This window comes from Pygocentrus nattereri, chromosome 9 (assembly GCF_015220715.1).
Source record: "Pygocentrus nattereri isolate fPygNat1 chromosome 9, fPygNat1.pri, whole genome shotgun sequence".
Lineage (NCBI taxonomy): Eukaryota > Metazoa > Chordata > Actinopteri > Characiformes > Serrasalmidae > Pygocentrus > Pygocentrus nattereri.
Window position 1 is genome coordinate 30,002,137 of NC_051219.1, and position 143,489 is coordinate 30,145,625.

Consider the following 143,489-nt stretch of genomic DNA (forward strand, 5'->3'; position numbering starts at 1 on the left):
AGTGTAAAAGCCGAGTACAGTAGAGACTGTTACAGTAGCAAAGAGAGGCCAAACTTCCAATGAATACCACTGAACAGGCGTCTACAGACTTTTGGACGTGTAGTGTAGCTCCAGTAGAAATAGTGATGACACTTCCATGAAAGTGTTACCAATACAAGGCTTATGATGAACCTAATAACCCTGCTGGGTTATTATACAGTTAAGCTAACTGACCAGAGAGCGCGCCTCTCATGTCGCTCTCTGATTGGCTCCCGCCTCTCCGCGCCACTCAGGCGCAGTTTCCCAACATCTCGTTCACTAAAGCCACTACGACCGCAGCTTTAATGACAGAAGGACCGAAACTCTCCAGCTGAAGGACCACCTCACACCTTTTAACCAAACACCCAACGGCCGGAACTTCCAATCCATCTTTGATCATGCACGCGCCAGAGCTCCAGTGCGCTTAGAGGCGAACCAGAAGTTGGAGAAGTCTGGGGGGATCTCGCGGTAAAGGGGCTTAACTCATTTTCCCAGCTTAAGGCATGAACGTGTCTCACGGACTGCTGGCTCCAGCCATGGCGGGATCTCGCGTGCCCTTGGCGGACGAGCGCGAGCAGTTCCTCGGGCGCCTCGTGCAGATCGCCGTGCTCTGCGTGCTCTCTCTGACCGTCATCTTCGGCGTCTTCTTCCTCGGCTGCAACCTGCTCATCAAGTCCGAGAGCATGATGAACCTGCTGACCGACGACCGGAGACCCTCCAAAGAAGCGGAGATCATGATGATCGCGGCGTGAGGAGATCCAGGAGGACTTTTAGCGCTTAGGATGATTCACGGACCTGAAAAATGGAGAAGAGCTGAACTTTTCTTCTCTCTGAGCCCTGAGGAGGAGGATGAGAAGGAGGAGGAGGAGGTGAGGGAGGACATGGACATAGACTTGTTGAGCTTTAGCGTCATCCCTGTTTCAGGACTGCCAAAATACCAAATGCATGCTGAAGTACTAGTGATGTTTTTTAATAAACAGCGATGAATATAGACGTTCTTGTAGTGAAATCAGTGAAGTAAACTCTTCAAAATGAGGGTGTCAAGAGGACATAGAACATGAACACTTTTGGTTCCCCAAAGAACCATTTTTGCAAATGAGATGGCTGTGAAGAAACTTTTACACGTTTAAAGAAGGGCTGGGCGATATGACTGTATATATCGTTATCATGATAAATTAGCACGATACAATACATTATGCATATGCAGTATACAATACAGAGCCATGCTAGTGATATCCCATGTAAAAATAACACGTGGCTATGCTGTATTAACATGTGGGAACGAGATCTTAATGCATGGCTGCAACTTTGTAAGGCGTGGGAGCAAGATATTTAAGTTGCAATCATAACTTAGGTGTGGAATGAGATTGAGCCCTATTAAGGTGTGGTCAAGGTTTAATGATCTCATTCTCACACCTTACTAAGTTGTGGCCATGCATTAGGATCTCGTTCCCATGCCTTACTAAGTTGTGGCCATGCACTTTGAAGATCTTGTAACCACATGTTAATATGGCATGGCCACAGCTTAGTAAGGCATGGGAACAAGATATTGAAGTCGTGGTCATGACTTAGTGAGGCGCGGGAATGAGATCATGCCTCATTACGCTGTGGTCATGGCTTAATTATTTCATTCCCACACCTTACAAAGTCATGGCCACACATTATTTTTGATTATACAGGATGTCACCAGCAGGGCTCTGTGAACGTACAGTGACCAACTGCATGTTTCATTATAAAGAGAGCAACGTTAGACCTTAACTGGATTTAGTGCAACGCAATCTGCCAAATAAAAGTCAATGTGTTCACAGGTGTTGACATTTCTTTAAAATGTAGCACTACTTGCTCTTTTTTTCTCTGCTCCAACCAATCAGATGACTGGAAAAATAAATATCATTACTCACCATTTATCATGAAAACCTCTTGAAGTATCACAATATTATATTTCTTCCATATCGCCCACCTCACAAGTTGAAGAACCTTCACATAACAGAAAGTTTTCATCCTGGAATGTTATATGCTGGTTCTTTGAACTTTAAAAAGTTTTTCACACTCATGGTTCTACATAGCACCAAAAAGGGTTCTTCTGCTGTTACAAGCTTGACATATTAACAATAGCAGAACCCTTTTTGGTGCTATAAAGAACCATATACAACACATTCTCTATCAACATGAAGCACCACTTCACCATGCAAAGAACCATTTAGGCATGAAATGGTACTATGTAGAACTCACGGTTCTAAATAGAACCATTCTTTTTACTAAAGAACCATTGAAGATACATATGTTTGAAGAGTTTTTGTGCATTGTCAGCACCTTTATATTTAAGAGCGTAAAGGTGAGGACAGTTGCTAATACACCAGAAAAATGGGTTCTTGGGTTTGAACATCAGTCAATCTCCACATGGAAATTAAAGTCATCAACACAATTGCGTCTCTTACTTTACTTACTTTTGGCAATAATTGTGTTGATGTAATGTTTTATATGGAAATGATGCAGTGATGTAAATTCAGTGGATTCTTTTTGTCTTTGCAGAGCAGTCAATCATTGGGACTGGGGTGGAGGGGTGGGCAATATTGCAAAAATAAATTATCAGCTTACTTTGAGACATTTTCTCTTGTTAGATGAGAAGTATTACAATATTTCTTTTTTTCTGAGGTTTATTAGGAGCAGACAAAAAGTGGTGTCATATTTGAGTTGCATTGCAGTGCTTCACACACTGCGCGACACTAAATCCATTTAACCAAGATTCAAGAGTTTTATTGTCATGTGCACAGCAGAACAGGCAGTTGCACTGTACAATGAAATTCTTACTTTGCTGTTCCAGACTAATTATGTTCTCTTTGTAGTGAAAAATGAAGCCAGTGCTCTTTAAGTAGAAGCTATCCATGATACGCTCAGAAAAGCATAATGTGATATAATTTAGCAAAAAAATAAGATATATATTCTCATATTGCCCACCTTGGGGAGGATTTTTAACACTGATCTGGCAACTAAAGACTGGACCTCACTTGAGAAGAACATTTATAACACAACAGAATGTGTTATAACAAAACTTTACTGGAGAAGGAGAAAACATTCTTAACTTACAATGGAAGTTAATGTAACAAGGTTTTATTCACCACCGGTTTTGGACCAGTTCTGGTGATCTGTTCATCGGGACATTTCAACATAGTGTAAACAGCAGCTTTTAAACAGCAGAATTATGTAAAATAAAATTCAAAATGACAAAAAATGGAGATACAAAGTTTTGTTCTGACAGCAACAATATACCAGGTTTACAATAGAATAATAGTGTTCATGACTTTTCCTCAACTGGCACCCTGAATGTCTCTGTAGAGACCAATGAATACTGCTCTATCTATCATTAATTTTGAGATCATTGATAGTTACAGATGTCTGTGAGCAGTTGGTCCCACATTACACTGAAAATGGTCACTTTTTCTGGTTCTACCAAATCCATCCAGTCCAACAAAAGCATAATACGAAATTGAAAACTAATCTAGAAGTCATCAGTTTCTTTCTTCAATATTTTCTCCTGAAACTTTGTGTCCTTTGCCCTTAAAAAGGGTTAAACTGGCCTTCGTAAAAGCAATGGTGATACATAAAAGCATGAAAAATTAAAGAATCTTTTAACTGTTAACATCTTACATACATTTCTAAGCACTTAAAAAATGGATCTATATAGTTCTAAAATGTTTTTTTTTTTTCGGTTTTATGCGGAACTCTTTTTGTGTTGTCCAAGTGTTGTTTTAAAGATTTGAATGCGGCTCGATCAATAACCATGTTTTTTCAACTGAAAAATTCCACTTAAAGCTGCTGATTAGTGCAAGAAAAGCCTCTCAATTATTACTTAATTTTACTGAACTGCACTGAGAAATGAATTGTGAATAAAAAGAGTGTCATAATAATGTTTACTACTTTTGGAATATTTAAAAGTCTACATGTAGTTTGTTGATACACATCTTGCTTATAACTGCCTTATGATGTGTGCAGAACTCTTTTCACATCAGTTCTCTGAGGGACAGATCATCTAAACGAGAGGCCCTTCTTGTTTCATTACATAAGCCTCATGTGGAACGAGAGGGCAACTTTATGCTCAAATTGTTCCTATGATTCATTCTCCTGGTGGGTCTAAGGAGAACGGCTGAACTACCTGTGGGTCATATTACAGATATGTAAAAGTAAGCAGTAACCTCTGCAGTCCACTTAGAAACGAAAGGATGAGTTGTGACACAGTTGGTGGACATAATTGCTTACACCCTTACAAAGTGGGCCTTTTAAAGGGTCCTTTAGTAAAGGCAATGCACTATAAAAAAACATGGCTCATCAGATCAACCTAAAAAAATACTTCAAATTAAGGATTCTTTCAATCAATGTAATTTTTTTAGTTTAATAAAACTAGTTAAAGTGCTTGTTTCTACATGCAATAATTTCTAAGTTGGTTTGATGAGCCATTTTTATGGTATGATTATACAGTCATAAAACACTTATGGCCAAATTATGTTCTCTTGCTAATGTAATTTTACTACCCAGTTGCCGTTTACTTGCTCAGTTTAACATATTCAAAAAATAAAACATAAAATATTAAAAGTGCCAAAACACTAACAGAGATACTTATCATCACAGTTGTAATAAAGCCTTGCCCTTTTTAAAAAAAGGTGCCAAAAAATGTTCTCCCTAATTTAGTTATCTCCACCCGCTAGCTGGATCTCCCCCAATCATATGATACTATCAGTGTGAGGAGCAACTGAGGAGTAACTGCAGTACCGTGTGAAAGTCTTAGGCACCCAAGAAACATTTTCAAAATATATTTATTTGTGTAGTATTTGTTTATTTGCTGAGAAAAGTGTTAAATATATATAATAAATTTAAGTGACACTTTTTAATCCCACAAATGGGGAAATTTCACCTCTGCATTTAACCTATCCATGAAATGAAACACCACATACACACTAGTGAACACACACATTATGGGCAGTGAGCACACTTGCCTGGAGTGGTGGGCAGCCCTATCCATGGCGCACGGGGAGCAATTGGGGGTTAGGTGTCTTGCTTGAGCACCTCAGTCATGGACTGGTGGCAGTGAGGATCGAACTGGTAACCTTCTGGTCACAGGACCAGTGCCCTATCCTCTAGCCCACGACTGCCCCCATAGGGCATCCCAAATTATGGATGTTAGTGTGTTTGTTTAACCATTTTCTAACCTCTCCTCGAGGAAGCCCAGTATTATATGTAGTTAAAAAGCAACTCCTGGTTTGACCAATCAGTGCTTCATTAAACTGTGCTCATGATGTAATTGATGATATTAACAAGTCTCTGTGGTGGCTGTGAAGGTGTCAAGGAAAAATATGGACCCAAGAAACTGTTTTTATTGTTTTTATGCTTATTTGAATTATGAACGTGACTTTATTCTAATGTATATTGTGATAAACTCACTGCTGAGGTAAACTGTTTAAAAATTTGCATAGATGTCTAAAACTTTCACACAGTACTGTAGTTTCATTCAACTCAGAAAATTAATTTGACTGAAAGAATTGTTCATTCAAAGTATTTAATTAGGATGAATAAGACTATTATTAATATACTTAATATACTTCTTACTGCACTATTCAGGCTGAATTGATTAGCCATTTTTACACTGTGTTATGTCAGCTAACAGATGCCCAGGTTAGCTAGCATCACGCTGAGTTATAAAGGGAGACGGGCCATCCTGCCCACCCAGAGAGAGAGACCAATTGCACAGTCTTGGAATCCATGCAATGGATGGCTGTAGCTTCATGTGATCCTCTGATGATTCATTTAATATTTAAAAAATTACTTTGCTTGCTTGGGCGGCACGGTGGCGTGGTGGGTAGCGCTGTCGCCTCACAGCAAGGAGGGCCTGGGTTCGATTCCCCGGCCGGGTGACCGGGGTCCTCTCTGTGTGGTCCTCTTTGTATGTTCTCCCCGTGTCTGCGTGGGTTTCCTCCGGGTTCTCCGGTTTCCTCCCACAGTCCAAAGACATGCAGTCAGGCCAATTGGGTGTGCTAAATTGTCCCTAGGTGTGAGTGTGTGAGTGACTGTCTGTGTCTGTGTGTCTGCCCTGCGATGGACTGGCGACCTGTCCAGGGTGTATCCTGCCTTCCGCCCGAAGACTGCTGGGATAGGCTCCAGCTCCCCCCCGCGACCCTGACGGAGAAGCGGCTTGGAAAATGGATGGATGGAAGGACTTTGCTTGCTTACATTGTTATGACTGAAACAAGCTGAAGCACTCAAAGCCTGACACTCCATTCACTAGCTGCTAATGTTAACCTAAATATTTACGTTATTTAAGATTTTAGACTTATGAAAAATGAATATGTCATGTTGCAGGTTGTGATAAAAATGGTTACCATGGACGAGATGCATTATGAATAATAATAGGATTTTACTTCTATTCTGTCTCTCCCCAGTGCAGTTAACACACTGCCTCTAACAGTTCATCCACTGCTTTAGAGAAATCACTTTTGATCCCCTCCAAAAATATTCAGTGGACCATAAAGAACCTTTTAAAAGTTTAGTTTTGGATCTGGAGCTCTACCACCCTGCACAGCTTAGTTCCACCTCTAATGAATACACCTGATCCAAGTAATGAAGTCCTTCAGGAGCATCTGAATATGAGAGCCAGGTGTGCTCTGAACTCTCCAGAGTGGTAGATCGTCCAGGACCAGGATTGAGCATCCATGATGTAAAGGATGAAGGGAGAACCTGTAAAGTGGTCTAGAATCTTTACACTGCAAGCTCTTCAAACCTGCAAAAGGTTAATCACAAATCCTTTTTCAAACACGGTTCTCAAGGCAACCAAAAGTGGCTTTAATATGGCACAGTGTAGTATCCTACGGTACATCTAGCTTTAAAGAGCTTCCCCTACGATTTCCCTGGACAGAACAATCCTATTTGACCCAAAGAAGAATTTTACTGTTATCCGCTCAAATGCACACTGTATGAGGTTATATAATTGCTGAAAATATTTCGGAAACATTTGTCGTAACTCATCGCAGATGCCTGTCATGCGAGGTTGGGCCACATGCTTGGCATGCTAAGCCATTAATGGCTTTGCATGTGATGAGTGAAAAACGTGCCAAAGGCCTGGCCTGTAATCAGAGACTAAAACAGATGGTGGTGGAGATATATGTAAGAGAAGGCAAAGAACAATAATCCAAATTAGAGATTAGAGCCTCAAGCTATATATGACTGACCTAAATCCTGGGTCAACCAAACTATGAACAGCAATCCATATGCATGTACATGGCTATAGCCTCATCATCAATGTAATTGCAGTAGCCTATAAGTATTTCCACAAAACTCTGTAAGCTTTACAATGGACTTCCATATGTCATACAGACTGTAGTACAGCACTGTACTGTAGTCAATCTGGATTATAATCGCCCTGAACAACATGATCCAGGTTTATCCAAGCTTTCATTACAGAAAAGTCTCCTGGGGATTTGGGTGGCTCAGCCGTGAGGTTTGGTCCATGTCATCAGGGTTCGAATGGTGGTCTTCGGGGCTCCCCCAGTGGAGGGTCATTATGAGGTGACATAAATATGGCATGAATTTGCTACTTGTTACACAATACAAACAACATGTGTAACAAGTATGTTATCAAATTACTTTTGCATAAATATATTTAGGAATACTATTTAGAGCTATAATGTGAATACAGAGACACTTTTTGAGATGATCTTAATGTGGTTAAGTTGTGGCTGTTCAACACTTAAAGTGAACAAAGGAATAGCTTTGTGAAATCAAGGTTGATCCATTTTACTTCAAACCACTTTAAATGACTTTGTTTACATCTCTGTGACTGAATTATGCCAAAATATTCCTTTAAGGTACACTGGCTGCTGACACAAGTGTTCAGTTGTGCTCACAGAAAATGTATAATCTTCATAGTGGAATGAGATGCTTTGGAGCAGCTGAGCCTGAAGACACTATGCCCAGCAAAAGGGATGTAAAGCCCCCCACCACTGGGCTGTGAAGCAGTGTTCTCTGAAGTGATGGAGCTCCATCCGGTACTTTTGGTCCAGCATCAGTACTTGATCTCACTAATGCTCTTGTGGCTGAATGCAATCAAATCCTCATAGCAATGTTTTGACTTCTTGTGTTAAGCCTTCACAGAAGAGTAGATGTTGTTACTATAGCAAAAAAGGACAAACTCCCTATTAATAACCTTGATTTCAGAAGAAATGCTGGATTTGCAGGTGTATAGAAACCTTTGGACATAGAGTATCTATGAAAAGGATTTTTTATCAGCACTAAAAAGTAAATTAAAGTGCAGCTGCTTAACCTCACCCCCTTTTAAACCCAGCATCTCCTTTTTCACCACGGACCACTGCATATCTCTGCATATCATAGGCTCTATAAATATCGAATGTCAATGGGGGCAGAAATGTCTTGTTTCGTGAAAGAAGCTGAATTTTTGTCTGTCTGAGAATAGCACAATAATCAAGATGGAGAGTGAATGGGGACAATGCTCCTAGGAGCGCCGCTGCGCTACAACCTGGGCCTTCCCCACTGAGCCATGTTGAATGATTGATTCAAAGATGACTTTACTTGTGAAGAAAGAGGGAGTGAGGGAAAAGCGATGGAGGAAAAGGTCACTCCCGGTGGTGGAGGCTGTCAGGCAGCAGCGCTGGGCTGAGGACTGATGTGGTATTAGGAGCTGACAGAGCTGCAGAAAGGCACTAGAACCGGGGAAATGTCAGAGCGGAAGAAAAACAAAACACACACACACACACACACACACACACACACACACTGCTCTGCACCATAAATGCTACCATGACAGTAACAACAAAAAGTAAACTCACTTGGACGTCCCTATCCAAACAGAACAAAATGTTACGCAATAAGTGGATAAGGTTCGTACAAAAAGTGTCCCAGCTTATGAACCTAGTAAGGCAGCTTCTGGCTGAGAACATTCTGCAGTATTCATGAGCTCCTGACTGACAGCAAAGGGTGGGCAATATGATAACACGTTATTATTATTGTGCTCAATTTTGTCATGAAACTCCATATATGACAACTAGGTTAGTTTTAAAGAACTCATTCAGCCTAATGAATGTATGATGAATTTCAAGTCATGTTCATGTATCATGTGTATGGACGGTGGTCTCTCAAGGCCCCTGGGCACAGGTATCATTGGAGGCCCCTCCAGCCCCCCACTCTAAAAATAACACAATAATAACAGGATAAAAAAACAAGCTAGAAAACAACAGATCACTTTTGTTTATGTGCAGTTTGTTTATGTGTAGTTCAGTGTAATGTAAACAAACAAAACAAATAATTCTCAATATGAAATAGCATGTTAGTTCCTGCACATATATTTAAGCACATTTTTGAGCCACCTCAATTTGTTTGAATTGTTGTTTTTGTTTGTTTGGCTTGTTCTGTTCTATTTTGGATTTTGGTGTTCTTAGTTATGTCTGTCCACCCTGCTCTCGGTATCGATTATTGGAACCTGGACTGGCTCGACCACGACCCTGGATTTGCCCATAATAAACATCGCTTACCTCAGCACATGTGTCTGCCTCCTCGCTCCCCACCGTTACAGTACTGGCCCCATGGCTCCAGTCAGTAATCCATCCCTGGTTAGGACAGATCAGAAATAGGAGAGAGCGGGGCACAAGCAAACACATTTTATTTCTTGGAATAACTATGTTTTTATATAAGCAACATGTATATCTCTGTGACAAACAAACACTTGAACTTTATTTCTAGCACCTACCATTCATCTACAATTCCACTGAAAATGACGGGGAATTTATTGTAACACTTGCTAGAAAAGTCTGAATTAGTGCAAACAAAGTTAATTCAATATAATTCAATGTTGTAAGAAACAAATATATTTTCCAACCCTGACAATTTGCTCTCAATGTTTGCAGGGGGCCGCGGCTAGGACATGTGATAATATAGCCAGAAGCACACGCTGCTTGACCTTGCATAACAACATAAAAAGTGCATATAAATTGGGCCCCACGTTAGGCTGTACCTACGCAAACCTCTTTATTATTTGTAATTGAGTTAATTGTCTGAATGTGGCAGATTTGTTGTTGTCATTTCCAACCTGATTAGGTTTGCTCAGCTTTAACAACATAGTCCAGCTCTGTAGAGCAACACTGTAAATTATACAACAGGTGCGATGATGCAATCTAATTAGGAAGCATTCTGTCCATGCTACTTGTTTTTTTTTTACAATAACTATATCTGCCTCGACTGCCAAGTGCTGATTGTTAAATAATGACACGGGACGACTAAACAATGGAATTAGCAAAAATCAAAAAGAATATAATAGAGCAAACAAGCTGTGAAATGCTTTACAGACTGACTGGAACAAAACAGCATTCAGATTAATAAAGTATTGAACCTGATATTGTGTGCTGAGTTTAAGGGCTATATCTGTAATGCATAGTTCTACTAGGGCACTACATTTTGTTTGGTGGAAGAAACTGCCCATATAAAACATTTTCATACAATGTTTGTAACGTCTTTGAGTTATCTTTTTCTTTATTTTGCCGAACAGAGATTCTCATCATTTGTCTTTAGGTTTGTAATGGATTTTTCCCAACATGTCCTGTGAAAGTATGTATTTGTGGGTGGAGTATGACTTTGTCAACTGAAGAAAACATGTACACAGGAACCTCCATTGCATAGTAACATGTTGCTGATTTGATTTCACTCTAATATCTAATTTTTTTAATTTATTTTTGACCAATTGTTAGATTTTTTTTTGTCTGTTTAAGTCTGTTTATTCATTTATTTATTAATCTATTTATGATTTTAAACCAATTTTCTCCCCTACTTTAGTTTTGGCCAACTTCAATTCCCATCAGGAAACACACTTAGACAGTTGAAATATTTTATTTTTCATAAACGTTATCAAAGTACAAAGTACAATAGCGTTTTGACAGTTGCCCACCCATTACAAATATTTATAACTCTAACCGTTCTGTGTGAAATACTCCCTAAGTTTAAATAAAAACAAATGCAATAATGTGCAAGTCATTTAAACCCTCTGTTTAATTGAAAATAGTACAAAGACAATATAAGTCATGTTGAAAATGAGAATTCTTTTGTTTTTTGAAAATATTTGCTCACTTTGAATTTGATGCCAACAACACGTTCCAAAAAATTGGGATGGGGTCAACAAAAGGCTGGTAGAGTTGTGTAATGCTATTAAAAAAAACAAAACGAAAAAAAAACTAGAGGTTAATTGGCAACAAGTCAATAACATGATTGGGTCTAAAAAGCATCCCAGACAGGCTGAGTCTTTCAGAAGTAAAGATGAGGAGGGGTTCACCACTCTGTGAAAGACTGCACAAGCAAACAGTGCAAAAATTCAAGAATAACATTTCTCCACATAAAACGGCAAAGAACTTCTGCTTTTCAGCATCAACAGTACATAATAATAGTAAAAGATTCCAAGAATGTGGAGAAATCTCTGTATGCAAGAGTCAAGGCCAAAAACCAGTACTTGCTGGCCGTGATCTTTGGGCCCTCGGGCAGCACTGTATGGGCTCAGAAACACTTCTGAAAACCACCGTCTGTGAAAACAAATGCAATGCAAGTTAAAACCATGCAAAGAAGAAACCACAAATAAACAAGATCTAGAAACGCAGCCACTTTCTCTGGGCCTGAGCTCATTAAAAAAAAAAAATAGAGACGAAGTGGAAAAGTTTCCTGTGGTCCCACAAATCAACATTTGAATTTTTTTTTGGAAATCATGGACACTGTGTATTGTTGTCTTTGTGGTATTGTCCTTTAAAAATAGGGTTTACATGATTTGCATAACTTTGCATTGTATTTTTATGTAATTCTGCACAGTGTCCCAACTTTTTTGGAAATGGGGTTGTAGTTAAGAATACCAAAGTCAGAAGCTCACTGATTGTAGGTGAAGCAGGTAAAGAATGAATGTGTTTTTGAGCATCTATTTGTCCCTAAAGGACAGGATTCCTCCTAGACCTGTGTAATTATGTAGATGTGTAAATGTGTATATGTATGAAGGGAGTGAACATAGTCTCAGTATCCAGTGTCAATAAATCTGCCTCACTGCAAAAATATCTGACAGCTTGAAGTCTCATAAGTGATTGGTATTTTTATGCAGTCCTGACAGATGTTAAACAAAATCAAGAGTCTGCCGACATGCCGCAGGGGACGTGGCCCAAAAAAGCCTCACTTTACTGTTTCACTCTCTCAGGAACAAAGCTCTTCACTTTAATCACAGCATTCTCCATCATCAATCTCCTGTTGAGACATCATACATTGAAATAGGTCGGTCCAGTTTGCCAAAGATGGATTAAGATTAGTCTGGGACTAAGACGGCTTTTCAGTGGAGAATCTCCTTTAACAATGAAATGTGGTCTAAATCTGTGAGCCACATATTCATGAGAAGATTAAAGTGTACTGAAAGATTTGAGGCCTGCAGGCCAACAAATGTAGAGCTAAATATGATATGAAGTAAACTTACTGTAACACTTCCCAGACATTTTCAAACACTAAAGCTTACATGACTTGTTCAAATAAGGTTTCTACAGAATGTTATTCCACAGTGTAAGTCAGCTTTCATGGGGTTTTGACTCCAAGCATGTTGGTTTGGCAAAACAATCAATTTAACGCTAAATGTAGCCAAGTGGGCAAAACACATTTGGCATCTTAAGTTTGCTTCTTCAGTTTTTAAGGTTGATAGCTAACAAATAATGGAAATGTCAAAGAATTGCAGTTGGCAGTAAGTTAGTCATAGTTAAGAGGCTGAAAAATAGTGGAAATGCATTACTGAGAAACATATTATGCCTCACTCGTGCTATTCTGATCATCTGGAGGGTAGAGCAGTTTTCATTTCATTCCCAAAGCTGAAAAAGCTTTGCATGAAATGGTGCTTCAGCAGAATGCTAAGATTGGTTAGCTTACTAGTTAGTTTTCCTTAATTTACCTGATAACAGTGTTGACAAATCAGTCAGATGCACTTGTACATGTGCAATTCTTGTGTACATGTGCTCTGACTAGCGTTAGCTTGAGCATTCACTCACCTGGAAGAGTAGCTTTTGTTGCTAAAACCTCCTCCACACGAACTTCTTTCACTTTATTCCATTTTTTATTTGTTTTAAATTTGCCTATATAAATGTTTTGAAAGTTCTCAAACACTATTTTTTTGTGCTTCTACTTTTTCTTTTGTATTACTGAACATTTTAGTCTGTTAGTAAAAGACTTTCTCAGAACTTTGCAAACGGTCAATTACGTGGTTTCCGGCAACGCATGCCGTACTGTTATCCATAAAAAAGGACAAAAGTACATAAAATACAGTCGGAGCAGCCATCATGAGATAGGAAAAACACTCCTCCAGATTTTTCCTGAAATCAGCTCTTTTCAGCTAAAGTCAGTCCACTTTCAGAGGCAGCTCTGGGTCACAGTTTGGCAAACTCACTGTCACGTGGACCCTTGCCAAAGCAGGAGTAAATGCAGTTAGATCTATTTCTTTTTGAAGGAAAAAAAAAAGATTTGTCATGCTTGACCTTTGTCAAGCACTGATGCGCACACACCAGTCAGGCGGACGATGTGATTGTATAAGGCAAAAGCAGCAAGGAACCATTTTTATAGCCTCTGAATGAATTTAAACGGTGTGCTGCAATGTTTCTTTACATTTAGGCCTATTATAAGTCAGTCATCATTTAACATTAAAAAGAAAAAATGAGCCACTTAGCAAGTCATGATAACAAGAAAGTAAACAAAATTACTTCATAGAATTTGATTTACTGTCTCATAAGGTTAATTTAATATCTCATAATTATGATTTAATTCTTCATAATTAGAAGATTCTCATAGCGAGTAAACATAGTGAGTAAACAAATGAGATGCTATTGTCACATTTGATATTTCATAGTAACAAGATCTCATTTCCAACCTTTTACAAACAGCTAATTCATAACAATGACATACTATGTCACAATTAACAGTATCTCATAACAAAAGACTATGTTGATCTCCTATTAATTCAGACTTAATATTGCACAATAATGAGGCACTATTATGTCACATTTGACAGTATCTCATAATAACAAGATACTCTCTTAACTATGACTTCCTGTTTATAAATTAGTGTCCGAATTATAAGACTAAGCTATGACTATCCAAAACTAAAAAATCTTAATATGTTTATTGACATATCCTATTATTATATATGCAAAAGAAGCCCTTAATTCCAAACATATTTTACAGTCACTGGTGTTATATGAACATGGTGTAACACCAGTGACTGTGACTCCAGTGACATTCTGGTTAAAACTGAAGGTTTTGTAAATTGGCTGATGGTCATTGGTGGTCAAGTGACCTTGAGCAACCATTTAAAATAATAAAATAAAAATGACATATGGCTTTATTTTGACACCATTTTAATTATACAGCCATTAAAGCACATAACAGCGGTGACACACAGACATTTATTAATGAAATTAATTAAATATAGTGAGCCTCGACCCAAAGAAGCAGTTTAATAGAGTTTAAAAAAATACTATGTTCAAATGTAACATAAGACTCCTGATAACACCAGTGACCAAAATCTCTGCAACACATACATTTTTAAAATAAAATATTTTTTTTAAATGTAGCATAATGTTAATGATATAAAAAGTAGACATTGATTTGTTTTAAATAAATTCCAAAGTTAAACCTCTTAAAAATATTGTTTTATATTAAAATGGCTTCTTAAATGTCAAAAATTGTTTTTGTGATGAGCTGTTTTACATATGCAGAGTGAATATTAAACAATAGAAAACAAATCAGAGAAATCAAGGGAAAAGTATTATTCAATCTTAGGCCAATTGTGCAAATATACATACTGACCTTTGGAGCTGTGCCAAATATTTTAAACGTCTTTTTAGCAACCTTTGTGACATGGTTTCCCACTCAAAAAGGAGAATGACCCTAGTACATCACCTTTGACAGTATTTTATTATAATGAGATCTCATAATGAGACCTATTTATGAATGAGCACCTCATTTATAAGACTCAGTTAAGACATAATATGTCATACTAGAGATATCTGACACTATTGACAGTATTTTATAATAAGATGCAATCTCTATAAGAGATAGAGATGGTTAAAGCTTAGGATTTCAGCTATAAGACTCAATTATGACTTTTATTATATAGTAAATATGAGACTCTACCTTATTAGGATATATTAAGTCGGATCAATTAATAAAGATTAAAAATGATAATTAATAATTACTTATGAGACCCTGAAATTGAGATACTGCTATAATTTAGAACTTTATGATATCACATCATTGCTATGAGACACTTTTATACTTTTATAATAAATTACTTAATGGCTAAATTTTCTTGTCGAGGATTGTCTCATCAACATTATTAAGACAGAAACGTTACATAATAGCAAATTGCTTGAGTGTGTGCATTAGGGTCAGTTAGGGCATCCCAGCATCAGTGACCTCAAGCCTCGGCATGGGTGCACTCAAATGAGGACAGTTTGCGTGTTTGAATTCAGAGCTTTTTTCTCAGTGAAGAAGCTGTAAAGCTTCTTTGGCACCAAAGACATTCGGAAACGGAGGTAAAGGCATTTCATCATGCTTTATTAACTTACAGTCTGTGCTGACATATGACAAATATGACCACCAAGAAATATGATACAACACAGCTTCCATTCCCATAGCTTTTTAATAATATCAGAGGAAAAACACATTATGTTATTCAATTACAGTGACTGGTGGCATTAATGCTGTGGACATATTGACATAGTGACAAAACAAAGGGGTGCCTTTGAAGAGCTCATGGATTTAAATGGAATTACATCTTCCCATCACATTTGTCATATGATCGGAGATGACTAGGCAGGAGACAAGAGGCTCCGCTCTGTCCAGCCGCTGGACTTATGCATTTATCTTTGCCCTAATTAACTCAAGCTGCTTAATGCAGTTGTTTTTGAGTTTGCAGTCTGTAGGGATGTCTGGGTGTTTTTCTGTCTTTGTCCGTTCCCCTGACTCTCCTTAATGCCTAACTTTAACTGTCCCATGAGCCTCGTCTGTGAACAGTGCATTTGGGAGTAACAGCTGCAATACCTTTCCATTAGTCGGGGGACAGGACGTCCCCTGGCTCCAGTGGTGTGCGAGGAACAGGAAGCGACATGCACCCCTCCCCCCTCCCTTTCTTTCTGTTCGGCCCACCGCTTCTAAAACATGATTGACAGTGAAAGGCATTCGAAGCACAGCCGCACCGTGGCACATCCCCGGCATTTGTACAACAGACAAAATATTGCATAACTAGACTGCAATGGGAATTGACAGCCTATGCCAGAGGCGGAATATTACAATAATAGACTCCATCCTTTCCCCCCATGAAAGCTTTGCGCAGCTATAATAACTGTTGAAGGCAGGTTAGGGGTGGGATATGAGATAAGTGGCCAATTTGAGAACATTCTTGTCTTTCATGCCATGTTTTGCCTAGGATGAGGGCAAATGTGCTTTTTGGAAAAAGCATCCAAATATCTTTAGAATAACCAATAAGAAATTTATAACAGTGGTTTTAAACACTGCTTTAATGCTTAACACTTAATTTGGAGAAACACATAATAGTACGTGATTCTTTTCAAGATGGAACAGGATGCTTTGCATTGTTTCATTTAAAGTATGTTTTTGAGTTGTTTTGGCGAGTTACCCATTTTTTTACTCTTCATTTACTCCCCACTCCCCCCCAATCACACAAAGTGAAAATGGGAGGACTGATCTGAGTCAGGTGAGGACTCACTGCATCTGTTTAAACTGCCACAAACAGAACGTCACTGTACGGCTCAACACGCTTGGAGGAGAACACTACTTCAGCTAAAATGTCTGCTGAGGGACTGAGCTCTTGAACTTTCTTTGCTTTTTTGAAAAATGTTAGTATGTAATTAAATCAAAACTGAACATTCACTCCTCAGTCTACACCACCTGTATATAAAAATTATATCTCAAAAATTGCCTATTTCATAAAAACTAACACATTTACATAAAAATGCTTATCCAGCCTACAGCTGTTTAGCCCCACCCATTCATGCCAAAGTTATAAGGAGCGTTTACAATGTGTTGTTGCAGCAACAAACCATTTTTACAGAGTAGGAAGAGGACAAGTTTGTAATCATACTTGATAGATCGTTACTCAGCACATCACCAGTGCAGTCCTTGAGTTTACTTTATAAATAATCACAACCTAAATAAATCAGAATATTGGATAGAAAAATCACAAAATACACATTATCTCCCAAATCTTCTATCCTTACTGTAAGGATCTGTATAAAGGAGAAAGGTTTAGACACCCAAGTGAAAAGAATTTTCACATCCTCTACAGGGAACACATACTTTTTAATGCTAATTTAAAATATTGGATAATATATAACATGAAATATTAAGCATGCCATAACCTTTACACACACAACTGCACATGGTTTCATGTTTATTTAATAGGTCGCACTTTATTGGGATGGTCGCCTATAGATGGTCTACAGATATTTAAACAATTAACAAACCTTCTGGTGATAGTCACTTGAGTATCAACATTACGGCTATGGTTAGGTTTAGGAGTAGGTTTAGGTTTAGGTTTAAAGTTAAAGTTAGTGTTAGGTTTAGGTTTAAATTTAATATAATCTTTCACAATCAACTTTAAGTTCAGTTGAATTTTATTGATATTTAGTTGAATGTTTGCTAAAAACAGACTGAGTAACTACAAAGCATCTACAGTGGACCATCCAAAAAGTTTTTTTTTTCTATTCAAAACAAAACAAAAACCTCAGCAAGTAAACAGTAAGTAGAGGACGTGTTGACTTTTCACTTAGAAAAAAAAACAAAACATATCATTTGTCCAGGGGCTCCCAAACTTTTGCATATGACTGTCTCTCTTGTTGAGATATATGTGAGATATTAGAGAATCCTTATTGGGTCAAAATACTCCAATACTCTGTCAAATCAGGCAAAAAGAAAACTCCAGGTTTTGAAATGCGCTCAGTCATCTGTCAACAGGTTTTCCGGTTCGTATTGTGCAGAACAGAGATGTCTTGAAATGACTGTCCATGGGAATCAGCTATATGCTACACATGCTGACAGAGAACAGGATGAGAAACAGATTTGCACTACAAATTGACATGTTGGATGAATATGTATTGTATAACACAAAAGTAATATTTAAAATATTTGAATTTTCACAAGACATTAATGAGCAAGTGAGTGAAAATACAAGCTTTAAAGCTGGTCTTTTCAAATGACATGAAAAGCATCTTGTAACATGAGTGCATGGTATGGTAACCCAAAGGTAAAGAGGCCCTCTAAAATAGTTAACACCACAGGGAAGGTTACTTTAAAATCCATAAATAACACACTGACATTTTTGACAACACTGCAGAGAGAAAGGGGAAAAAAGTATAATTTAACTCCCAGCTCTCGCATTCACAAGTCCTGCATTAATGCCGTGAAACAGCAGAGAAATCTTACACTCATCATGTTATACAAATAGATACTTCATGGTTTTTTTTGCCTTTTGCTAAGCTACAACTGCACTATAAATTACACAGATGCTGCTGTTTAATTCTCCATTCTCAAATCACTGACATAATACAGCACTTAAGAAATGCTGCTTGGAAAGGTCAGTGAGACCACCTCCCTGCCCAAACACAGACACACACGCCACCAGGCAAACCCACTGTCAACCTGAACTCCGCTGAGCTTTGAAGAACCTTCAGGAGCTCTTCTACCCCCATGGCTCAGAATAAATTATCTGGGCAATTAAGTGCTTTATGCACTGAGTGTAGAGAATGATACAGATCCCCCTGCTTAATATTGTGACTTCAGACTCACCTCAGTGCATCAGGACATGGGCTCAGCAACAAGTCAACAGGGATCTTGGCACTGAGAGTCTCCAAAATGGTAACTTTTCAGGAGGATTGAAAGTTTTTTAACTTTAAAGTGTGTAATATAAAAGGTCATTCAGTGTGGTTTGGTTTGAAATGCACTAATCTAGAGAAACTACCCAAGTCAGAACTGTGATGATGGGAACCAAACGTCCTAATAGCTGAATGCCTCTACAAGATATCTCACAGTAAATTACAGCACAAAAATCAGCACAAAAATGTTAGATATATGCTGTCTGATGTCTGAGACATTGTTTTAGCACAGTTTTACAACAAAGTTTAGGTTTAAAGCGTATTTTAGACCAAATGTGGTGGAGAGGCACATGAGGGTAGTGGTGAGAATCTTGTCTCCAAAGAAAACTTATTTTTAATGAGTATTACTCCAGTTGATGTTTGGATGTGTCCCTGTGTTCCAACAGGTGGAAAAAATAATAATAATCAACAACATCTTCCGGTTTCCCTCCTCATTCTGACCTGTCACCAGAGCAAAAACACCTGCCATCACCTCTGCTCTGACTGCACGCTTATGTATGTTGGCAAACAACCTTCTTGCTTCTACTAGCTTTACTCTCTCTTTATGGTTTTGGACCAGTTCTTCCCGCTTGCTTACACTGAAAACCTGTATTAATGTTACAGGGGTGAGGTAGCTCAGATATCTAGCAAAAGAACTAAGGGAATTTAATTAATATTTAATTTAATTAATGTAGATAAAGTACATAAGGTGATATTACAAAAGCGAAGTGTGAGTGTAAGTACAACCCCCGATTCCAGTGAAGTTGGGACGTTGTGTAAAACATAAATAAAAACAGAATATGATGATTTGCAAATCCTTTTCAACCAATATTCAATTGAATACACTACAAAGACAAGATATTTAATGTTCAAACAGATAAACTTTACTGTTTTTTGCAAATATTCACTCATTTTGAATTTGATGCCTGCAACGCGTTCCAAAGAAGTTGGGACAGGGGCACGTTTACCACTGTGTTACATCACCTTTCCTTTTAACAACACTCAATAAGCGTTTGGGAACTGAGGACACTAATTGTTGAAGCTTTGTAGGTGGAATTCTTTCCCATTCTTGCTTGATGTACAACTTCAGTTGTTCAACAGTCCGGGGTCTCCGTTGTCATATTTTGCGCTGCATAATGTGCCACACATTTTCAATGGGAGACAGGTCTGGACTGCAGGCAGGCCAGTCTAGTACCTGCTCTCTTTTACTACGAAGCCACGCTGTTGTAACACGTGCAGAATGTGGCCTGGCATTGTGTTGCTGAAATAAGCAGGACGTCCCTGAAAAAGACGTTGCTTGGATGAGAAGCCGGCGGCGTTTCTGGGTGTTGTTGATATATGGCTTTCGCTTTGCATGGCAGAGTTTTAACTTGCACTTGTAGATGGAGCGATGAACTGTGTTCACTGACGATGGTTTTCTGAAGTGTTCCTGAGCCCATGTGGTTAATATCAGTTACAGAATGATGTCGGTTTTTAATGCAGTGCCGCCTGAGGGATCGAAGGTCACGGGCATTCAATGATGGTTTTCTGCCTTGTCACTTACTTGCAGAGATTTCTCCAGATTCTCTGAATCTTTTGATGATATTATGGACTGTAAATGATGAAATCCCTAAATTCCTTGCAGTTGCGGGTTGAGAAACGTTGTTCTTAAACTGTTGTTCACACAGTGGTGAACCTCTCCCCATCCTTATTTGTGAACGACTGAGCCTTTCAGGGATGCTCCCTTTATACCCAATCATGACACTCACCTTTTTCCAATGAACCTGTTCACCTGTGGAATGTTCCAAACAGGTGTTTTTTGAGCATTCCTCAACTTTCCCAGTCTTTTGTTTCCCCTGTCCCAACTTCTTTGGAACGTGTTGTAGGCATCAAATTCAAAATGAGTAAATATTTACCAAAAACAATAAAGTTTATCCGTTTGAATATTAAATATCTTGTCTTTGTAGTGTATTCAATTGTATATATGTTGAAAACGATTTGCAAATCATATTCTGTTTTTATTTATGTTTTACACAACGTCCCAACTTCATTGGAATTGGGGTTGTATGATGAATCAGGTGTTATGAGCAATGTTCAAATGGAACTTAACGCCACTGTTCGAGGTACATTTACAGTTGATGTGACTCGGAAATCAGTATCAGGGAGGGTCTTTGAGTCAAGTGAGTGGTGGGAGGGGGAGGTAAAACATGATATAATTGATTATTATTATTTTTCCTGCCCACTGGGGCAAGGCACAGAGCCCCTGAAAGGACATGGGGGAAAAGAGAAATGATTTTTCTATGATGGAAAAAAATGAAAAACTGAGATTTTTCTTAAATAAATATTTATCTCAGGATAATTATCTTAAAATAATTATCTTGAGAGAAAAAGTCAGTTTTGACTTCAAAGATGTCCTCTATTGTGTTTACTTTCTTAATAAAATTAAGAATAAAAAATAAAAACACTCAGAAACTACAATCATATTCTGACAGTAGCTGATTAGAGTTGATGGTACTGTAGTCTGAGACGAGGGTTTAGGGTAATATCGCCTGCTTATGAATAATCTTTTGGATTGCAAAGAAAGAGCTAAAGGGACTAAATTTATCACATGCTGCTGTCCTCCTTCTGACACTTCATGTCTTATGATTCTAAGAACCTACTAATCTCTAGACAAATGCAGATGGGTCACTGTTTTAATGAAGTAGTTTTGCATGGTTTTAAGCCCAGTCATCCCCAACCCTCTACTATGTAGCCGAAGGCTCTGGCTATGATGCAGACACATTACTCTAGCCCAGTGTGGCATTACTACAGGGCACGCAGTTACAACGTATAAAGACATTTCTCTTAACACAGATGGCTAAAAGCCTGACAGAGACAAATAGGTTACAGTTAATATTTTAGTGATTACCTTCCTGCCTTTTTGTGAGGATTAACATTTGAGAAGGATAAACAGGATGCTTTTTGCATATTCTGCTAGTTTTAACAGCAGGTTTGTTACAGTAGAATATTTAGTGCTGGAGGAAAAGTGGCAACTGAAAGAACAGAGCACCAAGCGTACTAGTTAATATGGCTATGAATAAATGGAATATAGTAGGTTCTAGACGTGTGCTGTATTCAATAAAATTTGTTTTATTACTATGAAATTTAATGTACATAATCATTAGCACTTCAAAATACCACAACTTGCATTTTAGTCAGACAAGTTGCAGTTTCACCCGAGACATTTTAGATGGGCAGAGTACTTTTCCACACCCCCAAAGTTCAGTCCTAGAAGTTGGTTGCATTTTCAGCTTCATGTGAAAGTCTATTGTTCTGAGAAAACCAGCATCTTCTTTGTTTGATTTGCAAATGTTCTTCTTGACAGCTACACATCCCTTCAGATAGCATTGAGTTGTCTTCTCGCAGTGGAAGGATGGACAGAAATGCCTGTGGATTTTTTCAGGTCTGAAGCAGCTTGATTTTCTCCTCTCTCTAAAAGATGAAAGCTTTAAGCGCCGTTTATCTGACGGAGACAGTCTTGGTGTCTACCAGGTCTTGTTGTTAGGGGCCCATTTCTTTCATTGAGCTCCAGTTTTCACTTATTTTCTTCAAACTTTCTCCCTGCTTTTGCAAGTCGATTCTCATATCTAATAATCAGAAATATCCCCTAAAAATGAGCAAACTTGTACTTAATGGTCGTTTTGAAAGGATATTAAATGAATAAATTGTCTGACTTTTGCAAAGTACTGTATCTTACATATTACGTCATGGTATTAACAGTAATAAAGGTTGGGTAATTATCTTGATAAACTTTTAAATCAGCATATGATTAGTAAGACACCAAGTTGCATTACACCATTTGTGAATAACAGATGCCAAATTCACTTTTATTCACTGTTAGCAACATTAAACTTTTTTACTGAACTATAACAGGCATGTAAACTGCAGGGAATGTTTTGGTAAAGTCAAGCAAGTTTAACATCAACTCCAAACCATTTTTAAGGAATGTCATGCACTGCTGCGGAAGTCAGGAAGAAAAAAAAATGTGTGTATGATTACATAAATGCCCAACATATAACGAACTGTCCTTTTGGAAGTCATTAGCTACTTGACTGTAAGGAAGCTGAAGGCAGGGATTCAGAAGCATCTATATATCACCCAATTCCCTCCCAGACTCACACTCATATGTAAAATAGAGGTACTTGTAAAGAAACTTGAATAGAAACAAGTTTGCAAATGATCTTGGACTGAAAATCTGCTCAGTAGCAGCAGCGCACTCAAAGAAATAGTGAATGTTGCTGAGACTCACATACACTTGCACAAATCTGTTGTCAGCACAGCCAGCAGGGGCCAGCTGGTGCGGCCAGCTGTCCGCGCGGGTTAAATGAGGCAGGAAAGACGAGGCGAAGAGGGCTGACCTGTGGCTGTGCCACACTAACTCATGCTCAACTCATACTGACAGTGATGGGTTTACAGAGGCCCACCACTGCAGTGGCCTAAGTCAGATAGTGTGACAGTAAAAATGGAACAGAAAATTCTCACATTGCTCCTCACGCAGGAAGAAGAGACATCACTTTTATTACATTAGATTGGGTGAGAAATAAAGGAGCTGCTGTGGCATTACCCTCAGAGGCCACTTTATTAGAACACTGACCTTGTTGCTCCACCTTGCAGGCATAATTAGATATTACACCGTTTTTTTTCCAAGCAATTTGTTAGTGATTATCTTCAGTCCTTCATCAGTATCACATGCTGGCACTTAAGGCTCTATGGTGGTCCCTTTCCAGTGACAGACACTGTAATTGGGTGGACAAATGTGAGGCGACAGATGGGCTACAGTCAGCAACTGTAAAGCTACAAAGTGCACCCACGGAGAGAGAAGGTGCAAATCCACACATCTGAAGGTTGCTTTAAAAACATACTGAATCAGCATTCATTTCACTGTAGGGAAAGTTTAGATAACAGATTAAAAATCACTTCAAGCTGAAACTTTGAAACACACAGTTTGCAATCATACAAGCACAGTACAGTAGCTATGAATGAACACTGTGTGTGAAACACAGGGGTCATGGGGGTCCAGGGCTTCTTAATTAACCTCTTGGTCTCAAAATCAAAATTCTGGAGGGCATCTGAAAATAAAGCTATTCCGTTATGCTGACCACTATGGAAAAAAGCTTGTATACAAATTCAGGGAAAGCTTTAGCCAGCTTCACCAACAATCAGTAAGCTTTTGGTCTTTGGTGTGGTCTGACTTAACTCACTAGAGATGCAGCACTGTTCTGCCTCAGGATGGATCTGTAGTAAGCTGGTTCACTCTGCTGGTCCTTCATAGCCTAGAGCCCATGTGTCAAACACAGGGCCTACGGGCCAGATCAGGCCTGTGGGACACCATCCTATCCGGCCCACATTAGTATTTTAATTTTAGCTTAGTTTAACAATGCACTGCACTACAGTCCCCAGCATGCACTGTACTGTCACTCTGACTCTCCTACAGTGGTTACACCTCAATTCTATTGCAACATTTCTATGCAATTCCACACCTGACATATCACTACAGACACACAGAAATTGTGCCTGAGTAATAATGAACATGCAGCAAAGGAAGGATGTCGGATGTCGATTTCAAGCAAATGGGCAGGTTTAAAAGACCGAGCTCCTGAGGACATTTAAATTTGGAAAATTTTAAGTATTCATGTAGTATTTCAAGGTTTACTACAAGTGCCTATATTTTATTGATAACGTTTTTGTGCATTTTAAATAACTAATGGCCAGTTTGGGTTACAGCACAACATTAACTAAAAATGAAATGAAATATTTTTTTTCGTTGGCCCACAGATTTGTTGATACGACCCCTTTAGTGATTGAGTTTGACACCCTTGGCCTAATGAGTGTAACTACCCCTGGGATACCTCTGAAAAACTTTACAATATACCGCAGCAGACCTTTAAATCTGAAAACGTTCCCAATTTCACAAGACTTAGGTGGAAAGAGTGAATTGTTGCTCATTTCTCAAACCAAAAATGAAAGAAGAGATGGGTAAGATCTCAGAAAATATTTGGGAAATTGACTTACCACACTAAAAAAAGAGCATTTCCAAAAGAAGAACTGTCAACCCAAATATTGTGTTGTCTGTGGCATGGGCACTGCTATGGTGAGCAGACATCCAACATGGGACACCCCAAATACCAGGGGACATTTTTTACACTGTACATAAGGGTGCAGAGTAAAATTCAACTTAACTATAAACCTCATGGCAGTTATGGTTGCTGCATTAAAATCTAATTAAACAGGACTAATTACGCTTTCTTTATAATCAAACTCACATATGCTCAGAAAAGCATGTTTAGATGCATCATGAATTCTCTTAAGAAAGCGGTGCACAACCACCCTGTACAAACTCAAACCACTGTGTCCTTTTGGCCAAAAAGACAGTTTAGTTAGTTATTGTTTAAAGTATACTGCCAGTTCTGTTCCAGCACGAAATGAACTGGAGCCAGTTTCTCCCAGTTCACACACCGCAAGGGGTTTAAAGCCTGCCTCATCCAAGCTTCCAACCTACCTCTGCATTCTTTGAGACAGTTGCACGGCTGCATCGATTTATTACTCAGCACCGAGGGAGACTGAAGAGGTGCTGCAGAAATCTCCCTGCTTCTGAGAGCAACTGGCCTGTCTATGCTCTGCCCATATGGGCATCCTTTTATAGCAAAGGTTGGATAAGCGGTACAGAGCACTGTTAAATAACATTCAATAATTACATGTTTTTGTTGTTGAAAATAAATTAAAACAAATTATCCTAGTCCATATTTTCTAGTTATTTGTTGTTCACTCCTGAAAAAAAATGAACATAAAATATAAAAATGTGCAAAAGGATATAATTTCTGGGGTTTTTTTTAGTAAATAAACAGTAATTATGTATTAAAACATGCAGAAGTATGTTCTCTGTAAAGGATATGATTTTATTTTCCAATTTAAAATAATCAGCTTAGGGTTCCCAAACAAATGCAGCCACATTAACTCATTTCATGATTGCAGTTGACATTGTTCTCTGTTAACCCAGGATTACACACTAAAATTGGGATTCCTGTGCTACTAAGAATCATATTTTGTAATATGGTGAAAATAAAGCATTTACTTTTGGTCAAAAGCACTTTTACCATTGCCACCATGCAATTGCTTACTGAATAATTAAAAAATAAATAAATAAAATAAATAAAAATAATAAATATATGCTCGACAACCAGGTACCACAATTTCTTTAATCCTCTGAAAAGCTAAATTTTTCATTGTCAATCATTTTTTTAATTCATTTACCGAACCAAGTAACTCAACATTAAGTATTTGTTAGCAAAATTATGTAAACCTCTGCATTCAGGAGTGTGACCCCCTTGAGCAGCAATTAGTTCAACCAGACATATCCTGTAACTGTTAATCAGCCCTGCACACTGACATGGAGGAATCTTGGCTCATTCCTCCTTATCAGAACTGCCTTAACTCTTACGTTGGTGAGCTTTCTTGTATGAGTGCCACACCCTAGATTCTGCCTCACAATTTCTATTGGATTAAGACCTGGAGCTTGACGTTTGATGTCTCATGCTCGAATGCAGTGTAGAGTTTCGCTAAACATCACATCTCTAATTTAAGCCATAAAGATCCATTTTTTCTCTATCTGTCCACATAACATTACTTCAGTCACCTCCTCATCCAGGTGGTCTTCAGGAAACTTTAGCAGGCAGAAATGTTCTTCCTGGAAAGAAGTGACTTTCACCATGTTACCATTGCAAACATACTATTCTTGTTCAGTGTGGTGTTGAATTTGTACACGCTCTGCCTGACAGTGGATCGCATGGCTTTTGAACTTCTTCCAGCCTCATGAGCGCCCCGGCAGATAATTTTCTGAGGTTCTCATTCAGACAGCAATGACAAGGAGCGTCCCTGCAGAAATTTCCCAGACAACGTGAACGATCTGGACCAATCAGAGATTAAAAATGATCAGTGAGATGCTAATTATTATGCCAAATTTCCTGTGTTTATTGGAATAAGAAACTGATACCACCTCACACAAACAAAAGGGTAGTGCACTTTTGACAGACGTACGTCTCCCCACAGCAGAGATGACAGACTCAAAGCTTCATTCAAGCATGGCAAGATTCATCATTAAATGTACCATTTCCACAATTTACTCTGGCCCATTGTCACAATACAACTGATCAAAGCAGTGGGCAGCAAAATGAGGACATAGGACTCAGGTCCACACAGGTTCAGTTTCAAAACAAAACAGGATTAGTATGTTAAGAAAACGTACAGTTTATGTAAAATGTACAAAACAGCCACAGCAAAACCAGCAATCATTAAAAGAAAGTCCATTTCAAACACAAAGTGAAGTTACAAAGCATGCAAGGTGAATTTAAAACTTTACTAATAAGAATTCTTCAGGGATGAGTGAACAGACAGTCCACAAATGCACAGGGAGTGTTTCTTTCCTGTCAAAAGAATCAGACAATACTACGAATAAAATATAAGCAAGTATCAATTAAAAACTGATTGCTTTCGACATGTTTGCCCAAAGCAAGGCAACAATACATTCAACCTGCACGTCTTAACCTAATGTCTGTCAAGGCCACTGCTGCCATCTAGTGCACCTGAACATTCTAACAGCATCTAAAGCTATGGGCACAAGACTAGCATTTTACCTTTAATTTATTCCCCCAATATAACAAATTCAGCAAATACACAGTAAAATCAATAAAACATGACACTAGACCAGGGGCACCCAATCTTTACATTCAACTGTATAACTGTTTGTTTGGTAATGTTACAGCTGTTCAAAGCATATATAATACAGCCAAATTTACAGTTACAGACTATCTGCTCCTAATGTCGGTGTTGGTATTTGTAAGCCTGCGTTCTAAACCTGTTATGGCCCAAACAAACGTTCTGATTTGGTCTGTTGCCGGATTCACCCGTTCTGTTAGGTCATTGATCATCTTATGCTACAGGATTCCTGAATGTTTTGAGCCATAAGGCCTCTGATCTGATGTTACAAATCTCTGACCCAGAGCTCGATTACCTCATTTTCCCCTCTCACACTACCAGATTATCTATGTGCTCAATGGCTTCTGATTAAGGGGGAATCGGTGGTAAAACTGGACCAGCAATCATGTAGCGTAGGCCTCACTTGAGCTTAAAGTTAGCAAGAAATCCTGCTTTGCGAGAGAAGCTCCTGTACATTCTAACGATTTTTATTAATAAGGTCTCAGAACTCACAGAGTTTCCACGGGAGCGTTCGAGGTGCCCGGAGCCCTGGGGTCAAATTGTTAGTGGTTCTTGGCTCAGGCCTGAGAAAAGAAAAAAATAAAATAAAATGAAAACAAAGTAGAGCATAGCAATTCTTTAACCACCTGAACGGCTAAAGACTGTGACAAAAAAATTAAACTTGGACAAAAATCTAAATAAACAAAAACTTTAAAAAGGGACAAAACTCAGGCTTAAAGACAGCTGCTGCTACTGTTTGGACATTTGGCATGCGCCAAGTCTATTTAAGATTAAACAACTACTTGAAGTTCTGATGATTTAGGCCATGTACACAAAGCTACTTGATGCAGTGTGAGCTTCCATTACTTGTTATATATTATATACATGTTCACACATTTGACTGTTTAATTGTTTATAATCTCACTAAATACTTACCTCTGCGTCACCCTACCTTGACTAAGGCATGTCGATTTGCATAAACAAAACCTGACTCACTTATTTTGGATGAGCTGATTAGTTGACACTCCCCACACAAAAGTAGCAGCGTGGTCATCAGCCTCTGCAAGACACAAACATTCGCCATTATCTACTTTATACCTGCAAGCATGCATGGGTCACATTTAATCATGTACAGCAGGCACAGAGAGACTACTGAAACTGCAGCACTCGCAGAATAGAGCACTGACCTTTATCCCAGTCCTCCTCAGTCACAGGGTTTGTCCAAGTACTGACTGGGACTTGAAATTTCCTCTGTATCTCCGTGTTGGCCTCTACAACACAGGTAAATAACACAAGCAACATGCATTTAGCATTGACAGAGCTTGTGGTTAAAGTATATTGACAATATTGTAAGAAGAGCGAGAGAACTCTTACCAGCCTCAATAGTGACTGAGCGTCTATCCTCACAATTTTCAATATGGTGCGACAGCTCATGTTTGGGCATCAGGTGTTTTGCATTGAAGGGACATGTCTTCAGTTCACTCGCTAATTTGGGATGATTCTGAAAAGGTTTGTTTTTAAAAAAAAAAAAAGCAAACAAAAACTAAAAAACTTCCAGCTGTTTGCAGTATAAAGCACATCTGCCTTGTACCTACAATCACTGGCTAATTTGTCAGGTATACCTACCATATAAGTAGGTGATGTGATTTTATTGTGATAAAATGTGTCCCAACATGCTTTTCTGAGTATACTGTGCAGATCTCCAGTACTTGAAAACTAAACAACTGAATGTTTCATTACAAACTGGTTTACTGCATAGTACGTGAAATCTTATTGCATTAAAAATGATTGCACTCAGTCTTGATAGTATTCTTTAAAAAGGTGACACTACTGAGGTTTCTGTCTTCAATATAAGGCCTCTTGTTGTAGGCATGCCTCAGGGGCCAGTGCCTGCCCATTTACAGTCAGAACTGACCTTTAGATTGTCCAAAACTGGTCAGCATACAAGTTTATACAAACCAAGTTATTTACATTTGACATTACAAAACCATTACTCGTTTATGATGAAATAGCAAGAATTGGGCTTTTCACAAAAAAAAAAAAAAAAAAAAAAAAAAAAACCTTGATTCCACCAATGAGATAGAGAAAAGCAGAACCAGTTATTCTGAGTGGATTCACGCTGAACCCAGTACATGATGTTGGGAGAACACGTACTTCACATTGTTTAGAAGCCAAACACCAGAGTTTAAAAAGTCCTGAAATGTTTGAGATTGCTTCAGTTGTTACAACCATCAAAATATTCACCTAAATAATGTGAAAGTTGTGGATGGCGAAGGATTTTCCCCCTTCAGCCACGAGCGCATGTTGTATTCTTCATCCCATAGGAAGGGTATGCAAGGTCAGCAAAGCTCCATCACTAGTGTTTTTATATCATTAGAGCTGGCCGCTTTCAAAAGGTAAAAAACTTCCACTACTCAGAAAAACACAGAGCAAAGTACTCAAGGTTTGCAGGGTTATTACGGTCACAATTTATTTTCTTGCCCCCTACAAATGCACAAAAAAAACTGCTTAGCAAATCTTAAATTCTCCAAACTGAAAGTAACAAATAATGAAATGGACATTAAAAAGACCACACAAACAAATTTAAGCAAATATATGAAATCGTTTTAACCTACTAAATTCTGATTGGGAAAAATGTTAAAGCTGTGTACGCCTGAAATACACCCATGTCCCCATACTATTTGTGATTGGGTGGTTGAAAAATACACATCATCCTCTCTTCTGCATAAATTAATACTTAAATTGCAACAACTGCATGCTTCTAGAGATCCACATCCACAGATCCTTTTAAAATCTGGATGGAAATGTTTGGAAATCAAAGTGTTATGATATATTCCTGGTGATATCAGCAACGTCTACATATAGGTGCACTTCTGTGGCTTTGCAGTTGTTGACTGCAGTCCATCTGTTGCTGCACAATTTATCAAGCACCTTTCAGCCCATTCATCACTACACGTGGACCAACATAATACCACAAGATATTACTTGGATGGACCATTTTCAGCACAACTCTGACCATTGCTGTGGGGTCATATTAATTTGTCAGTGCATCTGCAACTGGAAACTATATGGTAGGTATACCTCATAAAACAGATACCAAATAAACTGGGAATGTAGCACACTTCCAGGCTAACTTAAGGCAAAGCTTATTGATTTAGCAGCTCTTAGTTAGTTAAACCCATAGTTAGGCACTTACCTTTCTGCACTTGAGAAGATGATAAGGGAAGCGGCAGGCGCGAATCTGATGATTCTTGTCATAAGGGCACTGCAGCAACTTGTTGGGATCACTGGGATCATCTGGCTTCACTGCAAAAGTTAGAAAGATCAAACAGAACATCTTTACGTGAGGCAACTAAAAGCTTTCTGTGCACTTGGTAACAAAAGGCATGCAAGGTCAATGATGAGCAGGTAAACCTCTTCAAAACGGTTTCAAAATTGAATGTTGGCAATAAGTGGGGCTCCTTCTGCTCAGTCCCATCTATTTAAAGAGATTTTAAGGGAAACTGCACAGAATTTTCAAATGATAGCTTTTCCTTCTACCAAAGTATATTTAATCTGCTTACTTCCATTTTAATCCTTCACAATTACTTCCCAATTCATATTTTGGGCTTATGGACTGTGCCTAGACTGTGTCTGCTGCTCACTTTGGAGCTTCAACACTTCATATTAAACCAAGACCCCTAAAAAAAGGTTTTTTTTTTCGTTTTTTCTTTAGACAGATGAATGTACTCTTGTTTTTTGTTTGTTTTTGACTTTCTGGATCTTGCTTACCTGAGTTGGGTTTTGGTAGCTGCTTCTACTTAAACGAGCTTTAGACTAAAGCACTTTTACAAAGGTTCTCCTCAGCCCACTTCAGCTCTCTTACCTGTATCTTCGTCCCCATTTCGCAGAGGATCTCCTGCAGAGGAGACTGTTGCAGGACCGAGGCTGGTGCCGTATCTTAGTGTGGACATTTTTCTCGGCCTTCTCAGCTACCTTTAAAAAATGCGACCACCAAACTTTTAGTGCACGCCCAAATATAAAAAAGAAAGCAATCTCAACGCGCTGAACCCCAAACTTGCGCTGATATTCGATGTTTTTTCCTTTCTCTCGGGCTTCACTGTCGGCGGCACCACTTAACACGCTTGCTAGGTAACTGGGGCTAAACCTCAGGTTATAAAAACCATTGTTCCGGCGCTAAAATCTGATTGGCTAAGCCGCGTTCGAAGCCGACCGCATCACAACATGTGAATCCTGTGTTACTGCGCACGTCACGAAATATTCGTGTGATGGAATTCTCTGTAACGTTAATGGCGTCACTGCGGTGCTGTTTGCGTGGACCTTTGAGTGTATTGATGAAGAAAGAGCCCGTTTTTGTTCTACTTATAAACTTATAAACTATAGTTTTATTAACTAGAACTGGGCCGGTCAGCTAGCTAACAGGCTAAAAGATAAACAACTCCATCATTAATACCACAGACCTTAATTGCAGTAATTTCAGATGTCCTTGTTTTCGTCAGATTTGTCAGATTTAGTAGCATCAAATCCAAGCTGAATCTCAAACGGCTCCGAGCCAGTCACACCAACAGACCTTTTTTTTTAACTTCGTTTGGCGTTTTACTATGGGAATCGCTTTGGGTGTGACCAGCTGTCCATGACAGACAGGTCGACCTGCGACCCGGCTCCGCCCTGCTGTATGGTCACGGTCGACCCCTCGGACTGAATCGTTCACTTTCTTCCCGTGAAGAGCTACGAGCTCCCTCAGCGCTCCAGGCCAGGCTGTGCTCGCTTCACAGTTCTCAGGAGGTCCGTCTTCGGAGCCCGCCGCCGGACGCTTAGAAAGCACTGAAGAACTTCTAGAAGGACATTTTGGCTGTTCTCACATTCATGAGAAAAGTGACCGTGTCAAGGCGAGCTGTTCTCTCTATCCAGGCTACTCAGTGTTAAGCCACTTGGGTAGCATTAATTTGCCAAAGCTTGTGTCTTTTCCTAGCATATATTTGCCGAGGTAGACAATTTTACAGCTAGCAGAACTAGCATTCAGAGCTTAGCTAACGGGTCACACCGAGCTCTCTCTGAACTAGTTGTGCTAACCAAACTTATCCTAATGTGTTGTGGTGACATGTTTGGTAAAACTTTCCTTTCTCTTTCAGTATCATGTCCACCATCAAAGGGAAGGAACCGGACACTAAAGAGGTTGCATCCTGCCCATGCCCAGTGTCATGCCGAACCACCATCTCGGGCAGGGACCCTCATCCGCTGTGCATCGTTTGCATGGGCACTAAACACGCTCAGGCGGCTCTAGCCGGTCTGCAAACATGCAGCTGCTGTGCTTTGATGCCACAGATGATTTGAGAGAATGTTGCAAGTAGCTGTAGCGAGCGAACGGACAGGACCCCTACCTGTCCGGGGTTACAGCCAAAGCCTCTACGAGCTGGGCGGACATGATGGAAGCTAAACCCCAAGAAGTGCCCCTCTATTTGAGGACCTCCTCACCCAAGTAGAGGGAGAGCCGGGATACAAGGACTTGGATGGTGAGGCCAACTCCGATCTCCTCGACAGGGGCGATATGGAGGAGGATGAGGAAGACAATTCCACCTTCCCCACCCAACAGTCCAGACCCCCTAGCACAACCGACAAGGGTGGACCCCCAGCAGTAGGGTCCTCAGTGGCCTATCACCTCGAACTGCCATGCTATATCTGCCTCCACCCACATTTCCCTGCCCAGTAAAATGGATCTCCTCACAGCATCCATATACCAGCGAATGTACAAATATGCTGCTCAGGAAATGGGGCGACAGCTGGATTCAGGGGCGACAAAGCCTGTTCTCTGGGATGAAATATGTGTGGTGAACGACTTGGTTCTGTGCTCCTCCCTTGGCACAGTCCAGGGCTGTGGACACGTGTTGGGCCTGGCTGTCTCAGGTGAGAGAGCCCTCTGGCTAAACCTCTCGCCTTGGCGACACTCAAAAAGCAGAGGTCATGGACGTCTTTTGACCCCAACAAAGGTCTTTTCAGACCAGCCCTGGCGAAAATGAGAGAAACCAGCGCTCTCAGGAAACAGGAGGATGAGGCTTTCAACCTTTGCCTGCTGCGCAGACAGTTACCACGCCCTCCTCAAGTGGGCCAGCAAAGCTTTGCAGCAACAGCTGCAAGGGAGTGTTAGAGCCCAAAGAACAGTCCCAGCAGGACAGCAGGCTAACCAGCGGCCAAAAGCAGTAAACTCTGGGCCGTGGGGAAAACATTCCTTTGTAGCTGTGGCAGCTAAGAACCTGCCATCCCACCCCTTAGAAGGAAAGAAGAAGTGGGCAGCCTGACCCCCCTCACAGCCTACCCCTTTAACCCCCCCTCCCCTGCAAAAAGGAGGAAGCTGAGGGAAAAATGCAGCCCTACTCTCACATGTTAGGAGGTCTCCCCATTGTTAGAAATTTTGGGGACCCAAACTTTACCTCCTCCTCCAGTTCCCGAAAGGGAGGAAGCACAGGGGCTTATCAAACAGAGTTCAAGGTGTCACCAACCACCCAGTTCAGGGGACAAAGAAATAAAGAATGCACAGTCATAGGCAGGCCAAGGGTGCTCCCCACATTTCAGAAGACAGAAGTTTTCCCTGTTCTACATTAGAGGGGGTTCACGCTCCCTCTTTGACGCAAATCCATGCGGCGGTGTACTTTGGTCTCAACATAAACTCCCTTTCCTATTGAACCAGCTTGTCAGAGAGGCGAGTAGTGTCATTTGCGTAATGCCTAGGCCGTTTTCAGTTACAGAATATGGTCCTGTTAAGGCTTTGTCTGCGTATGCTGGGTCTTATGGCATCAGTGATTTCAGTGATGCAGTGGGGGCTCCTCATGATGAGAGATTTTCAGCAGTGTGTTGTGTCTCATCACTTGTGCACCCGCCACCATCTCAGCTGCCCAGTCAGAATAACTGTGGCTTTTATGACAGCACTCCGTTATTCGAGAAACTCGGGAATCCCTCTAGGGGGTGTGTCCACAAGGATAACCCTAATGACAGATGTGTCCCTGTCAGGTTGGGGAGCAACTCTGATGGGCAGAGCTCTGAATGGTGTGTGGCCTCCACAGATGAGTCAAGCACACATAAATTATCTTGAACTTCTTGCGGTGTTCTTAGCAGTGAAACACTTCAAGAAATTTCTCCAGGGCCAGCACGTATTAATAAAGACAGACAACTCCACGGTGGTGGCATATATCAACTGACAGGGTGGCACTCGCTCGTTGCAGCTACACAGGCTGACAAGAACGCTTCTCCTGTGGTGTGGTATGCGGTTTGTATCCCTGCGTGCCACACATGTGCCGGGGATACTGAACAGGGGGGCGGATCTCTTGTCAAGGGGAAATCCTTTGTACGGAGACTGCAGACATCACCCGCAAGTGGTGGCTCAGCTGTGGCAGCGATACGGCCAGGCAGCCGTAGATCTATTTGCCTCGCGAGAAAACGCATATTGTCCTCTGTACTTTTCTCTGCTAGACGAAAATGCACCTCTGGGTGTGGATGCTGTAGCCCACCCATGGCCAAACGTCCTTCTGTATGCATTTCCACCCCTGAGTTTGATCTCTCCCACACTGGTCAGAGTGAGGGATCAGGGTCTGTCTCTAATTCTAATAGCTCCACACTGGCCATCCAAGCACTGGGTGGCAGAGATTGTCCAGCTTCTTGCAGGCCAGCCTTGGCCCCTCACACCACGAAGAGCCCTGCAGTCACAAGCAGATGGGGAAATTTACCACCCACACCCAGACAGCATGGCTCTCTGGGTATGGCCGTGAGTGGTGGAATCTGAATGTTGCAGGCCTGCCTCCTGCTGTCATTGATACAATACAAAGCGCCAGGGCCTTCTCTACATGTTCATTGTATGGCAATAAATGGCAAGTGTTTGAGGACTGCTGTGCTCTGAGGAATATTACTTCCTTTCAGAGCTCACTAGCAGACTTACTCTGCTTCTTCCAGGATCTGTTAGACAAAGCTAAAGCCTTTTCAAGCTTGCCATATGGATTTTGGGGACAAACCTGTGGGGCAGCACCCCCTAGTCTGTCATTTTATGAAAGGGGCACGCTGTAAGCGGCCTGTTTCCAGGCCGTTGGTCCCTCCATGGGACTTGTCCTTGGTGCTGGATGCCCTTTGCGGTCACCCCTTTGAACCCCTTTGCGACTGCAGAGGATCAGAGACTGAATTGCTTATGCCCTGTTAAGGCCTTACGTCAATATTTAGTTAGAACAGCAGACTTTAGAAGGCATAACCAGCTTTTTGTGTCATGGGCCACTCCTTATAAAGGGAAGCCGTTGTTTCGCCGAAGGCTATCTCACTGGATTGTGGAGGCTATAGCCCTGGCTTATAAGTGTAAGGGCTCACAGCCACTGGAGGGCCTGAGAGCCCACTCTACTATGGGCATGGCAACATCATCTTGGGCTCTGTTCAAGGATGTGTCAGTTCTGGATATGTGCACCGCGGCTTCTGGAAACATATTTGTGCGTTTCTACTAATTAGATGTCACAGGCCCATCCCGGGCACATGCAGTGCTAGGAGACGATGCCTCCGCATCAGTCTAATGCAGTGCCAACACAGGGCCTTTGAGCTATGGATCAGTGGGATAGCACAGTCCGGGAGTAATCTATATCTCCCATAGTGAAACACCGAACGAAGTTAGAACAAGAACATTGGGTTACATAACGTAATCCCTGGTTCTTTGATAATAGAGTGAGGTGTTTCACCAACACTTCCCTCCTTGCTTGGGTACGGGAAGAAATCTCTTTAGACAACAAGTTTTTTAACAACTTTTACTAAAAATTATGTATTTTATTATATTTTATGTTGTCTTCTGTTTTCCACTCATGCCACACCCTTCCTTGTGGTAAAATCACAGCAATGCACCTTTATGGATGTGGAATACCTCAACAATGGCTCCATAACCTCTGTGAAGATTTCCACCATTCAGCTCATTTTTTTACAGTCCAATTTATTTGGCCTGTATATCCACTTCTTGGACATTGCATGCTGCCATGGCTAATGAGATGAACTCCTGTAGCCTTTGGGGCAATGACCCTTACCTTTATAGCGTAGATCAGTGCTTCGCACCTCAGTACTCAGAGGTAGTTCACAAGGCAGTTTCTCAGCAAACTCTGCAACTTAAGATCATAGTGAGGACTGTCCATTAGAAATACTCACCGTTTTTCCAGTTGGACAGCCTTGACTTTAGGCTTAAGTTATCTGGCTAGTAAAATACCCCCCAGAGTGCCCACCTGCACTGGAGTTTCATTTTTAAATAAAAGCAAATAATGTGGAGCTTTCACAGTCAGTCCATGAACTTTCTGTAAATTTCATTCATTTCATTATGCAAGAGTGACTTCCTCTCAGAAAACAGCTATTGCAAAAATAGCTAACAGTATAACTTGTGAACACATTCTTAAAGTCAATATGAATCGTAACTCATAATGTATTGTCCTTCCTTACTGTTTCCTGTGTGAAACACTGTGTTAGGGAGGGCCTTAGAGCTAGCTGAGGAGATAAGACATGATTATTATTTTTGATTGATTGTTTTTCCCTCTCTCTACATAATCAAAGCTCATTTTGATGGTGCTAAAAGTCACCACACTTAAAGATTATGTGGAAACAAGAATTTTGTCTTGAAATATGCAGATGACACAACAGTCATTGGTCTCATCTGAGATGGTGACGAGTCTGATAACAGACGCCAGGGCCCTGAAGTGGGATAGCAACATCGGCTCCATCATTAAGAGAGCCCAGCAGAGGATGTACTTCCTGCATCAGCTGAGGACGTTCAACCTGCCCCTGGAGCTGATGGTGCGGTTCTACACAGCCATCATAGAGTCTGTCATTATCACGTCCACCACAGTGTGGTGCAGCTCAGCCACCAAGCATGACCTCCACAGACTGCAGCGCATCGTCAGATCTGTAGAGAGGACAATTGGGGTTAAGTTGCATACAATTCTGGACCTGCATGCCTCTAGAACCAGGAAACGTGCAAAAAAGATCTCCAGGGACATGAAATAAAACAGATTTTTAATAAGTATAATTAAATGATTTAAGCAATAAGATGTAAACAAAGTCGTTAAGAGTGGTTTGAAGTATAACGCTCTGTTCTAGAAAAACTTGCTGAGGAAGAATTGTTCACAGTGGTAGTGATAGGAACCAAACATCTGAAGCATCTCCTATAATAATTCCTTCAGAAGTTCCCTCACACAAAGCTGCTATTTTATGAAATGTTTATGAATACACTCCCTGATGCCTTTTTTTCAGCTTTACCACTAGTCTACAATGATCAAGATTATATATAAAAACTCAGAAGACACGTATAGGTTCACTGGTCATTTTGGATAGTAAATAAAATGGCTATATTTGTGTTAAGACCCCTAGTTCCTATCATCTCCGTTGTGAAGAAGTTGTTAAATTGCTCTACTGTGAGCCATTTCACATCAAATCGCTCAAAAAATAAATTATGTGGACATTTTAAAAAATCAATGACTTTACTGAAGACTCCCTGTATGCCTTTTTATGTGCAAAAGTTTTCTTCTGGACCTGTTTTGTATTATTATAACCCACTTTAAATTCTGTTTGTTTTGTTGTTGTTTCTTAACAAAAAAAATGGTTGAGGAACGTTATCCAATCAAATCGCTTCTTTGAGTTTTGAAACAAGCGTCACTATAACAAGGGCGTGGTTTTGAGGCATGGCCACGCCCATTCGCATTCCGCTTATGAACCACGCCCACACCGAGTTGACTGCAGTTCTGCTGCAAAATGGCGCCGTCCTATATGAGTATGTGCCATAGGGTCTCAGTGACTTTTCTGTGTGGAAGAAGACCGACTGCGGCCACAGCGGCCTTTCACTGTCCTAAACTGGCCGCTGCGCAAGTCAGGTAAACTGAGTATGGAAGAAAGCCGGCTCGCTGTCGACCCTACAGACCGTGGGCTGGTTTAAAGGCGTTTGTTGCGGCGGAGCTTTGAGCTCTGAGCTCTGGGCTTCTGTCAGATGACAGGTGTCGATAGCACGAGAACCGTCGTTTTCCTTATAAATCCTCTTTGTTTTGCACTTCTTCCTTGATTGTGTCTCGAGTTGTCGTCATGTCACTCTCTCTGAGTGAGTGAAAGGATGGCAGTGAGAGAAACTCCACCATTTAAAAAGCGTTTCTGAGCGGTTCAGTCCTTGAGGTGTAAACAGAGACGTTTAGAGTGGTTTGGGGTGGAAAGGTTCCTTGTAGAGAAATTTCCAGACTCTTTGCAGTGGTGCAGATAGGAACCTGGGGTCATGATGTCTCCAGCACAAATATAGCTTAGCCATTTTATTTCCAATCCAAAACCACCGGTGAACCTACATTTGTTTTTATAAGCAGGGCTGATGATGCTAAAATAGTCATAAATCTACAAAAATGTCTTTGGGACTATTTTGCCTTACAGTGCCCTGCATGTATCCCTCTACAATGAAAGGATTAAAATAATTAGATTCAAATACATTTGACCACAAAACTGTCACAAAATAATGTGTCCGATGTCAGGCAGCACATTCATAGCCATTTCGTGTAATAGCTTTCTGTAAGTTGCAGGTGTACGTTTGGTTCCTGTCACCTCCACTGTGAACAATTTTGACTCTGCAAGCTTCTTTAGTTAGTTAGTTAGTTAGTTAGTTATTTCACGTCAAACTTTGACTTTGTTTACATCTTAGCTGCTTGATTATGGAAAATGTTGGGAAAGTCAGTTGAATTTTCATTGAAGGGAGGGGTTTAGTAAAATGTGTGATGGTTTTTTCCCCTAATATGAAAAATTGTTCTGTCTGCATTAAAGTTCAGTTACTAAAAAGTACTCAAGGAAAGTAACGCAAAGTGCAGTAACCAAGAGCTCACAGCTGGTTAGATTAGGGCTGGAGCTGATTTATGAATATGTGGGGTTCTCTGGGTGGAGCGCCCAAGGCTGCTATGAAGGAAGGAGAAGTTGTTCGACAACAATCACTAGTGCTTTCTCTTTATGTATGTAATGTTCATACCGTTCGTGCAGTGATATGTTAATGGGCTGTTTCTCATTTTTCTCCATAGGTTATGTTTAGTGAGAACGTATTCACCCTCCAAAGCAAGGCACGGCATTGGCCGAAACATTGTGTCAAGGCTGAAATGGGCCAATGAAAAGTATGAGAGATTTCTCCAGCGGCGCTTTCCCCGTTTCTATCTTCTGTACCACACATTTATGAAAGGTGAGTTTATCTGTCATTCTTTTACGCTTGTATTCCAAGTATTAATGCATATATCCTATTTGTACAATAGGACTTTTGCAAATTAGATGTTTTAAAAGCTTAAACCAAGTAGACTCTGACCATGATAATCAGCAAGGTGTTAATTCTTATCGAAGGTGTCCTTAAAGGGTCAAAATGCTGCTTTTGCATCAAAACTTTTACCTTTTCTTTTTTACCTTTGCTATTTCATGATGAATGGACCAGTGGAAATGGCCCAGAATTACTTTGAATAAAATCTTGTTACATGCTTCAAAATTTGTGGTGAGGCATAGGAACCAGGGGTTTGTCTACAACAAAAATCTACTGAACCTACACGTCATCTGAGCTTGTACAGACGAGTTTCCTGTTTATAGACATTACTTAGGCACACATGCAGGATGGGACCAAACCACTTCAACTGTAATAAATGTAGATTTCATGTTGTTTGTAAATTCTTATTGACTCATAATAAAATTTAAGAGTTGGATCTGTTTGTCTTTCATTTGCATAATATTGTAATATTATGTAAAACATTATCTAAGAATAATTGACTATCAGTATCCATTAAACAACCCACTCGAAATTTGCTGTTCACTAAATGTTTAGCTAATAGAAGCTATTCAAATAACAAATTACCTACCTGCCTGTATTTGACAGCTACTGTAAACATACTGTAAACATTTACAGACATACTGTTACAAGACATGAGACACATGACAGCTTGTTAGATATGGGATTGTGAGGTAATGGCTGGCACAAATTGTGTTGGAAGCCTAGGTAGCTCAAACCGTGCAGATTACCAGGGTAAATTGCTTCTCAGTAATGGTGAGAAATGTCCAGATCCCTTTAATATTTCAGTCCACAAATTAATTTCAGATATGTCGAGGTGGCTAGCAATCACAACATGTACAGTCATCTTATCCAAAGCCCAGTGTTTATACAAAGTAAATTCTGTATCCATACAAATCCTAAGATGCATATTATGTGCTTTGTGATTATGTGCCAGATATAATACAGCTTCTCATTGCTTTTCACCTATTTGGGCACAAATCTCTGTGATGTTGCACAGAAACAATGTTAATAATGGACTTATATTTTTTAAATGTGCCACTTTTTATCATTATCATTTACCAGTGAATTTTGTTTTACCAAAGAATTAGTTTAAATGTTGAGTGGTTGGTGAATCCTTTTAATTTACATCTTGTTTGATGAAAATGTTTTTTGGGCCTTCCGCCCGAAGACTGCTGGGATAGGCTCCAGCACCCCCCGCGACCCTGACGGAGAAGCGGCTTAGAAAATGGATGGATGGATGGAGGGTTTTTGAAAGCATTTATACAGTTTTTCACTCTGAGTTTAATTGTGGCTCTTTGTAGGATTTCGAGTACTCTTCCAGGATGCCAAAGAACTCCACAAAATCAAAACCCGGATGATCGCTAATAACATTGATTATCAAAAATTGCCTTATCGTGAAATGGAGAAGCTCAGGCAGGTGAGACATTTCCCCCTGTTATCTCAAGTGTACTTGCTCAGCCGAGACATGTTTGGTCTAAAGTTTGCTTCTTCATGTTTGCACTGGAGCTACAGGTAGCTAATGTAGCTAATAAATAATGAAAGCTAAATAATATAAATAAGATATTCCATCTTCTTTTCACAGGTTCGTAGAGACATGATCAAAGCCATTCCTCTGGTGATCATCTCGATACCTCCATTTGCCAACTACTTAGTCTTTGTTCTCATGTAAGTATTGAACAGGCCAGCTCCTGTGCAAAGCACCTACTTTGCAAATTACTCACAAAATTTTTAGACATCTTATTTCCCATCACCACCGTATCCTATTTCACATCAAACCACTGCAAATGACTTTTTTTGCATCTTAATCATTTGATCATGCAGGTTGGTGGAATTCCCCTTTAATTCAAGGTGTTAACAGGCTAGACTCTCCTTCATATTGCATCACTTTACATCGACCATGTTGGTTTCATGCAACGTCGTACACTTGCACAACGAAACTGAAGTACAAACCCCCCGTTCTCGGTGCAAAGAACAGTAGAAAGAGATGAAATAAAATAAGATACAGTGGGGTAAAAAAGTATTTAGTCAGCCACTGATTGTGAAGTTCTCCTACTTAGAAAGATGAGAGAGGTCTGTAATTTTCATCATAGGTTCACTTCAACTATGAGAGACAAAATGAGAAAAAAAATCCAGGAAATCACATTGCAGGATTTTTAAAGAATTTATTTGTAAATTATGGTGGAAAATAATTATTAGGTCACCCACAAACAAGCAAGATTTCTGGCTTTCACAGACCTGTAACTTCTTCTTTAAGAAGCTCTTCTGTCCTCCACTCATTATCTGTATTAATGGCACCTGTTTGACCTCGTTATCTGTATAAAAGACACAAACAGTCAGACTCCAAACTTAACCATGGCCAAGACCAAAGAGCTGTTGAAGGACACCAGGAAGAAAATTGTAGACCTGCACCAGGCTGGGAAGACTGAATCTGCAATAGGCAAGCAGGTTGGTGTGAATAAATCAACTGTGGGAGCAATTGTAAGAAAATGGAAGACATACAAGACCATTGATAATCTCCCTCGATCTGGGGCCCACGCAAGATCTCATCCTGTGGGGTCAACATGATCATGAGAACAGTGAGCAAAAATCCCAGAACTACACGGAGGGACCTGATGAATGACCTGCAGAGAGCTGGGACCAAAGTAACAAAGGCTACCCTCAGTAACACACTACGCCAAGAGGGACTCAAATCCTGCAGTGCCAGGCGTGTCCCCCTGCGTAAGCCAGTACATGTCCAAGCCCGTCTGAAGTTTGCCAGAGAGCATATGGATGATCCAGAAGAGGATTGGGAGAATATCATGTGGTCAGATGAAATCAAAATAGAACTTTTTGGTAAAAACTCAACTCGTCATGTTTGGAGGAAGAAGAATGCTGAGTTGCATCCCAAGAACACCAAACCTACTGTGAAGCATGGAGGTTTTTCTGCAAAGGGGACAGGATGACTGATCCGTGTTAAGGGAAGAATGAACGGGGCCATGTATCGTGAGATTTTAAGTCAAAACCTCCTTCCATCAGTGAGAGCATTGAAGATGGAACGTGGCTGGGTCTTCCAGCATGACAATGATCCCAAACACACTGCTCAGGCAACAAAGGAGTGGCTCCGTAACAAACATTTCAAGGTCCTGGAGTGGCCTAGCCAGTCTCCAGACCTCGACCCCATAGAAAATTTGTGAAGGTAGTTGAAAGTCCATGTTGCCCAGCGACAGCCCCAAAACATCACTGCTCTAGAGGAGATCTGCAGGGGGAATGGGCCAAAATACCAGCTACAGTGTGTGCAAACCTGGTGAAGACTTGCAGGAAACGTTTGACCTCTGTCACTGCCAACAAAGGTTATGTTACAAAGTATTGAGTTGAACTTTTGTTATTGACCAAATACTTATTTTCCACCATAATTTACAAATAAATTCTTTAAAAATCCTACAATGTGATTTCCTGGATTTTTTTTTCTCATATTGTCTCTCATAGTTGACGTGTACCTATGATGAAAATTACAGACTTCTCATCTTTCTAAATAGGAGAACTTGCACAATCAGTGGCTGACTAAATACTTTTTTGCCCCACTGTAAAATAACTTTAAATACTATACAAATTTACACTCAGCAAAACGTAAACAAACAAAGATGATTGCACATGACCCATCAAACTTGATCAGTCACATGTTGTATTAATCAGATCAGTCAGATGTTTGTGTTTAACAGAGCTACGGCCCTGTTGTAAAAACGGTATTTTAGTGTTTGTCCTTGTTTTCATTTGTCTGTAACGTCTGCCAGATGGCATCAGTTCAAACATTCGGTACCCTGGGTGTGTGATGTCTTTTTGAATGTCTTTTTGTACTTCTCTGAGTTGAATTTTGGCTTCTGTTCCTGGGTTTATATGTTTGATGCACACAGAACCACACAGATCACACATAGTCTAACGATATAAAGTAAGTGCCAATACTGTTCATCTTGCATTTAAAGATATTTGACTTTATATCAGAGGCAACAACTTCAACTAGTATCATGTTTGTGTTCAGTGAAAATCCATTGTTTTTCATTAGCTAGCTAGTCACTCTTAAAAAGATGTTTTTTCATCTGATCTTTAATAAAGAATATGGTTCTATTTAGAACCACAAACATGCAGACAACCCTTTGTATCATGAAAGGTTCCTCAGACTGATGGAAGATGCGCTGTAGTTGTTTCTAAATGTAACCTTTTTTAAAGGGTTCTATATAGCACCCAAAAAGGTTCTTTTATTGCTATAAGCTTCATACTGTTGGGTGCTATAAAGAACCTTTCCCCAAAAGGTTCTACATAGAACCATATTCAACATATTCTCCATCAATCTGAAGAACCCTTTTATGATACAAATCAACCTTTAATCGTGCAGAAGGTTCCTTGAGTGTTCATGGTTCTACAGAGAACTACTTGCTTTACTAAAGAACCCTGGAAGTACAATCTTCTTTAAGAGTGTATCTGAAGAGGAACAGGGCACAAAAATAGAGCTGGAAGAAGTCCTTGTAAAAACAATAATATAAACCACAAAGTTTTAAGAAAATAGTTACACTAATGATTTGTCCCATAATTCCACTGTTTTACCAGTGTAAATACAAAAATGAGACTTTGTTCTTTTGACTTGTTAAAATGTTTACATGCTGAAGCAATTTCAGTTCAGGCCAGTAGGGGGTGCAGTGCACCTTCTGCTCCCCTTGAAGTTTACTTGCAATGATCCAAGTGAGCTATTAGCTAAGTGGTTTTACTCAATATGGATGTAATAGCTGGGTGTTGGCTTGGCTAATTAGCCTTTCTGTTGCTTCACTTCCATGTAAATAAAATGCAAAGAGCAAAACACAAGCCTTAACTTTCAGGATGAGTAATTGACCACAAGCAAAGCCAGCAACCACTTGCATTACAACACTTCTGTTAGCTAGAAGAGTTTCCACATGAGAGAGGGCTGATCTGTGTAAAAGTGAAGTTCCACCAATATTTCATAATTCCTGTATAATCACATATATAGATGTTAAATCATTGAGAGGTAAGTAAAGTCATTCAGAGTGGTTTATTGTGAAATGATTAATTGCAGAGAAACTTGATTCATTTCTTTACAGTGATGGTGATAGGAACCAGAGGTCACAATGCAAATGTTGCTATTTTATTCAGAAACCAAAATGTCAAGTGAGCCTACTCATGTTGTCTGAGATTTAATGTGTAGTGTTGATGGTGGGAAATCTGAAGAAAAATAGAAATTCTTTGGGGACTAAATTGCGTTATAATGCCCTATGTCTACCGTTCCAATATGAATGGACTTCAAAAACTATTGTAAAACAAAGTCTCTGACATCGGGCAGCACATTTGTAACCATTTTATGTTACAACTTCCTGTGATGGAGCTTTTAGAGGCTTTAGATGCCTCAGATGTCTTCCTGTCACCGCTATTGTGAAGAATTCTGACTCAGTTGATATATTTCATATCAGACATTTTGAAAAATCAGTGGAATTCCCCTTTAACTCTAGTAGAAATGTTCAACCCCACTTCAGTAGTATTGTATTAGTGCTTCACCTCCATCACACAGAGTAAGGTTAACACCGAGTATATTGTTGTGAACCCTTAGAAGTGTACTGGCATTTTGAAGTGCTACAAGTGAGAAATAATTGTCACATTACATTACATGCTTTGTTATGGCTGGCAATACTTGTGAAATCTAGGGTTCAGTACCACAAAGCAAAGACACAAGTAACACAACTTTTTGTTTGTAAACATTTCATCATGATACCATACTGTGAGAGTGTGCTCATGTTCTTTTGCTCCTTTGTCTGGTATTGGCTCTTCTTTCTTGGCCCTTCATCATCCGTATTTCCAATACTCTCATACTCTCTGTAATCTGTCCACACACCCATCCATCCTGCACTCATCCTACTCCTCTCCTCCTCCCCTCCACTCCTATTATCAGGTACCTTTTTCCCCGCCAGCTCCTGATTCGCCACTTCTGGACACAGCAGCAGCTGCTGGAGTTTCAGGCAGTGTACCACATGCAGAGGGCACAGCACCACCAGGCCATACTCGATGGGCTGGAGAGGACAGTATCAAGTGTCCAAGATCACCGCCTGCAGAGCCACCTCGAAAACCTCTGCAGGAAAGTGAGTCTCAACCTTCAGTCCTACTGCTTTTACTGAACCATAAAAGTAGTGAGCTGTTATTTGGTGACTGATCAACCTACAGTTGTAGCAGTTATGCCCTTGAATTCTTCATTTATTATTCAGTTAAAGAGCCCAAATTGTGTAAAAACAAAATTCTCTAATTTTTTTAGAATAAAGGACTATGAAGTAATATGTAAACACTGTTAGTTTGAAAACGTTCACTTCCCAAATTATACAGTCCATATATGAAAACTGTGCTGCAAAAACATCCGTTTTGAATTGTTTCTGTGATGCCATGAGAACCAGCTTTTACACCTATTAAGCCTGTAGCAGTTTAGCTCCACCCATTCACACTGAAGTTATAAGGAGTGTATCAGCCTACTGATAGCTCATTTATAAAATAATATTTTTGTGTGTTTACAGGTCCAAAGCGGTGCTCACCCTGTTGTATCTGATGTTCATGCTGTAAGGACCTTATTCTCTGGCCCTCCACTAGGAATCAGGAGGATGTACGCAGACCAAATGGTAAGATGACATTAGCATTGACTTGGTTAAAGCTAGGGTTGCATAATGATGTGGGAATCAATCTGGTATCTGCAGATATTTTATTATGTGTTCATTTTACTCTGGAAGAGTTTATGGCCCACTGCAATACTGTACTAGTACATGTGTGTACATGCTATTCCTTTTACTGTGTTTGAAATTGTACACAAATAAATGTAAGAAATACAGGATGGAGAAAGGCAAATAAAACTGGAAGATGCTCTATACCCTTATACTTTTTATTGTAATGGACTTCTTCGAGGACAAGTTTTACATCTGTAGCTCCCAAAAAAATTATTGGTTATGCCAATTATGGAAAGTGAGACAATGATCAGTCAGCCAACTTCAATAATGCATCATTCATTGGGAAATGATGGACAGATTTATTTATGTACAAACACCAGCGCATCACTTTGAATGTCATTTTTATTCTGTGCTGCTACTTTATTTAGTTATTTTCACAGCAGTGTGCCACCTAAATAAAAAGTTTTAGCTACACCCCTGGCATCAGTGGCAAAAGGCTAAAAATAGAACTCTTGATGGAGCGTTCTACTGAGCACTGTGATACGCCGAATTCTCCAGTTTCTACATTTTGTTAATGTTTATGTATCAGCATCAGCAGATATATGCAAGAAAAATATCAGATGTCAGCCCACAATTGCCATATCTGTGCACCCCTAGTTCATGTAGTAGTTTTTTACCGTTAAACTGAACTGTTATAGCGTCACTGTCCAAATAATCTCTTATTTTTGTCGGTTTTTATTTTTCTACCTCATTTCAACATGGCATTTGTCCTTTACATTGTAAAGGATTTCACAGTGATTGGACCAATAGAAATGCACCATAATAGCTTGGAATAAAATAACTTTACATTACTTTATGTTAAAAGCTAAGAAGGTTTTTCCTTCTCCTGTAAAATTACCATTTTGGAGATACTTGTTTTTCTTAGGACAGCGATGATATTAAAATAGACAGCAGTACATTGTATAGCTGAGAACAGCAGCAACATCATTCAGAAGCGGCACTAATTTTGATAGTTTTAGAATATTAGGAAGTGGGGTGAACATGTCCACTTCTGTTTACTTGAGAACAGTAATTGGAAAGAAGCGGAAATGGTGTGGCAACAGGAAGAAAACACTGTAAAGCTACAGTTAATGGAACAGCTGGATTCATTCCATATTTGAAAATGATGGTGGGCCACCAAAATACAACACTGTAACATGTTGAGATCAATTATTTTGAGATTATGACTGTTCTCCATACTTTCGTCCATTTTTTATATATCACAGTTTTTATATATAATATTTATATATAGTGTGTAATACAGAGTCAGAAAATACATATGAGAACATCTGTATGAGATCACTCAACACCTTGACGATGTAAATAGCAAACGTGTGTGAATTCATGCATGCAGTTTGCATGATGCTAATTGGTAGGTGTGAGTTTCCTTTACTTGTTAGCCACATTAGCCTTGTAGTTCCTGTGCAAAACTAAAGAAGCAAATTTTGGACACCAAACAGGTCTTGGTTGATTAGCTACATTTGGGCTAAGGGAGACATTGTGTACTTTTTAACTATCATTATAAGTTAGTGGTCACCTTTTATGCTGAGTCTAGCTCCAGCCATCGCTGGTGTCATGTTTCAGCATACAGAATGCATTTCTGACAGTAGAGTTGATCTGTGCTGGTATCTATTTCTTCTCAGAGACATCTCTGTCCACTGCTCTTCCTGACGCCCCGCCTTCCTGCCTTCTGGATTGGTCGGCGCTTGAATAGCCACGCCTTAGAGCTCATGCAGTTGGATCGTGCCATTGTCCGGCTGGGCCTCCACCAGCTGAATGATATGGAGCTCAGAGAGGTTTGAGATGCTGTCTTATGTTTAAAGCCATTGACCCTTAAAATAGCTAAAACAACTTGCTGTCCTATATACTGTAGGTGTAAATGCCATTTATGTATGTATGTTACTTATTACTCCCATAAGAAAATGTAAACTTTATTTTTCATTTTTCTGTAAACTGTATAGTCTTGTTACATTAACACACACTAAAATGATTCTCCTGACAACTTTGTCAACCTGGAAAAATACACTGTAAATAATTGTTAACTGTAAATAATACTGTAAATGATTTTTTATTTAGTTTGTTTTATTCCTCATTCTCTCTTTTGTCACTGTTCATATTAGCTCTTTTCTATCTACTCCCTTATTTTTATTTTATTCCATGAGTTAAACGTCTTATTGTCTTAGAATGTATGTTTAGTATGTTATGTATCATATAAGCATGCACATACTTGGTGAAAAACTGATTCTGATATCTTTATAATGCACCCTTTTTAAAGTGTTTTCAAGTTTGATCAAGTTTGATGTTTTCAGGCATGTTACGTGCGAGGACTGAACGTAGAGCGTCTGAGCCTTGCTCAGTGCCGAGAATGGCTTACGCAGTGGCTGCAGTTTTCAACATATCTTAAAGGTGAGTGAGGTATAAAATAAAAGGAAGTTAAGGGATTCTTCATTTGCAAAAGGTGCACCTTATATTCTTATTTATTTACTGTGAGGTTAATATAGCATTCGGTATTTTATAGCTTTCTTGTGCAGAAAAGCTGTTAGCTTCTTAGTAAATAAAATATCCTGCAAATATGAGATGCACTTTTTCCAACTGAAGATTGCCTCATCTTTCTTTACAATATGAGTCCATGCCATTGTTATACTGTGGTTGACTCTTGAGCTGGCAGTTAACCAGTCATGATTGCCTACTCACTGGCATTCTTTCTCTTTTCCTTCCTCAATTCACTCCACCCAGAATCAGAGGCATCCCTGTATTTGCACAGCATGGTGCTGCTGACGGTAAACTACCCAAAGCCACCACGCAGCTGACCCATCACCGCTGACCATTAAAGACATCGAGAGTAACCACAAAACAACCCAAAAAGAGGCAGTTGAAGTGGACAGCTGTTGTTATCAGAAAGCTGTCAGGCCAATATCAAAAGTGAACAGTGCAATCCTTCATGGTTTTGAGTTATCACACAGTGTTGAGTGGAAAATTGTCCCCTAATTTTGATATTTTTAGATTATTAGGATGTGGGGCAGACGTGTCCACTTTTATTTACTTGAGAACCAAGATTATAAAGAAGTGGAAATGGTTTTGCAACAGGAAGAAAACACCATTACACTACTGTAAATAGAACAACTAGATTCAATCCACATTTGAAAAGGATGCTGGGCCTCTACAGCAAAACAAAACACTGCAACATGTCCAGATCACCTACACTCAGATTATGGCTATACATCTAATAGCTGATGTAACTGTCTTGCTGGCCCTTTTGGTGACATGTTTACATGGCGTTGTGTTGGGTTTTGGGTTATTCCACCTAATATACCTCCAGCATGAGTGAACATTAACTTCCTGTGTCTTTATGTAGTGACTTGTGCTGACTTCCTTTTTTTGTCACTTTCCTGCTGTGGTGAGTGTTCAAAACATTAAAATCAAATCCTTTTGATAGCTCGATGCGGAAGAGGCACGCCATATTCATCTGCACTGAGCACACAAGCTTGCGTTTCTATAGTATATCTATATCTTCTTTCTCTATGAACATGTTATAATGCATGATCCGAATGCTGTTGGCCCCATTATATGTAAATAAGATGGAGATGACTGTTTTGTCATCATATATACTCTACAGAACACAAAGTTATTTGAGAAGAAAAATATTTGAAAGCCTTAGTCCTTACTGAAACACATTTGATTGTAATGCTTTGATGTGGATTTATTAACAGAAATTCATGATGTATTTGTTGAAGAGTGCCTTGGTGCGAAAAAGTTGTGTGCTATTATAGACTCATGTTGCCAAATTCGTCTGCTGTATTTAAGGATTAGTCCTGTGTTTTTCAACTTGATCTCTGTTTTCCACATATGTAACAAACGATCATTTACCATGTACTTAATAAAACAACAAAAAAATAGGCAGATATGTGCTTGAAAACAGTATCCGCATTTGACAGACTTTGGCTGCTATTTCAAACCGATATTTGAGGATTTGCTCATGAAGAGCAGAATGTTTAGGTGATTTTGTTCATTTTATATATTTTACTGAAATTATTGTATATGGTAATGAACCATGTACTACAGATTCAGCAGGTGGAGATAAGGTTGAAAAACACTGGAGTATTCCAGTATTGTATTACTCTTTTCATGTCTACAATTCACTTGTAGAGGTGAAAAGGTGAAGAGGTGTTAAATTTTTCCCCACTGAAGTCAACATGCAGTTACAGTATGTGGAATAACTGGAAAGATCTCTCCAGTAAGATGAGAAATAAATTGCTGTTCCATTATGGCCTGTTCACTGTCTTCTCTTTCAAAAAAGGTGTGGAAATATAATACTATGAAAACAGCTGGGTCTAGGACATCTGCATGTAAACAACACTAGAAGAAAATGGATGTCTTGATGTTGAGAGAAAACCGCAAAAGTTTATTTCTTTCCAGAATACATTAAGCATTTGAACATTTGAACCACCTGTAATGTTAAGAGTATAAATGTGCTTTTTCATTTATGTGAGGCCTGGGAGTTTAGATCGAAGTATAAAAGTCATAATCAGCTCTCTAAAAGAAGATGTTTACGAAGGGAACTAAACAAAGACAAATACACAAGAATTGAAAGAAACAAACAGTGATAGTACTTTACCTCTACCCTTTTCTGTCTTCTATGATTAAAAATATAGACTGATATCAATCTGCTCGCTATCAGCAATTAGGCACATTTTCTGTCTGCAGTGAGACAGTTATAAAAATTTAACTTTAGCTAAACAAACAAAACAAGGACAGGCATTTACAAAATAATGAGTCTTCAAGCCCCTTGAGTCTGAAACTGATGTATATTTTAAAAGTCCTGTAGGATGTGATCACATCACCTCGTAGCCGCTGCGAATGCCTCTCATCAGTGTACAGGCAAACACAAGGCCTAGTATCTAAAGAGAGAGAGAACGAAAAAACAGGCAAGTATCCGTGAGAAACCGATAAGAGGAGACAGCGGACATATTTTGTTCTTTCCTAAAAAGAAATGTAAATATTTGAGCAAGATCAATTTTATGTATGTTAATTGTAACAGTCGCAAAAAACAGAATTACTTCAGTACAGTTTTAGGTTCTTTCAAGATTTTCTAAACGCTTCAATAAATATTCATCAAAATAATAGTGAAAAGAGGCCATGTCAAAATTTATTTTGACTACAGAAGAGGAAATATCACCACAATCATACTGAAATACAGCTTGTTTACATGATATATTTGGTACATGTTTGATTCTGTCCATAAAACCTCTAGAAACTGAACTGTTCTGAGTTTTTATGGAGAGGTGTTGACCTCTCTTTGCTTATTTGGGGAGGCTTAGTTGCAACACTGTTATGATGGTGCGTGGTATGTGAATGGAAAGTAGTTTTTAGGGTGAATCTTGAGAAAAGTCTGTCCAGTTGCTGTCAAGATTCAAAATCGATGTTGCTATGGAAACACGTGAAAATGACCAAAAGCACGTTCTACACGAATCTGCTTAACTACATGAAACATTCATGTTTGGTTTTACCACGCGGTAGATTGTGCCCCAGTCTCCCACCTACCTCTATGAATGCAATGACCAGAGCTGCTACTGCAATCCACAGAGTGTTGGCCTTCAGGAAGTTCTCAACAGCAGACTGACAACCCTACATGGCAAACACAGAGATGGCGTGGTTAGTACACAGTAATGACACAACTATCAGAAGGCAGAGTTATAGCTGCCATAAACAAAGGCATTGTATTGTATTGTATTTTTTTGGAAACAAGCAGAGAATTGCTGCATATGGTTTTATATTTTAATGAAAAGTGTTATGTGTAAAACAAACCTGTCAACCTCACCCTAAGATAAGAATAAAAGGACATGGGTGATGGAAAAGTGTAGAATTTAGTGAACATGGAGTCTCACACTTGTCCTTTTATTTCTCTCACTAGTCACTGTTTTCATGCAAATGAAATTCACTTTAAAAAGTAGACTATGGAAATGATGGTCTATAATAGTTTATGAATGTTCACAAAACTTTTTTAATATTCAACTTTAGTGAACAAACTATGCAAACCTGAAATGCTGTTGAAAAATAACGTGTCGTGTTAATAGTCGTGTTACAGATTTCAAATGATGGGCAAATCAAGGGTTAGGACTCACAGGACCACCACCGAATAAGTACTGTTTGGGTGGTGGATCACTGCAAACAAGTTAAACACCCATGTCACTGCTGGACTGAACAATCCACCTATCAAACATATCCAGCCAACAGCGTCCTGTGACCAGAAACTAACCTCTGACGAAGAACTAGAGGATAGGGGCCACACATCATCTCATAACAAGAGCAGACAACTGCATTGCACTTAAGTCCACTGTGAACGAAAGTGGATTGTTGCTCTCCCACCCCTAAATGTTCTAGCCTGTGCTCTTTTAAGGGCCAGAGTAAAAGGCAAAATCAATATAAGGTAAAGCAAGATAACAGAACAGGACAAAAGGTGTTACAGGTCCTGCCAGAATGAATTTCGGCTCATCAACTTCACCCAGACCCAAAGCAAAACTGCTGTTTCTTATTAACTCATTAGAAAATTCACGTTTAGTGAAATACCCAGAATTTCTTTCTGGTGTGAATGGGACTTGGCTCACTGCTGTCTGCGTAAAAGGTGAACATCTTGTTCTCTGTTGGACGATATTGACAAGCACACCATTACCCCATTCTTAACTGTGCCTTCATGAAGTGTTCCCACTCAATTTCTCATGGTTCACCACAGATGTTTTCCTCACAAAATCACATCTGGAACACTAGAGGATGACTAACACAAACTGTTCAGCAACAGATGAGCTATCGTCTCTGACTTTACATCTACAAGGTAGGTGTGTCTAACAGAGTGGATGGTAAGTGCGCACAGTGTTTAAAAACTCCATAGACGCAGCTGTTTCTGATGGACTTGAAGAGTAATTGTCACTACCATGTCAGTGTCACTGCAGTGCTGAGAATGATCCACCACCCAAAAAACACTTGCTCAGTGGGGGGCCTGACCACCGATGAACCAAGAAAGGCCACTGAATTATGGAGAGAAACAGATGGACTACTATATGTATTGTAGAAGTGCAAAGGGCAACTACATGGAAAGTGGACCTGATAAAACGGACAGTTTGTGTTTATCAGCGGTCGTCATTTTTTTGTGTTTGTCATTGTTTGAACAAACCAAGATGTAAGGAGTACAGTCTCAAACCTGGTAACAATGTAAACTGAATACAAATCCTCACATAGCTACTTAAGTAATCAATAATAATAACAATAAACAGAGAATATACAGAAAAGAGTTATTCTGCAATATATCTTACGTTTGTATAGATTTTGTTGGCGTCATTCATGGCTTTCAATCCACAGTTCAAAGTGATGTTTTTGCAGCAGGAGTCTGGGACAGAGATGCCATCCGGTTGGTAATGCACCCAGTCAGTAGCGTTCGCTGCTCCACAGCATTTCAGCTACATACACAGCAAAGACAATATTTTAGATTTTTTAGATTTTTCAAGTAAAAAAGTATCTCAAATATCTTTCTAAAAAGATAAAAGATAGAAAAGCACTAAAGCACCAGGCCAAAACCTACTTAAGGTCTGAGTAACTTATAGAACTACAGTGAAAATACTTAGTACATCCAGCATATATCAGCACAGGAACTGATGTTTGTAAGGCTCTAATTTTCTCTTTTTGGATCCTTTTGGTCTAAAACAAAACAATGCTCCAAAGTCAGACATCTGACCAATAACAAAGCAGTACAAATGTGGTCAGTACAACATTAAGATGATACAGAATAAAAGTGAACACAAAAAAAAGAATTAGGGACTAAATGCTAATGGATAGAATGTAACTGAGTGACAAAGCAATTCCCTTTCTCACTAATGCGCCTGAGCAGAAGTCAACTTAAAAATCCAGTCTGTAATATATGTCTATCAAAAATGTACCTGGAACTGAGGTAAATGCAACTAGTTACTGCCCACCTCTGTGTGGATAGCTATAAAGGTAATGAAAGTTCTGATGTATAATGAGCTACACAACGCTAGTGATTAAGGAGGCGGCTTAAACACTCTACACTGATTTTAATTGTTTATGAAGATACTTGAATAAAATGTATTCGGTAAAGACCAAAATCCCTGCTAATCTGATTTTTTCAGTTCTTGGTAGTTCTTCGTAAGCCTTATTGGAGCTGGATTTGTTTTACCTGTAATAAAATAAGGACCTGCAACATCTGCAGTTTTTGCAGTAATAGTCTTAGTAGTCCTACAACAATAGTTCTACACTGAATGACCATCTGTAATACACTTAACTAAGTAATCTGGGAAAATTACACACAAATTTATCTCATACAAATCGGTCAAATCCTTTACAAAGTGCACCACAGAAGCTCTTCTGGTAAAACTTATTTAAGAAAGTTGGTTAAAAATAAATAAATAAATAATTCCTTAAAACACCTCAGCAGCGGGCAGGGCATAGAGTTAAGGCTGTATGACATGGATGATAGAAATCAGGATGTGAATGTCAAGAGATGACACTTGACAAACAAAAGCTTGAGAAGCACACATTTCTTGAGTAAACTAGATGGAGTGTCTTGGCCACAAATGTTTTACTGCAGTTCTTTTTTTTTTTTTTTTGGACATTTAAAGTATTCCTCTATTCTCCTCTCCAAAAAAAGAAAACTTTACAATAGGCCTACTTTGCAGAAAGCTACTGCCTTATTGCATTAATTGGTTACGAATGCATTACCTGAGACTGAGTGTAGGCCTAAACTGACTTTTATAACAGCATTCACGACAGACACGTTCAAGCAGGACATTGTAAGACATAAAAGTCCCCAAAACAGTACCAACTATCAACATTAATTACAAGAAGAAGGTACATGTAGGTTCACTGGTGGACAACAAGGAAGTGATTTTTATAAATAATTTTAATGGTAATAAAAATGAGAAGTAGTCATTAAAAATTCTGTTTTCACGTTTCATTCTCCTGCACAGAGATGTTTAAACAGTTTGAGTTTCATCAGTCAAGTGGCCAAGTGGAATCATTTCAGTTTCTACGAGGGACATAAGAAAAGAGAATTATAATCTCTGGTCATGCTGAGAACTTCTCCATTACAAGTTTGATAACAGTGAGCAAAAAAACACCACCTCCTGCTCTAGATCAGCAAAAAGACAGAACAGAAAGTCCCTATGACAACTGATGTTACATGTGGCTACAGATTATGTCAGCTGTTGCAGGGATTTTTAAAAAATGATATAAACAATAATAAAATTGAATAATGAATGAAAATAAATGACAGTGCCAAGGAGAAAGTATACCTAACAAATAATAATAATTTAATAAGTTTTCTTGGACGAAGACATTTGATTTCATGGCAAGTAATGTAGCCTACATGCTGTAATATTTTTTTATTTTATTTTATGGAAACTGCTATTATTTATTGTCAGCGGTTTTCATTTTTGACAGTTTATGTCAAAAGTTTATGTTTCAGTGACTCATTCATGTTCACTGAAACAAAGCAAAGGTCACAGCTGATTGTTGTAAAAATGTGGAACACAAACCTCTTTCTGAAATCGGTCCAGACTTTTCTTGTATTCTGTATTATTGTAGTGTTCGATCATGTCCTTAAGACCATCATCCACCAGGCCTGTCAGCTGGAAGAAAAAACAAAAAGCGACAATCTGAAAATCTAAAAACTGTCTTGTGTTGAGGTTACGGTTCAGTTTAGAAAAATGAATTCATCTCATTGAAAGACAGAGATTAAAATTAAAATTATTTAACTCAAAATAACATCTATCAAGGCCTTTATGAAAGAAATAACATATATATATTACACACAAACACATCAACGCGAATGTAAGGAAACGACAAATTGTGGAAATGACATATGCATTAAATTTGTCAATTCAGTGCAGGCCTGTACTGTAAAAAACCTCACCTTGTCTCTGAAGACATAAGCAGCAATGGCTGTTGCAATTTCAGCGATGATTATGATGGACAGCAAGATGGCGAACTGAGGAAATAAAGGAGTAATAAGAGGGAAATATAATACTATGTAATGGGAATCCAAAAACAATAAGCGATGTCATTGTTTTCCACTACACTCTGACTTCATGGGACTATTGCCCTTTAAATGAACTGAGAAACAGGAGCAAGGCATGAGTTTTCACTATCTGGTTGAACCAGTTTGTGGGGATTCTAAAGGCTGATTATCCAGTTACAGTGCAGGACAGAAGGGTTTAACATATTTGCATATTGTGCTACACACCAGTCCACTTATAACACTACGTACACCAAGAAGTCAGGTGTCACTCTGTCAGGTTTCTTTCTTTCTTTCTTTCTTTATTTATTCACTTTGGAGAAACTGCAGGATACCTAAATTTTAGAGTGTGATGTTTATTTTCTACTTATTTGGAAGGTCACACTGTTAGGATAAATCATATTTTTGCCATGTAATCGAGGTAACATTAACATGGTGGCAAGTTGTCATTGCCCTTTCCCACCTGTTTAGTTTTCATTGGCTACAGGACAATATTCCAGCTCAGTAGCACAGTATTTTAAACTGAATCTTGTTGAGTTGTGCAACACTTTCTTGTTCAATTTCTTCAAAAGCTTGTCCAACCTAGCAACAGTTGCTCCAAAAAAATGCATTTGTGGACAGAGCATGGATAGCTCACTTAGGCAGGACAAAAATACGGATAATGAGTGCAGCCAGTGTTACCATGGTGACCATGCAGTAGTTCTCCTTCCAGGCTCCACAGCAACCGAAGAAGGCGATGAAGAAGATGATGACCCCAATAACGATGAGCACGAGTGGGGCTGCAGAACCGGCTGCATCTTTGATCACGGGCGTCTTGTGAAGAGTCATTTGCACCAAAACGCCGAGTACAATCAGAGCCAGGCCACACAGCTATTGGAGACATAGAGAGACAATGATGCAGAGAGAGACAGAGAGGGAGGGAGGGAGAGAGAAAGAATGATATGCATGCAACAATGAATATACCATATGTATTAGCTCTAGCCCCAAACAAATTTTGTTTCCAAACAAATTATACTTTATTATAACCATAATTTAACAAGCATGTTTCTTTTTGAGATGATTTATCAAACATGCCATACCAGCCTCTTATCACAGATATTGCACTAAGCATTTATATATATTTATGACTAGCACATTTAACTATTTATTGAGCACTTTGCTATAAAACACAATGACTTTAATGCTGTTTGATTTTCCTCTATAACTACTACTGCTTGGCAAAAGCTTTAATTTAAATAATTTGCATTAATAACACAGATCAAATTTAAACATTAAATACAAAAGGAAGAGCAGAAACTTAATTAAAAGCTAAATTGAAGATACATGATTTTAAATGTTTTGAGCTTGACTGTCTAATAAAAAGTGAAAATGAGTTCCACAGTTTTGAAGCATAATGAGAGAAAGAGACCTCCCATGTTTTCCGTATTTTATGGAAGGTACTTGCAAAAGGAAAGTATCCGCAGCTCTAAAGTCACGTGTTGGAACACAATCAGGCAGACGTTATGAGAAGGAATTGGGTGCTTTAAGGCCATTTGTGCCTTTAAAACTAGTAACAGGACTTTAAAATCTATCCTCAAAGTTACAGGTAGCCAATGCAGTTGTTCCAAAATGGGGTGATATGAGCTCTTTTTTGTTTCTGTTCCGATCCTTGTTGCTCATGTTGTTTGTGTTTTGGACGATGTATTATTATCTTAGGTGAAGCGAAGAGAGCATTACAATCATCGACTCTGCTTTTAATAACTGCATGAATATGTTTCTCTACATTACACTGGGACAGATAACTTTAGCAATATTTCTCTAATGATGCATTTACCTAAACCAGCTATAACTCAATCATTTGTAACATTTTCCATTTTTCAGGGCTTTGCCAGTGAAACATATAAAAGTTTAGGCTACAGTTTTTGTGGCTTGAAAAAAATAAAGGCGAATAATGAACATAATGAACAGATACTCAAGTACTGAAATTATTCAGACCAACCTATGTATCAAATATACATGTTTTATCATTAAAATGCATATGAGCTCAAAGTCAAATACATAAATGAACCCCTTTGCATACTCCTCCTATGCTGTCCTGCCATATTCTGCAGGGAGGCTGTAGCAGAATGCTATTTACTTTACTCATGACTTAAGTAGTGTACTGCTTAGACAGGAATCGTATGTAGTTACTGTAATTATTAAAACCTGAAATGGCATGGTTATCATTCTATAATGAAGAAGAGGCAAGGTAAAACTACATGGGAGAAAATAATGACTCAACACCTGTATCACAAACCCTCATATCTGTGCTGGTTATTCATTAAACAGAGGCCAGTCTAACCTGTACTGATAAAAGAGCATAAGCAGAAAGTAAAAGAAACAGAAAGCATCCTTTAAGTTTACAGAGAGACAGACGCAGAGTGCCTGAGTTTGGTGTGTAGTTTGGTGTGGTAGTGACTTATTCTTTGAACTGCAGAGTCATTTGTTTAACAGGACTTTATTTGCCTTTGTCAATGTGGCATTTAAACACACATGTATCCTAAACGCATCTTGCCAGATAACCACATCTACCTTCTTTGAATCCAGAGCATCTAATAATGTAGGCCTTGCTGAGCATTTCATAACACACCAAAGTTCACTCAAGCATTATTCCAAATCTTAATGCTGTTAAGTTGTGGTGCCTCTGAGGTGAGACACTACAGAATCAGCATATGGACTTCAGCAAAGTGTGAACTGGTGAGGGTGGGCAATATGACAATATCTTAATGTGATTGTAATGAATTATGTGACTCTATTCTTTTCTTTATTCTGTTTTCTATTTTGTGGCTATGGTCAGTACTACTACAAAAACTGAACCACTGTAAGTATCATAAAAAGACCAATTTAGATCAACAGCAGAGAGCCTGTAAATAATAAAACGTTTATAATAATTGCTTAAACCGATTGGCCCAATGTGACATCACCTTATTTTATTCTCTTTTTACCAACTGTGTGATTTTTTGTTAAAGTTAGCTTATTTAAAAAAACACAAATGTATCGTTTCTCTTGGTCTTTTTTCACATAGCATTATTGTTTTAAGCATTTTGTCCATTCCTTGTTCATAAAATCACACAAAAACTAAATATCCTGATATACATTATTAATGATGATTTTGTTTTTTGCCACCCAGTGGCACCTGCACTCTACTGCCCCACATGTCCTCTTAGTCTTGATAGGCAGCTCCAGTACTGACCTTACTTGTTTTGAAACCTGTTCTACTGCAGTTTCTTTTTACTGTAGTGATGTGGAATGGCAACAAAGTCCAGAGGTGGGTAATGACTACTTACATTTCTCTCATTAACATGAAATTTGATGATTTTGTACTTTTCTGAGCATTTTCAAATGCTAAAACTGGTTTGTGAGAAAAGGCATCTACTAACTTAACATTTTAGTTACTATTTTAATTTTTCAGTGTTTAATTTTAATTTAAATAGCGTTTGTAGGGTTTATCCTTTTATTTCAGACCATGAGTACAAAGAGCCTAACCAGTTTCGGTTCCTACACTATGCAGTGGTGAGTAATGTTTTTTTTTTAGCTCAATGGTCAAGAAGACGGTTAATTAGGCAATTTGGCCCACTTAGGCTTGTACCTTTAATAGCTGCATACATCAAACAAAAAATAAATAAATACACATTAGCACACGTTAAGTAGTTTTTAGACCTGATACTTCTTACTTCTACTAAAGTCGTTTCTGCTGGTCTACTTCAACTTCTACTTAAACCATTATTTCACTGAAATAACTAATCTTTTACATGAGTATGGGTTTAAGCCACTCTAACCACTTCTGCCAAAGTCAAATCCTTCACCGAGCACATCTACAGTAGATAAACTGCAGCACATTTTAGTACAACTTTCGTATTGCCTTTATTTGCTAAAGGTGTTGTGAATGATTTCCCTGTTGTGTGTAGGTAAATATCACACCATCTAAAGGATGTAGACAGGAATGATCTGTCAGACACACCTGTGCAAGTTTTAGCAGGCACTGTGGACTGCCAATGCAAGTGTATGGGAAGACTGTAAATGTCAAATACACTGAAAAAATGCAATGAACTGAATATGTGTACATCATTTCCACTTGAATAAAACACATTACATCGAGATGATTACTGCCAACAGTAAGTGGAAGACAGCTGCGTTGATGCAATACATTTGATCAATGTGGAAATTATCACATGTACACATTTGAATCGAGTAAATTTAATCCATTACTTTTTTACATACAAACTTGAAATGTAAAGCACTGACACAGACAGTAATTATGGCTTAAAAACCTACCGCTATATATGTCTTATTACGTATTTATTCAGTCAACAGTCAAGAAGTGAAACAAGTACTGTGTATGAAAAAATAATGTAAAAATTTTACATGTTGTTTTCTACACTGATCGCTAGACTTCCTTTGGTTCATTTGTTCTCAGGGATTTCTGTCAAATCAATTAAACTATATGTCTCAAAAGCAGTGTTATTCATTCATTTACTGTACTACATTCATTCACTGGGTTAAATGGGTCTGATTTTACCAAAACAATTGATAATTAATAGTAAATAAAAGTAAGAAAATGACATCTATTTAGAAAAACAAACAGACTGAAACTATTAAATGTTCATCCAATGTATAACTAACTGTAATTTCACTCAAAAAGAGCCATTTTGGTGGCATACTCCTCATCATACTAAATGTAGCTGTTGAACATGTACAGATTAATCTGACAAATTAATAGAAATAAGGTTTAATAGATTCAGAAGACAAACAAGAGGACATGATGTTATTGGCCTGCACTCAGTGCTTTTACAGCCTTGTCTGAGCCCCTTACAGAAAGGGCAACACCAATGTAAATATTTGAGGGCCAAATTAGTGACAGCAGGTACCTGCATGCAAATGAAAAGAGGAAAAAAACAACAAAGGATGAGAAAGATCCAGCAGGACGGGGGTGGGGGAGGGGGGGCTGCTGCACTTTACAGCACTTTCTTAATGGCTATGAGGATTTGTGTTTCTCTTGCCAAGTTATGTCCTTATTCGAGGCACTTTATCACTGAACACTGCCTGGGGAAAAATGTTGATCCTCACATGATAAAGTCACATGATGCTCTCACACCTTTGGAAACTCAGTCACGAGGTTACACCACACACTCATCCACTCGCATTCAGGGGATCCCAACAAGGAAAGACAGACATTTCCTCTGACCAGATTCATTCACTGAACTTTCCCCTACTAAAAATAGGGCTTGGTAATATGGGAAAAATACAATATAATGAAACTTTGAGAAACTGTATATCTGATCAGCCTGACCAGACAACAAAGGACCTGCAGGTCATATTTAAAAACACTATAGAACTATAAATACATCAATTTCTATTCCATATTTCACCTACTCTATTACACTAATCCAGTTCAACAGGACTAATTATGTTCGGTTTGTAATGAAACAAACAGTTGGTGAATGTTCTACAAACAATGATGACATCCACAATATGGTCTGAAAAACACATTATGTGCCTTCTCTACTAACAAATAACAGTAAAAAGTGAAATAATACTAATAATATACTAATAAAGACTGTAAAATTGTAAGTAACAAGTCAGGAAACACCCTGGACAGGTCACTAATCCATCACAGATATACACATTCACACCTAGGGGCAATGTATCATCTCCAATTGGCCTGACTGCATGTCTTTGGACTGTGGGAGGAAAGCAGAGCACCTGGAGGAAACCCGCACAGACATGGGGAGAACATGCAAACTCCACACCACGCAGAGAGGTCAATTCCCTTGGTCAGGCCCTTCTTGCTGTGAGGTGAAAGTGCTACACACCGTGCCACAGTACCACCCTGTTAATGCACATCAACTGTATTCTGTATTAATGCACCAAGATTAAGTGTTTCTTGTATGGACCGTGGAATGCAGTACTGATAGGTGATGCCAAGCATGAGCGTGTCTATGAAGTAAACAGACCAAAACTCTCTTAAACAACCCCTTCATTAAAAAGCAGGTTTTTAAACTGAGGGACTGACAACTAGAATATTTTCATGACGTGAGGAAAAAACAAAAAAGTTGAAAGGTCTAACTTCTAAAGCTCTAAAGTTATATTTCACTCATTACTAGCCCACAGCCCATGCCATTATCAGGGCTAGCTAAGACTCAGTGGCACATCCACACATGATTTCCTCACACCACCAAGAACCACACCTTTTCTCGGAGAACATGGACGAAACAGTTGTCTGTCTTTGTTTATTAGAAATGAGATACAATTAAATCTACTTTTTTAACTGACTGTTTGGTTCTTTATTTGTCCATTGGGGGTTATTCATTTTCAACCCAGCACAATATAAAATTTTCATATTGCTCAGCCCTACTGAGCTATTAGAACAGTCAGACTATACTCTCAATTAAATAAGAAAAAAAGGAAAAATAATTCATAACAAATGCTGCAGAAACTATGCAATACTTGGATCATTTGTATAGCCTTGATATAGCTTATGTGAGGAAGTTCAACATCGGAGGCCATTTACAAGTTTCACTCAAAAAGTAAGTTTGGAGGTTAGTTCCTGAATTTAGAATAAAGTTCACAGACATGTGGTCCAGTGACAGAGAACATCTGACCACAAACGGCAGCGGAAATGTCATGGTAAAGACGTATGTGTTTGTCAGCTGACTAAAGTCTGTACAAACTGCCATCACAGTAGAACTCCAAGCTGAACTCGTCTATGGCGTCATCTGAGGATCTCTGCTTTTTATAAGAAGAAAGTGTTCTCTGGAAACTTGGGTTCAGGCCACAATTCACAAGAGTGAGCCAGTCTGCTGAAAGCGGAGGCTGAAACATGGCGTAAGACTAAACAATGTCAACACCACCAAAGCAAAAGAACTGTAATGAGGCAGGAAAACACGGCATCTCTAATCTGTTTGGTTATGGTGTCATTCTTTTTCACTGTGTACATGATCTTGATCTTGAACTTTCCAGTCTCAGACAATGTTTTTAAGTTAAACGTCAAAACAAAACAAAAAGAAAAACAGCATTGTGCACACACTACTAGGTAGCCCCAGTGTCCTCTATTGATGGAACATGTACTGCATTCTTTAGTTTGTGATGTAAAACTATACCCCCCCGTCTACAGGTTGGAATAAACTGATTGACATATATCGGTTGAATGTATCTACACAGAATGGGTCCTACATCGTAAAGGCTCAGGCCTTTATCAACACTCTTCCTATGTCTAAGAAACAACAGTATAGTAAAGTACATGGGGTTTATTGGGTTACTCAAGACCTTCCATAAACCTTTCACAATTAAGCTGAAAGACATGCAATATGTGAATGACTGGGTTAAAAAGCTAAAGGAAGTTGCCACTAATGTAGCTATGACCAGTATTGGGTCATAGGTGACCTGTAACTAGTCATGCCACAAGATGAGAAGGCTGAAGACTTACCCAGAAGATAAAGTTAAAGAAAAAAAGCAGGAACTTCACACACTTCATTCCACCCTCCACAGCCATGGTGCTTTAAAGTCTGAAAATGAAAGGCAATGTATGTCAGACATGTTAATTACAAATAAATCTTGGTTTCACTGACACTTGGCACTTCCTACTAGTTCGCTATTTGGCAAAAGGTCACAATATGTAATGTATATCAGCATATTATGCTCCATCTGAGGCTTGCTAAGATGTTGAAGCAGGTATGAAGCACCAGCCAAATTTAAAACTATACCATTAAATACAACTTCTACACCTGCAATGTGCTCAGGAAAGTGTACTATGACATAATTTATGACAATGACAATAACAAACCTCTGCCTTTCAATATTTTAACTGTCTCTTGCAGTTCTACTTCTACTGGTCTCTTGCAGTAAGAAACAGAGCCTGATGGGAACCCATTTAAATGCATTTCTGACCACATAGTTTTTTTATCTGCACAAGTCATTTCAAAAGCTTGCATATTTATGTTTTTTTCCAATAAAGGACCTTAGATTCTGCAAATGGTTTGTTACTGTTACGTTAAAAGTCTTTATCATTTGACACACTAAGGGCTCTGATCACCGATATTTAATCAATTACTAATGCAAATAATACTGACGGCCCCACTATTTACTCAAAATAAATACTTGGATTTGAAACAGGCTCCAAAATAGGACGATGGAGCTCTCAGGTTCAGTCGAGCCCGATATCCAGGTGACACTAGGTTAATTAGAAAATTATCTTAAGATAAATAACACACCCATGACACAGTTAGAAAAAGTAGGTTAGTAAAGAACACCTTGCTCTGTGACCTAAACAAAGCAACAAAATTACAGTAATTATTTATTAGTTAACCATTTTCTGATCAAGCTGCTTCTTCTTCAGTTACTTTAACAGACTGCAGTGATTTGTAAAAAAAAAAAAAAAGTACAAAATCTCTCATTTAGAAAAATGAAAATAAAACATAACGCCTGCTCATCAAGTATATTTACAAAGATATTGATTGTGTACTGCTGATTTTTTGAGTTAATGTGGGGGCTGAAAAATGAATGAGGTCAAGCCAACCTTAGAAATCCTGTAGTTAATTAATAACAGAACACAGCAGATTCAAACTATGGATACTAAATCACAAGGTAACCTCGCTCAGAGTCTAAGACTGGCTTTATCCCAGACCAGAGCGAAGTCCAAGCCACATAATCACAGGCCCAAGAGTTCAGTTCTGCTGGAAATTTCTTCTCACGATAAGAAAACTGATTTGCCATAACCAGGAGACTTTAACAATCTTGTAACGTGACCCCATGTTGCATGTGCATTTCTTCATTATCCAAACACATAGCCAGAGGCAGAGAGTGATTAGGACCAATTTACTGTTTGATACATAAGGTAAGAAAAGTGTTTCCTAATGATTTCATTTTTATTTCTACTTAAATACATGTATGGGGGAAAAACCCTGTTTCTTTACTTAGTTACCTTGTGGTTGTTATTACTTCCCAATTACGTTTTTCAGGTTCAAGTTCATTCTGCTCTACTGCTCGTGTTCACACGTCTCAGTGTCAAGTTTTAGTGTTTTATTTTAGGCCTTAAGATCCTAAAAAGAAAATAACTGACTAATTTTAATTCATGTGGTGATAGATGCTACTTAACTACATATACTAGATGCTCCACCGCTGCCCTACAGGATTTTACTCGTTGTTTTCAGTAGCTACAACTAAAGTAGCTTTCACTAAAGTAGCTTTCACTAAAGTAAAGAAACCCACAGTTGTGGTGAATAATCCCATATGTGACACAACTGCATTTATTACACAACATAAAACTATTTCAAATTGATGAGGCTGAAGCTGGCTTCCTACTCGCCCCTTCTTTTTCGAACTTTCCCGTTCCACCTTAAACGTTGCCGCAGTTACATCAGGCTTCAGACGCCACAATGTTTATGCTGCTCCATTTAAGGTGGAACGGGAAAATTCGAATACAAATCGTTTCCAGTTGGCTTCTATGAAGCACTGTAACGTTCAGGGTTTTAAGTGATGGTTAAAAAGGGGTTCAGCCATCTTGTAATAACATCCCTGCTCCTATGTAGTTTGAAGGAAAGCTATGGTCAGAAAGGGCGGCTTTTAATAATGATCTGTAAATTCCCTTTTCGCCCTGATGGTCAAAACAGACCTAAACCGTGAGTGACTGACTCGCCATGTCGCGTCTAACGCCGACGCTGAGCAAAAAACAGTTTAGCAGCAGCTGGTTTCGACCCTTAACTAAATTTAGAGGTAGGCTGAGAGGAAAACAAAACCACTTTCTTCTGTTTAGCTACGGCGTTAGCTCGGCTTTTTAAACGCTTCCCAACTTCGGCAGAAAAACAATGCCACCATTCACTTCGCAAAACCAATTACCCTCGAGTAAATTAAACTAATCCCTAAGCGAAACATTATTTTACAATTAGATGAGGCTTGTTTTGCCGCAAATGTATCGTCCTGAGTAAGAATGAACTGTTATTCTGCTGAAAAACGGCTTGTGGCCAACAGTTAATCCGTTAACGGTTACTTAAATAGGACGTTGCCACAGATCAACGGTACGCAGAATGTTTTATTTAAGCTACGTAAATTACGTTACTTACCTTATTTATCCGATTTGCGACAAAAATGTGCGAAGAACACGACGAAGTGCAAAATGCGTAATGATCTGTACAGCACCAGTCCACAGCTCAAACAGTTATAGCGTATTGTCTTAAACTTTCGGTCCCTCCCTCCTTCGCTGTGAAAAAGCCACTCCACCCCTCAACCCTCACACAAATCCAAAATCTCACCAGCCATTTTCATGTGACCATGTCGTCATCCCACTGTTTGATTAGACGTAAACCATGATGGACGCCAGTTTCCCCCCAGCTCAGATCACCTGAACCGGACATTTTCGGGGTTTCCTCGTCTGATATGACTCAGCTTATGAAGAATAACTATCTTTAAATCATGACTCTGGTGTACGAAGAATGAAACTGCACTGAGGATCGGCAGAACTGAACCTGGGATGTCGACTCAAACGTTCCTATCCAGGAACGTTTATTCCCTGGTGGTTTCCAATACAGTCACTATTGATGTTTTGAGATTTCCTGATGGGTTAATATCACAGTGTAAAGAATTCAAATGGTTTAACATGCAGTGTCGTGGGACTTTAAGGCTGATATATTAATACTTCTTCTTCTTCTTCTTTCAGCTGCTCCCTTTAGGGGTCGCCACAGCCGATCATCTGCCTCCATCTTGCCCTATCCACTGCCTCCTCTACTTTTACACCAACCATCTCCATGTCCATCTTCACTACATCCATAAACCTTCTCTGAGGTCTACCTCTTCTTCTACCCGGCAGCTCCATCTCCAACATTCTTTGACCAATATATCTACTATTCCTCCTCAACACATGTCCAAACCATCTCAACCTGGCCTCTCTGGCTTTATCTCCAAACTGCTCTACCTTCAATGTCCCTCTGATCTGCTCATTTCTAATCTTGTCCATCCTTGTCACTCCCAACGAAAATCTCAGCATCTTCATCTCCGCCACCTCCAGCTCAGCCTCCTGTCTTTTAGACAGAGCCACAGTCTCCAAACCATACATCACAGCAGGACGCACTACTGTCTTGTAAACCTTCCCTTTCACTCTTGCTGCTATCCTTCTGTCACACATCAGCCCTGACACCTGTCTCCACCCATTCCATCCTGCTTGCACCCTCTTCCTCACCTCTTTTCTACACTGTCCATTGCTCTGGATGGTTGAAACAAGATATTTGAAGTCATCCACCTTTACGACCTCTACTCCTTGCATCTTCACCTTTCCACCTGCCTCCCTCTCATTCACACACATGTATTCCGTCTGGTCTCTACTGACCTTCATTCCTCTCCTCTCCAGTGCAAACCTCCACCTCTCCAGATTCTCTTCCACCTGCTCTCTACTCTCACCACAGATTACAATGTCATCTGCAAACATCATGGTTCATGGATCCACCTGCCTGACCTCATCTGTCAACCTTTCCATCACCATTGCAAACAAGAAGGGGCTCAAAGCTGATCCCTGATGTAACCCTACCTTCACCTTGAAACCATTTGTCACTCCAACTGCACACCTCATCACTGTCTCACTATCCTCATACATGTCCTGCACCAGCCTAACATACTTTTCAGCTACACCTGACTTCCTCATACAATACCACAGTTCCTCTCTTGGCACCCTATCATATGCCTTCTCTAGATCCACATAGACACAATGTAACTCCTGACCTTCTCTGTACTTCTCTACCAACACTCTCAACGCAAAAATTGCATCTGTAGTACTCTTTCTGGGCATGAAACCAAACTGCTGCTCACTGATCTGAGCCTCTCGCCTTAGCCTTGCTTCAACAACTCTTTCCCATACCTTCATGGTGTGGCTCATCAACTTTATACCTCTGTAGTTACTGCAGCTCTGCACATCACCCTTGTTCTTAAAAATGGGGACCAGTACACTACTTCTCCACTCATCAGGCATCCTCTAACTCTCCAGGATTTTGTTAAACAACCTGGTTAAAAAGTCCACTGCCGTCTCTCCTAAAAATCTCCATACCTCCACAGGTATGTCATCTGGACCAACTGCCTTTCCATTCTTCATCCTTTTTAAAGCTGCCCTCACTTCCACCTTATTAATTCTCTGCACTTCCTGATCCACTATTTCTCCCCTCATTGTCCTCCTCTCTCTCTCGTTTTCCATCTACTCAACACTCTCTGTTCACTCACTAGTACATTTCCCTCTCTATCCTTTATCAGCCTAACCTGCTGTACATCCTTTCCAGCTCTATCTCTCTGTTTAGCCAAACGATACAAGTCCTTTACTCCTTCTTTACTGTCCAGCCTCTCATACAGCCTTTGCCTTTGCCACCACTCTTTTCGCTATGCGACTAGCCTCACAGTACTCCTGCCTACTTCCTTCATCTCTCTGGTTATCCCACTTTTTCTTAGCTGCCTTCTTCTTCTGAATACTCTCCTGGACTTCCTCATTCCACCACCAACTTTCCTTGTCTTCTTGCCTCTGACCAGACGAAACACCCAAGACATTTTTGCCAGTTTCTCTCACCACCTTAGCTGTAGTTTCCCAGTCCTCAGGTAGCTCCTCACTGCCCCCCATAGGCCTGTTGCAATTTTTCCCTGAACTGCCTACAACCATCCTCCTCCTTCAGCTTCCACCAACTAATCTTTGGCTCTGTCTTCACTCTCTTCCTCTTCTTTGTTTCTAATCTCATTCTACAGACAACCACCCTATGCTGCCTTGCTACACTTTCCCCTGGTACCACTTTACAATCTCCAATCTCCTTTAGGTGGCATCTCCTGCTAAGGATATACTCCACCTGTGTGCACCTCCCTCCACTCTTGTATGTCACCCTGTGTTCTTCCCTCTTCTGAAAATATGTGTTCACCACAGCCATTTCCATTCTCTTTGCAAAATCTACAACCATCTGACCTTCCGCATTTCTGCAGAATCACTAATCTCTCCTCTCTAGGGACACCATCTACCACTTCATCCATCTTACTCCAAAATTCCTCTTTCTCCTCTGACAACCAACCTGTGGGGCATATGAACTGACCACATTCAAAATTACACCATCAACCTCCAACTTCAGGCTCATGATCCTGTCTGACACTTTCTTTACATCCAGAACACTTTTCCCAAGCTGTTCCTTTAGGATTATCCCTACTCCATTTCTCTTCCTCTCTACACCAAGATAGAACAGTTTGAATCCACCTCCAATGTTTCTGGCCTTGCTTCCTTTCCATCTGGTCTCCTGAACACACAGAATATCTACCTTCCTTCTCTCCATCATGTCTGCAAGCTCTCTGCCTTTACCAGTCATTGTCCCTATGTTCAGATATATTGTCCCTATGTTCATGATATATTAATGCTGATACATGTAAATAAGCTCCGTCCTGATTAGCTGCACTCTTTTGCGCCTCATTCATGAAGCAGCCCAGGCTGAAACACTCCTTATAACTTCAAGGTGGATGGGAGGAGCTTACCTGCTGTAGACGGAATAGTTGGAAATATGTAAATGCATTGTTTTTTTTCTATGACGTCACTAATAAATCAATATATCGCTGTTGTCAGAACAAAACCTCGTATCAGTTTTTATCATAATTTGAAAATGACTGTTGCCCTTTATATTTCGTGTAATTTTGAATGAATAGACCAAAAGAAACGACACAAAATGACTTGTAAAAAATTCTGGTTCCATTGACTTACATTAAAAGTAAGGTAGATTTTCTCCTTCACCCGTAAAGTTACAATTTTGGAGATATGCTTCATTTTTCAGCTTGCTTAAAGCAATAGTTGGCATCTGAAGTTTGAAGCTTCTTTAGTTTTCCACTGAGGCTATGAAGTTAATGTGGCTAACAAGTAATAAGCATTGTACATACTGCATTGTACAAGTCATCACACACTTTCACAAAACTGTATTTTAGTAGGACAGTTCTGTAATTAAAAAGGATGTAAACAAAATGAGAGTGGACTCTTGTGACATGCCCTATTCCTGTGTTAGAATTGCTTATACTGGTAGTGATAGGAACCAGACATCTGAATGCCTCTAAAAGCTCCCTCACAGAAAGTTATTAATGAAATGGTTATGATGCTGACTGATGCCTTAGACATTGTCTTGTTAGTTTGTGAGATTTTGGCTTAAAACATACATCATTTGAAATCCTTCAAGGCAGATAGGCTTTGTAAGGCAAATAGTCCAAAGAAAACTTAATTTATCAGATTTACCATTATTTTTCCATCATCAACATTACATATAAAACCCTGAAGACGTGAAGCTTAACTGGTCAGTCTGGATAGTAAATAAAATGCCTATATTTTCATTTATGTTGTAGATATTGTGACCCCTGGTTCCTATCACTTTCACTGTGAAGAAATCTGAGTCTGTAAGTTTCTCTACAACGAACCATTTCACATCAAACCTCTCTGAATAACTTTGTTTACATTTCCACCAATGAATTATTTGAGACATCAGTGGAATTTTGCTTGATGTAATCTTAGGGGCTTGCTTGTGTGCCATCTGACACATCCATTACTTGTTTGCAACATGAGCCTTATAACTCCAGTACATAGGAAGGAAGCAAACTTCAAAAAAAGTAGCAAACAAGTCTTGGCTGATTTGGGGTGAGGGGATGATTATGTAGAATTAATTTTTTGCTTGACCATCACTTTTAAGTTTAGAGTTATACATTATCAAAACAACATACCAAAAAGTATGACACATTCTTGTGACAAACGCCAAATATCAATTTACTTTATTTAAAAGTGTTACTCTATAAATAGAGGTGCTGGGCTGAGGAAGGACTGGTGGGAGGGGATTTTGGACAGCATTCCAGACAGGAGTTTTGGAAAAACATGACTCACTCTTATCCACACAGATTCAATGCAACCATTTACTGTAAGAGAGGAGTCAGTGATAGATGAGGCAGATACTGAGTATTAACACATCTTATATAGAAATATATGTAATTTTCTGGTTGAGGTTTTAGTACCATGCACATACAAAATGGTTGTTACTTTATTCATCCATTATTTTTTTATTTATTTTTTTATTGGAAGATTCTGTTTGGGTTTGTAGGAGAACTTTATTCAGATCTAATAACTGAAGCTTCATCATGGTATAATTCAAAATCAGCAGTAATAAACTGGTGATGCTGGGTTCAATACATGATCATGAAAGTAGTGTTGCACACATATTGTAGGCTATAAGTAGTGCTCATAATAACTCATCAGCTTCAAAGTCTAAGCAGAGGTTTGAGAGATAATTATGGTGTGATAAACCTTTTTTTATTAGTGAATGGACTACAGTGGGGCAAAAAAGTATTTAGTCAGCCACTGATTGTGAAGTTCTCCTACTTAGAAAGATGAGAGAGGTCTGTAATTTTCATCATAGGTACACTTCAACTATGAGAGACAAAATGAGAAAAAAAATCCAGGAAATCACATTGCAGGATTTTTAAAGAATTTATTTGTAAATTATGGTGGAAAATAATTATTTGGTCACCCACAAACAAGCAAGATTTCTGGCTCTCACAGACCTGTAACTTCTTCTTTAAGAAGCTCTTCTGTCCTCCACTCATTACCTGTATTAATGGCACCTGTTTGACCTCGTTATCTGTTTAAAAGACACCTGTCCACAGTCTCAAACAGTCAGACTCCAAACTCAACCATGTCCAATACCAAAGAGCTGTCGAAGGACACCAGGAAGAAAATTGTAGACCTGCACCAGGCTGGGAAGAGTGAATCTACAATAGGCAAGCAGGTTGGTGTGAATAAATCAACTGTGGGAGCAATTGTAAGAAAATGGAAGACATACAAGACCATTGATAATCTCCCTCGATCTGGAGTCCACACAAGATCTCATCCCATGGGGTCAAAATGATCATGAGAACAGTGAACAAAAATCCCAGAACTACACAGTGGGACCTGATGAATGACCTGCAGAGAGCTGGGACCAAAGTAACAAAAGCTACCCTCAGTAACACACTACGCCGAGAGGGACTCAAATCCTGCAGTGCCAGGCGTGTCCCCCTGCTTAAGCCAGTACATGTCCAGGCCCGTCTGAAGTTTGCCAGAGAGCACATGGATGATCCAGAAGAGGATTGGGAGAATATCATGTGGTCAGATGAAATCAAAATAGAACTTTTTGGTAAAAACTCAACTCGTGTTTGGAGGAAGAAGAATGCTGAGTTGCATCCATACCTACTGTGAAGCATGGGGGTGGAAACATCATGCTTTGGAGCTGTTTTTCTGCAAAGGGGACAGGATGACTGATCCGTGTTAAGGGAAGAATGAACGGGGCCATGTATTGTGAGATTTTAAGCTAAAACCTCCTTCCATCAGTGAGAGCATTGAAGATGGAACGTGGCTGGGTCTTCCAGCATGACAATGATCCCAAACACACTGCTCAGGCAACAAAGGAGTGGCTCCATAAAAAGCATTTCAAGGTCCTGGAGTGGCCTAGCCAGTCTCCAGACCTCGACCCCATAGAAAATTTGTGGAGGGAGTTGAAAGTCCATGTTGCCCAGCGACAGCCCCAAAACATCACTGCTCTAGAGATCTGCAGGGGGAATGGGCCAAAATACCAGCTACAGTGTGTGCAAACCTGGTGAAGACTTGCAGGAAATGTTTGACCTCTGTCATTGCCAACAAAGGTTATGTTACAAAGTATTGAGTTGAACTTTTGTTATTGACCAAATACTTATTTTCCACCATAATTTACAAATAAATTATTTAAAAATCCTACAATGTGATTTCCTGGATTTTTTTTCTCATTTTGTCTCTCATAGTTGACGTGTACCTATGATGAAAATTACAGACTTCTCATCTTTCTAAATAGGAGAACTTGCACAATCAGTGGCTGACTTTTTTGCCCCACTGTATGTAACTTCATTTAAGTCTTAGGTATAAAAGTTAGGCTTAAATGAACATTGAATGGTTTATTTTAAACTCAATTAAACTAACTGTTAGGTATGTGTGTCTTCTTGTGTGTCATATCATATGAAACAGTGCCATGCTGTGGTCATACAGAGTAGAGCTTTTCTTTTAAAATGCCCAATTTCCTCATTTTTTTTGTTATTCCTCATTTTTACTTTAAGGTCCACTTATTTATGTTTATTTGTGGGTTTATATACCAAAAACAGAAATTCATTTTTATATACCCATTTTTCAAACTTTCCTTATCCCTTAGAATAATACCATCTTTTTTTTTCTTTTTCTTTTTTTTTATCAGACATATGTGAGACCTGCTGTGTTGAAAAAGCAGTCCAGGATTATAACATCAGCGAGAATGGGCGGGGCTAAATTAGCTGAACAGATGGAAATAGGTAAATAGATTGTTTTCAGTGACATCACAAAAACAGTGAATTCAAAACAAACCGTTTTAGTGGCTAAGTGCTTATATATGGCCAAAGGAGTGAACCTTACATTTTGAAATATTAACAGTGCTTATATACCACATTAACATTTCAGTTTTCCATATGGGCCCTTCAAAATAGGAGTAGGTTGACAGGGGGACCATTGTGTTAAAAGGGAATTTCATTCATTTTTCAAAATATTTGCATAATTAAATTATTCAGATGTGAACAAAGTAAGTTAAATAGGTTAATGTTTAGAGAAACTCACCAAAGTCAGACTGTTTACAGTCATGGTGATAGTAACCAGACATCTGAAGACTCAGAAAGCTAATTTGCATAAAGCTATCACAACACACAGTTGCAGACATGTTGCCTGATGTCTGAGACATTGTTTTACAATAATTTTTTAAATACAATTTTACTTAAAAGTCAATAATTTTAAAGTCATTACTGGTGGAGAGATACATGCAAGGTGTTTGAAAGCAAAATATTCTCCAAAGAAAACTTCAGATTTACCACTGTTTTACTTTATATACATATACATATAAAAACTCAGAAGACACACGAAGGGCCACTGGTGAATTTTGATGACTTTGCTTACATTTCAATTATTGAATAATGCTAAAAAATGGAAAAACTGGTGGAATTCCCTTTGCAGGATGGACAACAATGACATATCTTGGCATAGCAGTGTTGCTGAGGTTTTATAAATGCTGTGTACTCTTACTGGCCACTTTATTAGAAACCCTTACCTTGATGGTCTGTCTTGCTGGCATATAATTAGAGACAATAGCCACCCTAGCCTTATAATCATCAGTCAGTTTCTAACCACAGAAGCACTGTTGGCAGGATATTTTGGTTCCATTCTTAATCCAGCAGTGTCACTGACATGTTGAGAATGGTCCACGATCCAAATAATGAAATCTACTCAGTGGTGGTCCTGCAGTGGTCTCTTTTCATTCCTGGTTAGTGTGGCTGATATACTGTACAGCATTAAATAGGCTACAGCTAATAACTGTGAACTCACAAAGTGCACCTCTACAGTAAGTGTTTCTAATAAAATTAGTGTAGATACAAGCCAAATAACAAGTGCCTAATAAATTGACTACTCAATAAACACCGACCAGCTGCTTCATTAAGTGCACGTGTTGGTTTCTACACCAACACGTCAACATTGTCACTGCAGTGCTGAGAATGATCCACCACCCAAATAATACCTACTCCATGGTGGTCCTGTGGGGGTCCTGACCACTGAAGAAGGGCTAATAAAGTTTGCAGAGAAACAGAAGGACTACAGTCTGGAAATGTACAACTACAAAGTGCACCTATATAGTAAGCGGAGCTGATAAAATAGACAATGAGTGTACATACAAAGAGGTGTCCTGGGTTAAGTGGCCAAAAATGACTGAAACTGTTACTATCTCATCAATGAACAGGATTAGTATCTGTTTAGTAAAGAAAATATTTCAGTTAAGACACAGATTGAATTTAATCTTAAACAAAACAAGACATCAGTTCCACCAGCTTAAACATAATCAATAATAAACACAGTTGTGAAGTAATATATATTTTGTTCCTAAGTTCTTGTTCTCACTTACATCCCCTTTACAGAAGGAGAAGTATCTATAAATGCTATTTGAGCACAGTGCTGTCATACTGAGGATGCCTTTTCATTGTTAACAATTCTCACATAACACTTCCCTTTAATAAATACAATTTAAATTATAAATATAATTTAGAGTATCTACTGTAAATTATTACATTACATTATTAGATATTTTTTTTAGATATTATTAGATATACTGTATCTACTGCTTGCCAAAGTGCTGTACTAAAAATTAAGGAAAAAAAACTCATATCTGATTAGATTTTATTACAAGTAATTTTAGACCATTTCTGTTGGTCCAATCGTCATGAAGTGTTCACACAATGGTAATTAGTCAGCAAACGAGCCCATATATGATAATGTTTGAACTACTCCGCATCTGATTCAAGAAATGTTTGTATGATGTGGAAACAAGTGGAGATTTGAGTGCAAATGATGAATCGGCTTCAGTGTGTGAAATCAGGCAGTATCCTGTCTGTATCTCATTTACATATCACTTACATCGAGAATGCCCTAATACATGCGGTAGGGAGCCACTACAATGACAGCTTGCCTTGGCTCGTGAGTCAATGACTGTGCTCATAGATGGAATTTGAGGTGGAGCAGTGAGTGCACTGCTCCCTTTATCGTCCAAACTATTTAGTGTTACAATTTCAACTACTGGAAATACTAAAATGTGAAATAAACAAAATGACTCCATTTATTAAGAAGGTAGACTGATGTGATTGTGTAGTGTGATTATTTTCCTGAAATAGCATATTTTAATGATTATATTATATGAATTATTGCACTGTATGAGCTGTGTTTTGTATTGTTTGCATTTTTTTTTTCAGTTTATTGCACTATTATGCTCAAATGTACATGCACACCTAGCAGACCTGAGTTTGATTACACAGATCTGCCAAAAATAAATGTATTGAATAACAAAAATGACTGAAAAATGCATGTGCTCATTAATGATCAGATTTAACTGTACACAGCTTTGTTGTAAGGCCAATGTAAAGGGCAGCTGATACTGTCAAATAAAAAAAAAAAAAGAAAGAAAAAACATGACAGAAGCAATAAACATTTTACTGCATAAATCCAATCACTTGCCATGTGGTTATAATATGTACAGTTGTGTACTGTCTTAACCAGCGGAATCTTTTTCAGACTCCCATGGATGTAAGAGAGCCTGAGCTGCTTATCTTCTTAAATCTATTGGCTGCTGCTATTGCAATATAATTTTTCTGCACAGAGGAGAGAGAGAGAGAGAGAGAGAGAGAGAGAGAGAGAGAGGGAGAAAGAAAGAGAGAAAGAGAGAGAGAGAGAGGGAGAGAGGGAGAAAGAGAGAGAGAAGGAGAAAGAAAGAGAGAAAGAGAGAGAGAGAGAGAGAGAGAGGGAGAGAGAGAGAGAGAGAGAGAGAGGGAGAGAGGGAGAAAGAGAGAGAGAGGGAGAAAGAGAGAGAGAGAAAGAGAGAGAGAGAGAGAGAGAGAGAGAGAGGTAGAAAGAGAGAGAGAGAGAGGGAGATTATGAATTCACAAATAGTAATCAACGTCATCTTTATATCAGACAATTTTATATTTAAAAAATTATGATGTATATACTTGTGCTTAATAGAGAATTACACCAGTTTTTTAATGTCTGAATTACCAAGTCCTTCAGATATAAATATATTCATTCAAAGTGGCTTTAATGTGAAATGATCCACTGTATAGGAACTTGCCCTGTCAGAATTGTTCACAATAGTGATAATGAGAATCAGATGTCTGAATCGTTTGATGCTTCTAAGAGCAACATATCAGAAAGCTATTACACTAAATGGACATGAATGCGCTGCCTGGTGTTTGAGACATAGTTTTATGAGGTTTTGGCCTAAAAAAATGTTTTTGATCATCTTTTCATGGTGGAGAGCCACCTGCAGGCAAAACAGTCCCCAAAGAAAAGTTTTTTTAGGGTTTCTACTATTTTACATCATTAACATTACATATAAAAACTCTAAAGACACGTGTAGGTTCACTGGTGGTTTTGGATAGTAATTAAAATGGCTATACTTGTGTTGTAGACATTTCAATTTCTGGTTCTTATCATAATCACTGTAAAGATTTTTCTCTACAATGAACCATTTCACATCAAGCCACTCTGAATCTTAACAACTAAATTATGTAGAAAATTTGAAAATGTGATGGAATTCTCCATTTCAACTTTTAGATAAAATATCAGAATCTTAAAAAATCTTAATAGCTCCAAGATTATAAAAAACATGTTAAATACGTTTCTGAACTGTTGTGTGTTGAGTGGAACTGTTTTTAAACAAGCGGTACTTTCTATAATAACTCAAATATACATGGCCATATACGTTACGAATTTTCCTTTAGCATTTTACCTTCCACAGCCGCCTGGCCATGTACTTCTTGAGAAGGACCTGTGACTTCAGGATGATATTGCTGCACTTTGCTTTCTCTGATATGTTGTTCAGCCATGGGTGCTTAAGACACTGAGTAGCACTGAGACGACCACTGCACAGACAGAAAAATGAACAGACCAGTTAGTCCTATCTGATCAATCCCACATCCTGAAATTAAAATTTAACAATTTACTATTCAATTCTTACCACAACAAGAGTCTAGCAATACCTTAGCACCCCCCTGGATACCATACCTTAACAACCTGGGATTTCCATAACAGCCTAGCAACATGTTAGCAACCACCAAGCATTTCATAGCAACAAGTCAAACCTCTCAAATAGCAAAGATTGCAAGATTCTTCCATTATTATTACACATTTCTTGTATCATTTCCACAGGTCACAGTTTTCAAGCTACAGCCACAAAACTTGGCCTAGCATCACCTTAGCAACTACCCAGCATTCCACAGCAACACCTTAGTGGCCACCTGGGTTTCCACAGCAACAGCCTTGCAACCACTTGGGATTCCATAGCAAAAGCTTTGTCAGACCACTTTACGTTTTTATACAAATCTTCTCCAACCACTTATTCAGTTATTAATCGAAAAACTTACTGTTCAGTAGCTTTTATGAATCTTTCATGAAGTACTGTAAAACTAAAACGCAAGTTACATAGTTCATCCATCCATCCATCCATTTTCTAAGCCGCTTCTCCCTCAGGGTCGCTGGGGGGTGCTGGATCCTATCCCAGCGGTCATCGGGCGGAAGGTTAGATAGTTACATGGAATTAAAGGAATTAAAGCATAGGCCACATTTACGTCCTTAAGGTCTAAAAGGTTAATAAAGTGTATTGAGAGGTAAACAGGGATTTAAGAGGTGAGGAGCACTTCTTTCATGTTTGCTAACAGTGTGGAAATAGAAATGTTTAACTTTAACAGTAAACACCATAATTATGCATGTTAGTGGTCACATTTAATTAAAATCCAGTCGCATGTATTGAACAAATATTTGCTTTGACTGCTGACTTCACCTCCTTTCTCTGATCAGCAAGTTGGAGACAAAGTCTTTGGCCTCAGCAGAGACATGCTCAAAGGCATCCTCATCAAAGTACCTGTAAAGGAAAATAGCATCAGCCAACATCACTGAGAGGAAATACTGATGTCACTAAAATACAACTATATCTGTACGCTTTTTGATCCAGTAGACCACTGAAGTCATGTTGCCATTATGCCCATATTAGGAACTCAGGGTCTAAGGTTTTCTCTGAAAAAATGAATGGCATTTTTAAAAAAACATGAACATATGAGCAGTGCTTCATGCAAGCTCACACTGATGTGATATTGTAAGACTGGCAACCTCACCAAAATACTCCACACAAACCACCAAGCATTGTCAAATGTGAAAGTTAATTTGCTTTCACAGTTTTAGTTTACACTTTAAGTGGCTGGTATTGGTAATAATAGTGACTTTTGGATCTGGAGTACCTAATATAAGTATGAATGCAACTAAAAAAATACTCAATAGACATGACCTATCCCATTTTTGGAGCAACTGTTGCCAGCTTTTTACAGCGTTAGCAAAAATGGCATTTAAGCCAATGAGAAACTGTAGCTTGTGTAAAAGCTACACTATCCGTAAGCTACTGTTAGCATGGTGACAAATTCATTGTTGTTTTCCAACCTGCTTAATTTCGATCAGCTACAACAACACAGTTCACTTAATAGCTCAGCATTTTAAACTGAAAACTATATGATATGTAGCTGCGAAATGAGATTAACATCTTTTTTTTTTGGCCAAAATGTTGTTCAACGCAGTAACAGCTACTATGAAAGAAAGCATGTGAATGATCCCAGAGGAAAAAACTTCTTCTGTATGTAATTAAGTCTTATAAGTAATGAGTGAGAGACTTTAGCAATTTTCTGGAAAAAACACCCGTTTTCTTCCTTTGATCAGCTATTGTCTCACAGATGGTTAAACTGTTTTGTACCTCAGTCATCCCACAGTGGTCTTATCTGAACAAGAACTACATCAGAAAAGTGTAAGCTCTCATCACTTTCTTTCATAGCTCTCTTCTTCATCTCAGAAATCAGTGCAGAAAGAGACCTCATGCTTTCTCATTTCTCAACTTCTTACAATGAGATGTTCATGTTAAATGCCTCCTTTCCCCTAAAAAGGGTTTAGGAGAGATTATTCAGAAATATGCAATCATTTATTAATGCAGTACTGAGATATGATTTCTCCTGAGACAAAGAAAAACTGTAGGACACATTTAACAGTACCAGTTGACCGTTAACACGTTGTTGAGGGTCTGGCTGTCATCATCACCCAGGAAGGGAGAGAGGCCGCTTAGTCTGAAGGGTAAAAGTGAACAGGGTTACGCTGGGAATGCTAAAGGTAGTATGAAAATACAGACAGAAATCAGTTCATGTCAGTCAGTTGGTCACTGTCTGTCTGCCAAGTGCAGAAACAAAGCATATCAAGCATGCCTCAGTGGCCTTTCATCTTCATCAACAGCCCTCCACCTCTAAACGCTTTACATTATCAAAAGCAGTTTGTCCCATCAGTATTGATTCCTCAGCAGTTATAATTTCTGCTTTCTGTATGTAAAATGATCAATTAATTAAATAATCATATTACACAAAAATGCTTTTTTTCTTGTAACGTGGAGCGAGGAGGCGACACACATGCTGAGATAAGCGAGATTTATTAAGGGCAAATCCAAAATCAGGGTCGAGACAGTCCAGGGTCATAGAGCCAATATGAATAGATCGAGGGGCAGATATGACATAAACCAGAATACAACAGAACAAACAGAACATCCAAAACAGCAGATAACATCAACAAAGACCAGCCAAGACAAGGGGCAAACACAGGGCTTATAAAACAGGGATAAGGGACAGGTGAAAACAATCAAGGGTGGAGTCAACAAATAAGGGGGCTGAACCAAAACAAACGCACATGGAAGACCAAAACAAAAAGCACATGCAGTGGGAGGAGCCAATCTTGACACTTGTTTGCTAGTTTTTTTTACTTACTAATTATGTTTCAACTAAAACTACAAAATGATTCCTCACCTTTAAAATAAGTCACACTGGCATTTCAGTGATGTGAAATGGATCATGGACACCTGACTGGGCAACCCTTGACCGCAATTGTTTTGCAAAGTGCTTCACTATATAGAATATTACCATTAAAAACAATACAAAAATAATCTAAATGAGCTATATATACCTCAAACAAGCAGATACACTTAAATACCAGAAAAATAAAGACAAGTAAAACACATCATGTGACACAATAGACATGGTCACAACTAATTAAGAATAAAAGGATAAAAGAATAAAAATGGTAATTAAATGAAACTATGAATGCGCATTCACCCCTTTACTTTTGTCTTTAGGACCATGCTACATGGACACAAGGGTTCCTACAGGGAAAATCTGTCTTTTTGCAGTCTGAGAGCAAGATCTCCAGTAAAGCGGCACCACCTGGTGGTGGTGTGGGGGGTTAGGTTTGGCAAGGGCCAAAGGGCACAAGCAGTTACATGCTGGGATTTGAACCACCAACTTCCCATTTCCTGGCTCACCTTTCCAACCACTCGACTATTGTCACTGATAATGATCAAATGGCCAAACCATAGCCCTAGATCAGAAACAAGATTATGTGAATGTGCACTTCTTTCACACACTTTCTAAGCCGCTTCTCCCTCAGGGTCCTGGGGGGGTGGGGTGGGGGGCGGGGGATGGTTATGCACTTCTGTATATTGTAATGCAAAATGATTATTTATTTGTCACATTTATCATAAAGGAATAAATAATAAAACATAAAATTTGGTCTGTGCAACAGTTATGGCAATTTTTTAGATTATATTTCTTTATACATTAAACTAAGCATATAAATAGAAACTGCATTTAAATCTGTAGAAAAATATCATATTCAAAATGCTTCACTATAGAGTGTGTGTTCAGTTATTTTCACTTAGAAAATCAACAAAACATGTAATTTGATTGGGGGTGTTCAAACTTTTAAATACAACTTTTTATTATGCATCCTGCCATGGACTGGCAACCTGTCCAGGTTGTATCCTGCCTTTTGCCCGTGACCCTGAGGGAGAAGCGGCTTAGAAAGTGTGTGTGTGTGTGTGTGTGTGTGTGTGTGTGTGTGTGTGTGTGTGTGTGTGTGTGTGTGTGTGTGTGTGTGTGTGTGTGTTTATTATGCATATAAAATAATTTATTCTGTTGTATTTAGTTTGTAGATGGGTAAGATCATCTATTTAAGCTGATATGAGATAATATAAATAGTTAACATCCATAAAACCAGGAACTCAGAAGTACGACCGGACTTCTAAAAACCATCATAAAGTAAGCCCATGGCCAAAGCATATTCGAAAATATCCCTGAATGGCAGATTTTGAATGGCATGATAGAGATTTTGAATAAATATTCCCTTAATCAGTAATCAAATAGATTAGATGTTGTAATCAATAACCAAATAGGAAGTATTACCTAACAGAGAATATTCATTCTTTCACAAAGGGTAGGCCTTAGTCTGTCTGCATAGGAGATTCTAGACACTGGAAAGCCACTGGGTTCACAGAAAGGCCTGTGTGTACCTACTGATCTAGTGAAGAGAGGGGCAAGTTGACCTTAAAAGCTAGAGCAGACTTATAAAAACCTGTTGAAACCAGTTTTTAGGAGTGAGTACATCATGTGCCAAATTGATGGATGAAGAGATGCACCTATTAGAGAATGAGCTGATATCAAAATTTGAGAAGTAAGGTTTATTCATAATATATTGGAGGCCTTGAGTTGGAAGGGATAGCCTTTGGTCTTGACAGGCACACCCCCTGTTGTGCCACTTCACCCAAATCTGCACAGATGTGCTCATTTTTTACCGCAGGAACAGCAAATGAGTGAGAATGGGAAAAAATGACTTGCATCTAATTACATTAGCAATATGATGGTGTTATACCACTAAGCCATGCTTCTGCGTGAATGACAGTAGAACCCACTGACTTATAAATGTGCATAATGGTGACTTACAGCATGTAAGTGACAACTCCTAGAGTCCACATATCTGTGGGAAAGGAGACGAAGTCAAAGTTGACCACCTCTGGAGCCAGAAACTCAGGAGTTCCAAATGAGACTCGTAGCTTTTCTCGTGGTTTGTACCTACAGCAAGGAAGAGCTAATCATTAACTAGATCAAACTTAATCTGATCAATGCAGTTGCAGGCATCAGTTTCAGGGCTACCAACCACTTACAGACATTCCATTCAAAATATTTCAATTTCACCTTGTCGGTAAATGCACAAAAGCTTTGACTGACCATGAAATCATGTGCCCTTTCTAACCTACTGATCAAATCTTATTTTCTAATTGACATCCAAACTTACAAACTAACGTGTAATGCATGTTATAAAAGCCAACCAGGTAGCTTTCTAGACAGAGTATCAGTGGCTGGTGGTCAACTCTGGGGATTAATTAATTTGGTTATCAAAGAAAATGACTATATTTGTGCTGAAGACCCCTTGTTCCTATCACCACTGCTGTAAACAAATCTGAGTCAGTACATTTTAAATGAGCTCATTTATATCAAACCACTCTGAATAGCTTTGTTTACATCTCAACGATTAAATTATAGAGAAATTATGAAAAACATTGGAATTCCCCTTTAAGGTTACTAACCCTAATTAAAACAGCTGGACAGATGCTTAGAAATGTACTAAAATGCAACACTTAAAGCAATATACATCAAGCAAACTAAAAAAGAAAATAGTTTTGTGTTTAATCCATGTAGACATTATGTACACAATCAATCACTTTTTTAAGGGTATGTTGAACTGATTATTACGCTCACTTCATACTTCATACTTCATACTTCGTACTCTACCTTCTGGCAAGCCCAAAGTCAATGATCTTGATCTGATGACCTGACCGATTCACACAAAGGATGTTTTCTGGCTGAAAGCAGAGCAGGCTGTAAGAGACACTGGAAATCTGTTTTCATACTATCCACAGCTATTTCTAGTAAGGCTTACCTTCAGGTCCAGGTGAAGGACGTACATCTGGTGCATGTACTGGACTCCCTCGCAGATCTGCCTCACAAACACCATGGCGTCCACTTCGGTCAACGGGCAGCTTTCATCCACAATCCTCTCAAACAGCTCCCCTCCCTCCACGCTGCCAGTATTAATTATGTCCTTATAACAGCTCGGTTGCATTGCATTACTCACTTACAAAGTGCTGCATTGATTCAGAGTCACACAAATGTGCACAAGATTTCCCCAAAAAATCTTATAGAATTTGTCTTTTAGTTTATTTACTTTCGGCAATAGTTTAATTGTTGTTATTTATGTGGTAAGGATGTACATACTTGAATCAAGTACATCCCCATTTCCAAAAAAGTTGGGACACTGTGCAAAATGTAAATAAGAACAAAATGCAATGATGTGCAAATCATTTAAAGCCTGTATTTTAATGAAAATAGTACAAAGACTGCAAATCACATGAAACTTTAATTTATTGTTTTTTTTAAAATATAATATGCCCATTTTGAATTTGACGCCAACAACACGTTCCAAAATAGTTTGGATGGGGGCAACAACAGGCTGATATAGTTGTGTAATGCTAAAAAAACACCTAGTGGTTAATTGGCAACAGGTCAGTAACATGTTTGGTTATAAAATGAGCGTCTCAGAGAGGTTGAGTCTTTCAAAAGTAAAGATGGAGAGGAATTTGCCACTTTGTGAAAGACTGCACAAGGAAATAGTGCAACAATTCAAGAATAACGTTTCTCAAAATAAAAAAGCTAAGAACTTTTGCTTTTCATCATCTACTGTGCATAACAACATTAAAAGATTCAGAGAATCTGGAGAAATATCTGTATGTAAGGGACAAGGCCAAAACCCAGAATTTGCTGGCAATGATCTTATGGCCCTCAGGCAGTAATGCATTAAAAACAGATAAGAGTCTGCAGTTGAAATCATTGTATGGGCTCAGACACACTTCTGAAAACCACTGTCTGTGAAAACAGTTTGTTGCTGCATCTACAAATGCAAGTTCAAACTCCAAAACTCTAAGAAGAAACCATATCTAAACAGGTTCCAGGAATGCTGCCACCTTCTCTGGGCCTGAGCTCATTCAAAATGGACTGAGGGGAAGTGGAAAAGTGTCCTGTGGTCTGACGAATCAACATTTGAAATTCTTTTTGGAAATCATGGACACAGTGTCCTCCAAGCTAAAGACCACTCAGCTTGTTATCAGTGTACAGTTCAAGAGCCAGTATTCATGATGGTATGTGCATTAGTGCACATGACTGGCACATCTGTGAAGACACCATTAATGCTGAACAATACATACATGTTTTGGCAACATATGCTGCCATTCAGACAATGCCTTTTTCGAGTGCTGTCTTGCTTATTTCAGCAAGATAGTGTCAAACCACATTCTGCAAATATTACAACAGCATAGCTCTGTATTAAAAGAGTGCTAAATTGACCTGCCTGCCATCCAGACCTGTCACCACTGAAACTACTATGAATGCCACACTATGAAATGAAAATATGACAAAGAAGACTCTGAACTGTTGAGCAGCTGAAATCCAATATCAATTAAGAACAGGGAAACATTTCATTTTCAAAACTACAGCAGTTGATCTCCTCAGTTCCCAAACACTAAAAAAAAGAGGTGATGAAACACCGTGGTATTTGATTTGTTGTCTTTGTAGTATTTTTCTTTAAAAATAAGGTTTACATGATTTGCACATCAATTATTTACATTCTACAGCATGTCCCAATTTTTTCGGAAATTGGGTCGTAACTGAATGCATGACTTTTCAATGCTGATATTGTCCAATATTATGGTATTGTTTGTTCTGATCAGAAATCAATTTAGATTATGGTAAATACTCTTAAATAGGAGAAACAGGAGTTAGCTATCAACCTTCTGCAAAAGTCTCTTTCACTTTAAAATGCACCATTTTTTTTTATCTTTGCTCTTCTTTAGGCTGTGTTGAATCCTTCTGTTTTAGTATTATTTACTTAAATTTCACAAATAGTTGCAAAAGCATCATTACAACACAGATTCAACAAAGCAACACTCACTACTCCAGTATCAGCACTACTTGGTTTTTGGCCTCAAAGGCATCATAGAGCTGCAGTATGTTGGAGTGGCTCAACTGGTTCATCGTCTGGATCTCATTCAATGCCATTTCCTGCCAAACATGGAAAGTTACACAATTTACTTCTATTCATCTCCACACAATTACAAGTTAATTGGCCCTGAAAGGATAACAGAGGCTCAAAGGAAGCGGCACTCACCCTCTCTTTGACATTTCTTGCACTGATGATCTTTGCTGCCAGTCTTAGGCCGGTTTTAGTGTCTGTGCATTTGTGCACTTTGCCAAATCGTCCACTGAATAAACAGACAATTCACTCAATGTATGACATGCCCTTTACATTCAATAAAAAACATTTACCCACTTTTGTCATAGCTATCATTGTTCCTGTAAGTGAGCAAACTAAGCAATCATGCAGAGATGGTAAGTCTGTAGCTGAAAAGGCTTTACTAAATCAGTAGACTGCATACTGAAAAAGTTTATACAGTGAATTTAATTCAAAAGTGTACATAGATTCCATCCATCCATCCATCCATTTTTAAGCCGCTTCTCCGTCAGGGTCGCGAGGGGGTGCTGGAGCCTATCCCAGCAGTCTTCGGACGGAAGGCAGGAAACACCCTGGACAGGTCGCCAGTCCATCGCAGGGCAGACAGAGAGTCACTCACACCTAGGGGCAATTTAGCACATCCAATTGGCCTGACTGCATGTCTTTGGACTGTGGGAGGAAACTGGAGAACCCGGAGGAAACCCACGCAGACAACATGCAGACTCCACACAGAGAGGACCCCGGTCGCCCGGCCGGGGAATCGAACCCAGCCCCTCCTTGCTGTGAGGCGACAGCGCTACCCACCACGCCACTGTGCTGCCCTACATAGATTCCACATGAATAAAAATATCACTGCCTGAACATAAACCTTTTTTCCAAAATGATAAGATTAAAGGAGAAGGAAAATGTTATGTAAATCATTAACCATTCTATTTAGATGTATTTACATTTTAAACAGTATCCCAACTTTTTTGGAATTGTGGTTGTACATCATTAGAATTATTGTCAAAAGTAAATAAACTGACAAACCTGCGTCGATGTAAAATATTTTATTCATGAGGAAATTCTGCACACTTTGAAACCAAGCGCCGTTTCAGTACTGTTTTAAACACACCCTCACCAACTTTAACTGTCATGTAAAACAAGAGAGGAGGACAGCGAGGAGTTGATTTTGCAATAGACCCCTGAAGTCATCATTCCAAAATGAGCATCATGCCATTTTGCTATAGATAAAAATGAATGGTGTTTTTTTTTTTTTTTTTTAATTGATGCTTTTGTGCCCTGTGGTAAACTAAACCGGTCCAAACCTGATATGTTTTGTCATATGGACATTTTACCTTTAAAAGCTTGTAGCCTGTATGTAGCAGTATTTGTATTTGGACTGCTAAAGAATTTTACAATTAGAGGATTCTGTAATAATCTGTACAACATATGTATATGTACAACAAAAGGTTTAGAACAACTTTGTTTACCACAGGACGCGATAGCTGTGGTTTTCAAAACCACCGTTTCTCCTCATAGAGAAATATGCTTTTCAGTGGCCTCTAAGAACAAGCGGGCCCTCTGCTAGGTTTTCCTCAGTAAGCTTATTAGCTTGCCTTGCAGACTTTCTAACGCAATACCATTTTTTCTAAAATCTAAACATAGCATACCTACTATTTTGTGAATATTGCTTTGTATGGCTATAAGCTTTACCTGAGAAATGTGGTATATCACTGTATTTTTTGTTGTTGCTAGTTGTGTAGCATTTGTGTAGCATTTAGCATGCTAACCAACAAGCTAGCAGAGTAAAGTGATAAAACTGTGTCAGAAGTCACGTATAACAGATAACCTAAAACTCAGTCCAAACATAGCACCTGAATGTTATGGTTTTGAAATATCCAGCTTTTTGTTATTTATTTAATTTTTCACGTTTAAAAATATAAATGCATCAGGTCACAATGATTTTTGGGCACATTGGGTGTACCCTTGGCGTCCAGGAGTCCATCCCGGATGACCGAACTTCTCACCCTATCTCTAAGGGAGAGTCCAGACACCCTGCGGAGGAAACTCATTTTGGCCGCTTGTATTCACGATCTCATTCCTTCGGTCATTACCCAAAGCTCATGACCATAGGTGAGGGTGGGAACATAGATCGACTGATAAATCGAGAGCCTTGCCTTATGGCTCAGCTCTTTCTTTGCCGCAACAGACCAGTAAAGAGCCTGCATCACTGCTGACCCAGCACCAATCCGCCTGTCAATCTCCCGCTCCCTTTTACCATCACTCATGAACAAGACCCTGAGATACTTAAACTCCTCCACTTGAGGCAAGAGCTTATCCCCGAGCCATAGAGAGCTCTCCACCCTTTTCCGCCTGAGAACCATGGCCTCGGATTTGGAGGTACTGATTCTCATCCCGGCCGCTTCACACTCGGCCTGATGTCTCCAATACGACCACATCATCTGCAAACAGCAGCGATGTGACCTTGAGATCACCAAACTGGACACCCTCCATCCCCTGACTGCACCTAGAAAATCTATCCATAAAAATTATTAATAGAATCGGTGACAAAGGGCAGCCCTGATGGAGTCCAACTCTCACTCGGAATGAGTCTGACTTACTGCCGGCCATGTGAACCAAACTCCTGCTTTGTTTGTACAGGGCCTGAATGGCTTGCAGCAAAGAGCCATGTACCCTGTACTCCCGAAGCACCTCCCACAGAATACCCCAGGGAACACAGTTGAATGCCTTCTCCAAATTCACAAAGCACATGTGGACTGGTTGGGCAAACTCCATGAACCCTCCAGAATGCTGGAGAGGGTGAAGAGTTGGTCCAGTGTTCCACGACCAGGGCAGAACCCGCACTGCTCCTCCTGAATCCGAGGTTCGACTATAAGCCGGACTCTCTTCTCCAGTACCCCTGTATAGACCTTACCAGGGAGGCTGAGGAGTGTGATTCCCCTGTAGTTGGAACACACCCTCCGGTCTCCTTTTTTAAAAAGAGGCACCACCACCCCAGTCTGCCAATCCAGTGGCACTGCCCCCGATGTCCACACAATGTTGAAAAGGCGTGTCAGCTAAGACAGCCCCAAAACATCCAGAACTTTGAGGAACTCCGGATGGATCTCATCCACCCCTGGAGCCTTGCCACCAAGGAGCTTCTTAACTACCTTAGTGACTTCAGCCTCCGTAATGGACAATCCTATTCCCGTGTCCCCAGACTCTGCCTCCTCACTGGAGAACATGTCGGTGGGATTGAGAAGGTCCTCAAAGTATTCCTTCCACTGCCCAATGACATTTTCAGTCGAAGTCAACAGCACACCATCTCCACTATATACAGTGCTAGTGGCCCACTGCTTTCCCCTTCTGAGTCGCCTGACGGTTTGCCAGAATCTTTTTGGAGCCGACTTAAAGTCACTTTCCAAGGCCTCACCAAACTCCTCCCACACCCGGGTTTTTGCCTTGGCGACGACTGAAGCCGCAGATCTCTTGGCCTGTTGATACCTGCCAGCTGCCTCTGGTGTCCCACAGGCCAACCATGCCCGGTAGGACTCCTTCTTCAGCTTGACGGCGTCTCTCACCTGGGGTGTCCACCACCAGGTTTGAGGATTACCGCCCCGACAGGCACCAACTACCAGGCCTAATATAAACTGATTTTGTTGAAAATGTTGTTGCTGACACTGTGCTATATTGAGTACAGCTATATACGTTAGACGAGTGCTTGTTAAATACAGTGCGGAAACGTGGTGGCAAGTTTTTACAGTGCACATGCAGTGCTGCAAGTTTGTATGCTGTTTTTTCTGATAATGAAATAAATGTAACTATAGTTACCCTCCCAGCACTTCTTTGGTGTGGATGCTGAAGAAGTCGCACGGTGGACTGGGCCTCAGAGACACACATCTATGTGGGAATGGGGCAGGCTGAGGAGGAACATCATCTGTGCAGAGCAGGACAAGTCAAGCTGCATCTTAAATTTAGGTGACACCAAATAAAATACTAATTATTTTATGCTTCAACAAACTCTAATTTAATTGGCAGAAAGGGAAATTGTATTAATTTTTCAAAATTCCTGTGTAATTAAATCATTAAGACATAAACAAAGTCATTTAGAGTGGTTTGATATGAAATGGTTCACTTTAGAGAAACTTACCAAATTTACAACTGAGTTACAATGTCTACAACACAAATACAGCCATTGTCTTTACTAAAATAACCAGTGAATCTACACCTGTCTTCTAAGTTTAATATGTAATGTTGATAATGAAACAATAGTGGTAAATCTGAAAAAAAAAATTCAGTTCTTTGGTAACTATTTGGTCTTACAACACCCTGCTTGCACCTCTCTGCCATGCATGTTTTTAAAAGACAATCAAAACAAAAACAATCATAAAACAAAATCTGAGGAATGAGGCACCATATTCATAACCATTTCTTGGAATAACTTTCTGAGAGGGAGCATTTATAGGCATTAAATGCTTTGGACATTACACTAAGTTCCTCTCTGAAAAGTCTTGGATCGCTTGAAGTATTGGTAAGTTGATATTACAGAGACTTGAAATGTAATGGGAAAAAAATTTGCTTTAGTAACTATAACGAATAATTCAGTAACTATGAAACTAACATAATATCATGTGATAAGAATAACTGGGCCCATATACAGATCCTTTCATGACTTATGAGAGGTGTTCTGTATGAGCTACCATTGTAATTGGTAGCCTTTCATTCCTTATCAGCGTGCTGAACTTGTCTGTAGTGTTTGTCTTCAATAGTGAGGTTTTGTAAAAGAACAAAATGAGACGGCATGTGGGGCATGCTGACACCTAATCTATAACTCTCCCTCTGTCTCCTTGTTGTGCCAGTGTACGAACAGCTGCAGGTGATGTGTAGAGGGCAGCGATGTGGTCAGGGGGAAAAAGGATTACCCTGTTCTGCATGCCGCACATCTCTAAGGTCAATTTCAAAAGGCAACCTTGAATATCACATCTTTAATGCATACACGCACATTTACCCAGCACGTATGTGGTTATCAACCAATCATCTTGTGTGACATTACTACCGGAAATGTAGTACATGAGACTGCAGATTGTAGTTACAACTATTGTATTTAGACTGACTACATTCCATGTATAAGCTCATTCATTTAAGCAGCCCATCCAATTTTGGCCCATCCAACCATTTCGAAAATATCTAAAAGGACACAACCCTGTCACCAAAAAGTCAGGACACTGTGCAAATTGTAAATAAAAACATAATGCAGTGATGTGTAAATTATTTAAACTCCATATTTAATTGGCAGTAGTACAACATAGTACAACATATCAAATGTTGAAACTGAGAAATCTTTTGTTTTTTGAAAAATATGTGCCCATTTTGAACTTGATGCCAGCAACATATTCGAAAAAAATTGAGATGGTTAGATGGGGCGACAAAAGACTAGTAAAGTTGTATAGTGCTTAAAATAAACACTTGTTGATTACTCAGCAACAGGTCAGTCACATGACTGGGCATAAAAAAATGTTAAACTCTACCATGCAAATAAGAAAGCATATATAAAAAGAATCTAGAAACGCTGCTGTCTTCTCTGGGCCCAAGCTGATTTAAGATGGAAAGAGAAGTAGAAAAGTGTCCAAGGAATCAAAATTTTTAATTCTTTTTGGAAATCATGGACACTGTGTCCTCCTGGCTAAAGACCACCTGGCTTGTTATCAGTGCACAGTTCTAAAGCCAGCATCAGTGATGGTATGGGGTGCATTAATGCACATGACATGGGTGACTTGCACATCTGTGAATGCACAATTCTATATCAATGAAAACAGGAAAACATTTCACTTTCAAAACTACAGCAGTCAGTCTCCTCAGTTCCGCAACACTTACAAAGTGTTGTTAAAAGAACAGGTGATGCAACACAGTGGTAAACATGCCCCCATCCCAACTTTTTTGGAACATGTTGCTGCCATTAAATCCAAAATGGGCAAACAACATTTCTCAGTTTCAATATCTCATATGTTGTCTTTGTATGATTTTCAATAAAACATAGAGTTTGCACTCATTGCATTCTTTTTTTATTTATATTCCTAACAGTGTCCTAAGTCTTTTTAAAATAAGGGTATACGTGCAAACTATAATAAAATAGATTAATAGTAAAAATAAGTGTGTAAACAAAATATTCTCTGCAGAAAACTTGTGGGATTTTTCAGTATTTTGCCATCAACATTGTATATTAAAAATCAGATGTGTTCACTGGTGGTTTTGGACAGTAAATAAATTTATATTTAAACAAAATATATTTGTTTTTTAGACCACTGTAAAGAAATGAGTCGGTAAGTTTCTCTACAATGAACCCTTTAACATCAAGCCACTCTGCATGACAGTATATCAGTGACCTCTTTACAATGCAATATTTATACTTACAGCAGCTTTTGAACACTGAACATTTACCTATCATTTTGAGGCAGGTTTTGGGAGGTGTTTTGGTCTGGCCTGTGATTTGCTCTGCTACTGCTGGACTTATCTTGATCTGTATTCCTCCAGCTACAGTGCTAGCGGGCCTGACTGCTGCTCCAGGCTTCACCAGTGGTGGTGCTGTTGTGTGAGTAGAGTCGGATTTCCCTCCAGTGCCCTGAAATCTGTACAGCAACAAAAGGCACCACTTTAGTAAGTTAGTATATTTTAGATAGCAGTAAATTTTACTGAATAAGGAAATTCTTAATTTAAACATGATCGTATTCTGGTTTTCAACTATTTCTTTGGTCTATTCAACCTGCCTACACAAAGTAAAAGGCAGCAGGCATTTTCAAACAGTGTAAAAGCAATAAAATTGGAAATACATGCTTTAAACTGCCAAATATAAAGTATTATTTCATCATAAAATGTTTCTTACAACACCTTAAAACTGGCAGGGTCTTACATTGTGTGGCCATTTCTTGATAGCTGGACTAAAATAACTGGTCAGGTCAAAAATAACATGGAATAAAATATGGTTAAATTAACTTACATTACCTTACGTTTTTTTCTTTCTCTCATAAGGTGACTGCTTTGAAGATACCAAATTAGTTAAGACAGCAACAGTGTTTTACTGTGAATTGCTCACGTTACCTTTGTAGTGACTCAGGACAACTATAAACATGTTTTAGTGAGGAGCCTGCTGTCATTGCCGTTGGAACCATCAAGCCAGCTGTGTTTGGAGGAGATAATGTTGAGCTTTTGGCTGCAGGCAGTTTTGTTATTTGAGAATTTGTGGAAGACTTGTCTAGGTTTTGTGATGTGGTCTCTGAAGCTCCCATGGTGGTTGTCACTTTTAGAGGTTTATGGCTTGGTGCTACAGTTACTGCTGGTTGATTGGTGGACATGGAGGTGACTGAGGTTGGTGCTGTTATTGTCAGAGCAGAAGTCAGTCCTGATGTCTTAGGCAGATGATAAGAAGCTGGTGTTTGTTCTCCTGCTACTGTAGTTTTTGTGACTGTGTTGTTTGACCGCTTGGAGTTTATCATTGGCAATACTGGAGGTAATGTATTAGACGAACACTTCCCCATGCTTTGGGATGTTGCCACAGGAACACCTAAAGTTATTTTCTGAAGATCATGGAGTGATGGAGGTGGTGCTGTGATCTCGGTTATGGTGAACTTTGGTGGATTACTGGACACAGAAGTGACCACACTTGGAGCTGCTGTTGTTGTAGTAATGTGAGCTGCCAGCACAGCTGTTATTGGCATCTTCTGATTCGACACCAGTGCTGTAGAGCCTGCTAATGCTGTGGTGTTTATTGAAGATCCAAGTGTCTTAACAGGGGCAGCCACCTGTGTGGTTTTTGCTGTGGGCTGATTTTGTGATGTTGAACTTTTTGTTGTTGGTACTTTTGGTACAATTTTTGGTGGAAATGTGACCTTCGTTGAAGTCCCTGCACTTGTAGGAAGAGCCACTCCTGTTGTCTTGGAACTTTTTTGGCTTGAAGATGGTACAGCTCCATCCATCTTGGCCACACTTGGAGGCTCATGACTAGACTGTGATGCTTCCAAACGTGGTGCCATTCCTGATAATTCTCTGTTAACTTCTTTATATGGCTGAGGCTCATGCTGACTTTTCACTTCTACCAGGTTAACTCTGATTGGCTGCCCTTCTCCTCTCAGAGCCTCCCCTTCGCTGTCTTCAACCAGGGTGCCTGCCAAGAGGTACAAATAATATCTGCAGCTGGGCCGTAAAGATCTATCAGTGAATTTTGATGGTGGTGCTGCTATTGCATTGATTTTGGAATATCAGTATCAGTCACTATCAGTTCTAAAAAAAGTTTGGTCAGGTCAAAGTAAGATTCTCACGCTATTTTCAAACATATACAGTACTGTGGAAATATCAGAGACCATATTTATTAAGTTTTCAGACAAGTAAAAGAAAACTAAATATTACACAGGAGCCTCAACAACAAAATATGATTGTATACATATGAATCACATTCTCAGTATGTTATTTGTCCACTCTTTCCCTTTAATATAGCTTCCATTTTTTTTGAGTGACTTGTTTCAGCTTTTCAAAGAAATTAGCGAGTCTATTTTCCACACCTTTCCACACCAGGCTCATGTTGAGTTTTCTTCTCACAGTGGAAAGATGGACAGCAAACCCTATGGATTTTTTTCAGATCTGAATCAGCTTGATTTTTTTCCTCGCTCTCAAAGATGGAAGCTTTAAGTGCTGTTTAACTGAAGGGGACAGTTTTGAAACCAGGTCTTGCACAGTGGTTAGGAGTCCCATTTCATTTTCTCAATATTTAAAAATTATTTTTGGACTCCAGTTTCAGAAATTTCTTTTTTAATATTTATTTTCTTTCAACTTTGTCCTTACTTATGCAAATGGACTATATCTAGTCTTCTTAGAAATATCTCCTAAAAATGAATAAAATATTTAATGACCATTTTGACTGGAAATTAAACTAAACAAAGAGGCTCTATGACATTTCCATACTACTGTATACAAAAAAGCTTGTTGTATTTCACTACCGTGTAAATAGTTACTTGTAGTGTATTCAATGCATTTTTAAGGACAATTTTAAATCAAACCAAAATAATCTAATTGCATTGACTTTTTTTTGAAGAATCACAATCAAATTGAACCAGAGATCAGAGATTTATCCCCCTAGACTGTTAATCATGAAGATTCCTAAATGATTCTTGGTTTAGATCTACAGTTCAGTCACACCATTACACTATGTGTTAGCTATCAATGATTTAATCTGCCATTTATACCCATGAGATGACTTATGGGTCTGAGTTATATGGGGTGGGTTGAGTGGTCAAAAAATAGTTCTGAGGTTAAACATGCCTATCAGTCAAATTTATGTCCATCATCTCTGAACACCTCAGGAATCTTCTGGCCCAACTCCACCTTTCCATCTAATGCTGCCAGACAGACATAGTGCTAATGAACAAAGTAGGTACCTGTTTGACCTTTTTCACAGGGCACATTAAAAGCATGCTGGATTATTTTCTCTCTGGGCACATCCAACCGCACATACACTTCATCCTGAGGTTGAGCAGACACAATAGATCAAACAGTGAGAAATGTGTGCATCTATTACAACTCTAAATAAACCTTATTCACAAAGAGATATTACTTGAATTCTGATTATAATGACAAGCAAAATTTAAATAAACAATGACAGTAAATAAACAATGTAAAAAACAACAGACAGAAGAAAATGCGCACTGCAAACAGAAGTAACAAATACATGTATGTGACCAAAAGTATGTGGACATTCCTCCTAATTATTGAGTTCAAGTGTTTCAATTATGCCAGGGGTGCACAACTCTGGTCCTGCAGGGCCAGTATCCTGCACAGTTTGGTAGGTTGCCTAATCAAACACACCCACTAAACTTGGCGAGTAGCATCAGTCACAGCAGTGTTCCAAATTGCCTCTGAAAGTAACATCAGCTCAAGAAATGTACATCAGCAACTTTATAAAATGGGTTTCATGTTGGAGCAGCTGTAACAGTGTTTTCTGCAGTGATGAATGACACTTCACTATCTGGCAGCCTAATGGACCAATCTGGGTTCAGCAGATGTCAGAAGAATGTTTACTACCAGAATGCATATTGCCAACAGTAAAGTTTGGTGGAGATGGGATAATGGTCTGGGGTAATATTAATGCTACAGCATACAAAGACATTTTCCAACTTTGTGACAACAGTTTGGGGAAGCCCCATTTCTGTTCCAGTATGACTATGTCCCAGCGAGCTCCATTAGGTGATGATTTGATAAATTCAGTGTGTTGCAACTTTTTTCACAGAACTGTCAGAAAATTCCTACAGAAGCCCTTCCAGAAGAGTGTAGGCTGTTAAAGCTGCAGTGGTGAGCCAACTCCCGAGGTCTTGGCTTTCATTCAACAAGCTCATATAAGTGTCATTGTTAGGATTTAAAAGTTCTCTGAAAGCAAAAATAACTGATTGAATGTCTACTCACCACTGAAGTCCTTACAGGCAAAGACTTCCTTCTTTGCAGAGCGACTGCCGGCACAGACATCCTATCACAAAATTTATCTTCTAGACCTTTCATGTTTTGGGGATAAAGCAAGTAGATGGCTTAATGTGACATCATACAAGATATATTTGCAGTCCTTTTAGCCCCAGTGTGTATGCACTTCACTAATTAAACAAAGCATGTGTTCAAAGGAGAACATTAGCATGTTCTGCATGCAACAGTAAGTGTAGTCTCAGCATATCATCATTTTTTTTTAATACACACTTTTTGACGCTTATTATATTAAGTATAAACTGCAGGCTTATTATCGAGTTATTAATCTTAAAACCTATTATTAAGCAACTGCATTAAATGATCCAGTAACTGTTATTAAACTAATTGGCAACCACACCAATAATACAAAATAATAATTTCTCATTTCTCACAATGATGCATAACTTTTTGTCTTTGGGGGCCAAAGTGCAATGTTTGTGGTGGGCCAAGAGCAAATAAGTCAAAACAATGCGCAAAAAAAGAACCTAAAATCGTATGTAAAAAATTGTGTGTCCCTGGTCAAATCACATTTTGCTCATTTTTAAGTGACAGTAAGTTAACACACAGAGAACTGACTCTGACTTATTTTCACTTAGAAAGTCAATAAAATGTCATTTGAGTGGATGATCAAACATTTGCATACAACTGCAAGTAGGTTTCAAACTGAATTTTAAATATTTAGTTTTTAATATTACACTAAATTTTGTAAGTAGAACTATTAAAAATACAATTTAATGGAATGTATGTTTAAAATGTATGTTCACTCATTGGGTGGGCATAGGGTGGCCCACACTTTGGGCAGCCCTGCATTAGCAGACGTTTGTTTTAACAGTAAGATTATTGCGCTCAGTAGGCACAGTCATTGCTAACTGCGAGAAGTTACTAATTACTTGCTTATTATTAAGTATCTATTATGAACAATTTACATGCATTGCCACAAACCAGCTTTACAAAAAATCCAAGTCCAAGCCCTAGTGAGCAAGCTAAAGGCAACAGTGGCAAGAAAAAACTTCCAAAGAATAATAAGAAGAAATCTGAAGAGGAACCAAGACTCAAAAGTGGAATCCGTCCTCTGGTTGACACCAGATAGCAAACATAACACATCAAAAGGAATATAAACAGAGGACAAGATTTTACAATTACTTTATAATATTGCAGACAGAAAAAAGAAATCAGCCTGACATCAGTCAGAAGTGGTTAGATTAACCCCTTATGTGGCCAGGGTCCACCAGAGGGCCCTAAGTCTTATTACACACTATAACCTAAGAATAGACCATTTGCATTGAAGTTCCTGTACTTACTGAATCGGCAGTGTAAGTATGGAATAAGCCTGAGATTTTAAGAGGTTAACCAGTAATAACCAATGGCTATTGTTAAATATTACACTAGGATTCATAAGTTGGAATCACTTGACATGTTAATCATCAGTGTTATTTCATTTAATAATAACTTGTACAGTCAAGACTGAAATACAAAAAGCTAGACACCAGACGTACTTTTTCTGATGTTTTATTCAATATTTTAAGGGTCTTTTGGTAGATGTAAAGCATAACGCACTACAATTATGTATTTGAGTAACTCCTAAATAATTTTGAGTATAACATTCAGCCATTGTGGAATCATATAAACCTCTGTTCATTATTCTGAATCTATCATTTCTACAGATTTATATAAATTACTTGAAACCTTATATATACTAGAACCATTTTCTACATATATCTACAAGAGGTTTGGTTCAATGTTATTTTAAAAAACAGTGTTTCCAAATGTCCAAACCCTACTGCATGTAGTTACAAAAGTGAGGAATGTACAGACCATTGCAGTTTAAGGGGTTAAAAAGTGCACTGTTGTGTATGTCTAGCTGTGTGCAGGAAAGAGAGCATTATCTTTTCAATCAACATACCGCGTGCTAGCTCCTCCAGTGCTGTTCTCACCTCCGTCACTTTCTTCTCCAGAGAGTCGAGGAGTTTTGCCTGAGCTGAAAGCTGGCTGGCTGTGGCCTCTTGCTGCTTACTGTGGTGGCTGCAGATCCTACACATGGGACAGTCTGCTCCGGTGCTGCAGGACAATAACCGGTCCACTTTACGGTGCAGGTCATCCATTCTGGTCTCCAGGGTCACCAGGTCATGGGCAGGAGGAGCAGGCCACTTTACAGAGCGCATGCTAAGGAAGCACTGAGCAGAGCTAACTACAGGAACAGGGAGCAAGCTAGAAAAGCAATGAAGAAGTAAACAGGTGCTACTGACAAGAAAGGATCGTTTTAGCTTTTGTAGCCTGTAACCTTTGAACCTTAAAAGCATAGATTTCCCAGCCTAATTATACAGGGACATGTCACTGAGAAGTTACAGGCCATATTCTTTTGGCCTTTAAACGTAAACATACTTGTTCTCCCATTACAACTGTAGAAGAAGTCATGAAGCAATTCTTTTTTACCTGCCAAGGTTATTCATTGTTACAAAAAGACCATAGCTGAGTTTGGAACATTAGAGAAGACGATAGTACAAGAGCGCCTACATCTTAAAACAAACCAAGCTAATCAAGATTTACAGCAATAAATAACAGAAGAACATAATCCCTCATCACTTACCTGCAGATACAGCAGCTAGCCCAGCGTAAGGTCGTTATGGTGCAACTCCAAGAGTGAAGAGTCCACTGGACTGTTACTGGTGGCCTCCCTGCTAAAGCTGCCAAAGGAACAGCCTGTGAGATTCCTCCTTTATCTGAGCATTGTGGCCACCACACCAGAAATAGGCAGGGCCAGCAGGGGGGAAGAGGGGAGGTGAGTTTCGAATAGTAACCGATAACAAAGGTATGTACGACTGGCCTGGCAGAGTCAAGTAGGGGGCATGCAATTGTTGTGAAAGCAGTTACAGTGCCATATACATTACAGCTCAAAAGCAGAATCAGTGTTTTCTATAATACGTACCAAACACGGGCCTTTGGGACAATGCCATTGAAGAACTTCTTTTAGTTTATTTAAGAGCCTTTCGGTATAAGTTTTTCCTAAACATTTATCTGAACAACTCATTCCAAATATGCCAAGACAAGTGAGAAATCATAGTGTGCAGCTGATACATATTTAAACCAAATAGTTAGAGCTCTTACTGCAGCTAACTGTTACAAAAACAATGTTTACTGTTGCTAACTTTTGTTGTTGGCTCATATTTGTATGATTTTATGCAACTCTACACCTACACATTTATGCAATTAACCAACTATGTTCTATGCAGCTTTAGTTTCTCACCAAAACTCGAGTTTTTCTAGACTCAAAAACCATAGCCTGATCTGATGAATATGGATTTCTGCTGAGGCATATAAATGGTAGGGTCAGAATTTGGTGGCAACAGTATGAATCCATGGACCCACCTCGCCTTATGTCAACAGTCCAGGCTAATGGAGGTGGTGTAATGGTGTGGGGTGTTTCTTGGCACATTTTGGGTGAGTTAATACCAATCAGTCATAGCTTGAATGTCACAGCCTATTTGGGTATTTCTGCTGACCATGTATTTACATATATATATATATTCCCGGGCCACACCACCACCCCAACTTTTCCAGGGGACATATAATTATCATTTTCTTTTACTTTTTCACTTCGTTATTAATGTCACAACTCATTGTTTATTAATGAACATATAGATATAAGGTGATGTGGCACCACAACCACCCAACACCCCTCCAACCCCCCCCCCCCCCCCCCCCCTGCTTTGAGTAAAACAAAAAACAAAAATAACAGAGACAAAACAGAAGAAGTAAAGAGAAAGAATGAAATAATAATAGTAATAATAATAAGAATGATAATAGCACTTAACAATGGACAAACTGGACATACAGGACAGACAAATGCAAACACTTAACAAGACAATAAACAAAGCAGTAATGCCCCTTTCCCTTTTTTAATATTTTTTAAATGTAATCATAACGTGAGTTGGTTATTGAATCCTATGTAGTAGTTTTAACCCTTTCCTGATGAGTTTGGAGAGAGAAGTCAGCTCTCAATGTATTGTAAAAATTGTGACCAGGTTTGCTTGAATGATTTTGTGTTATTTTTGTTATTTGTGTTATTTTTGTTATTTGTGTTATATTTGCTGTAAGTCTTTCCAAGTTGCAGTGATCCATGAGGAGGTTAAGCTAAAGCTTTATTGAAATTTTGGTTCTGTCCTTCCAGTTCAGCAGTATTTTTTGGCAATGGTAAGTGATATGAATATAAAGGATTTGAGGTGATTGGGTGATGAAAGTGAGAAAAGGTCATTAAGCAGTGCTATAATGGGACATAAAGGGATGAAAAGGCCCAAAATCTCTGATAGTCTGTCCATGACCTCTGACCAAAACTGCTGGATCGGAGGACAATTCCAGAAAGCATGATAGCAGTCGTCTGTTAAAGCTGGACAATGTTGGCATTTATCACTGTGACTGAATCCCATACGGTGTAGTTTAGAGGCTGTAATATATGTCCTGTGAAGGGTTTTATATTGAATTAGCTGGAGTCTTGAATTGCTGGACATAGAGAAGATGTCACTGCATATATTTTGACATTGCATGTTTCTTTTATATCTGAGGTCCATTTTTCAGTTGGGAGTGAGATAGCGTTGTCCTTTGAGGCTATAAGTTTATATATTTGTGATAACATTTCCTGAGGTTTAAGGGAGTGTAGTTTTAAGTGGAGAGGGGGAGTGTGATTGCAGAAATTTCCACTATTAACTGTTTTCTTTAGAACATCTTTGAGTTGTATATACTGAAAGTGACAACTATCAGGTATATTGTATTTTTCTTTGATGTCATCAAAGATCATGAGCAAGCCATCAGAGAACAACTGTGCCAGGCTGGTTATTCCTGCCTGCTTCCAGGATGAGAACACAAAAGGTTTGTTATTTATTGAAAACATGGGATTATTCCATAGAGAACCGGAGGGAGAGTGGCTGTAGTTAAGAATTTTGTTTCAATTCCACCATGCATTCAGGGTGATGCTTATTGAACTGTATGCATAAAATTTTGCTTTTTTTTATAGTTTCGTCTTAGAATGGAATACTGTTAATGTCCAGTTCTTGAATTAAACTTTCCTCAATGTCTTGCCAGGGCTGGTTTGAGCTACTTGTCCAGTGTCTAATGTAAAGCAATTGGTGTGATAGAAAGTAGTAGTAGAAATTTGGGGCCTCCAAGATGTTTAGGTTTCTGGAGAGTAGCTAACTTAATTTGAGGCTTTTGGTGCTTCCAATAGAACTTAGTAACTGCATTGTCAAGAGAGGAGAATCAGCCTGATGGTGGGGTAACAGGGGTCATAGAGAACAGATAATTGATTTTAGGAAGGATATTCATTTTAACTGCTGATATTCGGCCTATTGAAGTTAATGGTAGTTTATTTCACCTTTCTAGATTTTCCTCTATTTCTTGCACTAAAGATATGTAGTTAAGGTTATACAAATCGATTATGTTAGAAGAGATATGAATACCATAATATTTAATAGACTGTGTGATATGTTCAGATGATATATCATAGACCTTGTCATCTCAGTTGAATTTACTTAAGAGACAGAGACTCAGATTTGGACCAATTGATGAAATAGTCAAGACACCCTGCTATACTTATTTATCAGATCATGAGCTGACGGAAGGGACAGTGAAGGGTTAGTAATATATAGTAAAACATCATCTGCGTATGACTGATTTTATGGTGGTATGACTTTGACTGTCTGTCTGATAGAGGCAGCCAAGGGTCCAATAATGTTGAAATAAACAAAACAATAAAGGTGATAAAGCACATCCTTGTCGACATCCTCTTTGTAGGGTCTGGATATATGTCTATTTGTCGAGACAGAGGCAGAAGGTGAGTTGTATAATGTTTTTATCCAGTTGGTAAAGTATGGGTCAAATCCAAAGTGTTTAAGAGAAGCAAAGAGAAAGGACCATTCTACCCTATCAAATGTCTTTTCAGTATCCAGAGATGCTATTATACATGATGATATATATGGAGATTTTTTGCTGTAATACATATGAATTAGATTGAATAACCTACTTGTGTTTTCTGAGGACTGTCTCCCTTAGATGAACCCAGTTTGATCTGTGCTTATGAGAGTGGATATGACCGATTCCAATCTGATTGATAAAGCTTTACTTACATAAGTTTTACTTATACTTATAATTGATCAGTGAAATAGGTCTTCTTCTTTTATTTGTTTTCCAAAGCGTGCAAGCTGTAATGTCAGGATGTTCGTTAGTTTCAGTAAAGGCTGCCCATTCCTTATGGAATAAAATAATCTAGAAATTCTTTGAGTAATCATTGAGTAAAGTAATGTTAAAGCACCATCTGGGTGGAGGGAGGGATTGATAGTCTGTTAAAAAGGTGGTACTAATTGGGGCATGGTCAGGTATAATACTATTAATATCTGAATTAATTATTCTATGTGCGATAGAATTGTTAGACAAAAAGTAGTCTATGCGGGAGTATGACTTGTGGTAAGGGGAGTAATATGAATATTCTTTACTACTGGGGTTCTGCAATCTCCAAAAATCCACCAGTCCATAATCTGACATGTATTGTTTAAGCAAAGTTGTTGAATGATTATTTGTTACATTACACATGGGTTCAAAACTGTATTGAAGTCACCACCTATTATAAAAAATGAGTCAGAGAATTTTGATATTTCTGAGAAGAGTGAATGAAGGAAAGCAGGAGAATCTGTGTTTGGTCCATAAATATTTACTGAAGTTAAGGTATCTTTCCCAATAGTGCCATTAATAATAATGTGACAGACCTCTGGGTCAGTCAGTATATAGTTACTTATGAATGGGATGTCCTTCCTGATTAAGATGGAAGTACCACGTGTTTTTTAATTATATACAGAGTGATAAGTCTGGCCAATCCATTTGACAGTTAATTTCTGAGACTGTGCCTCTGTAAGGTGGGTTTCTTGAATAAAACATATGTCAGATTTTAAAGTATTGAGATGGTTTAACACTTTTATTGTTTTGGCAGGGAAGCGGATTCCTCTTATATTCCATGAGATTATTTTCAGGGATAATACCATGATTGTAGAGTAGCCATATAACATTGAACTGTCATATTATAACAATACATATAGATGGGGCAGGTATATTTACAGAGAATACATTCAGAAACTGACAAACAGAATAGGCTGGGCATGGATGTGTGTGTGTGTATGGATTTAAATGGGCTGTAGGCTTGGGTTAGCGTGATGTACTGATGGGAGAGAGGGGGGAAAAAGGTAGAAAAAAGACGGAACAAACGGATAGAGGTACATTTCATGTTACTTCATCAGTATACACAGTGGTCCATGTGAGCAGTATTACAGTCTAAGATTATACCATTAACAGCACAAGGACTTTTTTGTCATGCAGTAATAGTTCAGCTGTTGTGATAGTCATATGTGTGCATATATAGCAGGCCTATTGCACACAAGTCAAAGGATTATTTTATTGGACACTTTTTTGACACTGAACAATGAATAACTTGCACTTAATGGCTGTTTAGAGTGGAACAAGGGAAGGGTGATCTGACTATTGCGCAGTGCTACATATATTAAAAAAATTAGTTTTTTTTTTTTTTTTTTAATTCAGGCTTACAGCATGTGTCCTCAATATACATACTGATATGCAATCATAGTTTTAATTTAGGAAAATTTAGATGAACAAGAAGTCTGATGAACAAAATGATCCAAAATGCCAATCATTTTTCAAGGCAGTGAACACAAATACTGAACTTCATTCAACACAACAGCTTGTTACTGAAAATAGTAAATATTACAAACGATATGACCTTTTTGAGTGGAAGTGCACATTGCAGCTCACCAACTACATGCTTTAACAAATTAATCAATACCAGACATTTCAAACACAGGTTTGGGATTTCAATAGAAGCTCACAATATTTAGCCATTAACACAACTGACAATGCACTACCTCAAATATCTAATGCTACAAAACTGAGCTAAATGTGGGACAAAAGCGCTTTGGCAACAAGACAAAGGAAGAAGAAACAGAAATAACTAAGCCCTGTTAGTTAATAATGCTGTTTTAAATCAGTGACCCTTTCAGTGAAGCATTACACTTTGCTGGTCCAGTCCATTCAAGCCGGATCAGGGCTGCCCCACAGAAGCAGAACATTTAATTATGGACCCAAGATGTTTTATTTTCCATAACATCACTATAACATTATATGTTCCATAACATTTTTCCATAACATCACTAGACATCAATAATTGCTACATTACCAGGATGTACACCTCAGTGTCCAAGATTTGCTCACATATATTAAATGTTGTGTGTTTGTTCTGTTTACTTAAAGGAGTACTGCAACAAATTACTATTTTCCAAAAAGATAAAACACTAAACTATTACCAGTTTTAGTGTTCATCTTCTGGTTAGTCTGATCATTTCATATTACAAAAATACAACCTCTGAGACAGGGCAGTGTTCAGCATTTTGTAGGTCTATTAAACCTAGCTACAAACAGATTAGTTGAACTAGTCATGTTTCAGTAAAGGGGGGGGGGGGGGGGGGGGGGGGGGATGAGTGGGGGAGGAAGGGAAGAAGAGGGGGGGAAAAAAAAAAAAAAAAAAAAAAAAAACCCACCCTACTACGCCTTTAAAAACATTTATTATGTAAGAGAAAGACAGGGAAATGAATGAGGCTACATTACATTAGGAGAGAAAGTAAAGTGTATTTTACAAACAGTTTACATAATGAAACAGACCAGATGTGAAGAGGTATGCAAATACAAAGTTTGCTAGCAGAATATATAGCCTCAGAAGATAAAAAGTTAGGCCTTACTATGCATGCAATTAAAAAAGCATTACTTTACAGCCTTGCAATATTTATATATAAAAAAGAGCTATAAAAAGCCAAAAACAACACATACAATTTAGTCCCAGGAGTCTTTACATGCGGAAGCGATCAGAGAAGTTTGGTGACTGAGGCACTGTCAGAGTGGCCTCACTGTGCTTCAGCTCAATTGGTTTGTAGCGCCGGATAGGCTGGGCTTTGTGCACCTGCAGACATCAAGGATAGATTAAAATTGAGGAAGTCAAAAGATAACTATTTAGAGATGTTTTAATAAGGCTGCTCAAACTTCACATATTTGGTCAAAGCGGCTTTTCTGTTTTATACCTGTTCATGTCGCAATCTGGAAATTTCTTCCTTCTCTTGCTCCTCTCGTTCTCTCTCCTGCTGCTCTTCCATCTGTGCCCTTAAGGCTTCCTTCTCCTTCAGCGCTCTCTCAAACTCCAGCCGCTCTTTAGCCCGCCTCTCTGTTGACAGCTGGAAGCCTTCAGGAACTGCAGAATGGGTAGTATTGGCTTAAGAAAGTGCCAAAAGATTTTTTTAAATTAAGAGTTGACCAAATAGAGCGGTCACGTGGAGAAGGAAGTTAAACAGTGGTGAAAAGACAAAGAAAGTACAATAAGACAGAATTAGCGGTGCAGCTAACGAACCCCAGATAAAGCAGTAGCAACAGTGCTTTAAGGAATAAGAAAGTTAACTGAAAGCCATAGTTCATCACCAGGTGCATTAAACCCAACATACCCAAGATGGAACGATTTTCTTTCTTTGGTGCAAAAGGCTCTTTGTGTATGACTGCATTGGGTCGTGCCTTAAAGCATGCAGCATCAGCTTGCTGTTTAAACTCCTCTTTTACCTAATTCAAAAACAGGAACAAGGAAAATTTGTTATTTCTTTCAAGTATCTTAAGACCTAAATACACCTATTCTTTAGAATTTCTTTTAAGATGAATCTAAGCAGGAATGACAGAACCCAACAGTTTCAAAACTTACCACCTGCTCCCAGCGTTCACTTTTTACAGCTCCACGCTCATCTACCATCAGCCTGAAAGGAGCAGGTTTGGTGGGCTCAATCACCTTCTTTTCTGGAAGATTCACCTCATGGAAGTCTGGCAGTGGTCGAGCCTTGAACTTGGGCACCTAGAAAACAGGAAGAGAAAGGTGGGACCCATTTTTAGGCTTTGTATTGCCTAAAGGAAAAAAGCTCTGCTGATTGTTAGATAACAAAAACGGTTTTAAATGCTGGAGTTAACTGCCAATGAGACTGCTGGTTATACAGCGACAGACAACAGCTTTGCCCCATTAGTAGCCAAGAAAAAAGGCAAAGAATTAAGACAAACTGACAATTTGGAGACCAAATGGACTTATTTGTTACTCAGCTGGAATCTGTATACGTTTAACTGCAATGAGAAACTGTCAAACGCTTTTAAAAATAAATAAAAAAAAAAGTCACAAAACTGAAGTCAGCTAAACACTCAAATTTTCCCCATTCCACCGTATATAGTGCAGCGGTTAGCTACATGGTTAACTACATTCTGGCACCTCAGTCAAGAGACATTTCACAAGAAACTATTCTTCTGCAGAAAGGTTTCCTGTGGAAGATGCGAGAAGGGTCTATAGCTGAGCTATAAAGCTTAAAGCAGAGCAAAGCAAGTCTTATTTTTTAGCCTACACTAGTACATCAACACATATTGAGACATTTACAGCCAAGATGGTGAAATGTACAAAGGAAACTCCAAGGCAGTTGGACATTTTGTTGACAAAATGGCTCCTTAATATTTGGGTTGTAAATCCCTGGCCTATACTGCGGGGAAGATGCACACTCATCTGCCCAATTTGCTTCCTCAATGGTTTGAAACAAACAAATACATTCACTTTGTACCTCTTCATGTCTCATCTCTTCCAATCGCTTCTTCTGTGCTTTACGCTCCTGCTCACGCTGCTCAAATGAGAAAGGACACACTTCTACATGGTTCTTCACAGCAGGTTTGGGGTGGAAAGGTAAGAAGTGGGGCACAGGAAGTGCCTTCAGTGGAGCTGGTGGTTTCACCTGTCCAAACATTGAAAGAAAGGGAGAAATTCAGACAGCATAACCACATTTACCTGGTCTATTCAGAAGCTGTAAAAAACATGCATGTCACCTCATACCTCTTCTGTCTTGCGTTCCACACGAACACGGTTTTTGAGAGCAAATGCTGGAGATTCAGGGACTGTAGGATTCAACACTTTCTTCTCTGGAACACCCTAAGTACGTGAAAATTAAGTTGCACAGAAGTAAAACGATGTAGCAAAGGCAACCAGGGAAGAAAAGACTAGCGTCATGCTTGAGAAGGAAGATTAAGAAATTCTTACCACCACCTCTTCCAGAATACGGGTTGGCAAGGGTCTGGAGTGGAAGGTGTGATCATGTTCCTCTGACTTTTTATTGGCATGACGCTCCTGCAGACGTTTCTCCACCTCCAGCTGGAAGCCCTCTGGGCGGGTGGCTTCCTTAGGAGCCGGCTTCTTAGGAGCCACAGCCCCTTCAAGGATCTTACGGTTAAGTTCTAGGGCCTTGAATTTAAACCTGAGGAAAGATGACAAGTTGATACAAAGTTCTGCTTTATCAGTATTTTCCACAATACAGTGAATCTACTCAACTGACTACATAGGCTCATCAATTGCTTGAAATACAGCCATGTAGATACAGCATGACCCTTTACATGTACACCGATTTTGGAGAAGGCGATCAAGACACTGCTACATACTGGCGCAGTTTTTCTGCTTCTTCAGCTTCAATCTCTGCAGTGCTCTTCACCATGACAGGACGGCTCCTCTGGCGCGTCATCAGCTGAGGGGTCTGAGGATGAGTGACCTTAGGCCTCTCAGTCTTCACTGGTGATGGACCTAAATACGAAGTAAACACACCCAGTGAAGGCATTTCTCAAATCAATTTCTAGCTATTAAACCAACACAACCCAAATTACAGATTTTGGCTTTACCCTTCTCTTGACACCTGCGGCTGCGCAGGTGATAGCGACTGGGAGTTCGTTTCTCAAACTGTTCAATCTGCTGGGCCATGGGCACATAAGAATCTGTCTCATCCAGCTTCCTTTTGCTACCAGTGGAAAGGTTGAAGGGCTTTGGGATTGTGGTGCCCTTAGAAGCCTTCAACTAAGACAAAAAAGTTAAGAACTTGCAGGTCATAAATGGTGCTCCTGCCTGCTTTGATTAATGTCTCATGACCACAGATGAAAGATGGTGTTCAAAGTTTAAAACCATTATACTCACAGGGGAGGCAGGATGTTTGCGCAGTTGAGAAGTAAAGTCAATCTCTTTATAAGAAGCTTCAGTAGCATCAGTCTGGTTTTTCAGCCTATTATCTGAGCGGAAGTTAAACTCTTTGGGAATGGTAGTGGATAGCACCTGCTTCTTTGGAGGACGACCTACAAAATCAATAGCAAGTAATGCTTAGCATTAGCATGATTAGAACAGAGCCAGTCACAGCAAAACACTCATAGTATGTTTCAAATACCCAATACTATGGGGTACTAATACTACTAATACTAACTCCTATTGAGAATATGAAGTTTCTTATAAGTTCAGGACTATACAGCCCTTTTCTACTCACTTCCAGCCAGTGCTGCTTTGTAGCTGGCCTCATTCCTCTTGCGCTGCTCAGCCACCTCCTTCTGCAGAGCCTCAATGCGCTCCATCTCTTGCTGCTCTGTGCTTCTCTGCCTGCAGGTCAAAAGGCAACTTGAGCAATCCCATACCAATAAAGCAAATCCACAGAACCATGGCTATAATCATTTCCAGCCCAAAATAGTCACTTACTGGTTCGCAGAGGAGGTAGATGCAGATACGGCATCAGAGGACACACGTGGTTTGTTCTTCAGCCTGATGCTGCTCCTTGCGGCGACAGCACTGCGGCGAACTGATCTCTGACCTGTGGAGCTCCTGTAGAAAGTCCAGAGTAGTAATCATTTGGTGGCACAGGAACCCATAAGGCTATGACGAGGCTTAAGTGGCACAAACCCAGTGAGATGCATGCAGTTGTGTGAAAATAAGTATCTGATCTCATTTGAGATGATTTAATATTTCTCAGACACATGCAACTGCCACACACACGCATCAAATCTGTGAGAGACTATTTCACCAGTGATGTCCCATCATGTAAATGTCACCACTGTGCATCAATTCTGGACACTTTTTTTACCTTCGTAGGTGACGGAAAACAGTCCGTTTTGGAGTTGGAACAACTCTGCAGGTAGCAAGATGAACTACTGACTGAATGCTCAAAGATAAGTCATTTGAACAATCTGAACCCCAGATGTGAACTTACCTCCGCTTCTTCTTCACAGGTGGTGTTGTAGGAGCTTGAGATTGCTCATTTTTGACCACTGGACGCTTTGACACCCTGGGAGGAAAGTGAAAGAAATAACATGAGTCACACACAGCGACAGAAAGACCTCAGTCAGAAGCCTGCACATCAGGGAAAAAAAGGAGCCCAAATACATAACTCCTCTCCAGAGGTTAAGAACTGAATCAGCTTTATGTACATACAAAATATTAAAAAAAAGTTAATTCAAGCTGAAATTAACAATATGTACTGAACACAAGTATTCAAATGTTTGGAGCCCTGATTTCTATTATCCAATTCAAATATTCCAATGTGAGCCCTGCACAATGTCAGGTTTAAAATAATTAGTACGGCACCCGGATTTGTGCGATTTTTTTTGTATAATATTGGAAATTAATTTCAAAAGTGGAGATCTAAACACATGGCAGATAACTTGCTGAAATCTTGAACCTGCATGAGAATTACTCTATTGTTAGCTCATTAAAAATAGAATGCTTACAAATGTCCAACTTGATCACTAGAATGGTTTTTGGATTAGGTTTATAGTAGAACTTCATTCGTTTAAAGGTGCTGAGGTTAGACATGAACGAAGACACCAGCTTAACTATATTGGTGCTGAAGATGTCTTCAGAGCACAGCACTGATTTTAAAAACTGAATGGCTCAACCTACTGCATTAAGAGACGACAAACCAATTCTTTATAACTGATCACCATCTCAAGGGCAGCCATGTTTACTGTACCTGCGTGGCTGTGCTGGAAGGCCCTTTCTCTGACCCTGACCGGTAGCTGCTGTTGGCCTGCTGTTACCCCACGATGTCACAATATTAGATGGCTGATCTGTGACTGTATTATCTGGGACACCTGAGAGGAGAAGGCAGAAGTTAGCAAAAACGAACTGTAGAAGCACAAATGGCAAATTCTGATATACTTCATGTACAATATATAACAAGAAATGCTTGAACCATTATTTCAATTCAGTAAAACTTCACAATACCATCATAACCATTTGGTAGTTTTTAATGTGCATTACATATGAGAAAATTAGCTGGTGAATCTGACTAGGATTGTCTAGCTAAAAGGGTTACCTACAAACCTTTTACAATCTGATATGCATAAACATAGCCTCACCAACAAACCAGTCCATTTAATTAAATTACACAAGGAATCCACATCACCTGTGGCTGATGTTTCTTCTTTGACCATAGGACAAACTACAGCTTTTGGCAGATCATTTTGCACACCATCAAAAGGTTTTGGCACCCTGGAGGGGGTTGCAAGCTGCTCACAGAAAACTTTGCCATTTTTAGGGGCCGCCATGAGATCTAAAGGAAAAGAAGCCATGAAGCCAGAATATTTGTTTTATTAGACAACTAAAAACCCTGTATTTTATTTTGGCATAAACTAAGTTAAGGCTAGGCTGCTGTCTACAAACACTTGCAGATGACTACAATGCAATATTGTTAAAACTATCAGAATACAGAAGACAAGTGTTAGCTGGACAGAATTAACCATTATTAATCATTATTAATAATTGTTCCAACACTGCCATACCCACTGAGCAGTTCTACCAAATAACGTTATGCAAGCATCATTAGTATAGCATAGTAGTTGGTTCTTTAACCTAGTGTACCAGATACTTTGTTGCCGTTATTAAATGTTATTTCAATACAGACTCAGTTTATATTACTACCTACCCCATATAAAGAAATGACTTTTTTCTGATAGGATGATTTAGTCTACCAAAGCATCCTTCTTGTTAGTTTTAATGCTGGTAGATTAGCAATTTCGCTGATTTCAAATATCACCATAACCTACCCAACTAGTACAACGCTACTTTAAATATACGCTAACCTACGGTAGGACGTTCGGCCAACACGCCAGAACAACTGTAACTTCTGACACGATAAGCTTTAACACAAGACTCAGACAAAGACTCGTCTGCAGGGGCTCCGACAGGCCTGCGTGTGCATGTAGAGCCTCATTTGTTGGGACGATTTTTGACCAAATAACCACAACAGACGTCGAGATAATAGTAAAGCTTACCAAACCACTGATCGGCATTATCTTCAGGATCCAAGTCAAAATCATCCATTACATGAGACGGGGCGTCGAACGCGTAAGGATCAGCCGAGTCGCCTCCCTGTTGCACGTCCATCTTCGAAAGCCTAAAACGCCTGCAAATCCACCAAACAATGGCTTAGCCAGCAACCGCAGGTTTATACCAAGTAATGATAATTGGTTAATCTAGTCAAATGAACACCAGGCTGTGTTGCAGATAAGGTAATGACTTCAGGGAACACAAACACTTCGAAACTTCAGTTACAACCAGCGAGCTAAAGCTAACGTTAGCGAGCTAGAGAACGGAAGCCATAACCTAACGTTTAACAAAATAAACTAGCAAACCTATATACATCGATAGCTAAACAGCCTTCGCAGCTCCGCGTACCTTTCAAACGTGATATCTTCTCTTCCAAACAGAATATGTAAGCAGTAAAATGACGAAAAAAGGCCAAACTTGTCCGTCCAGCGCGTCCAGGTGAAACAACTTGAGTGGACGGTAAAAAAAAAAACGTTTGAATATCAGCGCCGTTGGCGTTGCGTTTACAAATCAGCCAATCGCGGCGCAATGCAGCTCGAACTCGGTCACTCATTGGTCGAAGTGTGTCTGACGTAAGAGGCGCCGTTGTGCCACGTAAAGGGTCTTTTCTTAGCAAGGGACATTTAACTTCAAGCTAAACGAGTTTGTTTTTAATGTAATATACAATACTGCAAATAGTTTGATCAGTATTTATTTAAGAAAACAAAATAATCCCAAATGAAGACATCAGAACAATGTGTATGCACACTGGGACTGGATTGCACTTACTGTTTTCATAGTAAATTTGAACTCTATTGCTATCTTAATAGTCACAGTAATACTCGATGCAATTGCAATAATCTAAATCCATAATATTTAGGACGATGCCAGAGATTATATCCTTGATAATTAGTTGGTGTAAAAAAAAATCAGTATTTAATTTATGCAGATCAACAATGATTTATGTTCGATATTGATTCTCATTCATGTTATTGCTGACTGATGTCAGAAATAACTGCATGTTTTGTCAATGTTACACTCTTGGGAAACAGTAAGTTACTAAATTAGTTTCTTAAGACAAAACTACAACTGTAATCACTGTACTTTTTCAGTTGTTTGCCTTTGGAGAGGATTTTAAATGTTGCTATCATGGTTTTTACTACCATTTTTCATTTAAATCAGTGCTGATTGGATATAAAAAATGATGTTTATTCCCCTAACATAGTACTACACATCTCTCATTGTCTTATTTCTTCATGTCCATCGTCAAGGGCTATCAAAAACACCTAAAAAGTGTTCAGTGAGGTTACATAAAACAGTGGAAAAGAATTTAGCATCAGATTTTAGTTACATAGAGCCCTAAGAAAAAGGCTTTACATTTGGTTGGTTGTATTGCAGTATAGTTTAATATTGATTAGTCAAAATAGCCCCACATGTTCATATTGGAATTGACAGAAAAAGCTTGAGAAGTGTTGTTTAGATGGTTCTTCAAGCATCATCTGGAAACATAGTTTCACCATGGTTTAACTGTAGTATCCAGCACATTCACACTACCTAGCAAGCAAGCAGTTAGTGAGAAATAAGGCTAATGAACATTTCACCATCTTAATTGATAATCATTAAAAGAAGATATGCAAATGCAAACTGGAATGCAAACTCTTTATTTTTTTCTAATGGATCAAAAGCTTTTAAATAAAATATAAAAAACTAAAATATTGAGCATGTAAAACTACATACCCATATAATAAACACACAAGATTCAACTAGAACTTTGATAGACTTTTAATGATATTATGTGCAAACATGATTTAGAGCATATAATCGTTATATAATCAAAGTAGTGTAAAAGCCATAATAAATCAAAAATATTGTGCAAATCAATACTACAATATAAGAAGGCTGGACCCCAACATGCTATACTTTGCATAAAAGTAATTTTCAGGCATCTTCAATGGAGAAAAAAAATAAAGAAACACTGCATTACAAATCAAAAGGCAATAAAAGTAGGTTACATGTGTACAGTACATATAATGAAAAATGTGTGCTTCTTTACAGTGTTCTACATCTTCTGGATCATGACCTGGAATTTACCTGAAGAGAGAATAAGAATAGTGAGGACATTTATACTACCTAGATGCATAAAATCAGTTTTTTAAGCCAGTGGTCATCAGCTATTTTCCTGAGGAGGTGAGTTAGGGCCTTAACACAAATTTGTTGTCTACTAAAAGTAACTTCTGAAGGAAGTGGTGCTGCACAATATATCATATGTGCAAAATATCATCATATACCATCACCTTATTACAGAAAAAACTCATTTTAATATTACTAAGGACAGGAATGAAGAAGGTCTGATTTTAAGTTAAAAGGTGCAGTGCAATTGCAATATGATATTCACAATACGATATTTTGCCCATACTGTGCAGCCCTGGAAAGATGGTAGGCATCCAGGAGAAAAGGTGATGACCACTACCGTAATGTGTGTGTAGGTAAAATAGATTTCCATACAAGCTGGCATGACAGACACTTCAGCGGTGACAATACTCTTGACACCAAGATTGGACAGTCCTCCTCTCACCAGGCCACAGGTGAACGCCAAATACTGCATATGAGGAAGCAAAGAACATAAATTCACTCACTAATAAATCAGTCAAAAACATTCTAGTGTATCTTTTCTGTAAAATCATAGTATAACTGTACATGTCTTTAAACACATAAATACAAGAATATTACATATCTAGGCCAAGATTAGCAGCAGATTCAAGCCTCAATGTAAAGTATACATGTGTACCTTTGGGGCATGCTCCAAATACTGTTTACCAGTGGATAGTTGGGTCAGCAACCGGAACTTGTTGTCTTGTAGGACATAAATACCCTGAACAACATATAAAAACATTACATTCCATATGGCATATACAATTCTGTGAAAAAGGTTATAGGCATCTAACTGTCAAAAAATATTTAGCTTCTCTAAAAGCTCCCTCACAGGAGATTGTTACATGAAACGATTACAAATACGTTGTTCGATTCCTGAGACACTGTTTCAAGAAGGTTTTGCACTAAAACAGATTTTATTAAATATTCATGGAGGAGTACTGTGCGGGGTGCTGTAACTGTTGTGCTATTTCACCACCATCAGCTTTACGTATAAAAACTCAGAAGATACGTATAGGGTCACTAGCAGTTTTGGATAGTCAATAAAATGACTATATTTGCATTGTAGACATCGATCAGGTAACTAAAATGTTGCTCAGTACTGTATATTAAGTCTAGTTTGTTAGAGGGAGTGTCAAGACTGCTTTTTGATTGAGGCACAATACAAGAAAGCCAGTCAGAACAGAGCGAATTTACATATATCAATCTTCAAGACACAAAAAACAGCCTGTTTAATTCTATGTGATAAAAAGAGATGAATGTCAGTAACAATGAATTATGACATTTTCAGTACATTAAACCACACATTTAATAAAAGGACCTCAGAGAAAAGCATTAAATACAAGAAAAATGCAGGATATGGGCTTTTTACAACAAAAAAACATAATATTGCATTAGCCTCCATTCATGTTTTATATGAATCTATCACCAAAACTATAAAGAAATCTGTAATTCTCCTTAAAATTCCATTCAGAATGTGAATGGAAAGGATGCTTAAAACAAGCAAACTGCACCTACCTGATGGTTCGTTCTCAAGTTATCAATCTGCTTCTTAAACACACAGGTCCAGAAATCTTTGCAGATAAATTTCATAATATCAAGCTCATCCTTAAAGCGTGCCGTGTCTTTGGTAAACCTATGAAAACAGTAATCACCACAGAATTCAGTTTAAATTTCATCCAATGTAAAAAGTGAACATGGTTAAAGGTTTTATTTGTCAGCTTCTTTTGACAAACAAAACATTTAGCCATATTTTGAAAGGCATTCCAAGAATTGTTGCTTTTAACTTTGCTCTTTGCGCAGAAACTATTCCTTTATAACATCCACAAAAGTGGCCAACAACACAATAATGTCTAATGGGTTATCGTGACTGTCAATCAATCACCTTTTTTTTTTTTTTGACTCGGAAGTCAAATCTACAATGCAGCCGAGCATGTTAGAGAGACTGAAAAACTCGAAAATTACATTTAAATATAAATCAAATTAAACTAACAAGACTAAAGAAACAAAGAAAAAAATAAGGAAAATTAAATAAACGCTCAATTACGAAACAGACAAAATAGCAATAAAATATGTAATAAAACCCAAAAAATAAGCATATTAAAGAACCAACAAAGATAATAGAGAATATGATCAACTAAAAATCTGCACCACCAACAAATAAACTTTTTTAAATGAAAGAGAACCGTAAACTAAGATCAAACAGAACATCTGCAGGCTGAGTGGAGGAGCTCAGAGATTAAAAGATTAAAAATGAAACGAAATTACAGGGACTGAATAGGAATTACTGTACTGGCCAGCCAATTCAACAGATATTGTCTCATAGAGTGGGTTTACTTAGTAATCCATTAATGTACTTAATAATCCAATAACTGCAGAAAATCAGATTCTCAGTAATACAATGAACGTGTTTACATGCATTTGAATAATCAGATAATGGGGAAACTCTACATGGGTCAGACAATAACAAGATTTCTGAGCTGTAACCAGCAAATAACCTCACAGAAGAAGACGTGACCTAAACATAATGTAAAACTCGAACTTAATGCTGCGACTTTGAGCCACTTTACCTTAAAATATGAACATACATCATCTAGAAGATGAAGAATACCTAAATCCTTTCTTTCGTCAAGCATGTAGTTTGTTTCAGCATCGCTTCAAAAGTGTTTTTCTGCCATCTTGCAGCAATGCTGCTTTTTTATTTCCGGTACTGTGGTCTGTTTTGCATACACGCAGACTAAGAAATACGAAAGAAATCTGGGTAAGAGTTTACATGTACTGAGAAATCTGATTGATAAACGGAGCTGGATTTTAGCTCAGCAGATTTCTAGACCCTACTCTGATCTAAGAAACCTGCCGTTAACAGTATGCTGTTTACATGACCATTTGAATAATCAGAGAACTCTATAAATCCGGCTATGGTCTTTCCAAAATGTGGGTCCAAACCTCTAATGAGCAGACTGAGGGTGTGAGGAAAATTCTCTAATAGAATCACGAAGAACAAATGAGAGAAACCAAGACTCAAAAAACATCATAAAAGTATGAGGAAGAATGAGATAGGAACCAAAAAAACCTTTCTAAGAGATTGAGGAAGACACACTGAGAGGAACCAAGACTCAAAACAGGAAGCCATCCTCCTCTGTGCTACATCAGATAGTGAAACTGGGACATAAGTAGAACAAGTTTACAAGGAAAATTAAAGAGGCACTGATCTCAGAAGATCTCAAGCACTGATCTTCTACAGAAGAAAGAACTGTTAGACAAGGCCAATGTGACCAATGTCTGTACTATGGATAAAGACTGTGCCAGATACACACAGAACATTAGGCATGAGAACATGATAGTTAAGAAGAATGAGTGTACGGCAGGATTAAAGGATAATGAAACAGGCTATGAGTTCATATCCCAGTATTTTTTTTTTTTATAAATCGTGAGAAACTGGCCTGGTCTATCCAGTATAACAGTGATTAGTTATAATCATTGATTTAATGAGTCCTGCTGCTGGTGTCTTACTGTATAATCAGAATGCCATTAGCCAACATTCCAGTATCATTCCCAGCACACTTATTAGACCTTGATATTAAAGTAGATTCAGCAGGAGGGAAGGTGTTGGGTTTGTGAGGACACCTGCCTTTCAATGAGTCCTTGTCCCACACGGAATCCCATGTTCTCCAGCTTGGAAACGCACCGTCCGTTTTCCTAGACACAGAACATTGATAGAACGTTACGTTTCATTCAGAGACGAATCAAACAGACTGTCCAACACGGTCAGGTAAACGAAACTTCTTATTCGAATGTAATTTTTCCGTTCCACCTTAAATGGTGCAGCAGTTACATTCCGGTCATTCTGGAGCCTCAAAGCGCCGGAATGCAACTGCTTTTCCATTGAAGGTGGAACGGAAATGGGAAAGGGGAATAGGAAAATGACTTCAGTCGCTTATCAGGACACAAGGTGGACAAACAGCGTCATGCATTTGGTCTTACTGTCTCTCCGCTTTCTGCACTGTTCACATACTGGATCACTTCATTATGAAGGAACTGAAAGAGAGCCTCGTCTGCCATGTCCGCGATAAAAACGCTCGGCCACTAGCCGTATATCATCGGGAGAAACGTTTACTTGTGGATGAGACGAAGAAAAAAATGGTTAGCATGAAAAAAGCAGCATGTTCAGTCCAGAATTAAGACAAACTGGATGATGACGAGAAATGAAACAACACCGCCCTCTCTCGCGAATCAACACAGGGTCCTACGCCTGGCCTTCCTGCGTAGTTTAGTCGTCCCTGATCATGCCTGTGTGAGCACATACAAATAAGCTGCTGGGCTAAAGCATTTTTAAACCGTTCACTTAGTAACGCAGGAACACGTAGACTTAACCAGGTGTGTGGAACCTTTAGCTGTAGTGTATAGCATAAATTGTAGTTCTGTTCATCCTCACAGCATAAAAAAATCACTTCATTGAATGAGAATTCTGTCCATATTTCAACATTTCTGGATAATTCAGTCTTTGAGATGTTCAGATGAGATTCATTCAGTGGTTTGAAGTGAAATGGTCCACTGTAGAGAAGCTTACAGACTCGGATTTCTTGACAGTTTTGGGGATAGGAACCAGGGGTCGCCATGTCTACAACACAAATCAGTCTGTAATCCAAACCCCCCAGTAAGCCTACACGCGTGTTCTGAGGTTTCATGTGTAATGTCGATGATGCTAAAATAGCCATGGATCTGAAACAAGGTTTCATTTTTGGACTATTTTGCCTCCCTGCATGTAGCTATCCATCACGAGTGTATTAAAATAAATGGAATAAAACACATTTTAAGCCAAAACTGTATCAATTTTCACAAAATAATGCAGTAACCTTCTGTGAGGGAGATTTTAGCAGAGGACATCTGGTTCCTTTCACCAGCGGTGAACAATTCGGACTCAGCAAATTTCTTTAGGACATAGCATTTCACAACAAACCACTCTGAATGACCGTGTTTACATCTCAACCATTTAATTATGCAGAATTTTTTGAAAAAATGGGTGATGTTCCCTTTCAAAGTATCACCTTTTTAAACTCGATTAACCAAAATAGACATTACAGGCCAGCATCCTGGATCCTATTTAAACTGACTAGACTTTGTCCAAGAATATCTGCCATATATGTACAATTTATGGTATATTAAACATTTTAACAGTCAGGGCAGCATAGATGAGCCACTTGCTGTGCATCTAAATTTGATGAAATATAAACGCTTTTTATTCTAATAAACTACATTATTGTATTGTACATTATACTGTATTCTATGAGATTCTCTGTATTCCGATTGGTATTCCAAAAGAAACAGGTTTTATCTCAGAAACATAGATTTTAAATACCAAAAAGTTGGGACAGTAAGTGAAATGTACGTATAATCAAAGAAGTGATTTGTAAATTGATCGTTATTTAAATAAAAACAGTATAACGACCAGGAGTTTAATGTTTTATCTTTTGATCACCGCTCTCATTCTTAAACTGATGCCTGCAACATGTTCCAAAAGAGTTGTGACAGGGACAATTTAAGACTAGGAATGTTGTGTAATGTTTCATAAAACATCTTAAACATGCAATCAAGTCTGAGTTTAAAAGGAGCTGACTTGAGGCTCACTGCTTTCCAAAAATGTATATCAAATGCTCCTCAGTTAGCATTTAAAAAGAGTTTACATATTTCCCCCTTTACAGTGCAGAATGTCATCAAAAGAATCATGAGGATGCAGAGATTTCTCTGTGTCTAAAGGGCAAGGCCAAAAACCAATATGGAATTCCCTTCAGTCACTCTTCAGGCACTGCATTAAAAACCGACATACGACTGGCACAGGAATACTTGAGAAAACTCTTGTCAGTAGACACCTGTATCTACAAATGCAAGTTAAGATTCAGCATGTAAAGCGTAAGCCATTCATCAACAACATCCAGAAACGCCACTGACCGGCTCATCTGAGATGGAATGACACAAAATGGAAATGTGTGCTGTGGTCTGAAGAGTCCGCTTTAAGATTGGAAATATTGGACGTTGTGTTCTCCATGCCAAATAAGAGAAGGTCCATCCCAATTGTTATACCAGCATTAAGTTCAAAAGCCAGCGCCCAACGTGGTTGCACATCTGGAACAACATTTTCCCAAACTCGTTCACCAATGAAAGCCTAAATGAATGAATGCCTTGATTCTTCAGGCTGTGACTACAAGTGATCAAGTTTCAGCCTAGTCCTTGTAATTAGACACCATCAGGTTTCCTGAACAAAAATCTAAATTTCAGTCTACAGCAAAAGTTTCCATCTACATTAAAGGAACAGAGTATTTCAAGCAAATTTCTATCTGCCACACCTGTAGCTTACAGCTGGCTACTATGGACAATAATATTGACACCTTTTCCTTGTACTTAATAAAAGAACAGAAAACTTACCATCTCAAAACACACATTTAATAGAAGCCAGCGGGCAGATGTTCAAGGTTGAACAATGCTAAAGTATTCCATTAATCTGGTTTATGGATGGTATTTTTTTTTCTAAAACTCAGCTGAATTCATATATCTATATACTGAGCATATACGCACAGATGATGGTTAAAAGAATGAGACATTGAAGTCTAGAAGATGCTTTATTTCTCTGTCATCCAGTACATTAAATGATTTCAACCTTTTTTCCGCCTCAAAATGTTAGTAAAACAAAACCGAACAAAAGGCCAACTGAAACACAACAAGCACCAATGTTGCGCATATTAAAGATGTAAAACATCTTACTCCAGTGAGATATCCACATAAAAATAGAACTCTCTCTCACTGCGAGGTACAGTACAGCCATGCACAAAGTGCAGCTATGAGGTAGTTACGTCTGAGTCCAACACATCACAGTAAGGCTGGGTTCCATTCCATATCAGCTTGGGCCATTTGTTTCACTGCACAAGCTGAATTAACTGAATCATCCTGCTGAGTTGTCCGATTTTGGGAGTAGAATGGAGTTAGCCCTGACCCTGCATCACAGTAACTGCACAGAGACCACTGATTCATTAAAGTAATGGCAACAGTATAGGAAAAATACTGCTTATTTAATACTGGATAAAAAGTAGCGAGTGTGGAGGCAGAGCTGTAAAAAAATTTGTAGTAAATATGAAGTAAATATGACAATTAACTCAACTTTTAATGGGGCACTCTGGCCAAAATAAATTGATTAACAATTGCTTCATCTGCAAACCTGCTCACTTGCCTGCTACAGTGGTGCTATAGTAATCTCTAAAAAACATGACCCTTCTGATGATGTACCTTTAAGGCGAGAGGAATCTTTGAAAAACTACAAGCAGATTGAGACAGATACTTGAGGGTGGGCTGTTTGAAATGCCCCCAACCCAAGCTAATGTAGATGCTGACTAGATGATGACGCAGAAGGAAGGCAGATAGCTAATATACTAGGATGCCATTTGGGTGTTCCCAAAGGTCGTCTGGTATTTGCTGGGCATTGTAATGAGAGAAAAAAAGGACACAAAGCTGAGGCCTCCATTAGCTGTTTGGTGTGAAATGCTCCATTCTAGAGAAACATAACGAGTAACAATTCCTTCCAGTGGTGGTGAAAGGAACCAAACATCTGAAGAGTTTAAAGCCTCTAAAAGCTCCCTCACAAAAAGTTATTACATGAAAAGTTTATGAATACACATCATTTTATGATAGTGTTCAATTAAGCTTTTTGGTTCAAAATTCCGTCCCATTCATGGTGGGGGGTACATGCAGGGTGTTGTAAGGCAAAATAGTCTTTGAAGAAATACTTTTCCAGATATACTGCTATCGTACTATTATCAGCAAAAACTGAGAAGATACAAGTAGGTTCACTGATCATTTTGGATTGTAAATAAAATGACTACACTTGCATTATGTACAGTCCCTGACAGAAGTCTTGTCGCATAAGGACATAGTAACTTAAAATGGTATATACCTTCATTTGTAACCAATCGTTACAATAAATGGTTCACTTTAATGTCAAGGGCTTTCACATTAATAACTGGGTGCAAAATGAAACGGTCAAAAAGTGTCCTGATGTCCACAGCTTGATAAAGCCGATAGCATCTGTTTTTGCAAGGACAAAAGTCTTGAATCATTTGATCAATGATTCAGAGACTAGAGCTTCACCTGGGACAAATAATGTAATTAACACATTTCCATGTGTGTATATTAAGAACCCCAGCACACCAGACTTTCATGTGCAGTGCAACCTGACCTCTGACAACATGCCAAAGATTCAACCATAAACCAAAGTGCTGATCATCAAGACTTTGAAGACCAAGTCTGCTGCTGAGGTGGCAGACATCTTTAATGTATCCAAATGTCAAGTGGAGAGGATAAGAAAAAGATTTCAAGAAGCTGGTGACATTCATGACAAGCCCAAGTCAGGCAGACCCCTTAAGACAACCGTTCTCAAGGACCGTTTGTTGCTCCGACAGTCTAGGGCCAGCCCTTTTTCATCTGCAGCAGAGCTACATGAGAACTTTTCACCAGAAACCGCTGTATCTACAAGAACAGTTTGTTGAAATTTTTTCACGCAGTGGTCTTCATGGCCGAATTAGTGCTCAGAAACCAGCATTAAACAGAAGACAACAAAAAATCGTGTCGCATTTGCCAAGGCCCACAGCTTGCAGAAAGGATGGACAGTGGAAAAGGGGCAGAAGGTTGATTTTTCTGATCCATTGAACTGCATCCCAATCGCCGCAAATACTGCAGAAGACCTGTTGGAACCTGCAGGGACCCAAGATTCACCCAGAAAACAGTCAAGTTTGGTGGAGGAAAAATCATGGTTTGGGGTTATCCAGTATGGGGGTGTCTGAGAGCTCTGCAGAGTGGATGGCAACATCAACAGCCTGAAGTATCAAGACGTTCTTGCTGCCCATTACATTCCAAACCACAAAAGGGGGCAATTATTGAACATTATTGAGCATGTCTGGGGTAATATGAAGGAGGAGGCTTGAAACCAAAAAAATCTTGATGAACTCTAGGAGTCCTGCAAGACTGCTTTCTTTGCCATTCCAGATGACTTCATCAACAAGTTATGTGAGTCACTGCCAAGACGTATGGATGCAGTCCTCCAAGCTCATGGAAGTCATACACGATATTAATAATTTTTTCCAAGGCACCATGACTTTATGTTCTTATGTTATTGTAGCACATTTGTGTATTCAAAATAAAGTATATGTATAATTTAAACATTATTTTTGTATATGACAAGACTTATGTCCAAGAAAATATGACCTTTCTGTTCTATTTAAATGACAAAACTCAATGAATCATACAAAACTTTCTTTTGGTATAATAAGCATAGTCTAGAGGGCTTTGCCTTTCATATAAGCCATTTCCGAATTTGAATTGATCAACTACAAGTCATTATTTGTTGTTCCTACAACTTGGATAAGTGACAAGACTTTTGTCAGGGACTGTACATTGTGACCTCTGGTTCCTATCACCACCCCTGTAAAGAAATCTGAGTGGACAATTTCACATCAAACCACTCTAAATTACTTTGCTTATGTTTCAACAACTACAACTATGCAGACATCTTCTGAATTTGTGGAATTTTCCTACAGAGAACATTTATTTCAATGTCTCAAGTCATACGGAAAGACGATATAGGTAGGTATGCACCAATGTGGGAATTCTTTATGTACACACACTATATTTCCAAAAGTATTCAGTCGTCTGCCTTCACAGGCATATAAGCTTGAGAGAAATCCCATTCTTAATCCATAGGGTTTAATACATCGGCCCACCCTTTGTAGCTATAACAGCTTCAACTCTTCTGGGAAGGCTTTCCACAAGGTTCAGGAGTGTGTTTAAGAGACACTGATATTGGACGAGAAGGCCTGGCTCGCTGTCTCCGCTCTAATTCATCCCAAAAGTGTACTATTGGGATTAGGTCAGGACTCTGTACAGACAAGTCAAGTTCTTCCTCACCAAACTCGCTCATCCATGTCATGGACCTTGCTTTGTGCAATGGCACGCAGTCATGTTGAAACAGGAATGGGCCATCCCCAAACTGTTCCCACAAAGTTGGGAACATAAAATTGTCCAAAATCTCTTGGCCTGCTGAAGCATTAAGAGTTCCTTTCACTGGAACTAAGGGGCCGAGCTCAACTACTGAAAAACAACCCCACAACATAATCCCCCCTCCACCAAACTCTACACTTGGCACAAAGCAGTTAGACAAGTACCGTTCTCCTGGCAACTGCCAAACCCAGACTTGTCCATTGGAATGTCAGATGGAGAAGGGCGAATCATCACTCCAGAGAACACATCTCCACTTTTCTAGAGTCCAGTGGCGATGCTTTACACCACTGCATTCGACGTTTGCTCTACGCTTGGTGATGTAAGGCTTGGCTGCAGCTGCTCAGCCTTGGAAACTCATTCAATGAAGCTCTCTATGCTGTTCTTGAGCTAGTCTGAAGGCCACATGAAGTTTGGAGGGTTAGGGTTAGGGATTTACACTTTGTTATAATACCACCTACAGTTGACTGTGGAATATTTAGTAGTGAGGCAATTTCATGACTGCACAGGTGGCGTCCTATCATGGTACCATGCTGGAATTCACTGAGCTCCTGAGAGTGACCCATTCTTTCACAAATGTTTGTAGAAGCAGTCTGCAGGCCTAGGTGCTTGGTTTTATACACCTGTGGCCATGGAAGTGATTGGAACACTTGAATTCAATGATTTACATGGGTGACTGAATACTTTTGGAAATATAGTGCATCTGCTGATACAGATACCAATCTATTGTAGAGATACAGACCTTAGCCTTATGGAGAAATGTAACAGTTATTTGTACAGTTCAGTAAAATCAATAAAATGGAGATGCAGCCCAGCATCACGTAATAAATGCATCAAATATCACTTTAAATTATGGTTTCAAGGCAGGCATATAAAGATTGCGATATCTTTGCAGTTTGTTTTCAGAATTCCTTTTTGGAACACATCAATCTTTCACATTTTGGACACCGGGTTAATGTTACATTACAGTAGGCCTATTATTCTTCATATCAGAAACAGCAAAACCTTCCTTGCTTTGCATTTTGGATCTTCGTCTTTACAATACTCCACGGAATGAACAGAGAGAGGTGAAGAGTTACAGGAAACAAGACAAACAAAATTGTCTTCAATCATAACTGTTGTTCCATCTATTATCAGCAAGTGGAACACAGCACCTTTTCTTATTTACCTAAATGCTAAAAACAATATGAATGAGCTAATTTTCTCTATCGCCTCACTCTAATGACTCACTTTGACTTACTTTCATTACTATTGAAAGGCACTCTAAAAATCCCCACTGGATGAATGTTCTCTATATGCAAAACTATTTCATATGGGGATCTGTTTCGCTTCTATAGTCAGTAACATAGTTCTCCTGAAGAGGAGTCCACTAAAAGAGGTAGGTTATTTGCGGTGTGTAAAGGCTGCAAGTTGAGATGTAAATAAGACCACAGTTCAAACTGACTTTTAGTCAATGAAGTGCTTCTGACTGGAAAAAAGTGCTTCTTTCTACAATTGAGAACACTGTGATAATATTTTTCCTTTTTCCAAAAAGAATATTATGAGGTATTTCTTCAGATTTGTTCAATGTTGAATTCTCTGTAAATGGATCTAAATAAAATCATAAATCACTACAATCAAATATAGGGAAGACCTACTAAGGAACAGATCATCTAATCTAATATTCAAAACTATTCTAAAAACAAATCTCTATCCAAGCTAGAGCAAATTTCTCACAAATCGTCTTGCAGAGGTATGCCAAAGTTTGAAGACCCCCAGTCAAATTGCACAATTTGTCGATTTTCCAAATCAAATAAGTGAACACTTAAATACTGCATTTTTCTGCAAATTTTAGCACACAATTTTCTTCATTTGCTGACTTTAACATATTGGAAAAAGATAAAACAAAGCACAAAAAATATGCCAAAACTTTTGAACAGCCCATATTTTCCCCCCAGTATGTTAATTTCAGCAAATAAACAGTGATTGTGCATTATAGTGTGAAGACGTGTGTTCTCTGTAGAACCTATTTTCATGTAGAAAATCAACAAAACATATAATTTAACCAGAGGTGCCCAAATTTTTGGACACGACTGTATTCTCATTCTACAGAATTCATACAACCAGTCTCTGCAACGTATGGGCCAAATCAAGCAATTCCAACGAGCACATTGCTTTGTGTACGAGCCATTTGGCAATGATATAAATGAGCTTCGAAATAAGTTTAGGCAGATGATGGATCCACTTTCACATCACTGTTGGAAGGCCTGATGGAATCGAGGTAGAGTTGGAGAGAAACCAGACAGCTGGTTTAAATGCCCTGAGGCCTGAGGCTCATGCAGTGGCTGCGGCTGAAATGAGGTAAGTGGCCCAGAGAGCTGAGAGGTAGAGGTCGGGGAGCTGGCTGTAGTGGTGGTAGAGTATCCCATCACAAGGCCTCCAGAGCTCAACGGGGTGCTGTAAGGTGGCAGGCCAAAGGGCAGGAAGCCTAGGAGATGAGAGAGGTCCATGTTAGCAGCGGTGGGCGAAGGCTCGGCTGTGGCGAAGGCGGAGTTCCTGAGGGTGAAGTGGGCGGTCTGACTACCTAGACCGTCTGGGAGAAGATCACCAGGTCTGGAAGCGGAAGTTGCAACTGAAGCTTGTGGTGGCATGGGCCCACACTGGAGCTCTGTCAGGAAGTTCTCCATCTCAGCCTTCAAATATGAGGTAGCGGAGCCGGGCTGGTATCTGTGAGCTTCTTGGTACTGCTGTGGCTGGTGCTTGCTTGGCTCAAGGTAACAGCCCACACCCATTGGCCTAGTCAGGGGGCCAGGCACTAAAGAATGATGGTGACTGACCCCTGAGGTAGAGGCACCCTGCAGGCCTTGGGGGTTGAACATGCCCATGGAAAAAGCTTCAGAGGCATCCTTAGGGGATCCAGAAGAGCACATGATGGGGTTTGGCTCTTCTTTCACACCGCTAGGAGGCATAGATGTGAGGGTGTCAAGCTCCTGGGCATGGCTTTTCTTCAGGTGGCGGGTGAGATGGTCGCGTCGGCCGAAACGCTGGGCGCAGCGAGGACAAAGGAAGTCTCTTCTGCCCGTGTGCACCACCGCATGACGCCTCACATCCTTCCGAGTGAAGAAGCGTCGGCCACACCGCTCACACTGGTGCTTTCTCTCCCGCACAACACCCCCTGGAGGAGGCCGTCCAGTGTGCGTGCTCAAGTGCTCAAGCAGAGTTGGCATACTCTCAAAAACTTGACGGCACACTTTACAGGTGAGATCTCCAGTGACTGCGGTGGCGTGGGTGGCCACATGCCGTCTCAGACCCAGGCGAGTGTTGTAGTGTTTGCCACACTCTTCACACTGCAACTCCTGCTTGTTGGAGTCATGGGTCTGCAGGTGGCTGTTGAGCTGGTCCTTCCCATGAAACATTGTCTCATATCCTGCACATCTAAGAAAAGCCAAAAAAGGTTTCAGTTAAAGTCAGTGCATAACAGGGCTTCACTGAGGTACCTACTTTCGGGTATTAACATATTAGGGCTAGGGACGGGTGATATGACAAAAATTGTATCACGATACACAATATTTCTCACAATATTATAAAAGACAAAATTCACTACTTGTATAACATTTAAAAACTGACATTGGAAACTTTTCATTCAACAACATCTTATTTCACACTGCACTAAACCCTATTAAACAGCACTACTTTTGCTCTCTTTAAATGAAACACACAGTTGGTCAGGGCCTTTTAAGTACTGACAATACCCACAATAAGCTCAGAAAAGTGTAACAAAATGCATCAAGATAACATGCCATCTGACTGCCGTCACCTCTACATAGGGCTGTCAAAGTCAATGTGTTATAACATGTTAACACGACATATTATTAATGCCATTGATTTTAAAACACCGTTTCCTAGTTTGACCATCCAAACCATCCAAATATGGGAGATGTTGGCAGAGGCTGATATCCAATATGTATCTGCTGATGAAAATGCAGAAATATTTTTAAAATATAATAAGTGAGACTTAATCTAACTTGGATTAGCATCACAGGAAAAATACAATGTTTACTTCTAAAAGGTTAGTATAGTTTATTTTGTCCACTCCTTTAGCTAAAACAAATGAAAAAAAATCTAGTAAAGCAAAAAAGACAAATTAATCAAATTACCTACATAAAATAACGCAACTAACAATTCCTGTTTATTTGCTGAATTTAGGATACTGGAACGACAACAAAATGTGGCCTGTGTGAAAGTTCTGGAAAACTATGTTTTATTTTTATCCAATATGCACAACTTAGCTCACTGAACAAAAACTGTGCATTCAAATTTGCTCATTATTAAACTTATTTTCACTTAGAAAATCAGGGGGTGTTTAAACTTCTGCATATGACTGAACATATTAATGCTGTTGTGAGAAAACCTTGTACCTCTAAAATGGTAGCCTTTCAGGAGAAAGACAAAACATTAACTTTAATGTAACATTAAGGTTAATGTAAGGCTTTATTTAAAGTGCTTCATTTGTTGTGGCACAATGTAAATGGCAGCCTGCTTTGTCATAAAGAAACCAAGAACTTTAAAAAAAAAAAAAATACAAGGCTTTCATATGACAGCAATGACATTTCCAATTCATCCATCCATCCATCCATCCATCCAAATAAAAAAAAAAAACTAAAACTCACACATACCAGAGACCCAACTCTAATATATAACTTCTTTTCAGATGGTAGGTAGTCCTTGTGCATGTTCAATAGCCTACAGAAAAACACAAAGAAACAATAAGCGGTCGTTGCATAGAGTAGATAGTTAAGAATAAGTTTCCATTCTGACAAAAACTTTGAGGAACTAAGCCACAACTTGCTTTCAGAATGTGAAGAGCAGCATTAGAGCAACTATAAACTGTGTAATTACCTAACAACAACCATTTGTTGTACAACCATTTCACCCTTAGAAGAAGCACATTATGATAGCCCTGATTCTGATATGAACATCTTTATGTCAATAAATAAAGAAATAAGAATACTAAGTTAGATTAGTGTACACATAAAGGTATGTATTTTAAGGGCATGCATTTACAGCTAAAAAGGGGACTTTCTGTTTGTTGTTGGTTTTTTTTTTGCTATAGGGTGTGCTGGCAGTGTTTAAAACAGCTTCTACTTTTTTGTTAATAACACTGCAAATGAAAGGTTTTGATCATTAAAACGAATGTGACCACGTTTTTAAAGAAGCTTTAGATCTAATGGTTCTGCTGTGTAATCCTGAAAGCTGATGTTTATGCTGCTAAAATATATTTAATAATAACTTTCAGTCGTATGCAACCCTGGTGAAATAATGCGTTCTGCTGATGTAAGAGAAAATAAGTGAACATAAACACGTCCTCTACAGAGAACAATCTTAAATTGGTTTGCAAATTTTTGTGCATAATTTCACTTTATTCTATTTATTTTGCTGTGGCCAATCAAAGGTGCTTTAAAGAAAAAAGAAATCTGAAAAACACGTCTCAAAAGAAATGTCTTAAGATTTTTCAGTAAAAATAAAGATCGAGATGCATTAACCCACATATTCACTTACAGTTAATAACAGCTAATAAAATACAGTGAATAGTGAAAAGGAACTTAATTCAAAAGTAGATCATTTGCTAGAAATAATGTTCTTTCTTGGAGGCAAGCCTTGCATTTCAGCCGTTTTATTTGATGACCAAATGCTTGTTAGTTTAGGACACTTCTGTTTTATTACACATCCAACATTTTTATATTTCATTTACAACAGCAGTAAGAAAATTACTTCTAATTAGAGCTGAAATGAGCACATTTCCACCCTTAAAAATGGCATCCTGTCAGATGTTAATCTGTAATTTGTGAGATATTGTATATAGAGAGAAACACGCAGGAACTGTTAGGAAATAATCGCGGATTAGTAATATTAATGCCTGTTTTTAGAAAGGCTTTGCTCTTTTCTTAGTCAGCAGAAGCCTGTAGGCTGCACTGGACACCATCAGCCCGCTTCAGCACGCAGCAGCAGCAGCAGCAGCACACCATCACAATCAGAGCCCAAACCGAGCTAAAGCATCTAAAGCGCGGACTACCTTTACAGCATCGATCCGCCAACGAGGCTTATCTCAACTAGCAATCACCGAAAAAGACGAAAAATAACTTATTTTTTGTTCATTTTGCTCGGGCAGCGTCCGACCTCCACACGGTAGCAACATTTCTAATTCGTAGTTCGGAGACAATAAACTTTGTTATGTCTAAATGCTCAAATAAATGGACTAATCTGCGAAATCTCACTTCTTGTTTCGCCTAAAAGAGCTGATCATTAAAAAGCCAGTCTGGCGCTCACCCCAAAACTTTACAGCACCGCCGCTGAAGTCCATTTTGTGCTCCTCAAAACATCACCAAATGTGCACTAAAGCCGCACCTAACATCGTCTTTCAGTCCTTCCTGCCTTAATCCGCCACAAACGCGCAGTAATAAGAAGTTTCGGGTTGTTTTTCTGTATTTTTTGGAGGTTTTTTCTAGGCCTGCACTCTAAACACAGCAGCAGCACTCCAGTTCAAGAGCGCGTGCATTGTGGGAACGTGACGTCACTCCTCTTCAGCCAGAGGGGTATTTATTATATTTCAGTTTTTTATTTATTTATTTATTTTTAGCTCACTTACTGCTCTGTGCTTCATTATATAGATAATATAGCGACCTGACATGTAGTACAACAAATAAGCTGTTTTGGCTGCTGTTTTTTTCCCATATCGCATCCAAAGACGCTTTTTTTGTTCATTAGTTTTTTCTCACTTGTTGCCGCTGATTTAAACTTATTCTGACATTTATCAACATAACAAATAAATAATATTTCATGTGGAAATATATGTATACACATTGTGGCTAATATATGTTATCATATTGAAAAATGTATGTGATGGTTTTAAATCTTTGTGTTAAATATATTTACCTGTGTCATTTTTAATATTTAATATAATACATTTTAAATGTATAATAAATGTATTTAATAATGTATTAAATAATAATTATTTAAATGTATGCCATATATATATAATTTGAAACAAATGCACATGTAGATTAAATATGTGAAATGTTAAATTACAATCTAGACACATATTTTAAAACTTCAACGCTGATAACTGCAAGATTTATTTATTTATTTGTTTTACAATGCTTTAATTATTTGTTCGCTTATTTGTTTAGTTAGTTTTATTTTTTATCCCACTTGGTCAAACTTGGGGCTTGCTCAGTTGCCATGGTAACCCAGTCAGCGCGTAAAACCTAGCTAGCTAGCGTAGCTAGTGTAGAAAATAGAGGCGAATGCAGGCAAGTTACCAGATGAGTGGTGTCATAAATCCATCATTTAGTAGCTCTAAAATTATTAACACCTTTAAAGGTTATTTCTTTTTCTAATCACTAACTATGGCGAGCTGCTTGTTTCGTTAAGAAACAACAACATGCACTTGTTGCCACGTAGCTAACGTTAACGGTTAAGCTGTATGCATTAGCTTTAGCTAGTTGAAAAGTAATCTAGGTTAGCTAACGTTGGATCACCTTTTAGACAAAACGAATCCTGTTCTGCTTCCTTAGTCTCACACAGCTTGAGTGAGAAATACTTGAAACCTTTTTAACCGTTTTTGGTTGCTCACTAAAATCATTAGGCAATGGAGAGGCTGTATAACTTATATAACTTAACTATATAACTTAACTAGCTAGCTAGGAAATATATGTATACATTAACTAAGTGAATTAAAATTAAAGTAAAAGTGTTTGATAATATAATTTTGTAATTCCTCTGCTATATCAAAAAAATGTCTTTTTACTTTAATTAACTGTCCTTCAGGTTTGAATTCAGCCTTCCTAAAGTCCTTACGCAATTACTCTTGAAAGACATGCAGAAGAAAAAAGGACATTTCATAAGGAAAAACAATCAGGTAAGACAAGCATCGTTAGTATATGGTTAGCTATCTGCCTGCAGTTAAACACCCCACAAGGTTTCTGTAATAAAGGCAGCAGTTATATGAATAACAAAGACAACTCAATGAATCATTTGAATGTTTGAATGCTTTGCTTGGTTAAATGGTTCCAGTCTGTGACTGAGTGACTGTTGGATTTTTTTTTTAAAGAACCTAAAACAGTTCTATATAGCACTGAAAAGTTTTCTGTTACAAGCTTGACATTTTTGGTGCTTTATGGAACTATTTTCAAGATCTCTATATAGAACGACATATAACACATTCTCCCTGAATTTGAAGAACAATTTCACCAGGAAAAGAACCATTTAAGAATTTATTTTATGTGGAACAGGACAAAAGAACCCTTAAAGAGCCTTTTGTAAAAGTGTAGTCTTTTTGAACTTTTCCTTTCTGGGATGAAATCGGTATTCGTTTTTTTGCAGGTGGTCTGTTTGATGAAGAACTGCAGTGAGTGCAGGCAACACATTTCCTCCATCACCACTGATTGTGGAAGGCCACGTGAGACTGTTGCAGTAAGTTTTATCTTTTGTCCATATTTCAAGAATGTCCAATAATGTGCATTTTTAAAGAAATATATGAAGATATTCACACACAAAATGAAATTATAAAATTCAGAACACTAAAAACAAAATGGTATAAAGAGATATGAACAAACTGGAGTAATGTTTCAAGTGATAACATGAGTAGCCATAAACATACGATAAACCTAAAATATGCATTTGTGTTTCAGGAGGAAAAGGAGATTTCAAATGAATTAACACTGACCAACAAGAGATATAGATCAGTGGAGGATGCAGAGAAAATGGGGAGACTTTGGGGAAGCTTGTTAGGGAGGTGAGGAAAATATACATTTCCTTTGGGATCAATAAAGTATCTATCTATCTGTCTATCATGTCTGTGCTGCTTTTAGAATGAATAAAATAATAAGATAATATAAAGACAAACGTTTGGAATCTTTTGCCTTATTAGCAAATTTGGTACCCCTTTACAGTACGTACCTTTGTGAAGGGTTTAGTAATGGTTTAAAAATGTTATTTTTATAAAAATTGGTTATTGATTAGATCCCAAACACCCTAAAATCATTAATAAGCATTTATAACACAAATGACCTGTTGTTTGCCAAATAGTCCACATTTATCTGTACTATTAAATCTCAGATCTTTCTTGGTACTGATTTTCCCCCTTTTCATATATGAGTTATAACTGCTTATTAATGATTTTGTGTTTATGATTTAATTAATAACCATTCCTAAACTAATTTTAAACCATTCATAAACACTTTTTAAGGGAAGTCTTTCTTCAAAGTGGTACCACAAACTTTGTTAATTTATATCTAATGATAAGTTGTGATGTGCAGCACTCCTGGTCAAATTACATGTTATAAATTACGCTCATTATGTGTTTTTGTCTCATAAACTATGATTTAATACTATACATGTTATTAATACTTAATAAGAGTATCATATTAATATTATAATTACTATATAATAATTACAATTATATAACAATAATAAAAGGGACAGGTTATACAATCATCAAAAAGGTCTACAGCTTTATGCAGAAGTTTGAACACTCCCTCTCAAATCTACATGTTTTTTTGATTTTCTATGTGGAAATAAAAAAAACATATCCTGTACAGAGAACACACTTAAATGCTTTTCCAAACTTTCTGCAAATTTTAGTGCACAATTGCTATTTATTTGCTGAGCCTATCTTTACAGGAGAAATAAAACATCAGTGTTGAAAAGATCACATTTTATTTTTTATTCATGTATTTTTTTTATATGTTGTTGCTGTTGGAACAAAACCTCACATTTTTCAGTTTTTGGCAAAATTTGAACATTCCTGTTCCTCTTGCATTGTATGTAAATTTCATGGTGAATGGATGAAAAGCAATGGCCCAAAATGAAAAGCATCTGATTACATTGACTACCATTAAAAGTAAAATATGTTTTCTCCTCCTCCTATAAAGTTATGTTTTTGGAGATACAAAATGTTGTTCCAACAGCAGCGATATGTTCATTAAATTCTCTGCTGATGTGTTAACTTACTTTCACTTAGAAAAGCTCCTTCATTAATTTTGCATACGACTGTAAATTTAAATATGACGAACTATTCACCAAAGGTATTTTTAGACTTTTTATACATAATTTCAAGCTTCTGTCAGTGATTTTCTATCACATTCATTTTTGGAAGCCTTCCAGAAACATTTCCGTTGCGTTGTGGCTGGCTTTGCATCATGTCCGAAGTTGCATATGTTTCTGTTTTTGCAGCACGTTTGTTTGTAGTTCTGGTGTCGCCACATTGATGAAAGGGTTTCCTGAATTTCCATCACATTTATGAGTTTGCCATGCATATATCATTGTACTGTGTTTTGTGTTTATGTCAGCCACTGTAGTGCTCTGTAGAGGAAGTGTTAACTTGTTTTCACTTAGATGATCCAAAAACTCAATTTAAATGTAATATGACTGGGGGTATTACATTTTTTTGTGTACGTCTCTAACAAGATCATTTTGCACACTTTTGTCTGCAACCAAATTGGTTTTATATTCTTGAAAAATAACAGACTTTAGTACTGTGTATACATCTTTTTCTAAATTTCAAATGAAGACAGAAGTGGAGAGAGATGGAGCTAGCCGCAGATAAAGAGGTGCTGGTGGAAATCAACCGACAGAAGAAAGTAGATGAAGCGAAGGAGGAAAGACATAAAAGGGTATTACTTGTAAAACTGTGTCTGATTACTTCTTGTCATGTATGGGAAAGTGCTATATTAGTATGTTTATACAGAATATCAGCATTTAACATTAATGTGGAGATTTTCACTAATGTGAAATTTTCTGTGTAGCTACAGCATTATTACAGGAACAAACATGCCAAGTATGAGCAGAGCTTAAAAGATCTAGATGACCGGAAGAATGCAATAAGAAGGATAAAGAAGCAAATAGCCCTCTATCAAAGCATGATGGATGGAGTCATTTTCAAATTAGCACCAGGTAAGATGTTCTGATAGAAAATTTCTGACTATGTGCTGTCAAGCTTTATCCATAGCATGTGTCATTGGTTGAACTTGTGTGATTTGATATGACAGTGCTAATTCCATTATATGTTTGTCTATTACTATTTAATACTATCAGCTACAGGTTTACAAAAATCAAAGCAATCTATGTAGATTTACGCAAGTTTGAACACTCCCTGTCAAGTTCACACATCCTCTACACTGAACAAATATCACATAAATACTACATTGTCTACAAGTTTTAGTGCACAATATTAAAATGCTGAATGCAAAACTATACTGATAGCAATCTGATATCTGATTTCAATAAAAAACTATTACCTTTAAAATGATTGATTTCATTTAACTGAAGAGGAACATCTAACTATTATTCTCAAATTGCCTAAAGACTCAATTACTGCACGGTTAGCAGTACAAAGCTAACCACATCACATCCCACAATGCAATCGAGTTAACTTTTTCCTTCCGAGATCTGATACATTACAGTACGATGCAAATGTTCTTCCTTAATTTTTCAAATTGTTTTTTGGTCAAAACATCCATTTAGTACAGTTTATTCATTTTTCACTCATTTCAGAAGAAAACATATATTTAACTTACAATTACGCATAAAAGTGTCAACAGCTAAATATCCTTTTTTTGGTATTTGATGTGTCGACTCTTTGCATTCATACTTTTCAGGAGATTTGTTTTTCAAAGAAATCTGTAGAACTATTTTTAACACGTCCAAAGTTCAGTCTTAGAACTTTTCACAATGAATATAATCCCACATTCAGTGATGATGAAGTCAGTCCATTGTTCTGAACACCAGCAGCTTTTCTCAGTAATCCTTTCAGATCCATAGTGCTGAGTTGTCTTCTCACAGTAGAAGGATGGACAGAAACGCCTGTGGATTTTTTCAGATCTGAAGCAGCTTGATTCTCTCTTCACTCTTAAATATGAAAGCTTTTAGTACTGTTTATCAGATGAGGAGAGTTTGGGGGTCTACTAGGTTTCTAGGTTGTTAGGAGTCCCATTCTCTCTGTATATTTTTAGGATTTGTTGAACTTTAGTTCAGTTTTTTCACTTATTTTCCTTTGGCTTAAATCTAATATACACAGAAATATCTCCTAATAACCAAATAACTTATATTAAATTGTCATTTTGATTGGATCTTAAATACATTAAAGAAGGTCTCTGACATCTGTACAGTACTGTGTGCTCCTTTGAACCATGAAAACTAGAAACTTCCAGTAGAACCCAATACAAAATCTTCAACCAAAACTCTAGACAACTTTGGAAACAACTAATTTAGATGCTACAATTATTCCCATAGGTAGAAACCCTTTGGCTCAATACCCTAAGTCTTCTTCAGCACCTGTGACAAAAACAGAGAAGATACATCCCTGCATGTGGCAAACAGATTCAAAATTGGACTCAATAGCAGTGCAGCTTTTGGGATTGGCTTTTGAAACAGACAGTGGAAGCGAAGGCACAATGGCACAAACTGTAGAGAGTAACAAAGAGGAAATGACATCAGACATGGAGGCAGTGACCACAGACAGAGGTAAGAGGATGCTGTGTAATGGCAAAACACATTGTGCATGACATTTCCTCTCATTCAGTTTTGCATGCACACAATATTCTTCTAATCTATTAGCATTTAAAGCTATGCTGATTATATTGATAACTGATAACTGCCCTGACCAGGACACTGGAGCAGAGACCAGTGAGGAAGAAGATAAATCCCATGTTTGACACCATGCTTATGATTCAGCAGCTCCACAGCTTGTTACTACAGTTCTTCAAGATAAAAAGTATGCAGGTGTAATGGTTTTGAGAATTTCAAGAAGTACTGTCGAACACCTGGTGAAATTGCAAGTTCCATTGTTGACAGCATCACAGAGCAAAGTGGAATCTTATATCTCACAAATAAAACAGTTCAGTGTTCTGCAGGGAGAGTTAGAAGACCAGAAACTCAACCACTTTATTCACAGCTGAGAGATTCAGTGGAATCTGTGTTGAAATTGTTCAGAAGCCATTGATGTTACTTCTTCAACAGTGTGGCTCAAGATATGTAACTGAATTTTGGTGATGGTTCTCCATTTCTGCCAGACCAAGTTCTCAATGACTTCCTGAAGACATTGTTGAGCTTTTGGAAAAAATAGTAGTGATTTGTTTTCGTCTCAGCCAAACCCAAGATGTCTGATTTATCTTCAAAAGGATGGCTAAATAAGCTCTGTAAGAACTTCACATGCGATTTAAGATTTGGTAGACTAAAACATTACATCAGTGAAGAGTTTTGCAGTACAAACCATGATTAAGTAAGATCTCAGTTCCAGGTAACACAACAAACCTAGATTTGATCAAAGATGAAGTCCATATATTCAGGCAGCAATGATAAAAAATATTAAAAGTAAAACTTATGCAGACACAAAAATAAAAGAAGGTAGAAGTCATAACAAATCAGGTACTTTGCATTGGTTCTGATTTCAAGCCTCTTTTAAGCAGCAATGATGAAAATGTAATGCAAATGTTTGCATAATGTGCACCTCTCAGTTACTTTACTTTGGTTGTGTCTGATTTCCAGCCTTTTATTTTAAATTATAAATGTCCTGTTGGTCCGTGTCTGCCCACAGAATGTTCAACAGTCTCCTAGGTCTCCAACATTTGCCTAGAAAATAAATGTTTTGACTTCTGCCATTTATCTATACAGACCCCTGCCACTGCCCAAAACTGAGTATAACCTTCCATCTTCAATTAACTCAAGAAAAAGAAAGTGATAATACCAGATATGTCAAAAAGTCAAATATTTTATTCAGCTGCCTCATTATCACAGTGCACATTATGGTTACAAAAACAGATAAAAAAGTTATAATTAATACACTTTGTTTGCTTTTAACTACTTATTCTGTAACACATTTCAGTAAGTACAATGTCAGGCACCACAGGCATACAGTTATATGCAAAACTGGACACCCCTTGTCAAATCGTGTCATCACTTTTCTAAGTGAAAATAAGTTAACGTCCTCCAGAGGGAACAATCCTCTACACATTGTATTGCCCAAACAAGGTTATTTGCTGAGCTTAACACATTGGGGGAAAATGGTGTGTGCAAAAAGTTCTGGCACATTTTATATTTTATTTTTTCCAATATGCACTAATATTTTCATTGTATTGTTAAATGCTGCAAAATTGTGCAGAAAATACTATATTTAAGTCCCTGTAAAGGACTACAAGTAGATTACCAAAATCAGCAAAACATGTAATATGACCAGATCTAAGCAAACTTTACAGCTGTATCAGTATGAAAAGCTAATGCTATGCATGTCCAAGATCGAAGCAAACATCAAGTTATATATTTTTGATGCTCGGGATACTGTGTTGAACAAAAATCAAAAAAATCTAAATATGCATTTAAAAATATTTTCTGTGTGTAAGTAGACATGCCAACATCTCAACATCCCAAAACAGGACTACCATGTGTAGTTACTGCTCAGTTTGGTATCTGTTTTTCTGAAAAACAACAAAATTGACTGCAGCAATCCAACAACACCATTAAGCCAGTGAGTTAACAAGTACAGAGATGTGCATTGGCTATTATGTGATGTGTGTATCAATCCTGGACATCATGTAAACATGGAATGAAATGCAAGCAAAATGTACTGCTATCAGGTCATTTTTAGTTAGGTTTCCATTCTGCTTTTTCCACTTACAAATCTTAATTCAATCTAGAGGTGTCTCCTCTCCATCTATGGCACACAAACTGCACACTTGAGTGGAGAAAGGCTTATCAGGACACATCATTTTTAAGCAATTTTCTCACTGCAAGTTCACTCCCCCTGCCCCGACACAAATCAGTATATAAAGCCTTTATATTGTCAGTATTTGTAACAGCCTGACAAAGATCACTACGATTAATTATCTACTAGCTTTGTCAGTGATACTGAGTCCTTGATGTATGAGCGAAAAATGGGGAGAATTCCCTTTGGTAGGATTGTTGGAATTGTGAGAGGAAATTAACTCTGATCATAAGCCAAGCACTGAAGGGAACACAGCAGTACCTATAATAAAAAGAACAATTAATACAGAGGCAGCATGTGTTCGATTAATGACAGTTCAAATGACCAAAGTGAACAGCCAGTTACTGAATTTACATTGTTGTATTTAGTGTAATAAAACGAACAAACAAAAATATGAATTGTACAATATTCCACATACCTTTTGGGCTACCCTGACCATCAGCAGAGTCCACATCAGGTACTTTCCAGTCCAGCTTCCGTCCCTTTTCATACAGCCCCTTCAGAACTTTTCGGAACTCATCCTGTCCCCCGCGGCTCAGCTCCAGGTATTTCCTGTACAGCTGCAGGGCCGTGCGAGCGTCCTCTATACTGTCATGAGTCTCACTCTGAATGTTTAAGTCTGATGAGCAATAAGCAAATAAGACAAACCCAAGGGATTTTACAGTGTGTTTCACGAGCAAGAGTAATGGTTCAGTCATATGTATCTTTGTTCTTCGACAGCAAAAGTTCAGAAGGTTAAAGAAGCTGAAATACACTGCACCTACCAAGGAAGTACCAGGCAAGGAAACGCAAAGAGATCATTCGTTTCCTGGGCATGTGGAAGAGGTAGACCGTGTCTATTACCTGATCCTTCAGCACCTAAATACAATAAACATGGTAATGCGTCATTTTAACAATTTACTGACTAAAAGTCCACAGAAAAACAGATAGTGTATATCAACCTCACCAACAAGTTTATGACCCGGAAATCTTTTTGTAATCCATGGCCAACAAAACGCACTCCAGTGTCAATCAGAAAACGGAGTTTGAGGTAAGTGGACTTCAGAGTGGTTAAGTGTTTAGAGGAAATCTTGGCGTCCAGATCTCCAGGTTTGATGCCAGAGTACTGGGTCAAGTAGTCGACCACCTGTTACAAAAGAGTGTGGTTGGGTGGAGTTTTTTTAATTAAACATTTAGTGCAATTATTGAATTTTATAAGGTACAGAATTAAAAATACAAATCTTGGGCATTACTGGAAAATCCCTTTCACAAGCAAAGATTATTGTCCCAGAGCGTAATAAGAGGCTGCTGCCCAGCTAACTGACGCTGCCTAGTGCCTCAGAGGGTGACAAAGGCCAAAGACATAATTCAAGGAAAGATTTTACTGATTGAAAAATGAATGTGATGGCTTGTAACACTCAACATGGTGTCTTCTTTCAGGGACAGTTCCACTCTTTAATAATAGGAGCCAATTGGCTTGTTGCTAAAGCCACAAGCAGGAAAAGCACTCTGGTTTTGTTTAAACATGTTCATGCACAGTAGCCAGAAAACATAACTGATTTATATAATTAAATGCTGAGAACTTGTCTTCAGAACAAATTAGAAATTAAATTTAGAATAGAACTAGGATTTAAATGTACTGATCCGCTGATCTAAGCAAACTGGTTTTATACTATAGGGCTGGGGAAAACAGAGCAAAAACCAAACATCTACTCCACATCACACATAGGTCAACACAATGCAGTACAGGCAGAAAGAGGCCACACCTGTTCCTGTGTTGAGATGTAGTCGTCGATGAAAGGAACTCCTTCGTTGGGCCCCTGTCCCCTCACACATGTAATGCGAGCCACAGACATCTGACTGGGTTTAATGGTGGACTTGGTCCCATCACTTCTCAGCTCAGCTTCTTCCTATAAAAACCATGAACACAAAAGTAGACCCGAAAATCTTAAGTTGGAAAGGCTTTGTTGTAGGTAGTGGTATCATTACATTTACAAAGGAAATATAAATACACTCCTTAAGATACATATTTGGCAGTTCAGATCTCAGTAAATAATAGTACTAAGTACTTATGTCTGTCAGCCATCAACAATGGACAATGGCATCATCTATCAGCCCAACCCTAGCATATAAACAAGCTGTCTGTCTACTTAATTCTGATGCTTTGTTGAAAACAGTGACAAGAAATATATTGAAAAATAAGTAAGTAAATTATTAAAAATTGAACAGCACAGACAGCTGTAAACCAATGTAAACAGGAATGTCACAATTACTTGATTATACTCTTTAAAAAAAAAAACACTGATCAAATTTACTTTCTTGATGAAAATCATCACAAGTAGCAGTCAAAATAATTAGTACTTGATTACTAATATCAATAGTGACAGTTTAAATATGAACCAAATGCATGAATCCTCACACAGAGCTACTTTAGAACATGTGTTAAATCGAACCTGGTTCAGTGTGACAAATTCTGCGTCCAGTCCCACAAGGTCTCCTGCCTGCGGCATCTCGCTAACCATTAGAGGGATGAAGGTGGCATGACTTTTCCGCTGTTTTCGTGCCAACGAGGCTTCTGTCAGTAGCACACTGGCTTCAATGGGGTTTTTAACTGTGGTTGGTACATACAGTAGAGCATTTTGTTAGAAGACTGACCACAAATAAAAATGCATCTTATTTTTATGAACATTTGGGTTTAACAGGTCTCACTGCGTAGGTCATATTTCGAGTGGTAGTTCCTCTTGGCGTAGTATATGATGGCTGGAACCTTCCAGCTCACATCAAACTGAGCTGCTTCAGTCTGAAAGACACAAATACTTTCTTCAGTCTCTTACCCAAACAACAAAGCAGACAATTATATCCAATGGGCGAGAGTCCATTTTTACCTTATCAATAGTCTCAATCAAGAAGTCATTGAAGAGATACCACTGCTGATGAGTTACTCCCTATGCAGAGACAAAAGATGTTATTTCACGTTTCTGAAAATACAAGAACCAGTGCATTTAAATCCAAACATATCCAGTAATCTGGCAGATGCTCTTATCCAAAGTGATTTATAAAATTGTGCAAATGGTTGAAGGCAAAGTGATAAAGTAAACTAAGCCTCTGAAGGAAGTGAAAAGCAAGTGTAACTTAAGGCAATGGACTAAAAGAGAAACAACTCTTACATCTAGCAAGGAAGACATGCAAGTCAATAGTTCAGTTAACTGCCAGTCTCTCATATCATCAAAAGAAGCTATTTCAAATGGGTCAATTAAGAAGACCAATTGGATGGTTTCTTTGAATTCACTACACAGATTCCACCCAAGCACCTCAAATGAATTTCTGCTTAAAGTCTCTTACCTCTTTCCTCTGATGATATGTCTCACCAACTTTGATATGGGCTACCAGGTTACCCCCCGTACGGGCATCAAGGATGTGGGGCACAGTGACCACCAGGTCATACACAGCAGCCCCCTCTGCCTCGTCCTCCGCACTTAACTAAAGGATAGAAAAGAGCGTAATATGCATAAATATATAGTCTAGCAATAGCTAAAGGACAAATAATGAGGGATTTTTAAACTCATTTAAATGTGTAGCAAAATCAACAAAATAAGCTGAGGTGATCTATCCATTAACTGCTGTTTCAAAAAAAATTAAAATGCATTGTTTTGCTTGTAGACTGTGAATGCATTACATATAAACATATGATTCACAGTAGTTGCTAAATAACTCATAGGAGTTACTCAGTAGTAAGTTTTAAGAATATTCAACCTGCAGTTTAACCCTTAATCTGTAAGGGTTTGTACGCAGTCCAGACCTCATTTTCCTGGCATATTAGCTACCAAATAATAAGCATACAGTTTAAGGCTTAAGGGGCTAAATGCCATTATAGAAGACTAAATGTCTACTGCTAAGCAACATAGGGGAAGGCTGAGTCTGTGTGAGCTTTAGGCCCCGACACATCAAGCTGACTTGTGTGCGCCAGATGATGTTAGGCTGTCAGTGAGCGCTGGTGGTTGACTGTTGCTCATAGTTTTTGCTGCATGTCTCACACTGTTTTTCTTTAGCTGGCTGGTCAGGTCTGTTTTGCACAATTGTTTCGCTGATTGGTCAGCTGTGAGAGTTGTGAATCATTGTACAAGAACAAAAAACAATAACAGCTCTGAAGGTGTTTCACACTTGACTTAAAGTGCATCTATTAGCAGTGGACTTTGTGGAAGGTTCATCTCTTACCTCCTCACCCTCGGGCCAGCTGCATACCTCCAGACCATGAGCTTTACTGATACACATCTTCATACTGAGTGGGATCCACACGTGCCTCAGGTCTTCTGCACAAGTGTCAGAGGACAAGCCCTCCACATTGCAGAGCACATCACTGCTCAAATGACAGAAATCAAAATAATCAGAAATAAAATGAACACATATCGTCCAGAATTAAAAAAGGTTTTTTTGGTGACTTTTACAAGAGTAAGATAAAAAAAAATTCCATGTGCAGCAGATGAGTCTTACTCTATGCACCACTCTGTAGGGAGAGGCTCCTTGGGTTTCGGAGGCTCTGCTGCCTCCTTCTTGAGGGCCTTGTTGAATGCAAACTGCACAGCAAAAACATGAACAACCTCACAATGTAGAACACCTACCCTCAGGACAAGCAGTCTTATTACTCAGTTATGAATATTAAGATGTGTTATTCAGTATGTGACCACTGGGATAGACTCCAACACCCCCCA

General features: G+C 38.7%; 9 protein-coding genes and 1 pseudogene across 15 annotated transcripts in view; 3 read left to right on the plus strand and 7 right to left on the minus strand.

The window, feature by feature from the left end:
- The first annotated feature begins 294 nt into the window (after positions 1–294).
- rprm3 (reprimo, TP53 dependent G2 arrest mediator homolog 3) lies at positions 295–1,823 on the plus strand. Its single transcript, XM_017706037.2, has one exon. It carries the CDS (start codon positions 522–524, stop codon positions 768–770), a length of 249 nt encoding a protein of 82 aa, XP_017561526.1. The 5' UTR covers positions 295–521; the 3' UTR covers positions 771–1,823.
- Positions 1,824–26,900: 25,077 nt separating this feature from the next.
- On the minus strand, positions 26,901–32,178 carry zgc:56699 (uncharacterized protein LOC405758 homolog). Of its 2 annotated transcripts, XM_017706049.1 has the most exons (8): positions 32,108–32,178; positions 31,513–31,622; positions 30,844–30,953; positions 29,022–29,148; positions 28,835–28,918; positions 28,644–28,707; positions 28,161–28,231; positions 26,901–27,376 (listed from the first exon to the last, which is right to left on the minus strand). In XM_017706049.1, coding segments are annotated over exons 2-8 (546 nt in total). In that variant the 5' UTR covers positions 31,601–31,622; positions 32,108–32,178; the 3' UTR covers positions 26,901–27,374. The 2 variants fall into 2 exon arrangements, with proteins under 2 accessions (XP_017561538.1, XP_037397526.1); XM_037541629.1 differs by lacking the exon at positions 32,108–32,178 and having other exon boundaries at positions 31,513–31,789.
- A 1,180-nt stretch (positions 32,179–33,358) lies between these two features.
- LOC119264074 lies at positions 33,359–35,863 on the plus strand (annotated as a pseudogene).
- A 2,518-nt stretch (positions 35,864–38,381) lies between these two features.
- Positions 38,382–50,914, plus strand: letmd1 (LETM1 domain containing 1). Its single transcript, XM_017707047.2, has 9 exons — positions 38,382–38,512; positions 39,683–39,837; positions 41,229–41,344; positions 41,510–41,592; positions 45,857–46,043; positions 46,467–46,568; positions 48,293–48,445; positions 48,959–49,055; positions 49,386–50,914. Exons 1-9 carry the CDS (start codon positions 38,394–38,396, stop codon positions 49,457–49,459), a joined length of 1,086 nt encoding a protein of 361 aa, XP_017562536.1. The 5' UTR covers positions 38,382–38,393; the 3' UTR covers positions 49,460–50,914.
- A 116-nt stretch (positions 50,915–51,030) lies between these two features.
- Positions 51,031–66,904, minus strand: cd63 (CD63 molecule). Its single transcript, XM_017707059.2, has 8 exons — positions 66,747–66,904; positions 64,115–64,193; positions 57,352–57,540; positions 56,569–56,643; positions 56,192–56,284; positions 53,957–54,100; positions 52,191–52,274; positions 51,031–51,547 (listed from the first exon to the last, which is right to left on the minus strand). Exons 2-8 carry the CDS (start codon positions 64,178–64,180, stop codon positions 51,482–51,484), a joined length of 717 nt encoding a protein of 238 aa, XP_017562548.1. The 5' UTR covers positions 64,181–64,193; positions 66,747–66,904; the 3' UTR covers positions 51,031–51,481.
- Positions 66,905–75,501: 8,597 nt separating this feature from the next.
- Positions 75,502–99,342, minus strand: mylk2 (myosin light chain kinase 2). Its single transcript, XM_017707072.1, has 16 exons — positions 99,252–99,342; positions 98,568–98,872; positions 96,614–96,699; positions 95,593–95,677; positions 93,263–94,325; positions 92,606–92,793; positions 89,999–90,104; positions 86,342–86,435; positions 86,126–86,235; positions 84,062–84,203; positions 83,914–83,984; positions 83,065–83,193; positions 80,302–80,373; positions 79,053–79,133; positions 78,003–78,135; positions 75,502–76,866 (listed from the first exon to the last, which is right to left on the minus strand). Exons 2-16 carry the CDS (start codon positions 98,824–98,826, stop codon positions 76,786–76,788), a joined length of 2,700 nt encoding a protein of 899 aa, XP_017562561.1. The 5' UTR covers positions 98,827–98,872; positions 99,252–99,342; the 3' UTR covers positions 75,502–76,785.
- A 5,915-nt stretch (positions 99,343–105,257) lies between these two features.
- Positions 105,258–112,349, minus strand: tpx2 (TPX2 microtubule nucleation factor). Of its 3 annotated transcripts, none has more exons than XM_017706070.1 (18): positions 112,245–112,349; positions 111,842–111,972; positions 110,974–111,120; positions 110,539–110,659; positions 109,780–109,854; positions 109,654–109,698; positions 109,272–109,394; positions 109,066–109,175; positions 108,726–108,880; positions 108,437–108,608; positions 108,203–108,341; positions 107,808–108,021; positions 107,604–107,699; positions 107,338–107,505; positions 106,449–106,595; positions 106,201–106,312; positions 105,787–105,953; positions 105,258–105,668 (listed from the first exon to the last, which is right to left on the minus strand). In XM_017706070.1, the coding sequence occupies exons 2-18, from the start codon at positions 111,951–111,953 to the stop codon at positions 105,558–105,560; spliced, it is 2,214 nt and encodes a 737-aa protein (XP_017561559.1). In that variant the 5' UTR covers positions 111,954–111,972; positions 112,245–112,349; the 3' UTR covers positions 105,258–105,557. The 3 variants fall into 3 exon arrangements, with proteins under 3 accessions (XP_017561559.1, XP_017561551.1, XP_017561566.1); XM_017706062.1 differs by having other exon boundaries at positions 105,787–105,974; XM_017706077.1 differs by lacking the exon at positions 109,654–109,698 and having other exon boundaries at positions 105,787–105,974.
- A 1,290-nt stretch (positions 112,350–113,639) lies between these two features.
- Positions 113,640–118,295, minus strand: trappc6b (trafficking protein particle complex 6b). The gene is made up of 6 exons (XM_017707085.2): positions 118,011–118,295; positions 117,658–117,725; positions 115,545–115,662; positions 114,664–114,747; positions 114,381–114,474; positions 113,640–113,966 (listed from the first exon to the last, which is right to left on the minus strand). Exons 1-6 carry the CDS (start codon positions 118,086–118,088, stop codon positions 113,935–113,937), a joined length of 474 nt encoding a protein of 157 aa, XP_017562574.1. The 5' UTR covers positions 118,089–118,295; the 3' UTR covers positions 113,640–113,934.
- Positions 118,296–125,492: 7,197 nt separating this feature from the next.
- Positions 125,493–130,582, minus strand: plagx (pleiomorphic adenoma gene X). 3 transcript variants are annotated; one of them, XM_017706087.2, is made up of 3 exons: positions 130,371–130,580; positions 128,720–128,786; positions 125,493–127,478 (listed from the first exon to the last, which is right to left on the minus strand). In XM_017706087.2, exon 3 carries the CDS (start codon positions 127,457–127,459, stop codon positions 126,296–126,298), a length of 1,164 nt encoding a protein of 387 aa, XP_017561576.1. In that variant the 5' UTR covers positions 127,460–127,478; positions 128,720–128,786; positions 130,371–130,580; the 3' UTR covers positions 125,493–126,295. The 3 variants fall into 3 exon arrangements, with proteins under 3 accessions (XP_017561576.1, XP_037396902.1, XP_037396901.1); XM_037541005.1 differs by lacking the exon at positions 128,720–128,786 and having other exon boundaries at positions 130,449–130,582; XM_037541004.1 differs by lacking the exon at positions 128,720–128,786.
- A 7,211-nt stretch (positions 130,583–137,793) lies between these two features.
- pan2 (poly(A) specific ribonuclease subunit PAN2) overlaps positions 137,794–143,489 on the minus strand; it is a 16,255-nt gene continuing 10,559 nt past the window's right edge. For both annotated transcript variants that reach the window (XM_017707098.2, XM_017707107.2), the window contains exons 16-26: positions 143,272–143,354; positions 142,996–143,137; positions 142,123–142,260; positions 141,666–141,725; positions 141,490–141,580; positions 141,234–141,391; positions 140,547–140,690; positions 139,748–139,927; positions 139,566–139,659; positions 139,220–139,420; positions 137,794–139,062 (exon numbers count right to left, since the gene is read on the minus strand). In XM_017707098.2, the coding sequence (XP_017562587.1) occupies positions 139,028–139,062; positions 139,220–139,420; positions 139,566–139,659; positions 139,748–139,927; positions 140,547–140,690; positions 141,234–141,391; positions 141,490–141,580; positions 141,666–141,725; positions 142,123–142,260; positions 142,996–143,137; positions 143,272–143,354 (1,326 nt within the window). In that variant the 3' untranslated portion in view covers positions 137,794–139,027. The remainder of the gene's footprint in view (positions 139,063–139,219; positions 139,421–139,565; positions 139,660–139,747; positions 139,928–140,546; positions 140,691–141,233; positions 141,392–141,489; positions 141,581–141,665; positions 141,726–142,122; positions 142,261–142,995; positions 143,138–143,271; positions 143,355–143,489) is intronic.

What these genes read in the sequence shown, in the direction of transcription:
- rprm3 (XM_017706037.2), top strand. Translation starts at nt 522, where the DNA reads ATGAACGTGTCTCACGGACTGCTGGCTCCAGCCATGGCGGGATCTCGC.
- trappc6b (XM_017707085.2), bottom strand. Translation starts at nt 118,088, where the DNA reads ATGGCAGACGAGGCTCTCTTTCAGTTCCTTCATAATGAAGTGATCCAG. An exon ending in GGACAAGGACTCATTGAAAG is followed by an intron (nt 115,663 to 117,657) that starts GCAGGTGTCCTC and finishes CTGTTTTCATAG; the next exon opens with GTTTACCAAAGACACGGCAC. An exon ending in ATTTGGAGCATGCCCCAAAG is followed by an intron (nt 114,475 to 114,663) that starts GTACACATGTAT and finishes CCTCATATGCAG; the next exon opens with TATTTGGCGTTCACCTGTGG.
- mylk2 (XM_017707072.1), bottom strand. Translation starts at nt 98,826, where the DNA reads ATGCGCTCTGTAAAGTGGCCTGCTCCTCCTGCCCATGACCTGGTGACC. An exon ending in GTAGTGCTGATACTGGAGTA is followed by an intron (nt 84,204 to 86,125) that starts GTGAGTGTTGCT and finishes TAATACTGGCAG; the next exon opens with CGTGGAGGGAGGGGAGCTGT. An exon ending in TCCTTCACCTGGACCTGAAG is followed by an intron (nt 83,985 to 84,061) that starts GTAAGCCTTACT and finishes CTCTGCTTTCAG; the next exon opens with CCAGAAAACATCCTTTGTGT.
- letmd1 (XM_017707047.2), top strand. Translation starts at nt 38,394, where the DNA reads ATGGCGCCGTCCTATATGAGTATGTGCCATAGGGTCTCAGTGACTTTT. An exon ending in TACTTAGTCTTTGTTCTCAT is followed by an intron (nt 41,593 to 45,856) that starts GTAAGTATTGAA and finishes TCCTATTATCAG; the next exon opens with GTACCTTTTTCCCCGCCAGC. An exon ending in ATGATATGGAGCTCAGAGAG is followed by an intron (nt 48,446 to 48,958) that starts GTTTGAGATGCT and finishes TGATGTTTTCAG; the next exon opens with GCATGTTACGTGCGAGGACT.
- zgc:56699 (XM_017706049.1), bottom strand. Translation starts at nt 31,600, where the DNA reads ATGTCCACACTAAGATACGGCACCAGCCTCGGTCCTGCAACAGTCTCC. An exon ending in TGAGGAGGACTGGGATAAAG is followed by an intron (nt 28,708 to 28,834) that starts GTCAGTGCTCTA and finishes TGTGTCTTGCAG; the next exon opens with AGGCTGATGACCACGCTGCT. An exon ending in AATCAGCTCATCCAAAATAA is followed by an intron (nt 28,232 to 28,643) that starts GTGAGTCAGGTT and finishes TTCTTTTCTCAG; the next exon opens with GCCTGAGCCAAGAACCACTA.
- cd63 (XM_017707059.2), bottom strand. Translation starts at nt 64,180, where the DNA reads ATGGCTGTGGAGGGTGGAATGAAGTGTGTGAAGTTCCTGCTTTTTTTC. An exon ending in ACTACTGCATGGTCACCATG is followed by an intron (nt 56,644 to 57,351) that starts GTAACACTGGCT and finishes TTATTTCCTCAG; the next exon opens with TTCGCCATCTTGCTGTCCAT. An exon ending in TGGACCGATTTCAGAAAGAG is followed by an intron (nt 54,101 to 56,191) that starts GTTTGTGTTCCA and finishes CTGTGTATGTAG; the next exon opens with CTGAAATGCTGTGGAGCAGC.
- tpx2 (XM_017706062.1), bottom strand. Translation starts at nt 111,953, where the DNA reads ATGGACGTGCAACAGGGAGGCGACTCGGCTGATCCTTACGCGTTCGAC. An exon ending in GTTTTCCGTCACCTACGAAG is followed by an intron (nt 109,395 to 109,653) that starts GTAAAAAAAGTG and finishes GACTTTCTACAG; the next exon opens with GAGCTCCACAGGTCAGAGAT. An exon ending in CCAGATTGCGACATGAACAG is followed by an intron (nt 105,669 to 105,786) that starts GTATAAAACAGA and finishes TGATGTCTGCAG; the next exon opens with GTGCACAAAGCCCAGCCTAT.
- plagx (XM_037541005.1), bottom strand. Translation starts at nt 127,459, where the DNA reads ATGTTTCATGGGAAGGACCAGCTCAACAGCCACCTGCAGACCCATGAC.